At 42.0% G+C, this 144,179-nt stretch overlaps 1 protein-coding gene across 1 annotated transcript; it reads right to left on the bottom strand.

Moving 5' to 3' along the window:
- Positions 1-28,222: 28,222 nt before the first annotated feature.
- Htr2a (5-hydroxytryptamine receptor 2A) lies at positions 28,223-91,938 on the bottom strand. Its single transcript, XM_016006895.3, has 3 exons — positions 90,152-91,938; positions 87,118-87,318; positions 28,223-31,747 (listed from the first exon to the last, which is right to left on the bottom strand). The coding sequence occupies exons 1-3, from the start codon at positions 90,561-90,563 to the stop codon at positions 30,783-30,785; spliced, it is 1,578 nt and encodes a 525-aa protein (XP_015862381.1). The 5' UTR covers positions 90,564-91,938; the 3' UTR covers positions 28,223-30,782.
- Between the last annotated feature and the right edge of the window lie 52,241 nt (positions 91,939-144,179).

The raw sequence follows: 144,179 nt of genomic DNA, 5'->3' as shown, positions 1-144,179 counted from the left end.
CTTCACATGCTGCTTGTCCTGGCGGTGGCTGCAGTGTCTCTCCTCAGCCTTCCGCTTCCCAGAAATCTCCTCTCTCCTTGTCCCACCTACTTCCTGCCTGGCCACCTACTTCCTGCCTGGTCACTGGCCATCAGTGTTTTATTTATATAGAGCAATATCCACAGCACATCCCCTTTTCTTCTTTTTTTTTTTAAAAAGGAAGGTTTTAACTTTAACATGGTAAAATTACATATAACAAAACAATTATCAAGCAAGAATTGCAGTTACAATATTAAAGAAGATGTCCTATCTATCTTATATTTGTGAGTTTAAGGTTTTATATCTAACTTATCTTTTATCATAATTGAGGAAATTACAACTATCTAGTCTTCAACCATATCAAAGACCTGAGAAGGAACATAATGGTACCTGAGAAATGGTAGATGGATGCAAGCAACTTTCAGGAATCTTGCAAGAGTAGACCAAGACAGCTGGCAGCCTGGACAGTCACCTGATGTTTCTCAGCATTGTTGGTGCATTTAAATTGGCTACAGGCCTAGAGTATATGACAGACCATTTTTATAAGCAGGAATTCTGAAAGACCATCTTACCCTGTCTTGGCAGAATACAGTGGTCGCTTTCCTTGTGTCCCGCTTGTCCAGGAAGGACAGCATTGTATTCGTACTGTCAGCTGTCAAGGCAAGGGCAGTTCTTTGCCCAGTAGGCCATTTTGTGCCAAGAAGACAAACTTCCAAATAGAAATGTCTTAGAAGCCCAACATTCTCTCAGGATCAAATTGGTGCAGCCAGGAGCAATTGTGTCTCATGTCAACAGAATTCTAAGTTATTTAAATGCCATATTCTCTAGGTCTATGAAGTGTCTGAAGATTACCTATCTATCTGAAATATATCTATGTATACCTAGAAGACTTAACTAACATGGTTACAAATATGATTATCATAAATGACTAATTATTAATCTATTTTTAATTATCCATTACAATTTTAAATGAGTTACATAAACATAATACCTCAAACAAGAATAGAAATATATATATATATATATATATATATATATATATATATACAGTATAACAAAATTAACTTCAAGTTTGTATCAATAAACTAAAATTTATACCAATGTAAAACATTTTAAGCATAAACTAAAATCTATACCAATGTAAAACATTTTAAACAAGTTGTTCTTTAAAAGTAGGTTGATTAATCTATCCTTTATCTTATCATCTCTATATCCTTCTATATATCTATATCATATCCCCTTTTCTTTTTTAGAAAGAGATCACACTTATAATCAACCTGTTTTAAATAAAAATATTGGTTTTTCTCTGTCCCACACCAGAGGGCTCTTCTGATTTGGGACACAAGAATCTCTTAACCATTTTTTTTAAAGCAATATGTCTGGGTTTAGAGGGGGAGTGAGCCAATTCCACCTACAAAGCCAACTTGGTATATTTGGAAATTTGGGCGTAGCATCTCTTACTACTTCCTGCTGGAGGGGGGCGCTGTATCTTATGGGGACGCAAAGGAAATTTTAAGCCTATGGGGTAGTCCTTGAGGCTGTATTGTGTGAACCAGTTGCCTTGAAACCGGTCTGGATGTTGGATCATCTGGGCCATGGTGTCATCGGAGACCTTTCAGGGGGTCTTGGCTGGTGAAACCTGATGTATCTTAATCTGGAACAAGTCCACAGCCTCTGGCTTTCTGTGGAAACAAAAGCAGAATCTCTTTTCCAAAGCAGCATATCCTTAAATCCAAATTTTGAAGTGAAGGTACCTTTAAAATATACATTTTGGCATAACTCAACAGCTTTTGTAATCAAATGTTTTTCTTCAGTTACGAATATCAAAGAGAACATAATCCAGATTCTCTGTGTGGTAGCCATCTTTACGTGGCTTATGTTTTATATTACCTCGAGCCTATTGCTTTAAACTGCACCATTCTAAGACTGAAACAGCGCTGTGGCTGCTGGCTCCGCCCACTTCAGCTTCCCAACATGGCAGTGGTACGTTTTCCGCCAGCTCTGGGAGTCATCAAGTCTCAGAAATAGTGGGTTTAAGCTTTTATCAAAGCAGCGTGTAGCCCAGAAACCCTTTTTTTTTTTTAAATACTAGTAAAGACTAAATCTACCACACAGCGTAATGTGCCGCTGGCAGACGCCTCATTCCCGCCATACTGCCGGTCAAACGCACACGCCAGGAACCCGCCAGTGTTCAAACCTGCGTTTTGCGGCATCTAGCTGCCCATATGAGACAAGAAGCAGGAACCTGGTTTTGGCTCTGTTTAGAATTGGTTATTAAATATTCTCAGGTTTAAGGTGGAAACTCGAGTCGTTGGGCGCCATTTGTTGCTGGAGAGCTTCTCTCCAGGTTCCCCAAGCCCCGAAGTCCCACAATCCACTTATAAAATAATCACTCAGACGCTTATATCACTTATAAACTGTATGGCCATGGCAGGCTTCTTGCTAACTGTTCTTTTATCTTAAATTAACCCATTTTTATAAATCTATACCTTGCCACGTGGCTGGTGGCTTACCAGAGTCTCTACATGCTGCTTGTCCTGGCGGTGGCTGCAGTGTCCCTCCTCAGCCTTCCGCTTCCCAGAATTCTCCTCTCTCCTTGCCCCACCTACTTCCTGCCTGGCCACCTACTTCCTGCCTGGTCACTGGCCATCAGTGTTTTATTTATATAGAGCAATATCCACAGCAAGGTCCTATGCGTTGACTGAGAGAAACTAGTTTACAAGAACAGGCCTGGAGGAGGGTCCAGGGTTGGAAAGTCTGTTACCACACAAATGGTGCAAAGGTCACTGTGCTAGAAAGGATATTCACTCCAACTTTCAGGGTGGAAAGCAGGTTTTTCATCCTTCCCTTGAAGAAAACTTTGTTTGCTTACATATTCCAGGTTCACCTAGTGCATGTCTATGAACACAAAGCCTCTGTGCCCCCTACAATTTTTAAAGAGAGGGGAGGATAGTCAAGTAATAAACTAATCAATAAAAATGATCTCTTTAACTTGGGAGCTGGGTTGAATACATATTCAAGCAATCTGGCTCTAGATCAAATACTGATTTCTTAGAGAAGATTCAGGTTTTCAAAAGGAGCAGTAGAAATGGAAGCTAGTGAGTTTATGCCAGTGACCATCGCTTTCAACCCAGACTAGCTCAGGTGAACATGACATAGCCAATATCTTCCAATAATAGTCAAATACTGCCCTATATCAGTTGTCCACCTCCTAAAGCCAACTATAAAACACACAAGTCAGTAATACAATAACAACATTTGAAAATCCTGATGTTGTGAATTGGTGGCAGAGGAAAGGGGCCAGATGCAGACCAGCCTGGATGTGACTGCCCCGCACATGGAGAACAGTTCATTCTATGACTGGGGTGAAGGTTCTGCCTATTTCCTTTGCCTTCAGTGTGCATAAAGATTTGAGTGGGAGGAAAGCTAAAAAGACAATCAGGATGTGAAAGGTTTGGGGGGGGGCTCAAGGGGCATGATTGAAATTCTCAGGGGGAATGAAATGTCTATCTTTAGTGGGATCTTATTTTTGGGAGAATAAAACAGAGCTTGAATAATTGACAAAGAACAAAATGAAAGGGTGTTTAAAAATTCCAGATCATCAAATCCAAGTTTACATAATTGACCTAGAAGAAATGTAGTTACTTAAAAAAAAAAAAAAAGCACTTACCTATTTCACAAAATAATTATAAGAAATAGGTGGATGGGAGCGGGTAAATGAAACTAAGGGTGGGGCAGTGGTGGCGCACGCCTTTAATCCCAGTACTTGGGAGGCAGAGGCAGGCGGATCTTTGTGAGTTCGAGGCCAGCCTGGTCTACAGAGCAAGATCCAGGAAAGGTACAAAGCTACACAGAGAAACCCTGTCTCGAAAAACCAAAAAAAAAAAAAAAAAAAGAAAAGAAAAACTAGAAAATCCATATGGAAACCTATTATATGTAAAATAATTAAAACATTAAAAGAATATATAGAAAATATACAATACATATACACACACATGAGTTTGAGTTTGAAGGGAGATACCTTCATGGATGGATAAAGCTGCCCCAAGAAGCTATAGGCTATCAAAGAAAAATCTCAGTGTTGGGTGTGAGATACATCTTTAAGGAGTTCATAGGTTGGTCATGGAAGTTCCATGGGCCTCCAAATCACTACAAGCTATTGCCACTGCTCTTAGGCACTATGATGGTTATTCTTGGTTGTCAGCTTGACTACACCTGGAATGAATTACAATCCAGAAATTGGGGGCATAACTGTGAGAGGTTTTTTTTTTTTTTTTCGCTTGATATAAAGTGGGCGAATCCACTTTTAGTCTGGACCTTTGAGGTAGGAAGACACATGCCTCCAATTCTTTAAGTCAGATCTTGAGGTGGGAAAACACAACTTTAATCTGGACTTTCACTAGCAAGTCCATTCCTTCACTGCCATTAAAGCCTACTTCTTTGGGATTCTAGCACATACTGAAGACCAGCTGAGACATCCAGCCTCATGTATTGAACAAGTACTGGATTCTTGGGCCTTTCATTGGTAGACAGCCATTGTTGGACTAGCTGGACCAGACCCTATAAGCCATTCAAATAAATCTTTTTTATAGATATAATGAACATATATTCATTCTAATACACACACACACACACACACACACACACACACACACACACACACACACATTATTGGTTCTATTCTTTTAGAAATCTCTGTTTCATGTAATATTCTCATGACATTTGCACACCTCCTTAATTATAGGTGAGGCGGATATCTTTTTCTAGGGACACACTGAACTTCATTTAGGCGACTTGTATATAATCTCAGCATGTGCTTTCTCAGGGATTCGGGGTGACTGAGACAAATATTTAGCACATAGAATTGGCAAAGGCATTGCAATATGCCATGCAACCATCTGATAAATATAGTCTATAAAGAAAAATGCAATCAAGAATGGAACAGTTGAATTTATTATTAACTCAGGAGATGGGGAAGCAAACAAGGTTAATAGATGCACAGATCATGGCAATTCTCTTACCACTGGGGAAAATTTACTGACAGAAAACAGTGATCAAGTCATACAGAGTGCTGAAAAGGAGAGAGATGGCTTCCATTTGTTCTTCCAGAAGCACAAATAAATAACATTATGCTATTTAATGAACTCAATAGAGAGTCCCTGGGCATTGGCACGGAAGCACACATGGCTCTATAAATTCCTTTCCTGGTGATATCAAGCCTCTCCTTGTCTATAGGGACTTTACTGCTAGTGGATATACCTTTGGAAACTTCATATACAGAAAAGCAAATTGAATACTTTTTGGAATGAGGATTTGGCAGAATCTGAAAGCACAGGAGGAATATTGAGAGGCGTAACTACTGTAGTTTTAGGAGCAGGAGTAATGGGTTCTGAAGAACCCCGCCCAACTCACACATTACTATTTTCTGTCTTCATTTATCTGATTTTTAAGAAGTTTGAGGTGATGGGGGAAATGCACCTATAAACAAGATCAGCATGTGATAGCACCACAGATAAGCCAACATGGACAGGAGAAATTCCTTGTGGTTCCATCCCTAGATGGAGAGCTGAGGGTGGTCAATGGCTGCTGAGAAGGAGAGTTAGTTTTCTTCAGGGATAAGCTCCCACACATGTTGTCCAATCTCAAGTGGTCAGCCCTGGGCACAGGTACATATGAGCAAAGCTAAATTGACTCAGTAAGTTGTATATGCATTGATACACATGTGTATATATATATGTATAATATATATTATTATTATATATATTATATTATAAATTAATAAAAAGAAAAAAGAAGCTTGGGGTTTGCCTGACAAGTGGGTTTTCCAAGTATGGCTAATGTATCCATTTAAAAACTGTTTTTAAAAATTAATCGTTTGAATAAAAAATTTTATTATTAGCCAAACTCCCTTGCACATCCCTCAGTCTTTTGGCTCTATCTTCTTTTCCATTCTGGATGGTGATTGTCTCCATTAGCCTCAGTCCTTGCCAGAGATGAGATTCTGTCTCCTCCTTCATGCTCATGGTCCTCCCTTCCTTCTGTTGCTCTGGTGGTTAAAGTGAGTAGCAACTGTAATTTTTGACGTTCTTTGGCTCTGGAGTTGAGGATAAAGAATCTCGGAACTGTGGTGAGAGGTCTGTGAGCCTGGAGTCTAATCATTTTCTGAAGGGCTTATTCAATTGTTCTTTCATCTCCTACCCATCCTTTCTATTTCCAAACAGTGTCAGCATTTCCTGCCATAGATAGAGTCATCATGTTCACCTCCAGCATCTTTACCTTCAGCACTATGATCCCTTCCAGTGTTTGGGTAATCAAAGGTACAAATCTGATGACGTGTGTTTTTCTCCACCAATCAATGACTCTCACCACCCGCAAGAGATCTTCTAAACATGAAAATTTGGTATTGTCTTTGATCTGCCTCCTCTCCATAAAATTATACCTCTTCCTCTGCTATTCCACTTTCTCTTTTTATGGTCAACACTAGACTTACTGCTTTCTTAGTATTCTCTCATAACTGAGTGCTAAGGTGAATTAGTACTTACACATGAAATGCAGCTCATGGTAGTCATGTTTCTTCCCACTGAGACAGAATCCCTGATAATCACCTTAAGGGAAGACAGGCTTATTTTAGCTCATGGTTTCACAGGGGTTTCAGTCCACCATAGCTGGAATGTCATGGTGCAACTCAGTGCGAGCCTGGGTAGGTGATGGTTTTTGTTTGGTTTAATTTTTGAGACAGGGTTTCTCTGTGTAACCTTGGCTGCCCTGGAACTCGCTCTGTAGACCGGGCTGGCCTCAAACTCAGAGATCTTCCTACCTCTGCTTCCTGAGTGCTGGAGTTAAAGGAGGTATGCGCCACCACATGTGACTTACAATACTCGTGGCATGAGCCATGAAGCAGAGAGGGCAGCTGGACCAGCAGGGGACAAAATCCTCACAGGTCTGCTGCCTCCAACTAAGCCCCATCTCAAAAATGCACCACAGACTTCAAATTAGGTCTGCAAGATGGGGACCAAGGGCTGGAAACACGAGCCTCTGTGGGGAACTTCAGGTTCCAGTCATCACAAGTCAGTCTTCTCATCCACAAACCCTTTCCTGACTTGCTAACAGCCAGTTTTCCATTCATGCTTGTGCCTTTGTAGTCAGCCAGGCTGTGGACTCTCTGAAGGCAGGGACTGAGCCTTTGTCAATGTCCTTCCAGTAATCCCCAGCATCCCCCCTAAATAGCTGGGTGAACTTTACTTTTATTTATTTATTTATTATTTATTGATTTATTGATTATTTATACTTAATTTTGAGACAGGCCTCATTCTCTAGGGTCGGCTGGTCTTGAACCTGCAGTGTTCCTCCTTTCTGGGCCTCCTGCATGCTGGGGTTGCAGGTATGTGGTACCATGCCTGAGCATTTGGGTGCACTTTAAATAAACATCCACCAAAGGAATGAAAAATGGAGCTGCAGCCATACCTTTAAGTCGATGTTTCCTGAAAAGAGGTCTGAGGACTATGTAGAAACTCTAAGTATTATATACAACTTTAGATTCCTGGGCTAGACCCTACAGGCTTCCAAACAGAATCTCTGGAAAGGGACCCTGCAGTCTGTATTTTAAATATATTCTAAAGATTTAGAACTATTGTTTTGGAGCTTTTGAAAGATGCGGGTTTGTGGTGGTATTCTAATTGTACTGAAATGTGATTTTGATTGTATGTTAATAAATAAAGTCGCCCGGGGGTCAGAGCTATTAGAGCCATAGACAGAGTGTGGCGGTGGTGGCACACGCCTTTAATCCCATAGATCTCTGTGTGTTCAGTGATACAGCCAGCATTGGAGACATATGCCTTTAAGACCTAGGGAGCTGTACATTCAGACAGTGATGAGGCAGTCACATGTTTGGGTTTACAACCAATGAGAAGGCAGAATGACTGGAAAATCAACTTACACACAGGAAATAGCTCTCTTTTCGGGAAGCTGGGACAGCAGGAGGAAGGGTGAGATTTTAACTCTGAGCTCTGACCTCTCGGCTTTCTCTTTTACATTGTTTCTGTGTTTCTTATTTAATAAGACGGTTGGTTACATCTACACGGGTTGTTGTTGTTGTTGTTGTTGTTGTTGTTCAAAGGGAGACTGTTACACTCAGGCAATTTTCTTCTGCTGTTCCCTTGTAGTTTGTCTACATCTTGACAATGGCCGTCACTTACCGTGGCTGCTCTTGAACCCCCATTTCTGCCTTATTTTCCAGTCTTTCATTTTACTCATTAACAGCACCTCATCACATGATCATTACAACAACCCACAGATACTTGTGATTTCTTTTTTGTGTGTTTATTATTATTATTTTTTCATTTATTTTACATACCAACTACAGTTTCCCCTCCCTCCTCTCCTCCCATTCTCTCCCCTCACCTTCCATCTATCCCCCCATATCTCCTCCATTCAGAAGGGGCAGGCCTCCCATGGGAGTCAACAAAGCATGCCATATCACATTGAGACATCCCTGCATGGGGAATAGGTTCCAAAAAGCCAGCTCATGCACCAGGGATAGGTTCTGATCCTAGTGCTAGGAACCCCACAAATAGACCAAGCTACACAACTGTCATCCACACGCAGAGGGCCTATGTCGGTCCCACACAGGCTCCCTAGCTCTCGGTCCAGAGTCCTTGAGTTCCCATTAGTTCAGGTTAACTGTCTCTTTGGGTTTTCCCATCATGATCTTGACCCCACTTGACCTCCTCCCTCTTGTCAGCTGGACTCCTGGAGCTCAGCCCAGTGCTTGGCTGTGGATCTCTGCATCTGCTTTCATCAGTTACTGAATGGAGGTTCTCTGCTGACAGTTAGGGTAGTCACCAATCTGATTACAGGAGGAGGTCAGTTCAGGCACCCTCTCTGTTATTGCTAGGAGTCTTAGCTGGGGTCATCCTTGTGGATTCCTGGGAGTTTCCCAGGCATCAAGTTTCTCCCTAGCCCCCAAATGCCCCCCTCTATCAAGATATCTCTTTCATTACTCTCCTCCTCCATCCCACCCCCAAGTTGGCCAGCCTGATCGCTCATGTTCCCTTACCCCATCCTCTCCCCTCTATTTCCCCTACCCTACTCCAGTCCCCAGATTACCCAGGAGAGCTCATCTATTTCCCCTTCCCAGGGAAACCCATATGTCCCTCTTAGGGTCCTCTTTGTTACCTAACTTCTCTGGGGCTATGGATTGTAGCCTGGTTATCCTTTGTTTTACATCTAATATCCACTTACAAGTGAGTACATACCATGTTTGTCTTTCTGGGTCTGGGTATCTCACTCAGGATAATTTTTTTCTGGTTCCATCCATTTGCCTGAAAATTTCATGATGTCATTGTTTTTTAATGTTGAGTAATACTCTTTTGGGTATACGTACCACATTTTCTTTATCCATTCTTCAGTTGCTCATCTAGGTTGTTTCCAAGTTCTGGATATTACAAATAGTGCTGCTTTGAACATAGTTGGATAAGTGTCCTTGTTGTATGATTGAGCATCCTTTGGATATATGCCCAAGATTGGTATAACTGGGTCTTGAAGTAGATTGATTCCCAAATTTCTGAGAAACCACCATACTGATTTCCAAAGTGTCTGTATAAGTTTGCACTCACACCAGCAGTGGAGGAGTGTTCCCCTTACTCCACATCCTCTCCAAAATCAGATGTCATTAGCATTTTTTATCTTAGCCATTCTGACAGGTGTAAGACCGCATCTCAGAGTCCTCTTGATTTGCACTTCCCTGATGGCTAAAGATGTTGAACAATTCTTTAAGGGTTTCACTGGTATTTGAGATTCTTCTATTGAGAATTCTCTGTTTAAATGTGTACCCCACTTTTTAACTGGGTTGTTTGGTATTTTAATGTCTTGAACTGTTTCCTTCATCTGTTTGGTTGTTTTTTTCTTGGCTTTCTTTAAGGGATTTATTGATTTCTTGTAATTTTTTTGTTTGTCTTTTCCTTGATTTAAGAGAATTTTTCATTTCCTCTTTAAGCACCTCTATTATCTTCATGAAGTTATTTTAAGGTTGTTTTCTTGCATTTCAGCTGCATTGGAATGTTCAGGTCTTGTTGTTGTAGGATCACTGGGTTCTGGTGGTGCCATATTGCTCTTTCAGTTGTTGAATGTTTTTCCAACTGGTGCGGTTTCCACCTGCGTCTATGTAGTCTACTGGGGTTGTGGGAGGATGTTCAGATGCATGGAGTTTGGTTACAGAGTGGATTTTTGAGGGACAGAGTCCAGTGGGTGGCGAGGGTGGTGGTGCAGCCTGGAGGCAGGTCTCTTCTCATCTGCTTTCAGGCTGATGGGGACTGCTATTACCTGTGATTTCATTGTAAGCTGTGGATACCATAGCGTTGCTTATTACCTGCATAGGCTCCTCTTCAGGGCATGAGGAAGGTCTCTGTAGACAAGGGACAGACCTGTGTCTGTTGTTCTTGCTGAAGAGTCATGTGGGGATTCAGCAGCTCCCTTGGCTCTTTTCTCCTGAGTTCTGAAGGGCTGAGGCTGCTTGACAGCAGATGTCCAGCAGATGTCAGCCAGTAGTAAAAAATGGAATGCTCTCGGCTCCAAGGATGGTTGGTAGGAACGGAATGAGCCTCTTGCCTCTCCAGTCAACACAACTGACAGCTTTTTATACCATTTGAAGGAAATGTCACTTGAAACCATAGATTTTTGCTATTACTTTAAACAATAACATTTCAGAGAAAATAATGTTTTTCTAAATCAAAATTACTCTGTACCTGACTTCCTTTCTGCCTTAAAGGTTGGCAAGAAAGTATAAGGAGGTGCTTCCTTTCAAGGGTCCATATATCATAGTCCCAAAGCCTTGAGGGGCTCTTGTCTATAGTGCTTGTGTGGAGAGGTGGGGAGGTTTACCCCCTTCACACCATGCTTAGACTTGGAGAGCCTTTGCCAATACATCTGATTTTTGTTCTCTGCCCAGCCATTGGCAGTCTGAAAAAAGTCTTCTGGATTGTCCAGGATGGAGCAGGCCATTGGTCTTTCTCACGTGTAGAAGTGCCAAGCCTACTTTTTCCCCATCTCTGAGAAACACTGTTGGAAGCATTGCTCCCATCCTATCTGCATCTTATATGACACAACCCAGGGAGGCTGAGAGGCCTATTTTGTGGTCCCCAATGGGAAGGAGCCCTTGGACCTGTGGAAACAAGTCAAAGCAGGAAAGCAAATGCCTCCCCTTTAAGCTGTATCTTCAAAAACACCTTAAAGAATGTTCTATTATTTTGTTTTAAAGTCAAATAGTTTCTACATTGCAAAATTCCTCAATGGAATAGTTCTCTAAGCCTTCATGAAAGCATATTGTGAATGGACTAGAGTGAAGAATGATAAAATACATTTTTTTCTTCCAGAAATCTCACAAGCTTTAATGAGATATAACTGACAAATGAAAACTGTATACAATCAAGGCATACCACATTATGACTGAATCTACATGTATGTGTATAATGACTAGCAGTCAAAATAACACATCAACCACCACACATGGTTGTATTTGGAAAGAACACATCAGATCTACTTTTCTAGATGTTTTCAAGTAAGGGATACAGTTTCACTGACTGCTGCCATCATGTTGTATGTTCTCAATTTTATGACTGTAAGGTTTTATTTTTTGCTCAACGTTCCCTGACTCCCTTTGGTAACCACTGCTCTACTCTACTTCTTCTATGAGTTTGACTGTTGTATATTCCACGTGTAAGTGAGATCATGCAGCATCCTTCTTTTCTTGTTGCTTTTCCCTGTGGTAGCTCATCTTATACCCATGCCAGGGGGCAAACCAGACAGGGATAGATTTGTGTGAAACCCTTGCTAGATCTCATATATTGCTTTTCCTTGTTAGTATGGAGGCTCTCTTACATTCATCTTTCTCCCCCTTCCTTTGGGAAGTGACCAGGAGGTTATAATAGCCTGCGCTTCTATGAATCAGCTCCTGTTACAGAAGAGCTCTGTAAATGTTCCCTGATCCTTACAACACTACAAACTAATGTTATCCTTGTATTAGTTCCTTAGGCCACTGTGAGAGAACCCCTGACAGGAACAACTTAAAGAAGGAGAGATTTGTCCTGGCTCATGTTCCTCATGCTAGGAAAGGCACACTGGGAAAGCTGTTTGGTCCTAAGCAGCAGAAGCCTGTGGTTGATGCTTCCCCCATTGTGGCTGACAGCAAGCAGAGGCAGGACCAGAAACACAACTATGTTACAACCCTGAAGATTTAGTCCTAGTGGCCCGCATCTCCCAGCTGTGCCCTCTGCTCCAAACATCCCACAATCTCCCAATATTGCACCGAAGGGCGGGGAGAAAGTTCTGGAGAAATTTCACATTTGAATCATAACAATGCACATTTAACAGGTGAGGCTTGCAAAGTATAAATAATCATTCCCCATAGCTAAGAAATGGTAGAGAGAGAATGTGAAGTAATGTCTGTGTGACTCCTGAGCTTGTGATCCATTTATAATGTCTTTCTAAATCTTTCAGCACTAGATTTAAAATATAGACTCTACACACTGTCCTTCCTAATAATTTTGATTCACTGTGATATTCTCTAAAAATAAATTACCCAAGCTCTATTATATTGTTCCCTTCTTGCTGTAAATCTAAAGAATATGAATAATTTGCCAGGTGGGGTGGTGATACAGTATCACATACAGTATCATCCTGTTATGTATTAATCCCAGTACTCCAGAGGCAGAGGCAGATCACTGTGAGTTTGATCACTATGTAGCCTGGCTTACATAGTGACTTGGGCAGGCTAGCCAGGGCTACACAATGAGATACTGTCTCAAGAAACAAACAAACAAACAAACAAACAAACAAAAACAAAAAACAAACAACAACCCCCCCAAACCCAAAGAAAACCAAACCAAACAAAAAAGAATATGAATAATTTGAATAATTCTTGTACTACAGGAGAAATATTTTATTACCCTTTGTTGTTGTTGTTTTTTAGAGACAGGGTTTCTTTGTGTAGTCCTGACTGTCCTGAACCTCTCTCTGTAGACCAGGCTGGCCTCAAACTCAGAGATCCACCTGCCTCTGTTTCTCACATGTTGGTCTTACAGGTGTGCACCACCATGCCTGGCCTAGCTTGTTTTTTATTAGTGTTCTATTCTCTAATTTGTTGTGAAGTTCTGATCTGTAGAGACTGAAATCCATGTTTCCCTCCCTGGCAGGTATAATGCAGACGTTCTGGAACATGTGAGTTTTGTAACATCAGGGGGTCTAAGGCTCTCTCAATTGATGACAGAAATGTTTCTAATTTAGTTACCAAATTTCTCTTCCACTGAGTTTTGAAAGATTTTTTTCTTCTTAAATTGTCCAATTTCCTGTAGATTGTAATGTGACTATTTTAATCAGAGTACAGCAATCACTCCGTAAAGGTCATCAAACCACAAGGCAAGCAGTGAAAAGGCATCATGGAGTTCCATTCATCTTCCAGCCACTATTTTTCTATGGGTTTATATTCATGCTTCTGGAATTTTTTCTTTTAATGATGACTGTTTTCTCAGATTAAACCATTAAAAAAAAGTGGTTGATGTGCTTCTTATAATATCCTTTAAAGTGTCAACAATTTTGAAAGTTCTGTTTTTCAGAGTATGCTTGGATGGGAAATTGAAAATAGTTATATTAGAAGGGAAAATGGAAAGAAACAGGAATGCAAAGCCTTAAAGAGGTAGCTACACTGACCGGAACAGGAAGTCATTGAATTCACTTTGCAGAGAAGGTTTTGGTTAGCATGTAGACCTCAGGTAAATCTGGTGACTCTATTCCTGCCAAACAGTCCTTTCTGGGGGACATCCCACCCAGCTCATCACAGATGATTAGCTTGAGAAGGGCCTCTAGCTAGAGTCTGGTCTAGGAAGGATTCAGAAGAAAATATCTATCCTTTTATGAAGAACCTGAACCACGATCAGCCCTTCCTTAAACATCTGCATACAGAAGTACAGTGAAGATCAAGTGATTAGTGGTAGCTGAAGAAGATCAAAGACCAAGTAGATATAAGTTATGGTGGACCATGAGTCAGCACATGTTATAAGATGTGGACACTAGTTAACCATGGAGGTCTGGAGGTCTGTACAGCCAGACAGAAAGTGACAGAGCTGGGCAGGAAGAGAAAGTGATGTAGCTGGACAGAGAGAGCAAATCAGATGGCAGAACAGTAAGGCATATAGGCATGGGTAGACAGGAAGTATCTCGCATTTGGAAGCTGAGGTATCAATGAGGTAAGGTTAGCTTGTGGCTGTTCCTATTCCTCTAATCTCTCTCAGGCTTTAACCTCTAAAAAAAAAAAAGATGCTAGAACAGTGACTGGTAGAAAGATGACAAAAGAAAGAAACATGAGAGAAACAGGTTGAGAGAGGGTAGCTATAGACTATGAGGCTTTGGTGAGTATGGAGGACTTATGTGTGAACCTTTCAGGCAACTTTGGATGTGTTATGAAGTGGGTTGTGTCTCTCTATTTCTGTAAGGCCTGTTTGATGTTATTGATCCTTACTCATTCATTTCCACTTGTATCCTGACAGTAAACTCTACATTCTCTGACTAGCATGTCTACCACCTTTAAAATACTAATTTTCCAGTCAAAATTCTTTTCTTCATTGATGTGGGAAGTACAAAGAACATGTCAGGAAGTTATTTGGGGGCCTCCCCCCTAGTATGAAGGACAGAGTTTATGCATTTCCACTTTGTTTGAGAGGAACTTACGTTAAATATGTTCTCTGGATAAAAAGCTGAGTCAGAAGGAGAGACAATGAAGGATATGCTATCATTCTGTCTATCCAACCAAGAGCGATCCTTTGTGCAGAGAATTTCTCACATTGATAACCAAATGATGCTTCTTTAGCAAGGTCTATTTACCCTGCATAGGAAAGTGGAGTCACTAGGAAGAATTATATTCTTCCCAAGATTAGAGTTTGGTGGAGCTATGCTCCACCAAAAAATAAAATTAAACAAACAAACAAACAGATAGATAAAAAAATAAATAAAATAAAAATCAAAACCGATTTGTGCTACACAAATATTCTTAGATGTGTGGTCTTGTACTGGAGAGTGGTCAACTTACCAGGACTACACTCTTAGTAAAAACTGTTTCTCTCTCTCCCAGTGGCTGTCAATCACCAATGGCTCCATGTCTTTGGATAGGATTGGGTGCCCAGCTCCTCTGTTTGCTGGGATTTGGTCTTGCTTGGGCTTGCACAGGTTTTGTCCATGCTGTGGCAACGGTCTTGAGTTCATGTGCGCAGCTGCTGTGTTCAGAAGACAACGTTTCCTTGGCATCCCTCATCATTTCAGGCTTTGACCTTCTTTCTGTGCCCTCTTCTGTAATGATCCCTGAATCTTAGGGGAGTGTTCAGTACATATGCTCCCGTTAGTGTTGAGCATTCTGTAGTCTCTTATTCTCTGTACTCTGCTAATTGTGGGCCACTGTGTTAATCACGCTCTGCTGCAAATAGGGGAGGGCTGAGAGATGTGTTGATCTATGTGTGTATCAATAAGTCATCAGGAGTCAATTTAATACTATGCCCATTTAGCAGCATAATAGCAGTAGGCTCTCCCTTAGGTCATATGACCTGTCTGGACATAGGATCTTAGTCCAAAAATGGCCTCATCCTGTGGAATGGGACCTAGATGCAATGAAAAACCAACCTTGTAGTTGGTTACTCGCATGATTTTTGTGTCACTATTGCCCTAGTGGGCAAGTCTTTCCAGGCTGATCATTGGAGCTTGAGGGGTTCATAGCTGGGTGTCATTGGTGAACACTTTTCTCCCGTAGTAGCTTACATGGAACCTTCCAGCACCCTGAAAGCTATCCAGTAGGAAATAAAGCTTCCAGGTTAGTACCAGCTTGTTTTCTCCATGTCCTGTGATATAAGCATGTGGTATCTTCAGCAGTAGGGTCTTATTGTCAAGTTATGGAGGGTAACCAAAAGCAGTGACAATAGTCTGTATTGTTTGGGGGCTATGGGACCTCACTATGGTCAACAACTCCAACAGAAATGTCTTGTTACCTTTCTATTGCTGTGAAGAGACACCGTGATCAAGTCAGGAAAGCATTTAATTTGCAGACTGCTCGTGTTTTCATAGAATGAGTCCATGACCATTGTGACATGGAGCATGGTGGAAGGCAAGCATGGCGCTGGAGTAGTAACTGAGACTTACATCTGATCCTCAAACTGCAGGTGAAGAGAGAGAGACTGGGCCAAGCATGGGCTTTTGAAACCTCAAAGACCATCTCCAGTGATTCACCTCCTCCAACAATGCCACACCTTCTAATCCCCCCTAAACAGTTCCACCAACTGGAACCAAGCAAGCATTAGATATATGAGCCTATGGGGGGCCATTCTCATTCAAACCACCACAAGATGTGACTTTTATTTGGTACTGTTTTTTGTTTGGTTTTATTAGCATTTAGTATCTAGTAGGGGCACTATTACCCTATTATAGGGTAACTCCATTTTAACTCTGTGTGTATTTGCCCTTTATACCAGTGTATTCTATCTCCCTTCCCTTCCATGGGGACTGACATCTACTCTTTAGCTTGGTAAGGTTGGTGAAACAGCCTTCTGAAACAATTTATTCATTGACAGCCTTATTGTGGTTATGTATGTGAGAGCTCTGCACAAAGTTCTTGCTCAACAGATTTCGGCATCAGTATCTTCCTTCTATGTTTCTCCTACTCTCCATCTCACTGAAAGGAAAGTAGACTGGGTGGTGCTGAGCTCAATATCAAGATCAAAACACTGCTAATTTCTACTTTTGACAATCATTCTTTGCCTACCTGCAAGTGACTATAACTTACTCAAATTCTTAGAATCTAATCACACTATTACCCATTTTTAACAACATAATGATTACTTCCTTTAGATAGTAAATATTCTTACCTGAGTGACTATCTAGTTCTCAGTCCTAAATGGGACATCTCCACCAGCCTCCCTTTATCCCCACCACAGGGCTCAGGGAACATGTGGAAGAGGGGACAGAAAGGGTATAAGAGCTGAAGGATGGGAAAGAGTGCTGTAAAATGCTGTCTTCTGAACATGACATGCTGGTGCGCTCACGAACTCACTGCAAATGTGGTTACCCACACAAGATCAAGCCAACAAGATCAGACAGCCTTCAAACAGGCAGTGCTAATTGGTCTCAGTGGGTTGATATATTTTTTTTAAGGAGATGTCATGAATGGGGAAGGGGAATGTAAGGAGTGTCCATGATCACCATACGTTGTTTACATATATAAAATTGTCAAAGAATAAATGAAAACTATTCATATCCGAAAAAGAAATAGTTCACTTATCTTTTGACATCAGTAAGGCAAATTTCTCAAAGAATGTTGTATAAATGTTCCTGTAACATCAGTGTTTCATCTCTTCTGGTTACTATTAAGATAATTTGTTTATATCACTATAGTGGTTGTGATTCCTGATTTAGTCTTTTTTTTTTTTTTAACTGAGTATAAAATCCAGGGCCTTTTCAATGTCAGGCAGATGATCTTCTCCTAAGCCACACCCCCAGATTCGAGGTTTATTCTTTTTAAGTAGTTCCAGCGAGTCCCTGAACCTTGTCAGGCCTATCCTGTGTGTATGGGAGCAAGACCGAGTGTGGGCCACAGCTTCTCATTCTATAGAGAGAAGTACAGAGATGAGTTAATCATGGCCATGTTCTCTGTGCTCCATTAGAAGCCTGACTAAAGTATGACATTTCATGCAGATCATTCCAATTGCTCTTGGAAGCATTTTGCTGTTTTAATTTCGTCAGATTCACATCACTTATGAATAACGCACTGCACATTTTCTTTCTAATTCATAAGAATATCTTCTTTTTAGAGATTAAATACAAAACAGGCATATCCCATTTTTAGAGCACTAGAAAGACAAATGATTCAATATGTATGTGTTGAAAAAATTAATCTTGGCTTGATTACTGCTTATTTTTTTTGATCTCTTTATTTTATGAAGTTCTGGTCTATGATGTTTTATCTTCCCTATCCCCTTTTGCTTATGATTCTTGGTGGCATTCATTGTGAACCTGTTTAGAACAAAGAACATTAATAATGGAATCTGGAAATAGTGACATCTAATATTCTAATTTTGTTTTTTTATTGAAAATACACTTATGAATTCTACAGCAATCTGAAGACTTGTTGGTCCATATAACGCTGCTTTTCACCAGTGTCTAGGGTAGCTAAAACAGTCAAAGGTCATCTTGCCTTATGCACTCCTTCAGGCAGCATCATTGGATAGGTCTTTTAAGTTAGCCACATATTAATTAGGTTAATTTGTGACAAAGTTGGAGGACTGAATAAAAAAAACACGTATTTTATAAAGTGCACTGAATAATCTCCCATACCAGACCTCATTCATTTTATAAAAGGATACTTCTATCCTCAGACTTCCCATATGTAATCATGCTTTATGTAGAATGTACACACCAGGGTTTTTATTAACAAAGCTGCTGAGAGAATAAATGATGTGTTCAGCTCAGCTTAGATGGATGGCTACATGACCAACACCCACAAGTACAATACATTTGTGGACATTTTGTCCTTTCCTATCTAACCCTGTTTTCTACCTCTTATCATCTTGTACATTGGTAATCTGTACCTCACTCTTGGCTCTGTTCTCAGAGTCACCCTAACTCAGACATGATGAGTAATGGCATACATTACTTTTCAATATCAGAAAGAAATGTGGGACAGGAAGTACATGTTGTGCTGTTCTCTAGGAGGCAGAATAAACACCATTTGAAGATCTCATAATTTTAATTATAAATACAGACCTAAATGACCCTGGCTCTCTTTCAACAATAATCTAGCTTTTAAAAAAAGCAAATGAAAAGTTGCTTGTCATCGTGAGTTCTAAATCTTTTTGGGCTTTCAAATTTTAACCCTTCAAGGAAACTGATCTCAAATAATAGGTTCAATTATTCCTAGTGAACTACTAAAACGAGCAACTGTCTATCTTATAGCAGCTATGAAACTGTTGAAAGGGGGGTCTAACTGTGGGATAATGCCAAAGCAAGAATCATTCACGTTACTTTCTCACTTTTGGTTCTATAGCACAAATTCCTTAGATCGTTGATGATGACTTGCCACAGGACTACTGTTAGGAAAGTTAGCTACCATTATGTGAAATTTATCCATAGAATTTGAGAGTAGTCCCAGAATGTTCTCTGCTTTCGTTCGTTGATGTCTGAAGGACTAGGCTTTCCAAAATTCAGGTAAATTCAGACCTAGGACATGCTCCTCCACCGTTTTCTCTAAGTCTTTTATTCTACCTCCCAGGTAAAAGAAGCTTTTGCCCCCAGTCAGACAAGAGCAGCAGACCAGGCATGAATTTTCTATCTCTCTCCAGCTGCAATTGGGCCATACAAAAGAGGCTCTACATAAGCAGGAAAACTTCATGGCGTGCTGGTTCTTGTGAACAGACAGGTGTTAAACTGCAAGGCTCTCGCCATTCCTCTTGGTTGCCTCTCAGAACTAGTTAAGACACCATCTTGCTGAAGACACTACACACCTTCACTGGAACATATAGAGAACATCAAGCTGGAGCTGAGCTGGAAGCTTTAACCCTGCTAGCTAGCTTTCATAGCCCCAGAAAGGTGCTACACAGGATGCTGGGAGAGTATGATGGTATTCTAGGTTGTCAACTTGACTACATATGGAACTAAAACACAAGTACACCTATGAGGGCTTTTTAGTTTACTGGATCATTCCAGGTAGGAAGACTCACCTTAAATCCAGACCACTTGAGGTTGGAGGACCTGTCTGAAGTCTGGGCCATACCTTCTGGTGGTAGCCTATGTAAAGGACAAGGATAAAAGAAGCTTTTCCTCTTTGCCTGCTCACCCTCTGTTTTGATTCACTGGTATTAAAACCTACCTATTTGGGATTCCAACATACACCGAAGACTGACTGAGACATCAAGCTTCATGGACCGAACAATTACTGGCTTTTTAACCTAAGGCACCCTAATAAATCCCATATATGGGATGTATTGCTGTGGGATGTCCTATATGTTGCTATGATTGATTGATAAATAAAACACTGATTGGCCAGTAGCCAGGCAGGAAGTATAGGATAGGCAGGAAAAACAGAGAGGAGAGGCTGGGAGGTGGAAGCCGAGGGGAGATGCCAGCCTGCATCCAGGGAGCAGCATGTAAAGGCAACAGGTAGAGCCATGGAACATGGGGCAACATATAGATTAACAGAAATGGGCTGAGTATAAGTGTAAGAACTAGACAATGGTAGGCCTGAGTTAATGGCTGAGCAGTTTAATTAATATAAGTTTCTGAGTGATTACTTTTATAAGTGGTTGTGGGGTCTGTGGTGCTGGGCAGGACTGGAGAAAACTCCAGCTACAATGAATATTTATTCTGTCTGCTCTGTTCCTCTAGGAACCTTGATTAACACGGAGAAAAAAGGCATTAATAGTCTTAACCAGCTGTAAACTCTAGGAATTACAATGCCAACCTGCCAGACAGTGTGTGCTCACTGGTGCAATGGTGGCATGAATAGTGGAGGGGGTGAATGAAAGTCACTAGAAAGAAAGGAGCCTTCAATGGAACCATCTGCAAGGATGATTAACTGACTAGAACTTCAGTGATTGCGGAGAGGTCCAGAGCCAATAACATTTATCTTGGGTCATCGTTAGCCCCCTAAATAGTTCTGCGTCTGACCTCACATCCTAAGACTAACAGATAAAACCTTTTAGAACATATCAACTCAACCCTCAGTTTTCACTAATCAAAAGGCCAAGTGTCATCAGATAACATATGAGGTTCATAGCTGAGATTTCTCTGCTGTGCTGTAACTGCCTAGTTAACGTTTGCACCAACATATTTTTAAAAGTGCCTTGATTTATGATTTTCCTTGTCTCACTACTGTAATAATTTCATCCAGTGTTACCATTGGAAAATGGGACTTGGGGTAATCGAAATCAGTGTTCCCAGGCCATAGTCATTCATATTTGTTTAGCTTTAGAATAAACTATCTTTTATCCCCTTTGCAATAAGAATTGTGTTTTTGTGTTAACAAGGCTAAGCAACCAATCTCTGATTAGATTTGAGGCCCACTCAAGGAGGGGATTCATGCCCGGTACTGTAATCCCAGCAAAAAACTCATGACAGCAGGTCTCAGGCCCTAGCTGGGAACTTCATATTGTGTAGCTAAATTGACATGGGCTTAAATTGTCTTCTAAATATTTGTTTCTATAAATAAATTATACCCATAGACAAATGCTAATCTTAGCTTCAACCAGAGAAACTTTTCTTTGCAGTGAGTAAATGCAGTGAGTGAATGCAGTGAGTCTTTGCAGTGAGCGAATGCAGAGACCTATGGCTGCTCTAGGTGCTGAGAATAAGCCATGACTGAGTGCTTGGCCTTAAATAGGACATTTGTTGTATCATCCCCAGTAAGGCTCAGGGAACACTGAGGGAATGGAGAAGGAAAGGATGTAAGAGCCAGGAGATGAGGCCAAAGGCTTTGAAATGTTACCTTCGGGGCATGCCAGCCCTTGCGATCATGATCCCACAGCAGCTGAGGTTGCTTCTACTGGGCCTGGAAAGACTGGACCTGCCATTAGTCCATCATGGAGCACGAAGGAGCTCCAGAGCCCCACCCCTTCTGCTGAGCCATTGCTACTTGTAGAGAAGAGACACAGTCATTGGCTTCAGTGCTGCGTCCCTAGATGAGTCTACCAAGCTCCAACGGACAGTTCTAAACCCATGGTCAGAAAAAGGGTCCTGGTTAAAATCAGTGGGTCATAAAATGAAACAAAAAGACATGAATGTGAGAAAGGGACTTGTAGGCAAGAGGGGTTTGGCAGGGATGGGAGGAAAAGAAGACAGTGAGACTTGAGAGTAACTAGAATATATTATATTCATGTATGAAACTCAAAATCCAAATTTAATAAGAATTATACTATAAAAAGGAAAGTCAGAGCTTTTGTGTGTATATTTGATGTTATTCCAGAAGAAACCATTTGTTTTTGCAACCTATATGCAAACAATCAATAAACAACAAAAGGTGATATGATTATTGATTATGTATTTACTGGGACAAATACCAATAAGATGTAAAACATGAGGAAGAATTTAGTAATATTTCTAATTTTCTCAATTTACAATGAAATCTTAAGAGTTATGGATTTTTTCCAAGTCATTATTATGGATTAAAACTCAATGGTAGGTGATAATATTCTTGAGATTTCCTGGGGCTGGAGCAGCTTCCCTTTCATATGAGGAAGATGTGATCTCATAGCAGACTAAACAAGAATTGCATAATGACAACAGCGATTAACATTTGGACAGGGAAAATCTCAGAGGAGCCTCCTCTAGATGGAGAACTACAGGCAAATAGTTGCTGAAAGAAGGAGGGTCAGTCATCTCTAGGGGAGGAGCACACTGACAGGTTAGCCAATCACAAGAGGTCAGCCTTTTACATATTCATTTACAGTTGAGCAATACTACATGGGCTTAGAAAGTTGGTGTGTGCGTGTGTGTGTGTGTGTGTGTGTGTGTGTGTGTGTGTGTGCGTGTGCGTGTGCGTGTGCGTGTGTGTGTGTGTGTGTGTGTGTGTGCATTTCAATAATAATTCAAGAGATCATGACTTTGAGAGGGAAGTCAGGTGGGCACAGGAAGAGTCAGAGTTGATGGGGCAGAGGCAGAAAAGAATAAAATATGCATTTAGGAAATTCCATTTTAAAATTCTTTCTAGTGCTAAATTATAAACATTTATATGAATTATGGAGGCTCTGAAGGTACCTGTTTTTCTGTAGATCATTTGTGAGACACCAGGCAAACATTACTGGTCCCCAAATTTCTTTCTCACTTGTCTTCTTGGTGCCTAAAATGTTTGCCTTTGGTTTCTGCCTTTTGGATTATGTTAAGGGTGGACAGCTAAAGAGATGTCAACGTTTCTGAAGGCCAATAAGCTTTGGTTTCTTATTAAAATAGAGGCCTGCCTGGCAGGAACAAATACATCCAAAAGACATACATGTGTCCTCATCTTGGCCTATCAGACTATTGAATCAAATAGATCCCCCCAGTAAATAGAATTTCTCTAGTAATCTGTTGATGGGGAAGAAAAGGTCCACACCCTGGGGACAACCAGAGAAGGAGTTTTTGTCAGCCAGAAGAGAAACTTGTCTCTGGTGACAGACTTACAGCTTGTTAGATGATGATGATGTAGGAAGACACTAACTATGGGAGAGACTGAGGCTGAGATAGTGATGGGCAGGACCACACTTTGGTGGGACTGCTTTAGCTATCTTTTGCTTTCTGAATCTCTTCATCCCTCATTGAATAAATCTTTTTTTTTTTTTTTTTTTTTTTTTTTTTTGGTTTTTCGAGACAGGGTTTCTCTGTGTAGTTTTGCGCCTTTCCTGGAACTCACTTGGTAGACCAGGCTGGCCTCCAACTCACAGAGATCCGCCTGCCTCTGCCTCCCGAGTGCTGGGATTCAAGGCGTGCGCCACCACCGCCCGGTGAATAAATCATTCTTTATTGTTTTCATTATTCATTTGGCTCTTTCAATTGACTTATCGGGGATGAGTGGCTAAATCTGGTTTGCTAGGCACAGATTGCATGCGACCATAAATCTGGTGACAGTCTTATAAATGGGACATTAAATGGATAACTTTAGATCGAAACAATAAAAGGAGCCAGATGAAGGAAACTCTGCATCATGGTAGCAGAGGTAAAAAGTGTTTTGAAAGTCAAAAACATTTACAGAAAACAGTAGAGAATTCTGAAGAACAATATTGGATCACAGGTTCAGGCCCTTCCTAAGCTAGGCAGTAGGTTCAAGGCCAGCCTGGGCAACCTAAGGCCCTCTCTCAAAAGGAAAGCTCAAAAGAGGACTAGTGGTACAGTTCGGTGGCATAAAGCTTGCCTAGTAGTGTAAGAACCTAGATGAATCCTTTGTTTCATAATAATAAAAACAAATAAGCAAACAAAATCTTTTTTTTAAATTTAACTTAATTTTATTTTACAATATAATTTAGTTATACATATCAGCCACGGATTCCCTTGTTCTCTCCCCTCCTGCCCCCTCCCCTTCCCCCCAATCCATCCCCCCATTCCCACCACCTCCAGGGCAAAGCCTGGTAGACTCAGTCTAGGCAGGTCCAGTCCCCTCCTCCCAGGCTGAGCCAAGTGTCCCTGCATAAGCCCCAGGTTTCAAACAGCCAACTCATGCAACGAGCCCAGGACCCGGTCCCACTGCCTGGATCCCTCCCAAACAGATCAAGCCAATCAACTTTCTCACCCATTCAGAGGGCCTGATCCAGTTGGGGGCCCCTCAGCCATTGGTTCATAGTTCATGTGTTTCCATTCGTTTGGCTATTTGGCCCTGTGCTTTATCCAACCTTGATCTCAACAATTCTTGCTCATATAAATCCTCCTCTTTCTCACTAATTGGACTCCTGAAGCTCCACCCGGGGCCTAGCTGTGGAACTCTGCATCCAGTTCCCTCAGTCATTGGATGGGGTTTCTAGCACGACAATTAGGGTGTTTGGCCATCCTATCACCAGAGTAGGTCAGTTCGGGCTGTCTCTTGACCATTGCCAGCAGTCTATTGTGGGGGTATCTTTGTGAATTTCTGTGGACCTCTCTAGCACTTTGCTTCTTCCTATTCTCCTGTGGCCTTCATTTACCATGGTCTCTTATTCCTTGTTCTCCCTCTCTGTTCTTGATCCAGCTGGGATCTTCTGCTTCCCCAAACTCTCTTTCCCTCTACCCTCGCCCTTCATTACCCCCACTCATGTACAGGCTGTTCATGTAGATCTCATCCATTTCTCTGTCATTGGGCGATTCCCGTGTTTTTCTTGGGGTCCTGGCAAGCAAAATCTTAAAGCAAGCAAACTTATTGCTAACATTTCTAGTGTGTTGCAGGTTGTCAGGGACAGCTTCAGCTATGATCTGATGTAGCTATCTCTGTCAGTCAGCCAGGCAGGGCCCCGCAGGTCCATTCTAGAGACTCCACAGTGAAGTGCATGGTGATAAGGTAATGGAGACTATTGGGATCCAGCCCCTCGATAGTCCTCTCCCAGGGTCCAGGAAGAATCTACAACCAACTGATAATCTAATCTTTGATGATATTAAATGAATCTACGTACATGAAACTCTTAGTTCATTCACTTTATTCTTCTGAGTCAGTTCTCTCTCTACACAGCTGCTGTGGGATGTTCTGTATGTCAAATGTGTTGCTCTGATTGGTTAATAAATAAAACACTGATTGGCCAGTAGCCAGGCAGGAAGTATAGGCAGGACAAGCAGAGAAGAGAATTCTGGGAAGTGGAAGGCTGAGGCAGAGAGACACTGCCAGCCGCCGCCATGACAAGCAAGATGTAAGGTACCGGTAAGCCACAAGACACATGGCAAAGTATAGATTTATAGAAATGGATTAATTTAAGATAGAAGAACTAGATAACAAGAAGCCTGCTGCGGCCATACAGTTTGTAAACAATATAAGTCTCTATGTGTTTACTTGGTTGGATCTGAGCAGCTGCGAGACTAGCAGGTAAAACAGATTTGTCCTGACTGTGGGCCAGGCAGGACCAGAAAAACTCTAGCTACACACAGCTTCTATTCTGCTCTCATGCCTAGCTCCTTTCTTGCTAGATTTCTCACTAGATTTATCTGCTGTATCCTCTAAGTGCTATCTTATTTTCTGTCCCATCTTGGTCTTTCTACTCTGTCTAGTTCTTTCTCATCTGGCTCCTCTCCCATCTCCTTTCTCATCTTGTTCTTCCCCATCTGGCTCTTCCTCATCTTCCATCTCGTTACTCTAGTACACTCTTCTAGCCCTCCAATCTAGTTCTCCTCCAATCCAGTTCTCTTCCAATCTAGTTCTTCCCCATCTCACTTCGTTCCCCTGCAGTTCTTACCCATCTAGTTCTCCCATTCTCTTTTTTTTTTTCTCTGTCTCATCTCTGGGAATAAAATTGCCTTTTTTTTTTTTTTTGGTTTTTTCGAGACAGGGTTTCTCTGTGTAGCTTTGCGCCTTTCCTGGAGCTCACTTGGTAGCCCAGGCTGGCCTCGAACTCACAAAGATCCGCCTGCCTCTGCCTCCCGAGTGCTGGGATTCAAGGCGTGCGCCACCACGCCCGGCTAAAATTGCCTTTTATCCCTTTGGCCTTTATCTCTCCAAGCTATCTCTGCTCCCACTGTTTCTGGCAGAGCAGGGGAAGTGTGCTCAGTCGCTAGGCAACTTGGCTAGGCAACTTCTGTCACAGCTAGATATACCTGTAAGTAGGAACCCTCTAGTTCTGAGTTAATTGTTAAGGGTAGATCTAAAACTAGAGATAAGACTTTGGAAAGGAGAAAGTTAAACTTAATAAGCACATCCACCTGGCCTTCTCAAATAGATAGTCTGAATGCTTAAGTCTGTTCTTAGAGAATACAGAGGTATCTCTGATAAGATACTTTCATCCGTCTGGGGATGGTCCTAGCCGGATGCTGCTAATAATGATACTTACACAAAGGCCTGAACTTAGGGATCCTGGCTGTGTACAGACAGTTATCTAAATATTCCATTAGTAGAGGGGAAATTGTGCCCAATGAATGATGGAAAAGCTACAATAACACACAAGAAATTCATAGCAGGAAATGGCTAATAATCAAAAGCCAATATCACCAAGACTCCTTGAGCCTTGGTTTGACCTCTGGAAGGCCCTTGGCTTCTTCCAGGTATTAGCATGTAATAATCAGCTGATATCCTACTTCATATTATTGTGGCTTGCAGCAATAAGGATGACTCAAGCTCATAAATAAGTGTATAGGAGAAGCAAAGATGGAAACTGGAGTGTTTGAGTCCTGAAAGGTACTCTTTCCACCACTTGGATGACCTTGGGAGAAGCATTTATGGATTTGAATCAGATGCCCTTGGCTTGAACTGCTACTTTTCTTGTTAGCTATGTGACTTTTGACATGTCACTAACTGAATCTTAGTTTTCTCATCTTCAAAAAGACTATTCCTACCTTTAGGATCACTGTGAAGAGCTCATTTATGTAAAATGAGTAAGACACACAGCTTAATACCTGGCATACAGTAGGCAGATGCTTAACACATGAGGTATAACAATCTGAAAAAAAACCCACTCTCCCTGTTTGTAGTTATCCCTATACTTCCTTCATTTGAATTTTTTGGAAATAAGATATCATGTGTATCATGCAGCTCAGGCTGGCCTTGTAATCTGTAGGCATCCTCCACCCTTCAGCTTCTGCCTCCTGATTGCTAGGGTTATGGGCATGCATCTATGAAGTCCTGCTTTGTTTCTACACTTAAAGGTGAAATGATGAATCAGGTGACTTTCTGGCATATTTAATGATGCTGCATGTCCTTGATTAACTATGGTTCCTGTGAAGGAGTGTGTGTGTGCTTGTGCATGTATGATAGTGCACCTGTGCATGCATCTCTTGGTGGTATTGATAAGATACAAAGCATCTGTCTTCTGTATGTGACTGGAAACTGACTCATGACAACTGAAGAAGTGAATTTTAACTTTGTGATGTGGCTGAAGCCAGAAGTCCAGGCTTTTACTTTCCAGCTGTCCTTAGCTTGGAGATCGGGAAGGTTTGGGGGCAATTCCTTTTAGCAAACACAGCCAGCCATTGACTCACTGTTTTCAGTATACTTTATTTGCAATTAATCATTCATTCTTGAAATATTTTAGAATAGATTAAAATCAGTACATAAAATAAATCTCCACTGCATTTATTACATATGGCACAGAATAACACCACTTTATAAATATGTTTTATCAGTGCACAAAATGGGAGAACCCTTTTGCTAAAAGCAGCCCAGTCAGAATGATTGGACTATGGTAGCATTTCCCAAAACTGACCATGAGATGGCAATGTGGCCAAATAGATGATAAAAGCTTTAACTGAGTCTTCCTTAACAATGGCATTAAGTACCTTATATCTAGAAGAATCTATCATTCAACTTAAAGAAGAGTGAAGTTTGTCACTCTTTTAGTAGTATTAACTACACATGAATCCTTTCATCATGGATCCATAAATCATTAGATGGTCATTTTTTCCCCTATTGTGGAGAGGACTGTATCTAAAGAGCCATAGAGGTCAGGAAGTACCCAGACTAAAGAGAGGCCTTAAGTTACCATTCAATTTAAGATTAATACACTGAATACAGACTATTGTTTTCAACACCCTGATAGAATTGTGTTAAAAATTTTCCATATAATTAAAGCAACTTCCAGTTTATTTAAAGGGTATCTCTGTTACACAGTAACCTCCTTTGGCAGTCATGGACAGTCATAGGAATATTAGAACATGAATTCACATTTAGATCAACATGATTCAAACATGCACAAGTGTATGTTTTCACCGACTTGCTCTTCTTCCATATAAATATATAAATATTGAATAAAGTGCATGGGAACATGTCTGTACATATATACAGGTACACATTTTCTTATATACACTTTAATAGATAGTTACAGAGAGAAAAACCACATACACACTGGTAATATATGTGTAGTCAAAAGACGTCTGCCAGGCAGTATTTATGTTTATTCTGATGAATTAAATTCATGGGATAGAATCTGTAATCTTTTCCTTAATGCATATTGACATGTATAGAGTTTTAAACTAAGGCAAAAACACATTAGAGCAGACTTCTTAACACTTCTATTTTTATCAGTCATTATATCTAATCATTAAGGACTAACTCCTTTCAAATACAACCTCAGTGCTAGTGACACACTATAAAGTCTATGTCTGAAGCAATGACCATCATTCGAAGCACCTGTAAGGACACATTTGGGAAAACCTTAATGCATTTCCAACTTACGTAATAAAGCTTTCTACATTTTTTAAATTCCCAGACCTGTAACATTTCCCAAAGGCTTACAGCAAAACACCTTTATATTCAATTAAAATCTTTCAGATTTTACCCTGTATCTATTGTCTGTCCCAACAGTAATGTGCAATTCACCCTTGTGCATTACAGTGTCCAGGTGGACTGTGGCTGACCTTTGTTAGTCTGCAGCAGCCATTTCTACAAAACATTATGGTAACTGATATTTGCTTTTTAGTTGGGAGCTAGTGTCTTTCAGTGTAAAACGAATGTAGTTTTAGAGGGAAGGAACAGAAATATTGCTTTAACTAGTCATGAATTGGATCCAGTATGAGGTGTTTATATATTAGTTGAAATCCTTGATTCAATTGATGTTTTCCCATTTCCTTGCCTGCTTGGCAAATGAGAAAAACTGAAAAAAAAAAATATTGGATACAAACTCTTTTCTGAATCAGGTAAGAAAGAAATTGAACTGGTTGATTCTCAAAATAAATCTGTTCATACTTTTTGACAACAACCAATTAGATTGGCATTTTTTAAATGCAAAGATCTTATAAATTTATTTTTATATCCTTAATAACTAAGAAACTGTTCCACTCATAAGATACAGTCAGTAGATCACTGTGGAACCAAACTAACCCATTTTAATAAATAATATAAATACATTATTTGAAAGTATCAATTTTAAAAAAGCCTATATTTATTTATTTACTTTTTGGAGACAGAATTTCATGCAGTCCACGCTGACCTCAAACTTGATAAATAGCTGAAAATGACTTTGAATTCCTGATTCTCTCATCTGCACCTCCCAAGTGCTAGGATTACAGGCATGCACCACCATGACCTGTTAACTCAGTACCGGGGAACCAAGCTAGGGAGTGCTTCCTGCATGCTAGGTGAGCACTCAATGGAGCTATATCCCCAGCCCTTTGAAAACATCACTTTTACCTGATTAAGTGTCAATAGGAAAGTCACTTGATTTTTTTTTTTTTAACAGAAATAGCCTAAGAAACTACTGCTAACAGCGAGAAACCTGAGTTTATTGTTTAGCTGTGACAGTCAACTCTACACACAGGTCGCAGCTAAAAGGGCGCATGCGCAGTGCAGTGGTTCCATAGAGAGTGACCAAATACCTCCACGATGCTGTTTCTTTGAAGCGAGTTCTAGAACTGTATTTCGAAAAGCGAAATTATCCTTTGATAGTTCACAGAGAAGAAAAGATACGAAACAAGACCACACTGCAAATTCAGATAAAGCCCAAGAAGTAGAAGAGAAAGCAGCGCGTCATTGAGTAACATTTAAAACCCTTCCACATCCAAGAATTAAATGACACACGCAGCAAATGCCCGCGATCTTGTGAACATTTCAAAATGGTGTCTATGAAAAGGCAAGAATGAAAAATATTGTCAAGTATTTCAATTAATTATATTAGCAATACAAATTTCATAATACTATTTTTTATTTTCAAAATATGCGTCATGGTGAATTTTAAATGCTTTTTATTTTTTTTTTTAAAAAGAGGCTATTCATTATTTTCAGTATTTCTAGCTATTTTTATGTACAATAATAGGTCACCAACTCACTCCCATGCCACCCATCAACAGCATGGCAGCAAGGTTTCTATTTGATAATAGAAATTAGATTGGTTTTATGCCTCATTAAAATTGTACAATCAAGGACAATGGTTTTAAAGATCTCATTGACAATATTAGAAGGACAATGATAAAACCAACACTTCTACCTCAAATGCTGTCAGGACGTCATTGTCAAGTGCACATTTTGTGACACCCTGCTCTCCATACACAGAACCCAATGAGGCGTATGGACACTGTTGAGTTACTGGAGTAGTCTGATGTGTCCCAGCCTCCTTATCCCAGCCCCCACACACAAGGTAACAACTAGTTCCAGTGCAGTTATCACAGCAACCAGTCCATCACACACAGCTGACTGTTTCGTTCACGGTGTTGATATTGTCTGTACAACTCTCTTCTGAGTGCTGTTTTCCTAGTGTAACCATAGAGCAGTCATTACCGGTGGTAACCACAGAGCAGTCATTACCGGTGGTAACCACAGAGTAGTCATTACCGGTGGTAACCACAGAGCAGTCATTACCGGTGGTAACCACAGAGCAGTCATTACCGGTTGTAACCATAGAGCAATCATCACCTGTTGTAACCACAGAACAGTCATTACCTGTGGGCTCAGCATCTTCCTGTGAGTTCTTTTTTTGTCCTGCGGGGAGCTGACTAGACTTGTAGGCCAACGCCGGTATAGTGTTCACTAAGATTAACTGCAGCGGCTTTCTGTTTTCCTTGTACTGACACTGAATGTACCGCGAGAAGGCAGACCTATAAGTCTTGTTGAACAGCGTATAGACCAGCGGATTGACAGCGGAGGAGAGGTAACCAATCCAGACAAAGACATTGAGCAGGGCTCCAATGACGTCTTCATTGCAGGACTCTTTGCAGATGACGGCCATGATGTTGGTGATGAAGAAGGGGCACCACATGACCACAAACAGAAAGAACACGATGCCCAGCACCTTGCATGCTTTTTGCTCATTGCTGATGGACTGCATCGTCCTCCGGCCTGCGTAGGAGCCCGGCTCCCTGTGGATGGACCGCTGGAAGAGCTTTTCGGATGACAGAGAACTCTGAGGGAGGAAGCTGAAGGAGGCTAATTTGGCCCGAGTGCTGAGGTCACTCACACACAAGGTGGCTTCTTTCTGAAGCGACTTGATAGTGAGGAAGTAGGTGATCACCATGATGGTTAAGGGGATGAAAAATGCGACAAAAGAACCTATGAGGACGAAGTTGTCATCCGCGAGCAGGCAGCTCCCCTCCTTAAAGACCTTTGAATCATCCTGCAATCCGAAGACTGGGATTGGCATGGATATACCTGGAAGAGATGGAAAGCGAGACACGTCATCAAGGAACTGAGGCTATGAAGGTGAGAACATCACCACATAATGCTGGCTGGCCAAAGAGTTTATACCAACTTACTTTAAGGTTTCATATGTTACTGCAGTTTATACCGACTTACTTTAAGGGTTTAATATGTTACCACAACGAGAGTTGGGCTAATTCTTACTCTATATTTATTTATTAGCTGGAGAAAACACACACAGAGGCAAAATGAAGTAAATAAAAATGACCACCTAACACCTCCATTCAGAGATCAACAAACAAACTGCCATAGATAATTTAATGCTGTTTGTTTTAAGGGCATTGTGCACACATACCCTCACGCAGGCACGCACTGGGAAACAGAACAAGTTACTGCTTTAGCTACAATTTTGTAACTTTCCATTGCACATTATATTATCAGCATATCTTACTTACTTTGTAAAGTTACAAGCCTAATATATTTTCTTTCTAGCAAATTAGAAAAATATAAAAAATAACAGTGACTAAAGGAAACAGTATTTATTCTCACCACCAAGTGGCATAGGTTACATTTCTTTTGTTTACACAGTACTGTATATGTAGTTTTAGATCTTCCCTTCACACCTAATATTCATTATAAAACTGAATTGCTTTTGCTTGTTGAGACAGGATCTTGCACTAGCCCAGGCTGGCCTCAAACTCACATTGATTCTCTTGCTTCAGGCTCTTGAGTGTACGAACCAACATGAACCGTTTTAAAGTTAAACAGATTTTTAAACTATTTTTGAAAAATACTTTCTGTTACTAATTTCAAGTAATCCAAATGAATTTGGGTTAGTTTTAAAAAGCTTTTATCTTGGAGAAAACCCAAAAAGAACAAAGGCAAATGCTGTCCTAAGGAAATCTTATAGCTTTTACAATTGTGAACTCAATGTTGTGTCATCCAGGTCCTTACCTGGGATGTCTCTCAACCTCAGACATCACATGATTAAACATGTACACATCTTATTCTGTAGATCTAAAAGTGACACACTTTCAGAGAAATCTATGATCACATCCTGGTTTACTCCTAAAGAGAAATTTAGTATTTCCTTCACATCATAAAATATAGAATTCATGTTCGAACTTCCCGTTGTTCCATAAAAGTTAGTTATTTTCATTGCAGAATGTCCATTGGGATGAATCACCCCAAACAAGGCAGCCGCAGACTTCTATTGTTAAATGTATGACTTAGGTACAGAATGCTATTGTACGTGGGAATAGGAGCTTACAGCCAGTCAGTTGCTCTGTACTTGGGTTTGGGGTATCTATCACGGTCCTCCAAGTAGATGCTCTGGCAGAGGACTCTAGCAGTGAGGAAGGATCACAGTTGGCTCTGATCATGCTAATTTCTCACCATGGTGATTGGACCCTACTTAGTGGAGGTTAGCTTGACCACCATGGGAGGTTTTGTTTCCTTTTTGGAGCTCAGGAGAGCTGAAGGAGGTGGTTAAGCCAAAGCAATCATGGTACACTTCTTATTCTGTTTTTTTTCTCTGCCACAATGGCAGGGTCAGGAGGAGGGATAAGGAGAAGAAACAATTGCACAACTCAGTTCACACGCGGAGAGATGCTGCTTCCTTCCTACACTTTCCTGTATTTTCAGTTTCCTGAGTTGCATGACGGAGGGCCCTGGTATTGCTTCCAGCCACTCTGTAGCCCAAGATGCTGCTCTCAGGCCAGCTCATCCCAGAGTCAGGGACCACTGTTTAAGCCCTGCCTTGTCATCTGACGGGAAAAAAGTTTCCCGTTGAGGAGGTGTAATACAAACGCTGAAGCAGCAGTAACAACAACCGAACAAGAGGAAAACAACCAAACTCTGCATGGTCAGAAAGGGTTTGGCTCTCCCCAAACACAGGTGTGACTATCCTCACACCCTGCTGTTGGAAGGGACAGTAGCTGGAACTTAGAGTGATACTTGACAAGAACATCTGTCTGTCTCCCTCCCCTCCCCTCCCCTTTCCCCATTTCGTGTGTGTGTGTGTTTGTGTATGTGTGTGTGTGTGAGAGAGAGGGGGGGGGAAGGGAGAGGAAGGGAGAGAGAGAGAGAGAGAGAGAGAGAGAAAGGGGGAGAGAGAACTTGCCCACCATTTGGGCCCATGTGGGAGCCAAAGGCTGACATCTCCCCCAATCACTTCTTCACCTTATGTTTTGCGACAGTCTTGCACTGAACTGAGAGCTTGCCATTTCAGGCAGACTGGGTGGCCAGTGAGCCCCTGGATCTATCTGTCTCCATTCCGTCCCTCCCTCTCACTGCCATGCCCAGACTTTTGAATGGGTTGCTTAGGTCCAAAATCAGGTCCTCATGCTTCCGTGGCATGCACGCTGCCCCCAAACTGTTTTCCTAGCCTGGTAAGGCTCTTTCTGAGTGCCATTTGCCCACAACTCTACAGGTTCAATGATGATATTTGTCACTTGTCTGTGCAAAGCCATCCCAATTTTCTTTCTTTTTTTGTTATTGTAGTTTTGTTTTGTTTTTGGAAAGTGAACATCAATGACATCAGGGATACTTTTGTGGTAAATGCCTCTTCATTTACCACCTGTTTGTCCCTGCCACACTGTTGAGAGCATCCTTTGAGCCACAAGTTGTGGCTGCAAGGGTACCATCCTCTGAGACCTTCTGATACCTCACCAAATTTCAGTCACTTCAGAAAACTAACCATAAAAGACAACCTGTGATTTCTAAGATCACTTTCTTTTTCTGCCAATATTTGAACTCACATCTGTGAGAGATTTTTTTTTTTTTAGTGCTCATCCAGTCTTATTATACAGATTCCTTGCATGCTGATTAGAATGGATACACTGGACATCCATTTCAGATGGACTTAGATTTTAGTCTTGGCTAGGGCTCTGGTCTCCTGGTATGAGGCTGGTGCCAGCATGCCTTCATGGATAGAATGAGGATAAAATGGATCAAATATGCAGAGCACCAGGGTGGTGCCTGGTCTAAAGGAGATGGAAACAAATGGCAAAGCTGGCCGCAGTACTTTTCTTTGTGGAATTACTCAGAAAAAAAAAGATATCAACATTATTTTGTTCTAATCTATTGCTTAGTTTTTCTATGTTAGCCCTTTATATAACAGAGTTTGTAAACCAAGAGAAACAAAATAGTGTTTTGGCTGTTTACTATTGGCTATGTAACAATGATGTAATTATTAACTTCTGCCAGGGTCATATGAGGTCTCAATCAATTTTAATTTGGTATGGCTAGCACTGTTGATTACTTTTCTAATGTGATGGATTACAGCCATTACTGTTAGTCATGATGCATATAAACAAAATATCAACTGTCCAAAAAGGTATATGATTTTATTATTAAACTCTTGGGTGTTCATTTTCTTGATTAATACAAAGGAAGTTCCCACCTTGAAAGCCTTTTGCCTTACTACTTATGACCTGGTAATTTATAATGAGTGGTCATTTTTAGTGAACCAGAATGTAGGCCAGCCTAAAGCACCCAATTCCTCAATCATTTGGAATTTGTTATGGTGTCTTGGGTTGGTGAGACACATAAACTATACACCCCCTGTGGGATGTTTTGATTTCTGCAGCCCTGGAAGGAAAGGGTGGTGGAACCCTTCACATGGATACAGAGATTCTCCCTCTAAAAGTGTGAGATAAAGAGCTGCCTCGGGAGGACATGGTAGGAGGTCAGGGGCAGGATGCTTTTGTGCTTGGGGAGGACACCTTAATTTAGATGAGGAGCAATCCAGCTCATGGGTCTTCAAATGGCCCATTTTTTCTCATGAGTAACAAAACTATCTTGGTCACAGCAGTATACTATTTATTTGTAGTGTTTCTTCCAAAAACACGGTGGTCAGCAAATATTTGTTAAATGCTGGTCGGAAAGTTAAAGCAGTATTCTAGTAAGAGGGGAAGAAACTTTTGTTAAAGAACTAAGGCATGGAGATAGGCTTTGTGTGTACAATAAGGAATGCTGAAGCATGCTCCTACCAAGAGAAATGAAGAATGCTGGCTGATGGCCGAGAATCTGGTCACAGTCATCTCAAGTGCATTAATTTTCTGGCAGCTTTGTTTGATAATAGTGGCTTTTGGAGACCTGACATCTTCTCTCACTTGAAATTTCTGCATATTAAGCATTTTGCTTTATGAACAAACAGTCGGGAACTTGAACTACGTGACTCTGCATTTTGTTTAATAAGTTTTTTTTTTTTTCTCGAGGAGTAGAGAACAGCAATCAAAATTCACTAAAGGTATTGGATCTTTTGTGCACATTTTTTTTAATCCTCTACATTAACATTCAGACAGTGAAGTGAACGGGGAAACACGGATACTAAGAACACAAAGGCTTTGGAGGATGTTCTCTTTGAGCTCCATTGCTTGCTTTGCAAATAAAGTTCACATCTCTACCGAGCATCTTAACACGGGCTAAAGAATCTTAACTTTGAACTATTGGCTGTGACAGATGGGCTTTCTCTTTTAATCCTACACTTTTATCATTTAGGATCTTGTGACTAATGGTTTTTTTTTTTTTTTTGTGGCAACTACTTTTCTTTAGATACAAGAAGTTTGAAGTACTAGGTAGCAAGAGTCTCATGGGACATGAGGGTTGGAGGGAGGCTTTCAGTCTATAGAGAGCAGAGATGATGGAAACAGATATTTCAGGAACTTGAGGAAAGTTTTGAGTCATGGGTTTCTTTGCATTTGAACACTTGACTTTTTTTTTTTAATTATAAGAGGATATACTGGCCCTTTGACAGAAAGCACCATAAGTCAATGCTACAGGATAATCTTCAGGCTGCAGGGAAGAGGAAACTGAAGATAGATGGAAAACTGGAACAGCACTCACCAACCTACCAGCTCCAACACATGGTAATAGTTCAAGATATTTTACACACATGCATTCACGATACATTGACTTTTTAACAGACTGGAAAACATTACCCAGACAACCCTGAAGGTTGATGAGAATTTTGCCATGTGGAGATGAAAGTCGACCCTGACCAGCTTACACAACTCACTTAGAATTGCAGAAATTTAGGGACAAAAATTAAGACTTCTACCAGTCTTTTAATTTTTATGGCTGATATTTAAAAAATTTGATTTTGTAGTAGTTATAATATCTATGACTATATTAGAGCTCATTAACGTTGGTTTCAGAAAGTCCCCAATAATCCTAAAAACCTTTAGCTGGCACAGACACACATTTATATATAGTCTATGAGAAAGACAGAACTTCCATCAGATTATTTGAAAACTTTTAGCAACAACATCATTAATTACTTCTAAATTTCACAGATGTTACATGTACAGCACACACATATATACACACATGCAGGCACATACACACTAACATACCTACTTACATACCTACACACATGTACATACATACACACATACTCTACATACACTTACAATACACACACACACACACACACACACACACCCTTCTTCAACGATTCTATGAACTCTGAATCTTCACTCTTAATCCCCAAATAAGTTTCTTCTGGTGAGACATTATGCTTTTGAGGCTAGAAATTATGACAATTGAAAATCCTCCCTTGGTCTCTGCCACATGTAACAGTTGCCTTTAACTTGGGTTGCACATTAGAATCACCCAGGAAGCTTTTAAAAATGACAGTGCCTGGGCCTCATTCCAGACTGATTTACAGAGTTGGAGAACTATGAATGCCCAGACTCTGCTGTGGCACCGAAGCAATTCCATGCCAGTGCCCTCTGAGAGCTAAGTGACGTGCACGCCAGAGGCTGGCTGCCACTTGTCCCAGCAGAGCTTCTTGGTTTCGGTGATATCTGGTTCTGCTGCCCTCTCTGTTTTGTAGTGAAGGGACTGTGCTTGGAAACTCAGGGTGACCTCCCACGGAAAGACAGGTAGAATTCTGACTTGGAGATGCATAGTGCCGGCTGCAACTTCAACCCCTGGAAACCCAGCCACGTGTTTCTTGTTCCAGCGAAGCTTTACTTACATTTACCAGTTTTGCCTCTTGAAAATATAAGTATCTCAATCATATCAAATAATTGAAATCATTAAAATTTATTATTAAATAATTCACTTATTAACATTGTGGGGAGGGCACGTAGGCTGCATTGCGTGTGTGGTGATCGGAATACAATTTTGTGGAGTTGGTTCCCCCCTCCCACTGTCAGTTCTGAGGGCCGAACTTAGATCTCAGGCTTATATAACTTTGCTTTGCTCTTGAAACCACAAATAAGAAAGGAACTTTGGTTGATGGCTATGTAAATTAACCTGGTTTAATTATCCTGTATCATATACATGAATCAAAACTCACATTATACCTCATATATGTAAACAGTTACATTAATAATAAACTCAAGTATACTGTTTCTTTTTAAATAAGCATGTAGTGGTACATGTTATCCGACAGTACCAAGTGTCCTGTTCTCAATTGAGTATTTAGCAATATGCTCATAAGCAACGATTTATTTCGACAAAGATCATGCCTGGTCCATATTATTGAATCCCATCTTTTATTATAGTTTCCCTGAATTTCTACTGGGGACAGGTTTTTTGAATAAATTTTGCATGAGATATATCTCTTTTTGGCTACTTCAGTCTGCAAGGTTATGTGTAGAAACAGTCCTGGTGTCTGGAAAGCTAAGGTGTGGCAGCTGTGTGTCCACACAACCCAGGACTGATGGAAGTCAACTGTACCTGTGGGTTAACAAACTGGATCAACCAACCATACTGCACTCTAGAGAACCCACAATGTTCCTAATGCTCAAGCAGTTACCAATTACCCAGCTCACCCTAGAAGGCCTTTGCAATTTGGTCTTTGTGTAATTCACAATTCTTAAATTTTCACTTAATCGTGTAGTCTTCTCTCTCTGGCTCTTCTTCATTATGTCTGGAGCTATTCAGAGCAGCATTGCACCTGGTTTACCTTTTCAGTTAGTTGCATAGTGATTTGAGTTGTTCCTAAGACCCCCCTCCTTTCACATGCATCTCCCCCCAGTGAATTAGTTGATAGAACACAGTGTCCTGTTGTAAGAGGTGTTTCTTTGCGTGGTGGCACACAACTTTAATCCCAGTACTCGGGAGGCAGAGCCAGGTGGATCTCTGTGAGTTCAAGGCCAGCCTGGTCTACAGCGTGAGAGTCAGGAAGGGCACCAAAACTACATAGAGAAACCCTGTCTTGAAAAACAAAAACAAAAACAAACAAAAAAAGAGGTGTTTCTTCTTGTGTACCTAGAATATGTTGGAGGGTTGGCTTTAACCCAAATTCAATTGGCATCAGATAAGGGTGGGTCCATGTGGACCTCAGCTGTCATGAAAGAGAAGTCATAAGGGATAGCGTAGTGGTGTTAGTCTGAGACTAACATGATAAATATATCCTGGTATGTTCTTAAAAGTCTAGCATCAAGGGGCACTGTAAGTAGTAACTGGAGTAAACAGAGACTCCCATCTCACTACTCCTCTGGACCAATTCTGATGCTATCTACTTCTCCAAATGCTTTACAAATGACCTTTTGTGCTTCCAGGATTTCTATTAAGCAAGGGCTTGGGTAAGGCAGTAGGTTGGGCATCTGGGGGTAGGAAACCTGTTCTTCATGGCTACATTTGCACAGAAAGCAGACTTTTTATTTTGTATAATTATCACATATGGTACCGGGCTGCAGATGGGGACAGTATTCCCAAACTGCCTCTATTTCTTTCCAGACATTTCTCAAGGCATATCCCTTGTGGCAACTTTCCAAAAATCATTTTCCTCTCTCCAATAAGATCTCTTTCCTAACTCTGTATTCATCGTTGACTCCCTAAATCATTTACATGGTGCTTCCAACATCTTAGCATTTTTTTTTTCTTTAGAGGTTTCATTCCACTCATGGGATGGTGGTCTCATGAGTAGCAGAGATGGATTTTCTTAAAAAATTATTATAAGTTCAGACCTCAGGAAAATGTTGATGTGGGTGGGGAGCAAGCATAAGAAGGGAGAGGGGACGGGTTGGGAATCACAACACATTTTATAGACATATCTTGGAATTGCTGAATAATTTCATAGTGTTTCCCCTCAGTTTTGCTGGGGAAACACAGTAATGAGGTTTTAACTAGCCACAAAAGGCAGAAGAAAGGAAAATGGACATCTCTGTGAGACAGAAGGATGAGGCAGCACAGAGCAGACTACTTAGACAGGTAGAACCACTGGGGGTGGCGGAGATGGGTGTCAGCAGTGCCGTGTGAAAATCAAGGATTCACTTTAATTCTTTTCCACTCTGATTCCTGGGCCAGGACCTGGCCCATTATTTTCCTTAAAGCTCTTTCTCAGGAAAATTGATTATTGGGAAACTAGAGAATCGTATAGTGGAGAAAGACAGAATTTAAAAGCCTGAAGTTTGTTTCTTGACTGTTCCTCACTAGCTGAGTGACCTTAGGCTGAGGAATTTTAATGATTCCACTTGTAAGCTAAGGGATGCTAAAGAGGGGCAGGGGAGAGAGAGAGAGAGAGAGAGAGAGAGAGAGAGAGAGAGAGAGAGAGAGAGAGAGAGAGAGAGATCCGCCCTAATCATCATGCGGGGCTGTAATGAGGAAATAGTGATACATTGGCTCAGAATTATTTTGTAAACTTCTAAGATTTATTTAAATAAAGCAATTACAATTCACTTCATGCAGGGTGGGATTTTGTAGGTAATACAAAGGGCGTATGAGAAGCTCCAGGAAGCCTGGGATCTCATAGGGAAAATGAACTGTGCATACATGATTTATTAAGGAGGCAGTACAGGAGGAAATGAGATCAAGAGGCAAAACAGAATGACGGTAGAGTGTGATGCTCATAGTGAGTTCCCGTTTCTACATGGAGAGTCATGTAGGAGACAGCTGCTGAGCTGGCCCTGTGGCTAAATAACATCCGGATGGCCTTCTGGACCAAAGGTAGCATCCAGGAGGTGGTTGGTCTGTGTGCACCCTGGTTGAGGAACACCTGGCCTTGTGTATGCCAGGAGGCAAGCACCTGGCCATGTGTTATTCTGGCATAGGTGTGCCTGGCCTCACTGTGGGCTAACGCCAGCTCCAGATTATTGTGCAACTGCAGTCTCAGATGCAAGCACACTTATTTCCTTTGTCTTGTTCTGTTTCCTTTTTTGTGCTGGAGTCAAATGCAAAGCTCTACCTATGCTCGTCTAGGACGTCCCCACTGAGCTACAAACTAAGTTCCACACTCACGTCTTGTTTCTTATTATAGACACTGAGTAGGTCCTCCATCTGGATCAGCAATCCGTTTTGGTCATTTACCCATTAATCAAATATTTAATTAAATCTCCACTGAATGAGGTACTTAGGAATGCAAGAGAAAGAAGGGGCTTTACTACAGATTCCTTTATAATCCGAGACCTTTCGTGGTCATCAATCCCAAAGAAGACTGGGGGGGCGGGGCAGGGAAGCAAGCTGAACCAGGGTAACCACCAGCATCCCACCCATAAGAAAATGATGCATTCAGGGAAATCTGCATTTACCTTCACCTTCGTTGTTGCTGTTGAAGGATACTCCAATGTATACTAGCAGGTCTGGAGCATTTGGTTTCAAGACTTGTTTACACATTTAAAATTCATTAAGGAATCCAGAAAGCTTTTGTTTCGGGGACCCTTAAGTATCAATTGTTCCAGAAATTCAAAAGAGCACTTTAAAAGCAATCATTGATTGATTCATTTAATAATACATTATCATATATTAACATGAGTAGCGTATCTTAAACAAAAAAGCCCCCATACTTCCCCCAAACAAGTGTGAAGTGGTGCTGTTTGGTAAGTGACAGTCCCTTCACCGTCTCATTTCATAGAAGATGGTGGATTCGGCTTCAGTCTTTGTGTGATCACAAATCCTGGTGACTGGAAACTGCACCCTGCCCTCATAAGAGGATGAGAGGGAAGGAGGCAAATGCCATCTTGAAAATAACATTGACCCCTTTGGACTTCCTGTGAGAATCCCCGGGATTCCCAAAGACCTACACAGCACACTTAAAGCCACCTGTGTAAGAGAGAAAGGCAATTAGCTTGTGTCAGGAAAGCCTGGTTTGGCTCCCCTGTTATTTGAAGCAAGTCTGTTCACTTCTCCGAGTTTCCTCTGAAAAATGAGGATTTTCCAGAAATGTCCCTTGAAAGGTTTGTCATCGGGAATAGAAATGAGACTCGCTGTACCATTAGTGGCCATCTCTAACAGCTGGCAAAGAGAAGAATGCTCCACAGCCTCTCTTAATGCTCGGAGTTCTTCATTCTGTCTGAAATCTCTGCTGGAGCCCAAGCCTCCAGCCACCCTTGTATGGTTCTAACAGAATGCTGCCAACCTTACAGCTTTGGAGGTGTGTGCATGGCTTAATTTCTTTGCATAAACATTTCTATTAGCATCAAATCATTAACTCCCAAGGTAGGGACCCTTCAGAGCAAGACTGTGTTCTAGGATGGCCTGTAACAGAAGTGCTGGACATGACCTCTGGGGTGGGAACCATGGAGTCACCCACTAACACTGAATAATGGCTGTAAATGCCAAAAAAGGACATGACTTAAGAAAACACATGAGGATTCAGATTCACAGAGCGAGGATAAAAGAGATGTCCACTGTGGCTTTCCTCTCTGGCCTTCTGATAGGTGGTATTTCTTAGTTGGCATTAGGGTTCATGGGAATTATATCAGTGACCCTCTTCCTACAGAACTCCCAATGAAAAGTCTGCATTGCCTTTTTTGTTCGTCAAGGTCCTGGCAGCTGATACTGGCTGGTGTGGCAGAAACTGAGCTTCACAAAGTGATACTGAGCAGATCAAGGGATGTAGGAGAGGGCTGGGCTTCAGGATGAAACCTCAGGAGTAAAACTGTACAGCAGATGCAAGGGGTAGATGAAGAACATTCACAGCTCTTTGCCCACTTAGTGCTGATGGTACTACAGAAGTGTCCCATCTGTACTTGGGCAATAGGGGCTCAGTCCCTGGCCACAGGCGCCTTAAATATGTGACCCAACCCCTGGCAACTGCTTCATCTTGTTTGTTCATTTCACTCCCTCGAAAGTCGAAGTGTGACCAGAGCATTCCTACTGACTCCAAGCCTAGGTCCTAGGAGAAGTTGGGAATTAGAGTTGTGAGAAGTTTTGGAGTCCTCAAGAACCTCTTCTAAATATTGAAATCATGGTGAGAACAGACACAGCTCTGGAGTGCAGTGGCCAGCACCCACTCGACTCAACACCGAGTACGATATGCTGCTATGGAATATTACTTTAACTGTGTAAAGGTGTGCTGCATTTGTTTGTGCTGCCTTTCTTTAATGATGGAAGGATGTGTTGCTGTTTCACCTTGCCTGCCTAAGGCACCTGATTGGTCTAATTAAAAAAAAAAAAACTGAATGGCCAGTAGCTAGGCAGGAGAGGGATAGGTGAGGCTGGTGGGCAGAGAGAAGAAATGGGAGGAGAAATCTAGGCTCGAGAGATAAGAAGAAGAGAATGAGGGAGAAAGAGAGGGACATGCCCAGGGTCAGAAGCCAGGCAGCCGCCAGGCAGCCAGACACAAGAAGCAGTGAAAGTCAGACACACAGAAGGAAAGAAAGGTTAAAAAGCCCAGAGTCTAGAGCCGGGTGGTGGTGGCGCACGCCTTTAATCCCAGCACTCGGGAGGCAGAGCCAGGTGGATCTCTGCGAGTTCGAGGCCAGCCTGGGCTACCAAGTCAGTCCCAGGAAAGGCGCAAAGCTACACAGAGAAACCCTGTCTCGAAAAACCAAAAAAAAAAAAAAAAAAAAAAAAAAAAAAAAGCCCAGAGTCTAAATGTAGATGAGGAGAAACAGAAAGTTAAAGAAAAAAAAGGTAGCCAGAAACTAGCCTAAGCCAGGCCTAGCATTCATAACTAATAAGTGTCAGTATCATGATTTGGGAGCTGGTTGGTGGCCTTAAAAAAGAAAAAGAAAAAAAAAAAAGCCCAGTACAATATGCAGCTGTTGTAGCAGCCTATTTCAGAGGTGCTGATGCTGTTTTTCCTACCCTATTTCCCACTTCTGTTGGATTTTATTCTCCTTTTCTGTGACCTTTGCAGTTAGCGTAGGGTCAAGCATTTAATAGTTTAAAAAAATAGATGAGCCAGGCTGTGGTGGCACATTTAATCCCAGCACTCAGGAGGCAGAGGCAGGTGGATCTCTGTGAGTTCAAGGACAGCCTGGGCTACAGAGTGAGTTCCAAGAAAGGCTCCAAAGCTACACAGAGAAACCCTGTCTCACAAAAAAAGAAAAAGAAAGAAAGAAATAAGTCTAGCAAGATGGCACAGTTGGTAAAGTGCCTACCATACAAACACAAGGGCCCAAGTTAAGACCCTCAGAGTCTGTGTAAAAACCAGGCACCGCGGCACACATCTGTAATCCCAGAACTCCAAGGTGAGGCAGAGATGGGAAGACCTTTGGTACTTGTTGGCCAGCCAGCCCAGCTGAATTAATGAAGTCCAGGTTTCAGCGAGACACTCTGGTGGAGCTAGGGAGATGGCTGAATGGGTAAGAGCATTTTCTGGATGAAGACTTCAGTTCAAATCCCCGGTCCTCACCTGAGAAGCTTGGCCATGCACGGCTGAAACGCTGGCATAATATTGAGGATGGGGACAAGAGGATCACTGGAGCTTTCTGGACACCAGCCAAGCTTCAGGCTCAGTGAGAGACCTTGTCTCCAAAGAGTAAGGTGAACAGTGATAAAGCAAGATGTCCAAGATCCTCCTCTGACTTCCCCACATTCCTATGGCATGCATACTTGGGCGTGCGCGCGCGCGCGCGCGCGCGCGCACACACACACACACACACACACACACACACACACACACGGTCAAAGAGGACACTTGACATTGACCTTTGGCCTCCACAGGCATGTACACACACACTTACAGCACTTGTATATTCAAGCATGTACTCATACAAGAACAGATACACACACACACACACACACACACACACACACACATACATACATACACTCACATTAGTCAATCTGGAAACACAAATCACTCACTGATTTGTGAACTCAAGTGCTTATGGAGCCAGTGTTTATAACTCAGTAACATATCTGAGTTATGAGGTAGGGTGGAAGATGGTTCGGAGACTGATGTAAACGATAATAGCTGTGTCCAATAATATCTGTGTTCAATGAAAAGGAAAACTGAGACACATTGTACAAGCAAAACAAAATGTATCTGTGGGCTAGAGACACTTTTCCATTTTGTTATTAGCTTGGCAAGCTTAGAGCTTTAGAGAATTTCTCTTGAGTTCCTTTTAGTTCACATCCCTCATGGGCTTTTCACCTTGGCCTTACTCTTGGGGTCATTGTCCCTATACAGATAAAATGACACCATTTCTACCACAAGGCTCAAAGTAACCTTTTATTTGGTTCTTAAATCCTGAGATCTGCTGGGCTTGTTCTCGGCTTCATTTCAGATTCATACCCTTTGGCTCAGAAAACACCACTTTTACACAGATAGGTGAGGTCTCAATTTAACAGCTCCTCTAGGCACTATTCGGGGGTGCGAAAACTCTCTAACTAGCAACTTCATTTTCTAACCACAGCTACACTTCAGTTTCCTACCATCTTAGCTGTGCTTGAGCTCCTAGAATTCTGGAAGCGTCTCTATGGTTTCGTCTTTCAACACCTGTCTAGTTGGTTCAGACCCTCACGTCCAGCTCAGGGAGGCTCAGGATGAAGAACTCAGCCCTGCTTTCTCTCAAGTTGTATTTGCTGTGAGTTAAGCAACATGAGAGCTGCTGGGCAGTGAGGAGTTTACCACTTTTGTCTTCTGCAAAGTTACATGGACCCTGATGTGTTTGCTCAGGGATTTGTAGGGAGGATTATTTATTTCTGTATCTGAGAAACATTTCTGGGCCCTGATCCCTTCTTTGCATTTGCTCTATCTTCTCCATTCTAAGGATGCCTTTAGGTTTGCAGAAAGAGGCCCTCACCTCACGTTGAAAAGAAACCTTGATGGAATGTATGTGGTTGTTACCAAGAAGATTGCATATAGCCTTCTTGTGAAGAGCTCTAGTAGAGCTTAATAAGGGCCACCTCGTGAGGCAGCTTTCCTGTATATTCACTGCTTCGTGCAAATATACACTCAAAGGCAGCAAGGAGAAATGACCCACCAGGTGCCAGGCTCTGTGTCGGTCAGCACAGGTATTCTACCCCACCAGGAAGTGATGAGGCAGCAGGCGTTCTTCTCACTTTATGAAGAAAACACAGATGCCAAGATAGTCTATGATTTGCTGCCAGCCTTGGAGCTAACAAATGAATGAGTTAGGACAGGAGGCTAGACCTGAATTGTTTTCTTCCATAACTCAAATGTTTAAGGACCTTGGCCTGGTGGATGACTGTTAGTCTTGTCTGGTTTAACCAGTCTCTTGTGTTTATAGGCCAACTGGAAGGAGTTTTCATAGATCCCTTGACAGTGTGAGGCTGATTAGCATTTTCATGACTCTCATTTGGAAGCTGGTGCTTCTGGGCTCTGAGGATTAAGTGCATTCACTTGTGGGAGCATTGAGATGCATATGGAAATTATTCTGTATTTCAGATTACTTAAACATGGGCAAAGAAACGGAAAGAAGAGTTAGAAAATAGAAACAAAAACAACAAAAACCCCTCCACCCCGAGGGCAGGGCATTGTCACAATCAGTAAAACACAAGTAAGAGCTGCCTGCTTGACCTCTCAACTTGGCGTCTCGCTAATGGGCATCCCGACCTTTGCCCAGCCAAAGCGGGGCTATGGGCTGCATTCCATCCCCTCTGCCCCTCAGCCCAGGAAATGGCACTGCTGTGTGTGAATACTCGGGCTCAAGATCTTCGGAGAAACGTTTTCATTATGCTTCCTCTGAGCATCCCAATGATGCTAGGAACCTGTAGTGCACTTAATGACCAAATCTCTCTCTATTCCCACTGCTGTACCTAGACTGCAAGCCTTTTGGATTTATGTTTGATCTCCCCCACTGTTCTTACTGCTTCCAGTCCTGCCCATGTTTCCTTGAGCCTCCATGGCATGCTCTGGCCTTCCCCCCTTCCTCAGTTACCACCGCTTACTGCCTTCTGTAGGCTTCTCTGTTCTTCAGCCCCATACACTGCTTACCTCTTTATGGTGGTGGGACTTGCTGATCCACTGCCAGGACACTTTCTCCACTAACACTCTCATAGTCATGTCATTATGATTCTGTATCCTCATACATACCCTCTCATCACAGGTCCCCTTCTTAGTCTGAACTCGCCCGAATCACCTTGAACTTGGTTTCTGGTTGGCTTTCCCTCTAGCATTCGTCACATGCTGACGTCACTTTATTGGTTTATTGGCTTGGTGGGTGTCCGCTCCATGAGTGTGAGCTCCATAGAAGCAGAGACCTCTCGTAAATTCAAGCCTAGCACACAGTGCTTAAATAAAGTTTCTGGAATAAGGGACCAGGAAAATGCAGCAAAGCAGTTATGGCTAAATGGTAGACCCTCTCATTATCTTAGGAGTATAGCTAAGAGATTGCCCAAGTGTAGGTCACTTAAGGGTTAACAATTTTGGCAGCTTGGGCTTTGTAGAAGAGTCAGGTAAAGATGGAGAACCCTCTGTTGGTGTTGTTCTTAATGTACCAGTTGATAAAATTTCCTTTATGCTTCTGACCTAATACTACATGGGGAGAACTGTGTGGCAAGGGTGGCTATAACAACCATAGACACACATAAAAACACAATGGGGATTACTTAGGAACTAGCAGGAGAGGATGAAAGACAGGGCAGTGGGGGTGAATACAAGCAAAGTACAAAGACACACACACACACATATATGTACAAAAATGTCATAACAAAACATTATTTTATATAACTAAAAATCAGTAAAAAAAAATTAGACTACCAGTAAGTATTTATACAAAGCTTACTATGTTCCAGACTCACCCTAAATGCTTTATGCAAGTTGGCTCGCCCCTTTTATCTCTTTTGCTGATGAGAAAATGGAGAGACAGGTTGATCAGCTTGCCCAAGGTCATACCATGAGAGGTGGAACTAGAACTTTGATCCACACTCAATCTGGCTCTGTCCTCTTGTTTTTCCTACTATGTGGCCTCAGCACAACACTTTAGACATTAGGAGTACAGGTTCAGGGGTCAAATCCCCTCATTTTGAAGAGTTGAGGCGGTCAGGCCTGGCTCTGGGGTCCTGAATCCCCAGGTTGTGGGGGCCCAGAAGTCACACTGAGCCCTGTGCCATGTTTTTATGAGCTCACATCTTCTTTTATAGGCTTATGCCATGGGGGTGATCATTTCAAATTTAGAGCCATTAAGACGAGGTTGAGGTGAAAGCAGGTCACAGCTTCCCAGAGGAGACACAGAAAAATGAAGGCGATGTGGGGTAGCTTCTGGAACTTAGTTTGAAGGAATAATTGTCTTTTACTATAAGCCTTTAATGCTCATCTTCCAGGTCAACATTTTTTAAATTACCATTTCCTCCACTTTTACAGTGTTTAATTTCTATCATTGAATTCCTGAGAACTGAGTCCAAGACCTGTGCTGATGCTGACTCTTTCTCTTCCAACTTAACCTATGGAGGGTGTCAGAGGGCGTAGAGAGCAGACACCCTTAACGATGAGTGCAAACACTTTCATTTATGTGTCCAAATTTAGAAGTGGATTCTGCAAACACTTTAACATATAAGACATTTCGAATAACTGCACCTTGATGAACAGTGGCCTTTTTGACAATGTTGCATATGTGTGTGTGTTGTGTACACACATGCTTGTGTCTGTTGGTAAATCAGGCTCTGGGCTTCCCAGTTCTGCTTTTTCTGGACAGTACTTGCATGAGATATAGGAAAACTCTTTATAATTAGAAAACATGGTAAGAAACAAAAGCCACAGTCAAAAGGAAACGAGACAAACATTTATGAGAAAGGGCAGTGGGATGATGAAAAGCTTCTGGGGGAATATGGCACACTGACATCCAGAAGTTAATTTGCTGGGTTGTGCTCACACGTTAACATAGATTAGTCTGCCAGGCAAGAAGGGCTCTGCAACATGGAAAACTTATAGGATGGAAAAAGAAACTTCTAGAAAGTTGCTATAGCTTTTCACTTGAGAGGGGCAGGTTTAGAATAATGAGACTGAATACCCAATATCGTGGGTATTCAGCATGTGTGTGTGTGTGTGTGTGTGTGTGTGTGTGTGTGTGTGTGTTTGTGTATTCAATTGATCAAGCTCTCTGTGATGTGCAAGCTAACTTCGATTTTGTGAGAGTACTAGGAAGTTGTTTAGGTTTCTTACAGCCTGTTGAATATTTGCACCTGATATATTTTGCGGTAGGCAGAATAATAGTGTTCCAAAAATGCCCTCATCTGATTCCTGGGATCTATGACTATGTTATGTTCCATAGTAAAACAGGAATTGAAGTGACAGGCGGGAATAAAGCATCCAGATCAGTTGATCTGAACACTAGATTGCACGTCCTGGACCACCCAGGTGGGCTCCATGTAACCACAGGAGTCTTGGGAAGTGGAAGAGGGAGGCAGGAGTGTTTGGTCAGAGCAGCTCAGGGAGAGGAAGACCCACCTGGTCCTGCTTGGCTTTGCAGATGGAGAAAGTGCACAGGCCCAGCATGTGTCTCTCCTGGATGTTGGAAGGAGGAAGACCAGCCTCCAGGGAGAGCATTATTGCCGGCTGCAAGGTACTATTTTCCCTTATCCTGCCTGGATATCTCCGACACCTGCATGGGCGATGGCCCTTTCTCAAAATCTTCCCGTGCTTAGAAGCAGGAGTGAAAGCTCAGAGGCCGGTGAGTGGCGCCATCTTGTCCCTCACTGTATTATCATTGGTTATTGGATACACATGGGGACCACTGGCCAACTTAAAAAACCCCACACATCTGGTTGAATCCATGTGGTCTGACTTTACATCCCAGGTAAGACTGAGGACATGGGCTTTGGGACTTTCCACAGAGCCCCCGAGTGATTCCGATGTAGCATGAATTGAGCTCTTCGTTCTTCATAGGCCAGAGAAGATTTTGGGCCACCACTGTTCTCTTTGCCTTGGGCAAAAGGTGGGCAGGCCCTGGCTAAGCAGTGTGGACACTATGCTAGGGCACTGTCTACATTGCGGCTTTCTTAGCCATCCATACTATGGTTCCTACAGGTGGATTAATGATCTCTGGATTATAGACATTCTTTAGTTTTTCTGATGGCTCTGAGTCGCTCATCTTCCTCTGATTTGGACGGACAGTCTGGAGTCTCAGCTAGTGTACCTTCAGAGCATGACAGGGAGGCATTCTTTACTTCTTTTTTTTTATTTTATGTGTATAAGTGTTTGCTAGCATGTATATCTGCATACCACCCGTGTGCCTGATACCTGTAGAGACCAGAGGAGGGCGTTGTATCCCCTGGAACTGAAGTTGCAGATGGTTCTGAGTCACCATGTGGGTTTTGGGAATTGAACCCAGGTCCTCTGGAAGAGCAGCAGTGCTCGGAGCTGCTGAGCCATCTCTCCAGGCTTCCCTCTTTTACTGTGATCCCGAGAGAAGGGGGGAACTAGCCTGATGCAGCCAGGTGGCTGTAGACATTAGCACCCCTAAATCCCACTGGGGTCCTAGAAATGCCTCTGTTCCCTGGGCCATGTCTCCCGCTCCTCCCCACTCGGCCGCTTTAGCAGATTTGGTCAGAACTGGCTTCATCAGACATTTCTTCCATGACGTGACACAAGAGGCACGTCGCTGAGTGCATCCGGGCAGCTCTTCTGGGGGCTGGACCAGTTTGGGACTGATGGTTGTTGGAAGGCCTTAAGAGGGGCTTGGGGCTGATACTGAGGAAAATATGACATCACTCCAGGACTGGGTGCCCCCTGACTTCAGTTCTTACTAGAGGAAACGTTATGTGCCCCAGGCTTTTATGATCTACAGGACTGATGGCGGGAGTCAGGAAAGACTCCTGTGCATGGGGATGTGGAGCTCCTGGCTGTCAGCTCAACCTAGCTGGGAAGAGGGAGCCTCAGCTGAGTAGTTGCCTCTATCAGGTTGGCCTGCAGGGGGCATTTTCTTGGTTAATGATTGATTTGGAAGGGCCCAGCCCCCCGTGGGCAGCGCCATCCATGGGCAGGTGTTCGTGGATTGTATAAAAACAAAAAAGCAGGCTGAGCACGCCTGTAGTAGCATTCCTCTGTGGGCTGTTTCAGTTCCTACATTCCCTTCCTTCAACGATGGACTGTAACCTGTAAAACCAATAAGCCCTTTCCTATACCTGGCTTTTGGCCATCGCGATTTACAGTGGTTATAGGATCAGAAGCAAACTAGGACAGTACTAATGTAATTAACATTTTTAAAATCACACTCAAGGCAGCAACAGAATAGTGCTTGTGGCCAGAGCATCAATCTCCAAAGCCTGTTGTGGGCTGGGGCTGGCGGGCTTTTTACAATGTGCTCCAAGTCCTAAAAGTCCTAATCTCCAGCAGTGAGTGTGATCTTCCTTGGCAACAGACTGTCTGCAGATGACCAAAATAAAGTCAGATTCTGGGGGTGGCCCCAATCTAGTATTTCTGATGATCTTATACAAAAGGGGGTGACTAGGACCCAGGGGAAGATCTGCACATGGATCTAATGCTTTGTGTGACAGTGAAGACTGAGATTAAGTGACAATAGGAAATCTAAGGGGCGCCAAGGATTCCCAGCATACCAGCAGAATCTAAGACCAGGGCATGGAGAGGACCCCCGAGGGAAGAAGACTGACTGCTACCCTGGTCCTAGTCTTCTGCTCTGCAGAGAGAGATAAGGACTGTGCGGCAGCAACCCTAGAAGTCAATATTAGCATTTTCTACCTTTCAGAAGGGATGGTGTAGACTAGTCAAATTCAGGGACACATGCTTGATTCACAGGCTAAAATACAGAAAGACTGACAATCATTCTTACCCAGAGAAACAGAAATTTCACAAGACTTAACCTACTGTGTCTTTTAGCAAGGAGAGATTTGTAGAATTCCCTTTGGAGCTAGGTATGGACATGTCTCAGTTTGTAGCTCCTTAGAGAGTAGTCAAATGGAGAAGGTATCTCCAGATGGATGCATGTTTTCCTTGCTTTTTGGATGATCTTCATGTCATGTATCCAGCAATCATGTACACAGAAGCAGACTTCCCAAATTCCCCTCCCTAACGAAGGTGGCTGGCAGGCAGGTAGGTGGGAATCTATGAGAACTTTAAGACCTGGAAAAAAAGTACTGTCCCAAATACAAAAATTTGCAATCTCAGAATTAATGCATTTGAATCTCTGTTAAAATGTTGCTACCCTTTGGGCAGATCGGTTCTAATAGTTGAATAGCTAAGTTATTCAGCATGACACATTAAGACATGAGGTAGGGTATGGTTGGGCTCTCCAAAAATAAGAGGGGACAAAGATCTGAAATGGCCATGGGCACTGGGACAAATGCTTTCCTCTGCTCCTATCTACTCACACCTAGACCTTCTTACAAGAGGACCTGCTTCCTAGCATCCCATAGAGGAGAATGACGTTGAGTTGAGGACAAAGGGGTAGATGAGAGCAGTCTGCTCCGGGGCTTTGTTTCTGCTTAGGCACTTTGTCCTAGAGAATTCAGCAGTGGGCTGAGAACAGGACGCAGACATTCTTGGGCCCCTGCCAATACTGTCTCATCCCTTGGGAGAGTACCCAATTGAAATTTTTCTCCATAGAAACTCATTAAAATAAAAGCAAAGCACCAGTCCCCCATAGATTTATAATCGAACTAATATACTATTTAGAAAAGACAAAGTCAAAGCTTAGGCACAGAGGTCTATCTTTCCAATGAAACCTCAATAAATCTAATTACTTTCATGCTTTCCTAACAGAGGCAGGTGGGAAGGGAAAACATTTAAGAAATGTTGCTGAAAACACTATAAGCTTCAGAAATTCAAGGGGAGGAAACACAGCAAGGTTTCAAATTGCAGGAGAGCTTTTAAAATGGATGTGAGGCTCAGTTGTTCCCAAGGAGTATGGGTCTTTTAAATGAACACGGACACTGAGGTAGTTTGAATGAAAATGGCCCCCATAGACTCAAAGACAGTGGCACTATTAGGGTGTGTGGCCTTGTTGGAGGAAGTGTGTCACTGGGGGTGGGATTTGAGGTTTCAAGTGCTCAAGCCAGGCCCAGTCTCTCTTTCTTCTTCCTGCCTGCCAATCCAGATGTAGAACTCAGCTACCTCTCTAGCACCACATCTGCCTGAGTACCACCATGCTTCTCACCATGGACTAAAGCTCTGAACTGTAAGCCTGTTCTAATTAAATGTTTTTCTTTATAAGAGTTGCTGTGGTCATGGTGTCTTGTCACAGCAGTAAAACCCTAACTAAGACAGACCCTGAAAACATCTTTAAGTTTGTGGCAGTGACTTCAGCAAGACTCTTCAGGCCTCTTGAACAAAATCCTAGGTTGAATACATCATTCATGCAATTGAGGGTGGTAGTTATGTATAATTTCATACTTAGATTGCATTTTCTCAAAACTTAGATTAAGAGACATACTATACTATTATTCAGTTCCATAACTGATTCATAGATATATTTTATTCATAGGTATATTTTACTGAAAGTATGTCAGGCATGAGTTAAATCTTGAGAAATATGACCTTTGTCCAAAACAGTAAATAGTCCCTATTGCTAAGCAGCTTACAGGTCAGGAAGAGGTATCATTTACATCAGTATGGCAAATACTAGTGTGAAGATCAAGCAAGGTATCAGACACACTGGTATCTTAGACCCAACAGGCTGTTATAACAAAATGCCACCAACAAAGTCATTTATAAATTATAGAAATGTAGAAATGTAGTTCTTACAGTTTTGAAGGCTAGAAAATCAAAGATGGAGGCAACAACAATTGGCTGTCTGATATGGGCTCATTTCCATACACACACACACACACACACACACACAAAACCACACATGAAACTATATTCATGGCATTTTCACGTGGTAGAAAGGCCAAGGCAGCTCTCTGAGGCCCCTTGTACAAAGGTGCTAATCCATTCGTGAGATTTGTGCCCTCAGGATTTAATCAGCTCTCACCAGCACATTGGTGATTAGGTTTCAGTACACAGACTGGGAGACACACTCAAACATTCAGACCATATCATGCAGGGAGGGGCACTTGACTTGGATTTGAGAACTGATTAGGAAAGATTTTTGGGGAAAGTGACAGCCAAGCCTTCAAAAACACCAAGACTTTATCCAGACAAATTGGATAAATGCTCCAGAGGCAAGAAAGCTCAGCACATAATCAGAACCGAAAGTAATTCAATATGAGGTAAGGGTGCTCAAGAGAGAGATGAGCTCAGACCAAGATGCAAGAGGCGAATCTTGGAGGGGTTTGCAAGCCATTTGGAGAAAATAAAACTATCCTGAGGGCAATGGGCAGCTCTCAGATGACTTCAGGCGGAGAACAGAAATGATGCATGGAGTAGGTTGGCCACATGGAGGATGGATTTGGACTAGACCAGCAAAGAGGATGCCACAGTAAACAAGGTGGGCAGAGACAGGAGCCCTGGGGAAAGGAAGCAGAGGGTTCCTCGGACACTGGGAGACAGAACTGGCAGGACATAGTGATTAATTAGGAATAGGTACTAAGGAAAACTAGGGATTTGTGAAGGGAGAAACAAGTTTTGAAGGGAAGGTAATGGCTCCATATTGTACATCCTGTGTTTGAGGTAAATCGTATCTCAATCATTATATGTCTTAGGGTTTCTATTGCTGTGGTGAAATACCATGACCAAAGCAACTTGGGGAGGAAAGGGTTTGTTTGGCTTCCACTCCCATATTGTTGCTCATCACTTGAAGGAAATCAGGACCGAAACTCAAGCAGGGCAGGAACCTGGAGGCAGGAGCTGATGTAGAGGCCATGGAGGGGGGCTGCTTACTGGCTTGCTCCCCATGGCTTGCTCAGCCTTCATTCTTATACACCCCAGGAGACAATCACCAGCCCAGGGGTGGCACCACAGACAATGGGCTGGGCCTTGCCCCACCAGTCACTGATTAAGAAAATGCCTCACAGCTGGCTCTTACGGAGGAGGCATTTTTTTTCAGTTGAGGTTCCCTCCTTTCAGATAACGCTAGCTTGTGTCAAGTTGACATAAGACTAGCCAGGACATGTGCTTACTGAGTTCTGAGAAAGGAGGTACCTGGAATTCATCTAGAACAGGCCTCTCCCTCAGACAGCTCTCGGGCCTTCAAGAAAGGAGAGCTAAGCTGAGTCTTGAAGGATGAATGCTAGTGGTTAGGAGACAAAGGAAGGAAAACTAGGAAGAAGTGTGTAGCTGAAGAAGAGTAGGTGGGCTGAGGAGCTGCAGTGGTACAGGGTAGAGACATTAGGTAGGACACTCTGCATGGGCCGCCTTCATCATTTTTAATGTCCGGGGGAGTAAAAAAGAGCCAAAGACTTCAAACAAGAGAGGGATGACATTTGTTTTAGAAATTAGGCTAGCACGGATGTGATTGTCAACGGGAGTAAAGCAGACCAATTTAGAGAATGTCATATGAGTGCAATCAAAAGATCAGCTCCCAAGCTGGGGCGAAGGCCAGGGGGTAGAGAGGAAGGAAGGAACTTGAGAGAGATGCAGAGGGCAGAAATGAGAAAGGCAGCATTCAACAAGGTATGGAGGGAGTTGGCAAGGATGGTGTTCTGGGCTCTGCTTTGGTTACCCGGAAGATGGGCAATACCACCTGGGGGCTAGGGAACCTTGGGTGCAAACCGTTATGACAGATGGGTCACAAACCTTGGTTTTTCATTTTAGTCTAAAGTCAATAGTCTCTAAAAGAGTTGAATTTGTGTCCCTACGAGAAACAATCGTAATCACTTTCATCTGCACCAAGGAATGTGATGTTACTCAACCCCTTTCCTTTAAGCAATATTTAGAAATTAGTTCTACATTTGTGAAATGGTTTTGTTTTTAGAAAGCAGTAGCACTATTCATCATCTCCATGACTGATGAAATCCCTCTGGGATCTGGCACTTACAATACATTGTTGTCAAATAACTCAAAAGAACCAGGTGCTTCTTGGCAGCAGTGACTTAAGTTTGCTCAAGCCCCTGAGATGCCATGTGTGGTGGTGGCTCCTCCTCCAAGTGTCTGCAGAGACGCAAATGGGCAGCAAGGCCTTTCCTGAAAAATTTCTAAGGATGCTCCATCACTGAAGTTGTGGCATCGCATCCTGGTCATTCACAGCGCATCCTTTGCCCTTGTTCAAGGTTGTTTACTAACCCGCTCATTGTCTTTCCTACTACATGAGGTCCTGGGTGGGGGTGGGCAGGGAGTTGTATAGCTTCTCCACTTGGGCATAACCAGTAGCAGCATTATTAAGTCTGCTGTGAAATCACCCTGTGTAAATACTAACTCTTGGAGATCCCTGTTTGCAGGCCCTCTTTAAGCCAACACCACTTTTATGACCCCATTGATGGTTAACAGCCCATTTCCTTTTGATTTTCTTACCAGCCACTGCTCAGAGCCTTGGGATGGTCCCTATGATCAATCTGCATCTCTCCCTTCTCTAGGGAGTCTTTGATCTTTCCCCCCCCAGTAACCTACCACTTAAAGCTCAACAACCAGGTCAAGCAGACTCTTACCCTGGTGCTAAAACTGATGCTTGTTCAAGTTGGTCCCTGTGCTGTCCATGCTCATATTTTGACTACCGTTCCCTCACTGCCTTTAATTTGTTTTGCTATGTAATGTATGGGAACTTCCACAATTAGATTAATGTAAGAGAGGATTCCTAATGTTCACAACGAACAAGCTCATTTATATTAAAGGAAAACCATAGCTCAGGTTACTGTAGATAGATGGGTAGGTCTTTGAACATAATTGTGAAAGTCAAGAAATACAAGCTCTGGAGAAAGGGGTGGGGGACTGGAGCCTAATCATGTTTACTCTATTTTGAATGGAATACAATGTTTTATTGCTTTCAAAGAAAGTTAAGGCTCACTGAAAGAAGTCTAACTTGAGCTGTGTTGATTCTGCAATATAGTCTTAAGTGGAAGATCTTGAATGAACCTTCCTCTTTAGCTGGCTTAATTGGATTCCAACTGGGCAGAAGGGATTCTTAATCAGAATATATTTTATTTGCTTAAAATGAATATTACTGCAGTTACCCCCTATTTATCAACAGAGTGGTCATTAAGAGCCATCAGCGGCTGACCTTGACAGATTCCATTACTGAAATAATGAAACCCGATGGGTCACTATTATTTGCTAATGGTTCTCCACCGCAGAGAAAGCATGAAACTGGGGTGAAAGAGAGCTACTTATTCAGGCAGGCTGACCCCAGGGAGAAGGTGAGAAAGGGATTAATGAAAAGCATGGGAGCTGAATATAAAACAAATGCCTCCCAGGCAGAATTTTTACAAATGAAATGCAGATTCAGGTATATATATCTTTTAATCACCGGACTGAAAAGGTTGATTACTTAAAATGAGACTCTCCAGATGTGTTTATGGGAAGCAGGAATGGGAGGCTGGCGAAGAGGGAAGATATAAGAATGCATCCTTTGAAAAAACTCTACTTAATTCACAATAGCGGCTGAGAAAATGAACTGGTGCATTGAACACACCCAGGCTGAGGAGGGGAAGGAAGGGGAAAATCCCAGAGCAAGATGGGAAGAAAAAGCAAACTGAAATCTTACCAATCTCATCAGCTCTTAGCATTTCTGAAGTCTGGAAGCCTGAGTTGGTGGGAAAAGGAAGTGATTTTCTTAGTCCCTGCCCCCCCGAAAGGTATTCACAGGTTAGCAGTGTTTTTCTCACTGACCTATGTTGAGCTTGTCAAAAATTCCCTTCGGAAGCATTAGATTTTCATCACTTTTAAACATTTGGCCCACAGAAAACAACCCAGCTATTTTCCTTTCTCTGGACAGAACGGGTAGTGTCACAGGAATATCTCTTCTGTGACACAGCTCGTGAGACATAGGAAAGGCCTTTTCTAGCTCAGATGTCCCCCCACCTTTCTGAAATTTCCCATCACACATGCATTTCTTCACATCTGTCAAGCATTTTGAGGTGTCTGCCTTCTCTTCACATAAAAGCATCTGGAGGAGATAGCAACTCACACCCCTTTGCTCTTAGCATGTGGCGTTTCAGCCTAAATGGAAGTCCTGTTGGGACTGAATCCTGTAGAATGGCTTATTTTTGAGTAATTGTCCCCTGGATGAGGGAAAATAACACTCAGAGGGATTGGCAGAAGCCATTTCTGCCTGTCTTATGGTTTGAAGAGGGAGGGACCAGCTCTAGCTAAGCCAGTCTCTACTATTCGGACTTCGTGGCTCACTGACTCTCTAGCTGAAGCCCCCTTAGGTATTTTCATATCTGTCTATTGCCCTGGAGCCCAAGGTCATGAGTGCTAAGCACACACAGGGACAAGTGCTTTATTTCTCTAGAAGCCAGAAATGGAGTCTTCATTGCTATGCTTGTCTCCCTGAGTCAGTGTTCTAGGTTGCTGCTGATTTCCTGCACGAAAAATTAGCTGTGGACCTCAAAGTGACCTCTGTTTAAGAATGCAAAATACCAGTTATGACTAAACTCTTGGCCAGTGCTGACCAACGATAATCACACAAGTGCAGTGCCATTCGGAAGCATACTTGACCTTGATGATTGGAGCACAGCATATAGGAAATGCAGATGCAATTTCAGACACAAACTTTCAAGCGAGTGCCTCCTTTAAAAATGTATTTTTTTGTATACCACTTTAAATACAGAATATATCCTCTGTAGTTCTCCCACCCTAAGATTACAGAGATGATCACCCTGCAGACTGTGGGCCTGCAACATGGAAATAGGTGTGTTATTAGGGAATGGGTGCTACATTGTATTACCAAGTTGATTGTTTTAATATTAAAAGTTTATTTTATGTGTATGGGTGTTTGGGCTACATGTATGTCTGTGAACTATTCATAAGCCTGGTACTAGCAGAGGCCAGAGAGGGTGTCAGAGTCCCTGGAATAGAAGCTTGCTGTGAGCCACTATGAGGGTGCTGGGAATTGAACCCAGGTCCTCTGGAAGAACACTGAGCAATCTCTCCAGTTCCCATACGATCAAATTTAATAAAACAAAGAAAAAAAGTCAATTTATTTGACAGAAAAAAATTGTAGTAGAATTCTTTTTGAGAGAGACGAAAATGACTTTGGGAGTATAGTTCCCCAGTGAGGAGCCTCAGAAACAGGAAAAACAGAAATTGGTGACTCTTACTTAGGGGATAATTAACAGCAACTTCCATTTGTTGATGGAAAAACTCAGCTTTCAACTCAAAAGGAGCAAGACAGTTTATTCAAGAGCCAAATGTAGATAATCACGGCTTGGGGACACAGATTCAGGTCACCCCAGGTACCGGGTTCCAATGTGACAAAAATTGCATCAAGTTTTACAGTGTATCACGCCAAAGGGAGGTCATGACGTCAGACACTTTCCAAACTCAAGGGGGACAGCAGATAAGGGAGGGCCACAGCAAAGGAGGAAATCTCTGCTCTAGGCTTCAAGTCCGATCTGAAGACACTGAAGCGTTTGTGTTGGTAAAGGTTGCATTAGTTAGTTCCACTCTTGTTCGTTTGAAAAGGATCTACCTGATTGTTTTAGGATGTGACATCAAAAGGTGGGCAATGAGTAGCTATGAAGGGGGCTGATGATAAGCAGGATCTTGGGCCTGCACCATTACCAACTTTCCTCAATTGTGAAGTTGTAATCAATCAGCCTTTTGGAATCCTTTTTCCCTGCAAACTACAGTTTATGTATTAAATGGACTGTGAGACAAAGTATAACTTGCATTGTATAAGTTAACTTGAAAAATATCTTCTAGTTTATAATAAACAGATGCAGTGTTAAAATATGCCAGTATATCCAGCTAGGAGCCCAGACCTGAAGAAGGTTAGGAAGGAAATGAAGTAGAGAGTGGATATGAACAGGATATAAAGTTGAGCCCTGAAACAGGAATAACTAGTCACTGGAGAAAGTCTCTGCCTGCCTTTGAGGGGAGAAATTTGGAGGCTGGGTGTGGTGAAGGGGGAAGAAGCCAGGAAGACCTTTTCAAAGCATCCTAAGGACAGTGAAAGACTACATTTCACACAATAGAAAGCTTTAAAAGAGACACACTCCCAGCTCCTATCTCTGAAGTCTACTGAGTTGTTTAAAATAATGACAGTTGCTATCCTTGTTCAAACATTTAAGTAATCAACTCCATATTAACTGAGTTAAGTGTACGCGTGTAGTGTATCTATGCATGGTGTGTGTACATCTATCTATCTATCTATCTATCTATCTATCTATCTATCTATCTATCTATCTATCTATCTATCTATCTGATATTATGGTATGTGTGTATGTAGCTTTCTTTAGTCTTCCTCCCCTTCCTCTTCGTCTCTTATATATTACATCCTGACTACAGTTTCCCCTCTCTCCCCTCCCCCAGTCTCCCCCCATCTCCCTTCTCCCCAGATCCATGCCTGCTCTGTATCCCCTCAGAAAAGAGCAGACCTCCCAGGAACATCAAACCAGACATGGCATAATATGCTACAATTAGACCAGGTACAAACCATCACATCAAGGCTGGATGAGGCTACCCGGTAGGAGGAAAAAAGGTCCCATAAGTAGGCCAAAGAGTCTTTTTTAAATACAGTTTCACTATATTAGTCTTGCCTGAACCTCACTATGTAGACCAACTAGACCTTGCAGTTTGGCAACCCTCCTGCCCTTGCTTCCTGAGTGCTGGTATTGCAGGCATGCACCACCATACCCAGCTGACTAATTGTCTATTTTGTATGATTATTAAAAATCTTGGCAATGCTCTGGCCACTGAAGAATGAAATAAAGGAATAATACACGGACTGCAGCCAACTGGTCCTTGACATGAACGATGGGGTTATTTTTTCAAATCAGAATCTTAATAAGGGTTGAAATCCAATTTCCAAACCATGTGGTAGGGAGTTTCCCTAAGCTGTGACAGAAGTCAGCAAGAGCGTAACATTGTTACGTGCCATATTTTCCAATAACTCAGCGAAGGAGGCAAAAACCTAAAGCAAAGCAATGAATCTAAGACAAATTAGTTCTCTAATTCACACAGTACAAATTTACTTAAATATTAATTAGCACTTCAAAACGTATGAAGATGTATTTGTGCCACCTATAAAATGACATTTTAGAGACAAATAGCATAAAATGAGCTTTGGGGGAAAATAACCAGGGGATTCGATTGTTTTCCGGCACTTGCCTGTTGCTTCTAATGATGTCAGCCACTAATTAAATGTTTCAGTTCAGTCATCATAGAAGAGAGCCCCAGTACCTCTACCCACTGGTGCTCCTTACTGCAAACGAACTCCTATGTGCATCTGAAGGTAAAAATCTCTAAAGTCATCTGCTGTTCAGAATAATCCAATGTTAGCTTTCTCCAACATTAGTCAAAAAGGTGACATTATACATGGTTGCACAAACCTCTGAAGGGACGTAATTCGTGAAGATTGTATGTATGAATATGAACATGAAGTAAAGCAAGCCATGTGCCTACCCTTTGGCAACAGCATTGTCTGTGTACACTTGTGATTATCGATTGCTTCTCTCCTCTTGGAGACATAATCTTTCGAAACCCCTCTTGCTGGTCTTAGAACTTCTGAGTATCTTTTCCCAAGGACCAGTGAGCTACCGTTTGATATGTAATCTCCAAAGGGACAGTGTTCCTGTCTGCTATGTTGGGGGGCGGGTAAGGAGGAGCCCAGTCTCCTGGAGGCACCTCTCTCCAGGATAAACTGCCTTTTGCCTTGTGATTCTGATCCTTTCCTTTATGCGATCCTGATCCTGTGCATGAAGCCAATTAGTCTGTACAGATGGTCACTCCGGTTTCCAGGAAAATGTCAACTGGACTGTGTGGCAGATGAAGCTGTCAGTCATCCTTCTTGAGGACGGTCTAGTTTTTGTCTTGAAACTGTGTGTGTCACAGGTTTGCATCTTCAAGGCTCTATAAAAAGATGAGATTCTTCTTATCTTTGCTACCTCTTATCTATGCCCGCGTCTGTCAGTCAGCCCTGATTAAATGTGTGCCCAAGAACAGCACTGTTTTCTGGTCTATCCCTGAGGAGAAATTTTCTAGGTTTGAAGATGGTTTTGTTTGAAGTCTCGCCTATATGACCTTGCATCGATCGTATGGATGGGTGTCCATGCTCTTTAAGAATCTACCACAGCAGATGTTAATATTTTCAGTGTCTGTGGATTAACGACCAGTGTCAGGCCACTTCTCCTAAAGCTCACTGAGTTCATCTGGAACACACATTCTGCTGTTCTCCCCATTCTGTTGTAACCTTATCTTTAATAATGTACTGAAACTGTAATTTAAATACAGAGGGTTAATTTTATCACACTCCCAAGGAGTGAGCTAAAGAACAGGGTGAGTTATTTCAGCTTTGGAGCCTGGGAGCTGTCAGGCAGCTGAGAAAAAGCGGACGGATGCAGTTGGTGGGGAGAGAAGAGACGCTCAGCTGTCGGCAGTTCAAGGTCAGTGAGTGTAGGACAGAAAATTTAACATTTCGTCATCGCAAAAGATGGGCTAAGGTGAAACAATGGCTTCCAGTCACGGGGAGAAAGGAGACAAGGGGGGATGCTGTACTTCATTCCTAGCAACAGACTGTGATGTTGGAATTGCGGCTGGACCATGTCGTGATCTGACCCAAACCAGCCCTTCATGCTCATGCCATACCTAGAGTGACATGGACCCATGACACTTGGTTTTTCCATTCCTTTAGGCAGGGTGTTGCTATGTCCTACAGACCATCTGGTCTCAAACACTAAATCTTCTGCCTCAGTCTCCCAAGTGCCGGGATGACAAGAATGCTCCCCCACTCCTTGATTTTCCTTGGATCTTCAGAAGCAAGGGAAGTATTATAGGCCTGCATTGTTCCTTGCAGTAGCCACCAGCCATGAGTGTCAATTCACCGCTGAATGTAGCTAGCAGGACTGGAGAATGTTAAAATTTTAATTAAAAAATTAAGTTTGTAATCAACTTCAATTTATGTTGCAATATTATACTTGGTGTCTACTCCCTTGGATGGAATTAGATGATTCAAGGGGAAAACGCGGGTTAAGTCATTCCCTGAGGAACAATTTTACAGCAGCTGTGCTGTTGGATGTGAGTGACTTGTGCGTGCCCCTTGCCATCCACCCTGATGGGGGCGCTGCCCAGGCCTGGAGCTCCTGAAGGTTGCTCCCAAAGGGATGAGGTAAGCTCTTCCGGGCTCTTCGCAGCCACTGCCTGAGACCTTTTCACTGTTTTGCTTTCCCATGTTCTGTTATTTTCAAGTTCTGCTATCTTTATCTTGCCCACATCCTGGGACTCCTAAGAGGATTCATTTGTAAGAGTTTTAGAAATAGCTTTGTAGATTAAAATTCTGTGGAAAGTGTCTATTACCACTGGCAGTCCTGACTTAGAGAGATTAGGTTCCTGACGGTTTGTTGTTAGGGGGTTCACAGCGACTTAACCCAGGAGGCAGGCCCTTTCAGACACACCCTCGGAGAGAGGATGCTTACCCGCAAAGCTAGCCATTCTGCGGCTGCAGCCTGCCTTCACAGTCCCTCGTTTCTCGGCCCATCTGGGAGTCTCGGGCTCCCGACAGAGCTGACGGACACAGCCTGGAGGCTGTGCCAACAGATCTGTCTGGGGTCCATGTCATCATCTCTGTCTGAGGGCAGGGAGAGGTTGGTCACAGTGGGAAATGCTGTCACCTTGAAGTCAGAAGACAAGTCTTTGAGCTCTAATGTTCCCACGTTGGTTCTGAAAACCTAACGAGGTACATCATCTCTCTGAGCCTCAGCTCTCTCATTTGACACATTTGGATGACCAGTGACAGGCCAGGTATTGGTTCACTGGGGACTAGAGTCATCAGTGAACAGCTACTTCATGGATTCATGGAACTTATGTTTCCTCTAGGGGAACTGAAAATAAAACATAACAAATACTTTATAACCATACTAGAAAGTAACAAGCTAGGGAGACAAATAAGCTACAAGAAGTGGGTGGGAGAGAATATACTCTGTGCAGTGGAATCAGGGTAGACCTCACGGAGACACAGACCTCAGAGCAAGGGCTGGACAAGAATGAAGTGTAGCCCTAGAGGTCAAGCTCTTCAAGGAACACGGGTTGGTTTAGAACAGGACAGGAAAACCTGAAAGTACAATGTGATTGGTCACTCTCACTGCGTGACAATAACAGTTACCCTGGATGTGCCTAACCCGTGATATATGCCAATAATTTAAAACTTCTCTCTCTCTCTCTCTCTCTCTCTCTCTCTCTCTCTCTCTCTCTTACACACACACACACACACACACACACACACACACACACACACACACAACACGGAATTAAATCCAGGGCTTTGAACATCTATGTACACACTCTACCGTGTACCTAGCTCCAAATACTTCGCATCTAAAAGCTGGTACCAACTGGTCCTCACCTTGGAAGATGGAGGCCAACAGTAAAACTTCAAACTGTCAGTCTCAGGAAACAGGTATTTTCAGCTTGACTCTGACTTCATTTACCACTGGGGACTGATCTCAATATTAAGAACTGGCTAGATAGGCAGAGCTGGTGAGTGAAACACAAAACAACCAAGAGCTGGTTCTCCCAGGGCCCACGAGTGGCTGCTTTTCACCAAGTCTTTTCTGTGGATGTTTGAAGAACTAATAGCTTGAAACACAGGTGGTGTCTGTACCTGGAGCAAAGAACACATTTGTTTATTGCTCGTTATGAAAGAGCTGGTTTCCTTAAGCTTAGCCTCCTTGCTTTTAATGCAGCAGTTCTCAACCTGTGGGTCACGACCCCTTAGGTGGTCAAACGACCCTTTCACAGGGGTTGCCTAAGGCCATCAGAAAACAGGTATTTACATGGCCATTCATAACCGTAGCAAAATTACAGTTATGAAGTGGCAAAGGGTGGTTTTATGGTTGGGGTCACCGCAGCGTGAGGAACTGGATTAAAGGGTCGCAGCATTAGGGAGCCGGAGAACCACCGCTCTAGGGTCATCAAGTGTTTGTAATGGTGGGAAGTGAAACTCAGGGAGGCAGTGGGAGCAAGTGAGTACAACACTATTACCGGGTGAACCTCTGACCCGAGTCCTATCTGTCACTCTCCAGAAAGGAGTGGCAAGCTAATTCACTAGTTGGCTAGTAGAATATAATTTAAAGATCCAATCTGGGGACCTTTGCTCTGGATATCTATGTGAATTAGACTTTCAAGGGGGAAAAAAACCTTATAAACATAGTGTATTGAACTCTTTGAGTAATGGTCCAGATTATAAAGTCCCCTAGGAAATGATGGCTCCTGTGTTGTCCCAGCAGGGCTCTAGAAAGATGGTTCTTGAGTAGCAAGTTTCTTTAGGCAATTGGAAGTATAGATGATTTTGTGGATTATTAGGCCGTTATTAGATGTTCTGTTTCCAGTTTCAAGCATTCATCCCACTTCCATCATCCGACTAGGTGAATGATGTTTTCCTTAAAAAGACCAGACCTGAGGGAGCCCTGGACATTTGAATGGGGGAGCTTAGCATCCTGGCTTTTGTGAGCTGCCGGAGCAGGATCAGAGGCAGGCTGAGCAGAGCAGGTGATCTGGAGGTGAAATGGACAGCAAAGCCCTGGGGCAGGCTGAGAGCTGAGCTGTAACATTTATACAAGGTCCTGGAGGGTAAAGGCATGGGCAGGAACAAATACAACTGTCAAGATAATGGTTTCAGAGACTCCTCCATACGCTCAAAAGTAAATGCCAGGAAGAGGACTCACACACCACCCAGAATCCAGAAAATATCACTGCTGATTCTATTTTCTTTAAAATTATGGGGTTAGTATCCTACAAATGTGTGATGACTACTCCTAGCTCTTGGCAAGACCCTATTCATGGGGAGTTGATTTGAAATTCTGTATGTTTAACTGAGTCCCTGTTTTGTCTTGTATGTGGTATGTGCATAGTTTATTTGCAAGTGCTTTCAAAGGAGGTCTAGGGCACATATTCATTTTTGAATAAACATGTGTGTTGTAAGTTACAGCTCACTTTCCTAATGTGTGAGACTCTGGGTTCACTCTCCAGCAGCATACTATAGAGTGCAGTGTAAACTATATCCATATTCACCAGCTACTATTTCTAAATGTGAGTGTGGTGGTCTGAATAAGAATGGCCCCCATAGACTCATAGATTTGGATGCTTGGTCACCAGGGAGTGGCACTATTTAAAAGGATTAGGAGGTGTGGCCTTGTTGGAGTGGGTGTGGCTTGGTAGAGGAGGTGTCTCACTGGGGGTGGGAATTGAGGTTTCAGAAACCCAAGTCAGGCTTGGGCTCTCTCTCTCTACTGCCTGCGGATCTGAATGTAGAGCTGTCAGCCACTTCTCCAGCACCATGTCTTCTACCATGGTCCCTGCCATGGTGACAATGAACTAAACCTCTGAAACTAGAAGCCAGCCCCAATTAAATGCTTTCCTTTATAAGGGTTGCTGTGGTCATGGAGTCTCTTCACAGCAATAGAACACTGACTAGGACAATGAGCAAATTTTTACTGTTATTGTTGTCACATAGGAAACAGAAAGAGGAGATATATATGAAACACACACACACACACACACACACACACACATACACACGCACATATTCTTAGAGACAAGGGGCAACTGAAATGGGAGAATTAAATGGAGAGAGTGAGGGAAGAAGGGAAGAAGGGAGGGAACATGGAGGAGGACAGATAACAGATAGCACTAAGGGCCATTTATGGGGTCATATGGGAACCTACTACAGTAGAAGCTTCTTAAAATGCATGCATATATGAAAGAAATCTAAACGGACTCACCCAATAATGGGGGAAACAAAGCCCCAACAAGACATCTCTTGTCATCAAGTGAAACTCCAGTGTCAGCAATGGGTTACATCTAATTGAGATATGGGCCAAAGGCAACTTCATGGAAATCCTCCAACAGCTCAGGCTGTTGCCAAGGCTATTGGTTGATCTCTGTAAATTGATGGCAAAGCCTTTTTGCTGAAGACAAATCTTACATGTCTCATTAAACACAGGTAATTCGAGTTGATGCCTACCTAGAGCCTTCACCCCCTACTGACTAGTGTTCACAGTACTGGAAGGTGGCACACTATCAGAGGAGAAAGGCAAACATGAACCCTGCTGCAAACACTTGCATCCCCAATGTCTGCTTGATATGCTGGTGAAATAGGGGCACCAATGTGGTGGGATGCACTAAACAGTCTCTGATTAGATTTAAGGTCCACTCTGTGAGATGGACCCCATGCCTGGCACAGCTTGAGTGGCTAAGAATCTGCAACCAGATAGGCCACGGACCTAGGGTAAAACCAATTACCAGTGTTCTGCTAAAGGGACTTAGTAATAAAATGACTCCTAATGGCATTCTGGCTATACCCCCAGATAAGTGTCTTGGTCAGCCGTCATCAGCTGAACTGCAGCTTCCTCCTGCAGTAGGTGGGAACGAATACAGAGACCCACACTGGACAATATGCAGAGGATGAGAGACCTTGGAACACTAAGTCCTAAATAGGATGCCTCCATCAAACCCCTCCTCTCAGGGTTCAGGGAATTATGTGCAAGAGGAGGCAGAAAGATTCTAGGAGCCAGAGGAGATGGAGGACACCATGGAAACAGTGTCCTGCAGACACTCCAGGACTGATGCCCATATGAACCCACAGAGACGGTAGCAGCATGCATAGGGCCTGCACAGGTCAACACCAGTTAGGGTCCCAGCAAGGAGAGGGGAAGTAGAGGAGAACTCCAATCCCTAAACAAGCAGCTCTCTTCAATCCACGACTGCTTGCAAAGGAAAAATGGTTTCTTTAAGGGAGTCTCACTGTGTTTACAAACTATACTTACCAGAGGCTCCCATGTCCGGTAGTGGATGGGTGGATGGCCAGCACGAAACGAACTCAGAACATTTTTAGAGTGGTGGTTTTTTTTTTGTTTTGTTTTTTTGTTTGTTTGTTTTTTTTTTTTTTTTTTGTTTTGTTTTGGTCTCATATTGCTTTGTTTGGGCATTTTTTTTTAACCTTACTGGTCTTTTGATTATATATACTATGGTTTTATGATTTTGTGTTTCTATAGGTTTTCTTTATATGTGTGTCTCTGTGTTTGACGTTCTCTTTGTTTCCTTATTGCTTGTTTGTTTCTCTATTTTGTTTCATTCTTATTTGTTTGTCTTTTTTTTTTTAAACTTGCTTGTTTATTTTCTTAACAGAGAGAGAAAGAAGGCATGGAGCTGGAAAGTAGAGGAGGTGGGAGAATCTGGGAGATAAGGGAGGGGAAATTGTCATCAGAATATATTGTATATAAAAAAAAAGCCTTTATTTTCAGGCCAGGTAGTTGTGGCACACCTCTTTAATCCCAGCACTTGGGAGGCAGAGGCAGGCAGATCTCTATGAGTTCGAGGCCAGCCTGGTCTACAGAGCAAGTTCCAGGACAGGCACCAAAACTACACAGAAAAATCCTGTCTCAAAACAAAACAAAACAAAACAAAACAAAAAAAAACAAAACAACAACAAAAACCCACCTTTTATTTTTCAATTAAAAAGTTTAAACATAAAAAAGAAATAGATGTATTGACCTCATCAAAAGCAGAACCCTTTGTACGTACACCAAAGGATATTGCCATAAACATGAAAATATCTTATAGAATGATTGTGTAGAATGAGGAGTAATATTTTCTCAAACCGTATTAAATAAGATTATACTTCCAGGCTAGATAAAGACTACCCCAAACTCAACCAGATAACATCACCACCTAAAGATGGGCAAAGGACTCAAGCATTTCTGTGGAGAAGACATACAAGCAGCTAATAAATATATGAAATGATGCCTAGTTCATTAACTAGTAGGGAAATACCAATTAGCACCACAAGGTCATAACAGTTCACATGTAATTCAGTGCTCAGAATAAAAACAAAGGAAAGTATGAGTGTAGATGAGGGCTGGAGAAATGAGAACCTTCTTACATCGATGGTGGGAACCCCAAAAGATACAGTTGCTTTAGAAAAGACTTTGGTGCCAGGCAGTGGTGGTGCATGCCTTTAATCCCAGCATGCAGGGGGCAGAGGCAGGTGAATCTCTGTGTTCAAGGCCAGCCTTGTCTACAGAGCGAGTTTTAGGATGGCTAGGAATAAATAGAGAAACCCTGTCTTGAAAAATAAAAAAAGGATGAAAAGACTGCTAATTCCTTAAAAACAAAACAAAACAACAACAACAAAACCAAAACAACAACAACAGCAACAACAACAAAAAAAAACAAAACCTAAAACCTGAATCTACTAAAGGATCTAGTAATTCTATTCATGGGTAGAAACCTGAAAAATTAAAAAAACTCTAGATAGTGATTTGTACACAAACATTCACTGTAATGCCACTCACAACAAAGGGCAGAAACAGCTTAAGCATCCATTTGTCAGTAAGCAAGATGTTGTACCTACATGGAATATTATTCAGCAGTAAACAGTAATCTAAGGGAAATAGCTGGAAGGGGGAACATTGTGCAATTCCCACTTACATAAAATGCCTAGAATACACAAACCAGTAGAAAGTAGGTTAAGGATAACCTAGGAGCTTGGGTGGAGAGAAGAGAAGATTACTGGTTAATAGAGACAGAGTTTTTGTTTAGAAGGAGAATTTGGAAATGGTGGTGACGATGGATGATACTCTGAGTGCCATTAATGCCATTCGATGATACACTTAACCAGGGTTAAAATAGTGTTAGCTATTTCACCACGAGATTTGTTTTTAAATTACACATCTATCTTTGTGATTTTGAAAAATATAAATCCTAAATTCATCAAATACAGGTGATAAAATGATTGCCTCCCAAACAAATATACCTGAGCTAATGATAAAGAGGTAAAAGTAAAAGGACAAACATAGACTCCCGTGGGGTGGAGATGGGTTGAAACCAAAGGTGCTGCATGAATACACTACTTTATTTCACTTCTGCTGGGTGACCAGAAGTGGACGGGGAAGGACAGTTAATAGACTGTGCTAGACCAGCATGAGGGAAGAATTCACGGTATTAGAGTCCTATGAACCCTAGGTAGGGAGTCAAAGACGTTAGTAATGCAGGGTTATACAAAAGGATTGTAGCGAGCCGGGCAGATGATGTTCGTGCCACTTTAAGCTACGCTACATGTGGCAGACCAAACATAAAATGGAAATAGATGTGCTAGAATTAAAATATTGCGAGTGCTGTTGTATTATTCAGGTTTTAAAAAAAGAGAAAATGAAAAGAAAAAGGTTGACTTAGTACACTGCTGCTCAACGATGACTCCATGCCCAACTAAATAACGTGGGGGATTCAGGACAGATTTCCTCTGTCCTAGAGTTGTATGGATAATGTAAAATCTTAGTCTGCAGGTCACAGCTAGTTGAGGTGGTGACATTGGAGTGAAGCCAATGGTTTAGTTACAGATTTCAGAAATTCCACATTGCGTTTTACTTGAGAGCTCCCTAAATAGTCTAACTAGTAAGACTTTAAGATTCAGTTTATGTAGCTAAGATAATGGGGTTGAGGATGAGCTTAGAGCTTTGGTAGCCTGCAGAAAGCCCAGGCCACTTGTGTCTTAGTCCCCTACTCATTATGGCAGTGTGATCTCTGATCTGTTCTCAAATTCTGTACCAACATTACAGACACACGATAATGAACTGGTGCTTGTAGACAATGTTGAACGACATCAGCTTGTTGTTATAAACCTGCACTAAATTATTAAAATTAATCTGTGGAGTTATCTCAGTCAGTAAGGCTGTACAAGTGTGAGGACCTGTGTTTGATCCTCCTGCAAAAAACACCAGGCACAATGGCACATGCTTATAATAATGCTAGAGACAGGTGGATCCCTGGGATTTGCTGGCCAGCCAGCTTAGCCAAATCAGGGAGACCCAGGCCAGTGAATGTCTCTGAAGAAGAGACAAGGTGGCCAGCTTCTGAAGTGTAGCACCCATAGTTGTCCTCTGGCCTCCACGTGGACCTGTGTATATACATGCATTCCCCACAAATGGACTCGAACACACACACACACACACACACACACACACACACACAGAGAGAGAGAGAGAGAGAGAGAGAGAGAGAGAGAGAGAGAGAGAGACAGAGACAGAGACAGAGACAGAGACAGAGAGAGATACAGAGAGGGGGGAGGGGAAAGGAGAGGGAGGGAGAAGGAGAGGGAGGTTAAACTAACTAAATTGGTTAACACATTGTGCCTTCTCATATCATAAGAGTGATTTCTGCTTAGCTATTCTTTGACTCTCATAGGAGAGGGAAGCCAAATGCAGTCAGTTCTACAAATACAGCCCAATTTTCCTTATATCTTCCCCAGAAAAAGACGTGTTCCTAGCACATATATTATTCGGGTTGATTCCACCTCCAAACATACCAGACAAGGCAGAAGGAATCAATGTGGAGACCCGCCGACCCCAAGGCTGCTCTCCAGGCTCATTTGGAGCAGGAGATTGGGGCAGAATCGAACCCCTCTGACCCTTCAGCCTTTTCCTGGTCTGATTTCATGGCTGTCCTGTTAAGTCAGTTTGAGGAGTGGTGAGGCTGTGAAAGAATCAATTTTCTACTCTGCATTCAACTATCTTAGAAAGGAAAAGGAAGTCATCTTGAAAATGGACTCAGCATCATTCATTCAATAGGGTCTACCTACAATGTAGTGTGTTCAACCAAGAACTAAGCCCATCTGAAATACCCACGTGTTCATAAACTCTACAGTTAGACAGCCGAAGCTGCAGCGGCTGTTGGCCAGGGTGCTGAGAGGCTTTATTGACACAGAGACTCTCAGTCAATACTACAGATGTATTGTGTATTGTGTGACACTTAACTACCTTTGAGTATTGCTCTGAAAATTGCATGGAGACCTGAGATCCTATGCCGTTGGTGCAAAATTCCCTTCATGAAGCTTTCTGACCGTCGTAGGTACTGAAACTTGATGGCCAAGCTGTAACCAGAATACCAAGAAGGATTATCCAAATGTAGTTTCATCTGAGGCAAATGCCCTCAGATTTGGGGTGTTCTGAATCATCTCTGAACAAACCAGGGAAAAGTGTTTTAGTTTTCCTTTTGTTTTTCTGCTACATCCTGGAAATAATTATTAATGGACAGTGATGTCTTTAAAATATTGTGGGGCCATTAAGATGGGAGGAGACCCCTTTTTTACCTTCTCATTGTCTTGTAATAAAAACTACTCCTGGGTACAGACTTCAGATCCAAGGTAACATGAGAAGAAATTCTAAAAAATCAAGGCTGGCACATCTGCTTGAGTAAATCATGATGGGCTTCTCACAAGACATCTGCAGTATTGACCGAGAGTCTCTGTGTCAATGAGAGAAGCCCAGTGAGACATAACCTTGTCACAGAGCAGTGAAGGCCTGTGAAGGGAAAATGATTTCCTTCTGGCCAAGAGAATGGACATCTCTGGCCTGGGTAGAGACCTAATATTCCAGAGGTCAGTCACCTGGCTAAAGGTACCCCTTAGGAAGCAGGATCCACCTTAAGACCATGCTAAGGAGAAAGGAGGCATAATTACCTCCTTAAGGAGGCAATGCACTTCTCCTCTCCAGAATTCCCACGCCCTAGTGCAGTTGCTGTAGGGCTACTCTGGGGCTCTGTTAGGTCTGCTACAGTCTTGGGGACCAAGAGTAACTTCCCTTTCCTTGTCCTCCTTCCCTCCCTCCCTCCCTCCCTCCCTCCCTCCCTCCCTCCCTCCCTCCCTCCCTCCCTCCCTCCCTTCCTGATGCTCACCAAAGCCTAAGAATGCCATGTCTGGTTCCTTGGCTTCTTTCTCTTCCCCGACCTCCATGCCTGGTTCAAAGCACGTGGCCTTTTTTCTTCCTCTTCCCCATCTCTGTCCTCTGGGCAGCTGCCGGGACTGACAGCTTTAATGCTTTGGGTTTTCCTTTTAAACTGTAATAAAACTGTTCTAAAGCTTTTTTTCTGAGCCCTGTTCTTAAACTATTTTATTAACTAGACTAAAAACCCCAACAGAGGACCCTGGTTTCTTGTAATATGTGGCAACTCTGGCCAGAGCACTCCCCTACCCACAATTTTCAATAATTTTCTCTTGCCCCTGAGAGCCTGATGAAACTCTATTATGCTCTTTGTCATGGTTAACTTGGCCACTCTGCATGTTGCTGCTGGAGGTGCGTGTATAACAAATGCATGGAATGGACTGAAACCCCGCAGGTTTAAAAAGAAGTGTATATACTGTGGGGCTCATGCACTCTGCCTAAATCTTTAACCAAATGTTTGAGGAGTCCATCTGAGTCTACTCAGTCCCAGGTCGCTCCTCAGCTCTTATAGAATTATATTCTCTGGGAATGGCCTTTAGGAAAATGCATTCTCCAGAAACTGCTACTCACTTTGCAGAAAAATTATGCTTTGCAGAGATAAAGGTTTTTACCCGAAGGTCCAGAAGTTCTCAGGGGCCATCATTTTTGCATCTGTGGCCCATTCAGATTTGTCCGGATCTTTAGCAAGAACTCACTTTTATAGTTCAGACATAGAGTCTCTTCCTTAAAATGGTATTGCTTAAAATATCCAAACTTGCCAGGTGGCGCACACCTTTAATCCCAGCACTCGGGAGGCAGAGCCAGGCGGATCTCTGTGAGTTCAAGACCAGCCTGGTCTACAAACAGAGATCCAGAACAGGTACCAAAACTACACAGAGAAACCCTGTCTCAAAAAAAAACAAAACAAAACACACACACACACAAAAATCCAAATTTAATAAAAAAAAATGCTTTAAGCCAGGCAGGTGAGTGAGTATGGCTACAAATTCACTGTGGAAAGGGCTTGAGGCCAGGAAATGTGAAGGCTGTAACTGGAATCTAAGTTCTCTAGGCCCCTCCCCCAGGACACATTCCCTGCGAATACCGTCCCTGCCATTGCTTCCACTCAGAGGAGAAGCTGGAAGGGTCAGAAATGTAACCTCATTAACACAACGAAAACATTTCTCGGTAGAATTAATATGCCGCTCCCCAGAGCGCAAAGCTCCAGGTTACTGAAAAGACAGTGCGAGGGAAGCGACAGCACGTGCCTCACAGTCTTGGTGCAACATCCTTGTGCTGTATGATTTCCATTCTTGGCTTCTGTCTGTAGCCAGCTTTGCCAAAACCATCTCCAAGGAAACCAACATGAAATCCGTGAAAATACTGGAAAAGCCACCGTGGAGATATTCATCCAAACTCATTTGTTGTACTTTTCCAAGTAAGGTCCCATATGCACCCAGGCGGGCACCGGCAGACATTAGACTGTAGAAACCACTTCCTTATCGGGCAAACACACAGGGGCCCCTGGGGAAACATTCTCTCTCTCCTTTCAGCTCTCGGTGGGCCCTTTTTATTTTCTCTCCCCCTTTTCTCGTTTGTCATTCATTCAACAACACAGATGTACTCCATTCGTGGCGAAGCAAGTTCGTGCATATACTTCCGTTTCTTCCTGCAGCTCTGGCCTGTGATAGGTGGCTCTAAGGGAAGCCAATCAACAAAGCTACCATGTTTGAGTGTATCTCGGGAAACTGTGTATTACACAGATAACGATGGAAAGGAAAGTTTGCTGCTGATGTCACTGATGTCTTAACCCCTAACAGTGCTGTGTATATATTTTCAGTGTGAAGGCGGAATAGCATGACAGGACGACTAGGGTAGAGATGTGGTAGGGAACGGGGAGTAGTGGAGAAACAGAGGCTCCTTGGTAGAGCTATAGTGGATAGTTGGCTAGCCCTCTGCCCTCTCGAGGAGGACTCAATAAACTATTAAAACAACAACAACAATAATGAAATAACAACAAAAGGATCTCTGATTAACTGAAGACACCCCCAGCATCTAATGCATCATGGTAGGGATGGGGATGTGGCCAGCTATTCAGAATGCTATGCCTAAGATAAAAGCAGGAGATAAAAAGACACCATACTTCCAGCACCCCTGGTAATCGGGGATCATCTCTCTTTATTTAAGACCAGCTTTAATAACTCTCTTCAGATGAAACACAATTTTAGTAAGAGTAGTTTCCAATAACAGATGGATGAATTGATCTATTAGCGAGTAGACAGGAGGCAGACCTTTGGCTCCTGTAACAAGCTGAGTATGATCAACCTGGTGGTGAACTGAGCCTGGGAATGTACTCTGTTAAACTCGATCATTCACATGAATTTTTCGAGTGGCTGATTTGGGACTTTGAAAAGGGGTATGAAAAGGTATCATAGTGAATCTGCTCTATAGAAGAGAGTGAATAACAGAAGACAATCAATTCCCATTTTAGAGAGATGTTAGTAAGCCAAGAATGGGGCCTGGGAGATGTTTGTGCTTACCACACAAGCATGAGGACCTGAGTGTGGATCCCAGGATCCACCAAATCTGGACTTTGTAATCCCATCTGTAATCCCGGTGCTCTTAAACTGAGAATGGAGGTGGAGATAGAAAGTTCCCTGGAAGCTCACGGGCCAGCTAGCCTGATGCACATATTGGTGAACAATAAGAGACCCTGTTTCAAACAAGGTGGGAAGCAAGAACCAATACTCAAGGTCCTCACACATATGAGCTCATTCACACACACACACTTACACATCATATACCTGCCCCCTACAATCACATGATTTGATAATACCAGAAGTGGCCAGCATGAGTGATTTTTGACCCTAAAGGTTCTTCAGGACACATTTTAATATGTCAGGCACCAATGTTCTCCTCATCTTTATTCTTCACCACAGTCAAATGCCCTAACTCCTGGAGTCAGATGTCAATAATAAATGAGAAAGGTAAATTTGACAATTCACTTCCATGATACCACTTTTTAATGGTATTGTAATCCACACTTCCTATAGTAACACAAAAGACAGAGGTCCCAAACTGGGGACCTAGAATGTGTCAGAAAATTGCTTCCTTATGAAAAGAAACCAATGTTTATCATAAGCCAGTGAAACTGTTCGTCTGCTGACGTTTTCCTAGAACAGACTGTCCAGAAGAATTCTGCAAGTTTTATGATAAAAAATATTTCCCTTTCTAGATGTCACCAAACAGGAATTTACCACATGACTGGTATGAGCCAGGGTTAATCCTGGAACTTTGGTATAAAAATAGCAGATGGTTGATGCCTGAGTTGGATAAGTCTGGCAAGTTGGGCGTCATTCCTGTGCTTGCCAGGGGAACAATGTTCTGGTTCTAGACAACTGGGTTCACAGAACCAACCACCGATACCCCATGCAGAGAGATAGGGAATGCTGGAGTTATAAAAGGCTCTAAGAAAGTTGGATTTTTTTCATACAATACACATTGTGATTACAATTCTTCCTCCTTCAACTCTTCCCAGATCCTCCCAGCACCCAAATTCCCACCCTTCCTTTCTCGATTTTATTAGAAAACAAGCGAGTATCTAATAAAAAAAAAACAGATAAAATAAAAAGAAACAGAACAGAATAGGACAAAACAAACAAAAAAATGAGCCAAAGAATAAGCACAAGACACACTTAAAGATTCAGAGAGATACACATTTGCACACCCAGAAATCCATAAAAACACAAAGCCAGAAACCATACTATAAGTCAAACCAGTAAGGTAAAACAAAATACCCAGATAATGCATTATGAAACTAAAAACCTCCCCAAATACCACTGAGTCCATTTTGTGTTGGTCGTCTATTACTGGGCTTGGGGCCTGTCTTCACTGTGCTTTGTGGACCCAGAGAGACTCCTTTGGAGAGAACTCATTTTCCTTTATCAAGAATCTTAACCCTTTGTTTATGATGACTCTCTCTTACAGCAGTCTCTTCTTGGATGTTCCCCCTCTGATTTCTTTTGCCAACAATCTGTTCATGATTCAAGATTCAATTTTAACCATTTCCCTGTTCATCCAGCTTCTATGATCCCCAACCTTGCCAGACTTCTTTATATGTCAAACATATTCTACTTCTAAATTCTACTTTCTGCTGTATGTAGCTGTTTTTTCCATTAGCTATTTTTAGTGTGTTTATATATTTAATTTTTTAATTAGAAATTGTTTTTTGGGGGGCAACTTTATACACATATGCAATATTTTTCAAACATTTCCACCCCATGATCCTTCCATTTCCCTCCTATTCCCACAGTTGATTTTTATTTTAAAGCGGTCTGTGAGCATTTCCAGGTCACACCTGCTGAGTGCTTCTTTGTGCCTTCACGTGCTGGGACAGTCCCTGGCCCACTGTGGACTCTCACTTGTCTTGTGACGCTATTTACTACAGCTTTGGAGAGGATTCTCCCTCTAGGATTGAGAGCCTCACGGAGATGAAAGGAACCAGGAAAACGTGTCTCTGTGACTCCACATTCAAAATAAGGAAATTTAATTGTAATGTGATGTGTGAATTTCCTCAGAATGTGACAATCTCTGAATAAAGGAAACGAACATCAGAAGAGTAAACTAGGCTTGGGCCTTTGAGGCCAGGGCTGTGGGCTGTGGACAATCCCCTAAGCTGCAGCCAGTTGTTGAGGTCCTGCCTAGGCAGATATGGAAGCCTGCCTGCTTGCCTTTCTTCTCTTCTCTGCTTCTCACCTTACCTCTTTGCCCAACTGAAAAATTAACATCCCTTAGAGGGGACTTTGATTCCAATGTGGGAAATCCCACGTTAGAAAGGCATGATTCCCAAATGCTTGCTGAAGAAATGTCAAGATCTCAAACTAAAGCTCAGCGGGGAATGGGGAGCATACCAGAGCAAAGCTCACTCCGACTCCTTTCTTACAGCCTCCACTAATTAGCTTTGCTAATAACTCTACCTGGCTGATGCTAAGTAGAATGATGATGAAACAATTCCTTTCTCACATAACCATTAGTCTTTATTACTTGAAGTATAGGGAAACAGTCTAAAAATAGCTTTGAAACAGGGCACAGAAATACAATTTCTTTTAAAGGTGTCTCGGTGTCAGACTCAAGAAATTAGTTTTCAGATGAGTGCTTGGTTAGGCATTTTCTATTATCATATGGATTGGGAGCAAGAGGAAGTACATTTTATTTCTGTTTGTTTTGCTTTCTATTTCTTGTTCTCTAAAAACTTGTGACCTAGCAGAGAAATAGATTATTATCACATAAATGGAATAGGTGAGGAGACAGATATGTGGGAGAATCAAAGCAGGACAATACTTAATTTCTGGAGAGAAGAGAAGTTTGAAGAAGGCTTCTTAGAGGTGGTAGATTAAAGTCAAAATCATGTAAGCCAGGGGAAGGGAAGGCTTTGCAGCCAGACATTTACTAGATGCTGTGAGAATAATGGCTACTCGTGGCTGGTGAGTGAAGAGTGAGCCAGGATGTACTAGGAGAAACAGCTACAAATCAAGGCTTGTGGAAGTTTGCTTGAAAATGTGAACACATAATAAAAAGAAAAAATAATGAAAATATGAACCCTTGTCATCCAATTGGTGGCTAAGCCAAAACAAACTCTTTGTTCCTTAAATTGCTTTTGGTCGTTGTCTTAGGAATTGTCAATGATGTTCAATTATCGGAAAGACCATTTTGAAGGTATTTTCAGATTCACCTTCCCTATGAGAGTTCCGTGAACATAAAGGGCAAGACTTGCTGGTTTTCTTTTTAAATTGAAATTATTAGCTAATAGTTAAAGATATACAGAAGTTCATATTTGTGGGGTGCCATGATACTTGAGTGCATGTATACATTGTGTGGTTAAGTATGAAAAGATAATAAAAATCTCATGTGAAAATAATTACAAATTAAAACTAGTCAGATGTATTATTCTCACCATCCCTGTTCTGTGCATCCTGGGAAGGAAGGCTTTCCACCTGCATGAAGGAGGAGGCTTGATCCAGGGACTGCAGCTCCTGGTTTAGGATTCTGTGCATGAGTCACAGCTTCTAAGGATAAAGGTCTTGAATAAATGTGACCTAGCCTACCTCTTCATCTATTACAGAAGCAATAACATGGAGAATAGGTGGCTGTGCTTAGCTTTGGGGAGGCAAATCTTTCTATTTAGATGCATTTCAAAATTACCCTATGAGTTGCAAATGCATTGCTGGAATGAAATACTATTTATGGAAAAAAGATTTGAAGGGGTATATTTGCTTGTCATCATATGACAATGTGCAAACACAATTTTAACCTTCCTATCCCACGCCTATCTTGGCTCATGACAGTCAGGAAATAAAGGAACATATATTTCTTTTCCCATGGCATCAGCAAGGCAATCAGTGATAGAGTTTGCTCATTTTGTGCATTGGAGTGAAGTCACAGTTAGCTCTGGTAATGGGAATTAGGTTTGAGAAAGAAAATATAATCTACAGACAATCCCAGGATCATTCTTAATCGAATGCCTCATTCATTCATTGTCGCTTCTTCACTGTGAGAAGCTCACAAACGGGACACAGGATTGATCTGTAATCATGCTTACTTTCCTTAGAAGTTGATGGGAGCCTAGACAAGCAAGAACACAGCCATGCTGGTAGCGATAAATGGGAGAAAACAGTAGATGTTAGGATTAACCCAGTGCAAGGAAACCCACATTCTGTGCAAGCAGACTGTTGAGGCTGCCATTTGTAATATACACCCTCAAGGTGAGCCACTGCCCCTAGGAAAGTCTTTTCTGATTCGTCATGGAATTGTGACATTCCATTCTTGGTTAGCGAGAGCATCTGGGGAGTAATGTCTGCAGTGATTACAGCTGTGGAGAAGCAGATGAGGGAAGCAATGACAGTTCTGCCACTCCTTGGAATTTCAGTCTTTGTAAACATGAGGTCCTTCAGCAGCCCACCAGTTCCACCACCTCTGTCTCCCCATGGTTATGATCAACACCGTCAGCCTTTTTAAAATCAGAATAGCCACCCGCACAACCTGGTGCCTGCATTTAACCCCACAGACATGTTTCTTCTGTTTAAATATCCAGCGTCCTAACCCATCACTTTTCAGAGCTTCAAGTTGTTCTGAAACAGAAAATCCATCGACCCAAATCTTAGCCAACCTTCCATTTTCACATTTAAAAATTGAGGTGCTTGAACACTCCTACATGGACTTTCATTTTCCTATAGAAAAAAATTCTGTCCAGCAGGATGGATGCCCACTTTTAACAGCCTTGGTTAGATGGTCAGAGAGCTAACCCCGCACTGTAACCCTTGGAATATGGGCATATGTGTGGTGCCATACTCACAGTGGCCAGTTGGGGTGGAGTCGGGGCGTCTTTAGTCACTCCATCTGAATGGCCAGCAAGTGAAAAGCCATGCTGCTTTAAGCCATGTCTCTATGACCCCCGAGTTAAGATTCCATGTGGCTAAGTGTCTATTTCAAGTTGTTATTTCTGAAAATTGCCTATTTATTTCTGTCCTTACTGGATTATTTGTCCTTAAAAAAATTAAGGTGCAGGTGCCTCTTCAAAAGTATATTTCTTGGTCTGTTATTCTCATAAGAAATTTTGAGCTTGCTCATGACTATTTTAGTCATAGAAAACATTTCCCACAGAATTTGCTAAGCCTGTATTTATCTTTACAGTTCCTACACTTTGTGACCTGCGTTAAAAGACCTGGCGCACCACTAGGTGAGCTAAAAATACTAGAGAAAAAACAGTGAACTGGAGATGCAAGGTGGCTGAGAGAAGTTAAGACTCTTACTTACTTCATGTTCATTAGTGGAAAGATTGGTGTAATAATTGTTTGGGATGAAATTGTAATGAGGAGAGGAATGAAAAGGAAAAATCCTGCAGAAATTTGAGTAAGTAGGAAAGTGGTAGAGGAAATGAAGGAAGAGTTTGCAGTTCACTAAAAATGGGGAACTGGGGGTAGCTTGAGAGAACTATAGGAAAATCAAATGGCAGCTATAATATAATCAGATAACAGGAAACTAATTACGCCAACTGTCACAGTGAATGTAGATGGGCTGAAGTTCAGGATTAAAGAGAGACTGTCAGATCTTGAGAAAAAACAAAATGCACCTATATGTTGTGAAACGCATAGAAGGCAAAGACACAAATTATGTTAAAATGAAGAGACAAAAGATACACAGGAGAGAATCGAACTGGATGAGGCATGGCCATATTAATATAGAGTAAAGTAGAATTCATGTCTCTCTAATTGCTGCCAAGGGCAGAAACGTTAGATGATAGGGGCCACCTCGTTTCTCAAGCACCCACTGATTTGTCTGAGAGGCTGAATGAGTTGGCAGCCATGTTGTGGGTTGAGGATATAAGAGCTGAGGTCAGAGTTCCTACAGTCAAGAACCATCCAGCTTTTACCTGGAACCATAGAAGAATACAGAGGGGTTATAAAGCCACAACTGGAAATCAGTTCTTAGGAGATCACTGTTTCAAAGGAATAGAGTGATTGGGTTAAGGGGTGCCTGCCCATGCATGCACATATGTACACATGTACACACATATACCAGATATGTTCATGCACACACATATACCAGATATGTTAAAGCTCGTGGATTCCCCTGTGGTGAAAACTAATATCAACACACTGCCTGTTAGATTTTTACACAAGATACAATGCAATAAAAAAAAAAAAAACCACAAAAACAGGTATAACAACCCAAAGAAATGAGTAAGGCCAAGGAGAAAATTACCAGGGGACAGAATTACCAGGTAACTGAGAGATACTCAGAAAACAGTGATCGACATTTGATAGATGAATAATAGAGAACTAGTCCAGACAACTGAAATCTGTTAAACAGGTAAAAACCAAAGAATCTAGTAGCTGAAATACAATCTGTGAGAATACGCTAGATGGTCTTGGCAGTAGATTGGAAGTACCTGATGGGAGAGGCACCTGTGCCACAGACTGAAGGGAGAGGAGACGGGGAGGAGGAGAATGTAGAAACTGAGCCCTAAGATGTGCAGGTCAATATTCCATCATGCATGAGCTGGAGCCTCAGAGTGAGGGCAGGGGGATGGTGCAGGTGTAATAATGGAAAGGATAGTGGCTAAGGGACTTTTCAAAGTGACAACAAGATGACCTTGAATGTCAGATTTAAGAACCCGTACCAATCAAGTTCAGGATGAAGACAAAACTAATCCACGTTCGGGCAGCACCTAAGTACACTGCTAAAGATGATCTCCAAAGCCAGGCGACATGGTGGCTTCTGTGGACACTGACAGCTGAGCTCTTACAAACAGCAAACTAAAATAATCTAGAGACCCAGAAGGCCATGGAGAAAGTTCTGGAAAAGAGACTGCTTCATTTCTCTTTTGTGCTGGGGACTGAACCCAGAGCCTCACAGAGGCTTGGCAGGTGCTCTTCCATTGAGCTGCAGACTAAGCCTCTTTGGATTTTTTTTTTTTCCATGACAAGGTCTCACTAAGTTGCTCATGGTGGCTTTGAATTTGGACTTTTCTGGCCACAGAGTCTCACGTGGCCGATATCATGGGTCTGCATCAGCAGGTCCGTTTGGGTTCTACACTATGCAAAAGTGTGCTATAAATGAAGGGAAAACAGTGATCTGGAGTGATGAAAACGGAGAGCCAACAGCAAGCATGACATTGCAATTCTTCAGGAGTAAGGACTATACACCCGGGAAGTAAAGAAGTAAAGAAAGTAGAATATAGCAACAGCAGAGTTCGTATGTAGGAAACACACACAAGTTCATAGGGCAGCTGGAATGATGCCTTGGGTTTCGTTGACCTATGTGTACAAAGCAGGAAAGGAAACACAATGGAGTAGAGGGTAAATGGAGTTGAAACGTTCTCAATTTTTTTTTGCATTTCCAAGAGGTGTAAAAGAGTTTGTTTTAGGCTCTTTACAACAAAAAAAGGCATGTAGATATTGCTAAAAGAATAGACAATCAATAAGCTTAAAGAGAAATTTGAATTAAAATTCTAATCAGTCTAAAAGTAAAGCAGAAAGGAATTGATATCAACTGTGAAAGAACTAAATAATCCGATTAAAAGATGAAGATGGGGGCTGGAGTGAGGGATCAGCCAGCAAGGGCGATGGCTGCTCTTCCGGAGGACTCGGTTCCCGCATCTGTGTCAGGCAGCTAACAGCTGTCTGTAACTCCAGCTCCCGAGGGTTCCCCACTTCTGGCCTCCACAGGCATCTCACATGTACTTATCTACAAGCAGACACATGTACCTACACATGAATAAAAATAAATCTTTTTTTTTTTTAATGGATGAATTGGATTAAAAAAACAGCTGGGTATGCTTTCATCCAGGTAACACACTAAAAACACAAAGTCACAGTCGGTAATAGGACAGAGTAAAATATAGCCAGAAAAAAATGATAAAATCCAAAGAAATCTGGCATAAATGCAGTGTCTATGGAGTCGACTTTTAAGGCAAGAAGGCTCACTAAGAAATGAAGAGAGCATTTGATAACGATTAAACACCAGCATGAAAGATAAAATCTGTAGGTAGTTAATAACCCATGAAGGGGTAGAAAGTGTAAATGGGGGTTAAAGACAGATTTAAAAAATTTTAAATGGCACCAGAGAGTTAGTAAGGAGTGTGTATTTTTTTAAGGGTTGTATAAAACTTAGTCCTGACATAAAGACCTCAGAGGGGAAATGGCAACCTCTGAGCTTCATTTACGGATGCTCAGAAAAGAAACTGCAGAAATCCAAGGTTGGCTCTTTATTCATCAACTCATGAAGAAAACCGAATATATCAGTAAACTAACGAAAAATTCTACAATAGATGCTGTAAAGGCTTTGACTGTTAAGTGAGAGCAAGGCAGGCCATATACAAATAGAATTCCGTATTATGCACCTATAGAAAAGAAATCTGCCTGTTCCCAACTGTGGATCAGTCTCAAAAGTACAGCAAGGATATATGATCTTACTCACATGTAGAGTCTAAGAAAGACTGAATTTATAGAAACAGTAGAATGACATTTACTGTAGCAGGGATTTTAGGATAAAATCTGGGCCCTGGCAGCTCCCAACAAGAGATATACCAATTAAAGAGAACTACTCAGAGATGCAGAGGAAAGGAATTTAGTCAGTATGGACACCTTGTGAAGGACAAAGATGTCCAGTGACCCCCCAAGCCCATTGTTGGGGTCCTGATCTGAGGTTTACGTTTCAATAGAGGATGGAGTGTATAATTAAACAGTGCTGGTCAAGGCATGGTGTACTCGGCACTGAACATCACTGTCCTGAGAGGCTGTCTGATAAGATACCAGGCCCATGTGAGCTCTCTTCCAGAGAGTTCTTTCTCTGCCTGGCACCAGGGCTTTGGTCTTTCTTTTCCCTCAGCAGGGACTCTGGGAAAATATGATTCATTGGGGTTTATTGTTTGGATAATCTGTTAACTGGAAGTGGCGGTACAACCATCTCTCTAGAATGTTTCCTCTCTGGCAAGAGTGATTCTATTAGCAGAGACCGATGGGGGAAGGGAGACGGGTTAGTTCAGGGGATCCAGTGTATGGCATGGTGTCTGCATGCACTAACTCTGAGTTTTACTCCTGTTATTTTCTCCATATTCTGACTGCAAAATAAAAGGTACGGTGGTAAGAGGAGGCAGGAATTAACTAATTTGTGGTATTTATTTTACAAAACGTGTACATTCAGTCACCACAGTGTACATCTTGAAGTCTGTTTCATTGGTTGACTATACATGATTAAAAAACAAACAAACAAACAAACAAAACCCAGGAAAAACATTCCAGCTGGAATACGCATCTAAACCTAAAGTCACACACAGAGCAAACTAAAACCGCCCAAAGCCCAAACAAAACAACATAAACAGAAACAAGAGAGGAAAAGTCGGGAAGAAGTTGGCACTGAGCTCTTTCAGGACCCAGGGTAGAACTGACTCCTTGTTTTTAGCATTTCTTACCCAATTGCTCCTCAGAACTCCACCTCACAGGTAGTCACACGGTTGTGTAACCTCGACTTTTCTGGTGTTTAATTGTCTTTTACCACACTGGGGGAGACATTCGAACACACACTATTCATCTGGTTTGCTTTAGAAAATCCACAGAACAGATAGACGATAACTTCTGAATGACTCCTTTTTAACGATGCCCATTGGTCAGCATCCCCACAGCCATCCCAACCTGTCTCCCTCCTGGGATGACAGCCAGAAAGAATGAGGGAAGACAGACAGCCTTATTAGGTAGTAGATAAAGTCCAGACTGGAGCTGGATTGACCTGGGTCAAACTCCTGCTTCTGAGTGCTGCCATCCAGTGTGACAGACTCATCTACAAGGTGACTTGGACACGACTGGGTCTGTGGCAATACTCAGAATCTCTGACTTTTGCTAACCGTATCATCATGAAGTTGGCCAGAGACAGGGAGTTGTCTTGGCTAAGGGTAAAAGGTAACGGATGCTGGGACTGGAGAGATGGCTCGGTGGGTACAAGTCCTTGCTGTAATGTGAGGACCGGAGATAGATTCTCAGAACTCATGGAGATGTTGGGGGGGCTACCTGTAACCCCAGCCCTCAGGAGGCAGAGGCAGCATCCCTGGAATAAGCTAGCTGGCTAGACTAGTCAAATTGGTAAGCTCTGGATCTAAGATAGAGACCCTGCCTCATAAAGTAAAGATAAACCGAGAAAGACACTTGACATCAACTTTTAGGCTACTACATTAAATGTGCATACACGTGAACTCCCATACATGCAAACACACATATACACCACATACACGCAAAGAAAAGGGTGCTGCGTCATTTCAGTCTCTGCTTAGCGACTGGGACAGTCTATGAAGTGAAGGTCGAGTTCTTGCCTACATGGATTGTATTTGACCCTTTTTCATCACGCTTCCTTTTCTGATAATCTGGCTCATGGTCCTCAACCATGGATCTCTCTCAGGAACACTCAGCAATCTGAACTGAAAGGTTCTCCAGAGTGGTTATGAGCAGCTTGGATGGTCACCTGTGGGGCCCCTTTACCCTCCTGTTCCAGGTGGAACAAGTCCTGAGTTGCACGGATTAACGTTATGAATTATTAATGCCATTAGCATTTTCTTGGAGCAGAAGCTGCTGGCTAAGGAAGGTGTGGTACACTCAGCAGAAAGAGACAGGGCGTGATGCCAGAAGCCTAGAGTGCCAGTGAGTCAGACCTGTGACCCAGGAAACCACATGTCCTGTGTCCCGAGGTTCCCCGACTTATCAAACCAACACAGGGAGGTTGTCTGTGCTGCTGACCTCAAATGGTAATGTAAGGCCCGAAATGGAAAACAGATGAGGATTTTTGCAAAGTGTGCGCATGCTGTGTAACATGTAACTCATCCCTGTGAGCCTCAGAACCGGAGGATGCTCACTGTGCCCATGCTTGCGGCATACATACGTCTCATTTCCGGTTCTGAAGGCTAGTTTTCTCATCTACAAAATGGAGATAGTGTCACATTAATTCCTGTTATTAGCAGGAAAGGAAGCAATGAACACCAACTGTGCTTGCTATTTCTCATAGATACTTTAAAAATTGCTTTTATTTTATGTGTATGGGTGTTCTGCTTGCCTGTACGTCTGTACAACATATGTCTTCCTGGTGCCCTCAGAGGCCAGAAGAGCATGTCAAATCTCTTGGAACTGGGTTGTGAGTTACCATGTAGGTCCTGGAAATCAAACTGGGTCCTCTGCAAGAGTAGCAAATGCTCTTAATGCTAAGCCATCCTTCCAGCCCCATCGATAGGTATTTTTATTACATAGCTGTGAGTAGTATCAAATGAGTTCTGGAATTTTAACCTACCATCAAATCCCACAGTCTCCCCTAGAAGTAGATACCACACCCCGTGGGCCTTAGCAAATACAGTATTTCCACCTGAAAAGCTTTGAGACTTTACAACAGGTCTCGGGGAGCCTTTGATTACAAACCAAGCCTGCCGAGGTGACAGGTACAATTGACTTTGCTGCCTGAGAGCTGCCCCTTTAGATCCTATTACGGTGACGGAAGATCAATACTAGCAAGTGGCGAGTGTGTGTGATCAGCCTAACTGAGGTTGGTTGGAATCCTTTGGTGTGGATGTCACAGCAGGAAGAAGAAAATAGACAGAAGAAAGGCCACAGAAATACCAGGCAGCTGAAGTGCCGGTCCTTAAGCCCTTGTTACCACTTCCCTCTGTCCTCAGCTTCTGCCACTTTCTAGATCCCCCCTCAAGGCCTGTGTTATCAAGGACAAGTGTCTGTATTCTTCAGCAACCACAAGTCCGGTAATGACAAAACTCAGGTTTCTGGGAGACCCAAGACTTGGAGTACTGAGCTTGGATGTGAGAAAGAACACAGTGATGCCTGACTCAGGCTCTGCTAGTGTGCTTATTCTTATGTGTGCAAAACAATGCATACAGTTGCTGTCAGCCACGACATCCACAGATTTTCCTTTCCTAAAATCACTGCAAGAATCACGAAGTTTCAGACACACCTTGCAACACATGAAACAACAGACTCAGAGCGTCAAGTTTCAATGCAACAAAATGGAACACGTCTCCAGGGAAAGGCAAACTCCAGGTTCAAAAGCACCTCTGACATGCTCCCGCTTACCTACGGATATGGTCCAGACAGCGATGATCTTCAGGAAGGCCTTGGTTCTGGAGTTGAAGCGGCTATGGTGAATGGGGTTCTGGATGGCGACGTAGCGGTCCAGTGAGATGGCACAGAGGTGCATGATGGAGGCCGTAGAGAAGAGTACATCGAGGTAAATCCAGACTGCACAGAGCTTGCTAGGTAAAGGCCACCGGTACCCTGTAGTGCACAAGTTTTAGTATCAGCAAGCAGCTTCATGCTTCCTTTGGCATGTGATCTATACCCTGGCACAACTGTTTACAACTTGAGGGCAGGCCTTGATGACAAGACTTCCAACATTGGACAAGCAGCAAGTGTGCTTCATTACACTATGAAGGCACTGATAGGTGAGTGTAGGTTTGAATGTTCCTGGTCTCTAGAATTACATTAGCAAAAGAGGAATTTGCTTCTTCCTCTTCAATGAGTCTCTTTCCCCCCTCCACCTGGCTGTAACGCCCTTGAGCCACACCTGAGAGCCCAGGCCCCTTCCCCAGGGCCTCCATCTGCCTTGCTACACCTACAGCTCTGAAGGGAAAGTCTGGCATTTAGAGGTCCTGGGGGAGGGGCCTGGCCATTTGTGTGGCTCAAGGGGCTTACAGTGGCAAGGCCATTTTGATTTAACAGCTTATCCAAAGTTATGTTCTGAGCCCCTTAATTGAAGTACCTCTCACATCCATCCATCATTTATCCACACAATCTTCTCTAGAGTTAAGGTCCTTGTGGTTAATCTAATCTTAGTCATTCTTAGATGTGTCCAGTCTTACACAGGCAGGCAATTAGAGATGGCATGACCCAATGGCTTCAAATCTACGTCTTGAATGTCTTTACTTACGATATACAGCCCCCTAATGTTTTATTAAACTCAAATTCAGGACATGTGAGAAACAGAGGATGGTGAAGAAAATCAAGGGTGTCTAGCTTTGTCTCAGGGCAGTGCTCAAGCTATAGGTGACAGCTAGTTTTCTCAGTTGGCTCCTTACAATGAGGACCCACCTCTGGCCATTCTGATCCAGTAAGGCTGGAGCAGGCTGGAAAATGCGCATTTTTCAAAAACGTAGAAATCACATTGCTGACGCTGATACCGGAGCCTCTCCCAGTAGCAGTTACTTGGGGCAAAGGTGCCCTTTCCAGCATTACAATCAGCAGTAGGACTGTGAGTCCAGTTAACCAGTCTTTCTGAAAAGTGGCTAGAGGTGGGCCCTCAATATCAAAGGGTTTTTAAAACTTCCCAGAATCCAGTTCAGGAAGCTTGGCAGATACTCGGCTGTCTGAGGAAGACAGAGGGTGCCTCCATGCCCTAAAGTGTCTTGTTCCGCTCTGTGTGGTTTGGAGAGCATCAAACACTTGAGTAAGCCGTTCATTAGTTTTGCTAACAGAATGAGCAATGATAATTACATCTGCCTGTGAATGGGAAGGGATATTAGAGAGGTCAATACTTTCTTAGAACAGTAGAGCTCAAACTGAGGTAGTTCTCATTTATGCACAAGTCTTACCTCTACCATGCTGCCCCCAGGAGTATTCATAAAAGGAAATGATGCGGGACCTAAACCTAATCCCAAACCTTCTGGTTCTAGTCTCAGCAAACCGCTTAGACAGAGAGGATCTTACACTCCAGCAGCAGAAACCAGCTCTGCTGTTGGGAACCGGTGTTGGCTCTTGTGGGGCAGGGGTCTTCCCTGAAAGAAAGCAGGCCCTTCTCCTCTCAAAGTTTCCTCCAAGGTGTAAGAAGAGAATATCTGTGCAAGACAGATTTGTGACTTCCTCACTGGGGAAGGCGCAGGACCATGGTCTAGTAGACTCAGGGCCTGTGGAGGCTGCACATCCAGAAATTGTCACCAGGGGGCAACCTTGAGCTGAGACCAAAGGACCTGCTTGCACTTCCTACGTGGCCAGGGCTGCCCCTGCTGCCCAGCAGCTCACCCCGCCTTCCTGCTGTGGTTTGGGTTCTTGCAGAGTCACACCTCCCACCCGCAGTAGAGTTTGCCCCTGAGGGCTGGTCAGGGTTTTAGGAAGTGAGAGCCCCTCCCCAGGGGCTGAGAAATGATAAGCAAATGTAATGGGATTATTCAGATGTGTGATTTGAATGGTCAAGCCAGGGCTAGCCTTCACAAATGGATGCTGACTATTCCAGGCTTGTCTCCTTCCTTCAGGGCTAGGGGGATATGTTCCTACTGTAGCCCCTAGGACTTGGCCAGAAAGCCCTTTAAAGGTTATCTCTAAAACTGCCTGTAGCTCTGGTGACTCCTGAGGGTGTGTGCCAACAGTCTGAATATTGTTTCCTTTGCTCTTTGTTAGGATGACTCTGGCTATATTACTCATAAATTTGAAAGCATTTATGCTCCCCCATGAAAGCCGACTTCCTGAGAAGTTTAACACTGTCAAACTGGGTTGAGGAGAAAGCAAGATTAATAGCTTTCAGTTTGTTTTCTCTCCTCCAAAACCAGACAGGAGGAGTTTATGTGTATACATTTTTAAAGAGCTGAGGGTATAACTCAAAGGCTTTCTTCCGTATTGGCTTCTCTGGGCAAGGGGGGCAATTAAGACCAGAGTAATTCGTTTGTTCTAATGGAGACTCTGAATATTTTAGCATTAAACCCACTCAGGCACTAATGCTCTCTCTGCAAACATTCCAAGGCAATTGGGCAGGTTTTACCACTCCATTAGAAGTGCTGAGAACGGTGTGGCAAAGATAAAACAGTTCTGTCCCGAGGCGGCTGGCAAATACAAGGACACATCACACGGACATGAATGAAAGTTAAATTATGCTCATGGAGTTTTGGAGTACAGATAATAATTTCTCTACAAAATTTAATTTAAAGCCCCAAACTCACCAACGATCAGGCACTAGGTTGTCTGATTTTTTTTTTTTCCTTCTCTCAAGTAAAATAGAATTTTAAGACTAAAACAAAAGCTTCTTGTCTACTTCTCCCCTGAGCCCCAGTCCCTCTGGCAACCGCATGCACATGGGCTTTGGGACTACACTGGGGGCGGCTGACATGCTAACACCACTCACCATACAAGATGGTTAACATGGACACAGGCATGACAAGGAAGCCCAGCAGCATATCAGCTATGGCAAGTGACATCAGGAAATAGTTGGTGGCATTCTGTAGCTTTTTCTCTAGGGACACTGCCATGATGACCAGTATGTTTCCAGCAATGGTCAGAATAATCACTACAGCTGTCAGCAGAGCGGACCAGTTTTTTTCCTGGAGATGAAGGATGGAGAGGCAGGTCGGTGGGAGGTACCCTTCGCAGGAAACGTTGGTTCGATTTTCAGCATCAATGGTCCAGTTCGATGCATCAGAACTGTTAGCGTCTCTGGAGCTGAAGTCATTGTGGTAGAGCCTCGAGTCGCCATCTAATTGCATTAAAGAGTTTGGAATTAAGCTCAGAGAAGTATTGTCTTCACAGAGAATTTCCATGTCTAAGCCGGAAGTTGTAGCTGATGAAGTGTGGAGAGACTAGCGAGTCACAGCCTAGGCTCACCATTCATCTTTATGCCCTGGCTCTAAGACGCGGTGAAGTGGAGACCATGTGTGGCTCCTCCGGCTGCCTTTTCCTCTCCCATAGTAAGAGTTCCAGAAGTGTGATGGCTCTTGACGCTGCCTCCCTTCCCAAAGTGCTAGCAAGAGTCCACTGTCGAGCTGTAAGTTCTCAATGAAGCAGAGGCAAAAAAGCAGTTTTGAGCATTTGGGGACACAAACGTGCTTCTGGTTAAGGAAGAAAAGTTTTGTAGCCGGTGGGAATCTGTTTCAGCTAATTCTCGGGTTAAACGAGCTGATTTCACGAGTCCGGCCATCACAAAGTTAAAACATCATGCAATCCGAAATCGGTAGGGAGGGCTGTGTGCCCTCTGTATTAAGGAAATCCATTAAAAACCCATGCAGTGTTAATCCCATAGTAACTGGATACACTTGGGTTACCCTTCTTAGTCTCAGGCAGAAACGCCGCAGCGGCGATCAGGAATTTCAGCTCGCGTCTGTGGCTTGCTTAACGGAAGGAAAACGCATCCCGAAGAGCAGCAGAGAACTTTCCACACCAGAAATTCTCACGGCAATGACGGCATCGTGGCCAAGCGTGACTTCAACCAGAGAGAAAAATCCCACAGCAGTGAATGACAGCAGCTTAAGAACTTACATTCGTTGTCGCCAGGGTCCGCTGTCCTGTGACTCGCCTGTCGCATGGTGGTGACTGAGCCGGTGTGGAATCCCCTTCTCCTTGAGCTCCCAGCAGCATGAGATGATAGTAATTTGATTTCTGTTTCTGCTGACTTCAGAAACTGCACACCAGTTCCAGCAGTTGAGGTCTGTGCTGGCTGCCTCTGGCCACTGCTCGGCTCACTCGGGTCCTCCCTCCCAGAGCCTCAGCAGGCACGCTGGCGGGGAGGAATCAGTCACCAGGGAGCCCCTCTCAAAGTCGCACAAAAGAGCCGCAGGCGAAGTAGGAAGGGCTGTCTGCACCAAGTCGCTCCGGGTTTCCAGGAGAATAAGCAGCTCCAGTCTGTCTCCTTCCCCAGACCTCCCTCTGTCACTGTGTCAGAACCTGCAAGGTGGCGACAGCCAGGAAGGGCGGACCGAACAGCCCCCCTCCCCCGCCCCATTCTTCTTTCTGCTACAGGTTAACGTTGAGAACTTTTGCTTTAAAAAGAGAGAGAACGGAGACACAGCCTAGTGGACACATTCCTAATAAGGTGGGCTATATGGCAGCAATATTTTAAGCCGAGAGGTGAAGAGCGAGGAGGAAGATAAAAAAGCTTAGAAAACAGGCATGGCCTGGGAGTACCCAGCACTTGTATCCAAGCCAGTGGAGCTGTGTCCCGGAAGTCTGGTGATAACTGATAAACCATCAGTACAGTGTTCAGTTAGTTGAAGGTATTTAAGTACACACACTCTTGTTATATGTATGCACCATTTAACTAGCTCGTTTTTCTTCATCTGAAAAACGTCACCAGGAAGTAATTGAAAACTTCATGTCAGAAAAGAAAGCGTTTTTATTTTCTTCTTTTTTTTTTTTTCTTCCAGAAGTGACACTATGGTAAGGTGCCTGTGTGCAAAAGAGGCCCTCTCTCAGTGGTTCTTAAGAGAGGCAGATGTAAACTGTTACTTCTGCAGACAAGAAAGTGGATTGCTTCCCCAACAGGAGGGGCTTTCTTGGGGTTCTGTCTACCACATTCTTCTCTTGTCCTCTACACCCCCCATTCGGCCACTCCCAGCCCTCCAGTGTGCTGCCAATCACTTAATTCTCATGGCAACGTCACAGCTACATGTCCAGCTGCCTTCTAGACTCTTTCCTCCGTCACCCTGGTGACCTTGTCGCCATCCTTTCGGAGCTTCTCTCTCTTAGGGCTTCTTGCCACACATCCTCGTGGTTCATGGAGTCACCCCCGTTCTGGCCCACCCAGTCCTTCCTTCCATCTCCCTGCCCATCCCTCTAGACGCCCAGCCTTCCCTCCCACCTCATGTACATTTCTCAGCTCTTCTCTGTTCAGCCCACAGTGAGGAGCCCTTCTGTTTTTCCACATTACGCCCCAGATCGTCTACCTGCCCCTAGGCTGCTGGTCTTCTGCATCCAATGCATGTCTGTGGGGGCCAGACTGGAGAGAGCAGGTACAGGGGTCACAGTCCCTTGGTTCAGAATCCCAGCTTTGTAACTCATACAACCTAACTCTCTTGAGAGCCCAGTATTCTCCATTGCCAACTAGGGTGACAATAGCTTCATCACTGGGTTGCAGTGAGGTATCAGATGACATGCATGCATATTTAGCCCACGTCTGGCTAATAGGATGCTCTACATTGCACACTAGGCATTTTATTCCTATTAAAAATATTGTTGATTGCAGAAAAAAATCATTACCACCCTCTTGCCCGCATTTCTTACTGCTTCTTTGAGGGGTACACAACTCCTTTCTTAGCTCATTCTCTGGGGTCCCCTACTTTCAGGCTAGACTCTCACAGCTTCTCCATGGGCAGCTTGGCTGCAGCCTGAACCTTTGTGCTTCTGACATTTTCGTGTTTGTGTTTGTAGTTCCTTGAGACTGGAATGCTGTCACTGCCCCTCTTTCTGTATCCACCTTGTGAATTTCCAAGGTGCAACTCCCAAGACAAGAATCCCAGGTTTCTCACTTGCTACCTCTGTGACCTTGATTAGGGTCTTTCATCTTCACACTTGGTTTCCTCATCTGGAAAAAAGGAATAGGATCAGCCGTATATCGACTTCAGACGGCTAATCTGAGAGATACATAAGTTTATAGATTTGCCTGGCATATTATAAGCCCACATGTTTTGAGTCTTATTGCTGCTATTGAATTTCCTTTTTGGGAGCTTGCTTTGAGCTGCCCTTTCCCTCTGGAGGCAAGGACTTGCTCATCCTCTGCAGTCTTCCATTGGAATACTAATCACACTAAATTCAAGCCACATAAAGGCAAGAGGTGTGTGCATCTCGTTCGTGGTTGGGTGCATGATTTTTCGTTTACACACACATGAAATAAAAGTGTTAATCACTGTCTAATGTTCTTTGAAGACTCGGTGGCACAGGCTAATCTCAGCTATTTAGGGGGCTTGGGGAGTAGGGCGGCAAGTTCAAAGCCAGCCTGGGGAATAAATATTATTTGCCGTTTTTGCAGTTTTATGGACAAAGCAATATAGACACAATCTCTCTAGGTTGTTGACTACTGATAATAGGATGTGAGTCAGATTGGGTAGGAAGATATTTGTATTCCTATATATTGTACATAACAATGGGACTTTATTACAACATGTACATATATGTATAAATACGATGTGTTTTGATTATGTTCAACCCTAGCAATTCTAAGTCAGTCTTTTTGAGTTTGCAGTGTGGTGGACACTGGAACGTGCAGTCTAGCACCCCCTGCAGGTGAGAGAAGTATCAGCCGATGGCTCTCAGCTAGCAAGTTACCCTTAGCCAAAGACGCCACCCCTTCACATGTGGCCATACTATTTCCCTGAGGGCAGTTCCCATGTGGTGACAGCAGTGCCACTAATTTCACCTTTGCCTGAAGGCTGGGTAGCTGTCAGCGGCCTCCTGAGAAGAGCTTTTCACATGTTCTGAGGCCTTTATTGTATGAGTCACTAACACCTTCCCGGCAAGTCCTGATCTCTGTGTCTTGTCATGCTCCACCTCCCCACCCCCGCTCCCCTATGGGTGCTGATCTGGGAGTCCTCTTCAGTAAACCCTCCTACATAAGCCTGCCTGTTTTGGCTTCCTGGAAACTCAGCCTAAGACTTACCTTTCCCAACTGTGATTTAATGTTTTTTTTTTTTTTTTTTTTTTTTTTTTTTTTTTTTTTTTACACTGTGGATGAACCTGTCCTACAGAGAGCAGAAAGAGAAGTGTTGCTTAAGTAAGCGTACATTTCTTTGGCATAAACTTCCGGTTACCCATGGACAGTGGCTGCCTTGTTATTGTCAGAGGAGTTTGAGGTCAACAACTCAAATCAATTTATTATCTGAGGCAGAATTCTAAAATGATTGGGCCTTACATATGGGGTGCCTTTTATAAGTAGTTTATTTTAAACAGGCCAACAGAAAATTATTGCTTAAAATTGCTTTACGAAGTAGCATTGGAAGCCCTTGCTGGACTTTTTCCCCCCATGCTAAAGGCACTTGGTTCCTGAAATATTAATGCTTTATAGCTGTTAAAATATGTGAAGAAAAAAGTTCTGCGAGTAAATAAATCTGGAACATACTGCATCTTTATAGCCTCCTCTTAAGCATTTTATAGGCTGTGGGAGATCCTGTAATAACAGAATTGGCTTCTGTTTCTCTCTTTTCTTCCCTCGTCCAAAACATTCACTGTAGGTCAATTTTATTTTCTTTCAAAGAATTGAGTTATATTTTGCATTCATCAAAATATAAAGATCTTAAATACGCAATTCAGTGAGTTTTGAAAAAATATACACACTCACACAACTGTCACCCAAATCAACAAACCTACTATTTCTATGCTTCCATTATTTTTGAAAATTCCTTCATACTCAATCTTGACCTTTGCTTAAGCCAGAAACATTTGATTTCTTTTTACTCTGTAGTATGTCTATGAATTCTATCCAGTTTGCTACCGTAAAACTGGTGTGTGTGTGTGTGTGTGTGTGTGTGTGTGTGTGTGTGTGTGTGTGTGTGCATGCTGACTAGGTCAAAGGCAGACAGCTGTTGTCCTGTTCTGTCACTCTCTCCATATTCTCTTAAGATAGAGTCTAATACTACACCTGGCACTCACTGTTTCTTGACTCGGGCTGGTTGACCAGGAGGCTCCCATGGTACTACTGATCCACCTCATACTAGCAACAGGGTTAAAGGTCAGTGTGGCTATACCCAGCTTTTATGTGTGTGTTGAGACTCTAAACTGAGGTTCTCATGTTTTCTCAGCAAGGGATCTTAACTGCTGAGCCATCTCCCCAGAACCCTGCCCCCGGCTGCCATTTAAAAATAGATGGTAATCCAGTAAAATCTTCAAGAATTGAGGCATGAATATAGACTGGATCTGTAGTCTGTCCTTTTAAAATTTTACCTTTTCAAGATGCCGCAAACATTAACCTCTATTCAGTCAACCGAATCCAATTTTGTCCCAAATTGGCAGCATGGAATTCTTTTACTCCATGTCCTTCTTTAAGAATGTGTCCTGAATTTTTGGTGACACAGATTTTACCAATGGTCTGAGGATGAAAAAACATTATTCACAGGAAATTTCTTAATGGTATTTAATCTGTCACTTCCCTTGGATGCTGCAATTCTCAGGTTTGAAATAAGCTAGCCCTCTTTTAATTTTTTTCTTTTATTTAAGAAATACTTTTCCATATAATACATCGTGATTATGGTTTCTCTTCTCCATATTCCTCCCAATTCCTCCCTATCTGCCCTCTTATCTGGGTTCATAAGCTTTCTGTTTCATGTTGGAAAACAAACAGGTATCTAAGGAATAATAAAATAAATAAAAAATGAACAAGCCAGAATATGACAAAGCAACCAAATAAGAATAAGTGTGAAAGAAAAAAAAACACACACACAAGAAACTCACATAGACACAGAAACACACATGTTTGCACACAGAGGAGTCCCATAAAAACCCCAAACTGAAACCATAATACATACGCAAAGTATCTGTAAGGTTAAAAAAAAAATGCCTTGACATAACATGAGATAAAGAACCTTCAAAGGTACCTTTGAGTTTGTTTTGTGTTGGCCATTTACTGCTGGGCATGGGCCTACCCTTAAGAGTGCTCCCCGCCCCCACCCCCCTCCTCCCAACCCCCACCCCCACCCCAGTGATACTCCCCTGGAGAAAACTAATTTTTCATTTGCAAGTAGTTATCAGTTGGAGCTAGCTTCTGTGTTAGGGATGAGGCATATGTCCACTTCTCCTTTCAGCTCTATGACTCCATTTTGTACAGACCAGTGCAGGCCCTGTGCATGCTGCCTTACTGTCTGTGAATTCCTATGTTAAAGCTAGCATTTGTGAGTGACCACTGTATACCCAGAATGTACAACTGCCACTGCCTTTATCAAAAGAAACAAGTGTTTGAAATAAGTCAAGCTTTGAATTTTTCCTAGTGAATGTTTAGTTTGCTATGTTTATTGACTAGATGACTGTAGAGTATTGTGCTACACACTGCTATAGATGCTAACTAAGTACACCCTTGGAAATAACCAGCTCCTTGCTCAAATACTTGATTACAGCATGGATGAGTATTAGGTTTGGGGAAAAGAAATAAATTTGGCAATCCGTGGCATATTGATGGCATTTTAAGTATGACACTGGGTGAGATCATAGAAGAAGCTAGAGACAGGGAAGGGAGAAGGGCTAAGGACTGAGCTCTGGATTTTTCCAGTATTTTAGGTCAGGGAGGGGCAAGAAAGTTAGTTAAGTAGACTGCCTTTGAATATCACTGAGTCTTTGCATTCTCCTAAAGTCAAGGGAAGGATACAATGAGATAACTCCTGATGAGTTCAGTATAATGAAGACGGAATACCAAACAGCTTGTGAGTATGCCAGCCTTCAGTGACCTTGTGATAGTGGAATGTTTAGAGTAGAAATTCAACTGAGTGGGTTCCAGAGAAAGTTGGAGGAATTGGAAGGATTGGCATTGAATGTAGACAGCCTTGTGGAAGATACCTGAAAAGCACAGCAGAGATTACAGAGGTAGGTGGAGAGATGCTAAAAGCCAGAAAACTTGGTATGACAGAGCATACCCATTATCCTGGCACCCAGGAAGTGCAGGTAAGAGCATCAGGCTTTTGAGGCAAGCTTAGAGTATATAGGCAATGGAAGAATTGATACTGAAATGGTGGCAGGAGATACTTATTATGACAAAGTTCTTGGATGGTGAAAAGGGATTGAACACATGCAAAAATGTACAGCAAGGGAGACGGGACATGTGGGTGCTGTTGATAGAGATGGTAAAAGACATTCTCAGTGCATCATTAGCTTGGTGTTCTAGTTTGGGAAAATAGCAAATGAATGGTTTTACATACTGCATATATTCTGTGAAGGTAGTTAACAGGGTGATGTAATCAAGTGTTAAGGGTGAGAAACAGCTTTTGGTAGGATGGTCTGGGATCATCTTCCATGAAGGTTGCATCTGAGATGAAGTCAGAAGGAGGAAGATACTGGATGTAGAGTTTTCCAAGCAAAAGGAGTCAGATGTGGGCTTCCCCAAGGCTAGGATCGTCTGGAGCAAAGGCAAGATTAATTCTGAGAGCTGGGTAGAAATAGAGATGGGGGAACTGGAGAAGGTATGAGGCTTGCAAGGTTGTTGATAATCAATCATGTCAGCCTTGCTAGGCCACAATAAATGGCTGGATTCTACCGAAAGTGCCATGGGAAGCCACTTAGGGTTTTTGGGATGATAAAAGCATAATTCTTAGGTTACAATAAGGTTGTATCCATGATATGGAGAAAAGGTGAGGGTAGGAAGAATAAAAGCAGAGAAAATTACTAAAAGATACTACATGCTCACAGAAGAGATGCTGGGGATGGAGAGGACAGATGTATTTGGAGCAAGAATCACCATAATCCTGACTACCTATGATTAGGAGGTAGACTGGTTAAGACAGTTAGAGCAGGGAGGTTGGGTGGGTGAGATAATAAGGGTAGGGATCAAGAACCATTTTCTAGTATTTGGATTAATCAACTAGGTAGATAATGCTATCATTTATGGACTGAGGAAGTCTAAAGAGTTGACTTTTAGAGAAAAACACAGTTCTGTTCTGGGTATTCTAATTCTGTCACCCTAGTTAAGCTGAAGTTTAGCTGGAGGTAGTACAAGCCTCAAGATAGCAGCATAATAAACAACAGGGAAGTTTACCACCTTCAACCAGAATCTTCAGGACTGTCATCACCCACAGAACCGAGGCTCTTCCGTCCCACTGATCTACCATCCTACAGTGATACTTTGTGAGGTGGTATGGATGCTTGCGCCCCAGCCATCTTGTCTGTATTCCAGTTAGCAGAAGGGAGAAAAATGAGAGTTTCCTTCCTCCTCCAGTGCCAGGCTGGGTACATGGCTTTTGTAGGATAGATACATGGCCTGGTTTAGCTATTGATCAGGAATTGCATGATGGTAGAAAAAGAGAATGGAAGTTCAAAGACAGTCAGCAGGGTAGGTCACCAAGATCGCACAGTCACCCAAAGGCAGCTGGATATGTGACTCAGCAGACACAGGAGCAGTCAGGCCAGGAGGTATACACATTGAAGTCATCAGCCTATATGGTATTGAAGATTATATGCCTTAATATTTTAGTTCTCTTACAAGCTGCCACAAACTGTATTGCTTATAACCAAGTTTATTGTAGTTCTGGAGGTTGGAAGTCCCCAAGGATCTCCCTGGCACAGATCAAACTGTCTTTAAGGTGGCATTCTTTTCCACAGACTCCTAGGGCCTTCAATCCAATTCCTTCTCCAGTTTCTAATGATCATCCATGTTGCATGGAATGTTGTCCCTTCCTTCATCTCTAAAGTCACCCACTGCAAAGGAGGCCTCAGGTTTCCTCCTCACTGTTGTCCTCACCGAGAAGTGTTCTCTGCTTTTAAAGACTTGCACAGTTTTGTTGAGTCACCTTGGAAAATCCAGGATACTCTTCCCTTCAAGAGCCTTAATTCTAATCACACATGCAAAGTGGTGCTTGCTTTTAATACTAACATAGTAACAGGTTTGAAGGATTTGGGTATAGTAGTTTAAAAAGCAAAGTGGGAGAGATTGCTTAGTAATTAAGAGCACCTGCTGCTCTTGCAGAGGACCTGAATTTGGTTTCTAGTGCCTACATGGCTCACAATGTTCTGTAACTCCAGTTCCAGGGGACCTGATGCCCTCTGGCCTTCAGGGGTTTCTGCACTACTTGGTGCACATAAACTCATGTAAGCACACATGCATACACAAAAATAAAGTGCTTACACATTTAAATAAAGAAGCAAAGTATGTCACTGAGACAAATGAAGGGCTGGAGCATCACGCCATTTAGATTCTCTTCTAAAACTCTGGTAGAGGAAGAGGATATGCCAAACATAACATCTTGTAAAAGAGGACTCAGCTTATTAGTGACTTACCATTTACTAGGAAGGTTTGGCTGGACCTCTGTGGGTCACATGCCCATCTCTGAATCCATCCTGGCATCCTGGAGAATTGTCTGAATCGCTTGCCAACACTCATGGGGAAGCCTGGGAAATGTGATTAGCTCCATTGGAAGAATGTAGAATTGACCTCTCTCCCAAATAAAGATGCCTGCCCATGCTGATGAAATGAAGACTATTCACTCTATTGGTGGAAGGCACCATTTGACTTATTTTTTTGGTAAGTGATTTTATTCAGCCACAATGTCTCTCGGGTCTGAGTCATCCTTAGGTCTTAGGAGAAGCATCACATTTCTTTCAGGTCACAGTAAAAGCATTTGCTACATTCTTCTGCTGGAGGTAAATAGCCCCTCCAGTCAGGGTTGACCTAAAACTAGTATAAGTGTATTTCCCCAAATATCTAACTTATTATCAGCCATGACCTTGGCTTGGGAGAAATTAATATATTATCACATAGACTCTCGTTATTTTCTTAAATGAAAAACAGAACTATTGGAGGAAAAGATTTGTTCTAGTCCAAGGCATTAATCTTTGAAGATATCAATTTTTCTTCAAAATTTGAGACTGTCTTACAGGAAGAAATTTGGCCAGGATGCAAAATTTTGTTTGAGTACCGACTGTTGGGTGCCTCTCATGCATGACCAAAGGGTATGTGAAAAGATTTGCTTCTCACCCCAACCAGGGTCTGGGGCGAGTCATAGTTGTCCACAGGAGATGTGAGTTCTGTTTTCTGTTTGGTCTCACCAAGATGCTCATTGGACTTGTCCTCTGAGCCCCACCTTGAATCCTCCTTATTGATTAAGAGGCTGTAAAGACAAGTGGCTGAAGTCCTCTCCCAGCAAGAAGAGTGCTCTGGACCAGCTTTATCAAACCAGTATCACGAGACCAGCAGGTTATGGGTAGAAAGAAATATACCCAAAGAGAAAGAAATACCTCAGTGTTGAGAGGAAAGGTGTCTAACGTGTTCACTTCTTCCATTGAAAGTTGTTTCTTTCAGAAGTATGACCTTGACCTAATTTATCACTCTCCTTCCTTTGTAGTGGATGGCACTGTGGTTTAAAGGAAGTCTCAGACTTTTACAGGATTAAATGGGTAGGCTGTACCCTCACTTTCCATGTTTTCCAATGGGTTTACTCATGTGAGTTACTGTGAATATGGGAGACACCAGGATATCAAAAAAAGTCAAATTTGCACCTCATGAAGCTACTTTTCAAATCCAAATGACTGTTCTTTCTGTCTACCTAATATTGATGATTCATGCAGTTAAGCCCTCAGGGCATTTTATAAATATCTCAGATGGGGTACTGGAAACCACTGAAATGGATCAGAACATTACTTCAATTTCGTTTCTCCTAAGGCCACAGAAAATGACTCTTGTTTAGTTGTTCATCTCAAATTAGCTCAGTTCCGCTCTCCAGGATGAGGCAGTAGGCTCTATTTCAGCATTTCAGCTGCCATCTAAGTCCTAGGGTTAATCTGCTGTGACAAAAACACCGGCGACAAGTGACTTAGAAGCAGGGAATGTTTATTTTAGCTCAGAGTTTCAGATGATTATTGGGGAGTCACTTGGCTCTGCTGCTTTGGGCCTGTGGTGGCACAGAGCACCATGGTAAGGGTGTGTCATGGAGGGAACTTAAAACCCCATGTAGCGTCAAGAACATGTCACCCGTGACCCAACTTTCTTCTTAGAGTTTGGAGTCCTACTTCTCAAAGGTCCCACCACTTCTAATAGTGCAATGGCTAGGGGCCAAGCCCTTAAGACATTGTCCTCTGAGGGACACAGATCCAAATCACAGCAGATTTTGGAGTTAAAAAAAGAGTCACATACTTCATTTGTAAAAATTAATCATTTGATTAATGTTCTTAAGAAGCCAAATATCCCTACTTCGAAGCCCAATATTGTCCCTCTCCTGATGCTGATGAAGTAAGTACTCTACAGCATTAGACCAGCGAGGTCCATCCTGCTTCAGTCCTCATGGGTGTGTCAGGAGCGGGTGGAGAGAATCATAGTTGATCAGTCTACTGCTTGATGCCTCACAATGTGTCCATGGAAGCCATTTCTACTCCTTGAGAGAGGCAAACCTTCAATTATAGAACCGCCCTTGCTCTGTGGCGGTCTACAGTAGTCAGGTGGCTACAACCATTTTTAGTTTGTTTTCATGAGATGACCATTGTCCCTGGAATCAAGATTTCAGTTTGGTGACTTATTTTAGAGATCTTCTTGGCGGAAGATGCATACATAACCACATGCATACACTTTGTCCCCAAGAAGTTGTGAATCTTCAGGGTAGAGGGGTTAAAGAAGATGATGTTGTATGCTTAAGATGTTTTCAGGGAGACACATTCCTAGAATACCAGTTGGCTTTGTTCTTATAGGTCCCTGTCAACTCTGATATTATTTGCTTCTGTGAATCTAAATAAAATGCAAAAACTATTGTTGATAATATATATTAATTTTGTGGGCTTTTTTTTTGTAAATTGCTAGCTACAAAAAATAAAATGCTCATGAAAAGTCATGCCATTTAGGAGACTCTCTTATCTAAACATAACCTTATATTTTACATTCTACTAGATATTTTCTTTGTCCATGTGTTTGCTTATGTGTAATTACATATAAATATATATGATTTGTATATGAGATGTACATTATACATAAAATTAGAAATATAGATTGGCAATGGAATTTTACTGATGGGTACTCCATAACTCATTTAATTGATCTCTTTTTTGACAACTAGGCAAAATGTTAGCCTTGCGAGTACCAAAAATAGCCCCCTAACATTGTATGCTAATTTACATCCCCACTGGCAGCTCATTATTATTTCCCTTGCACCTAACAAAGGGTTCTTTACACAGGCAACTCTACCACCCTTAGATTTTGCTAACTACTGATTGGCTACTAAAATTTGTTTCACTGTAATATTAAAATTTCATTCTTTTTCAATTGAGACATTCATGAAGAAGTTCTTATGTTTGAACCTTCAAGGCATAAAATGCAATAGGATTTTAGAAGTTACAGTGTTTCTGCTCTCTTAACCCTTGCTCATTCTGACCACATATAACCTGTTCCCAGACACTTCCTTGACAAGGACCAAGAGCCTCTTCTCATATTGCTTACTATAAGAACACTCAGTCTTAATGTTGGGAGAAGACACAAATTGTCAATAGAATTCTACTGATGGATATGCCATAATTTTCTTAATCAGTTTCCTTTTAGTAGTTAAATTAATTAAATAAGCAACCAGTTAATACGATTAAATACATTGTAATATTGTAGAGTGCTAAATTTAAAAAGAAATCACTGACTAGCTCTCAAAAATGGTTTGCTATTTTATAGTCCCAGCCATAGCCCAGATTGTGAATCACTCCCAACTGTTAAAGATAGGGGTGTGCAGAGCTGGGGCTGTCTGTGAAGTGGTTGTAGCCTTTCTGTATCTTAGGTGTGTGCATATGCTTAGCACTTGCTTTGACAGCTTTAGATGATATCTTTAAAGAGGAGAGACACTCTCATTCTTAGTCTTTGCAAATTTGTAAGGTATCATGTCTAATTTCTGCTCTGTCATCAGAATCCCCATGTTGCCTCTGGTCTTTGTCCTTGATTTTGATGCTTAATACTGTCTATTTTGCTATGGGTGGCCTATGACTGATCAAAGAATGTTCTTCAGTGGTCTTTTAAAAAATAATCATGTAACCATACTCCTTGAGTGCTCAAAAGCTAAGAGAAATTCTGCTGCCTATCTACACACGAAAAATTTGGTCAGTTTGAAACTCTTGGGTCACATTTTTTTTTTTTTCCTGTAAGGATGTTGTAGCTATTGAATTGGCCATCCACTAGGCTTGCATATTGCTGTGGAGAACTATGAGTCTGATGAGGCCATTCAGGTTCATGTGTTTAAAACTTTCATCTAGATCAGCAGCTCTCAAACTGTGGGTTGCAACTCCTTAGGGGGGTCGAATGACCCTTTCACAGGGATCGCATACCAGATATCCTGTGTATCAGATTTTGTATTACCATTCATAACAGTAGCAAAATTCCAGTTATGAGGTAGCAATGAAAATGATTTTATGGTTGGAGTCCCCACAACATGAGGAACTGTATTAAATCGTTGCAGCATGAGGAAGGTTGAGAACCATTGATTTAAATTCTCCATGGATCTGTTTTTATTTTAGCTTTGTATGTTTAGCTTGCCAGAGTAAAAAGGCAAATATAATACACATATACCTTCATTGTCTGTCAGGATTTCCAGAAATATTATAAGACCTTTCTAGTAGCACATTAATTTCTTCCTGAAGGTTCCTAAATTTAAGTAAATTTATTAATATTAGGGTTAGAATAAAAATAATGGGTTTCATTGTGATATCATATGTATGTCATTGTGCTGTGCTCATATTTGCACACCCCTACTTTTGTTGATCCCTCCTCACTCTGCTGTTCCTATTGCCCCCCTAATACTGCCTGAGGGACCAGCTTCCAAGCAGCACAAAGGGAAATCAACAGCATCGGTACATACTAGACTTTTTTATCTGAGGGGGTTAGGGAAAAGATACTCACTCTCGCTTCATGGTTTCCTCCTTTATTCTTCTTTTGCATTTTCTAGTCTTCATTTTCCTGGTGGTTTCCTTCTCTCATTCTTGATGTTTTCCTTCTAACTCTTGATGCTTTCCTTCTATCCCATTTTAACTCTCTCTGACTCTATCTCTATTCTTTCCCTTACAGCTTTTATACCCCAGCAAAATCTTGCAGGCAATATGCAAGTGACTATGTGGTTACATTCTGATTTTCTTTTCTTTTTTTTGTTTTTGTTTTTTGAGACAGGGTTTCTCTGTGTAGCTTTGTGCCTTTCCTGGAACTCACTTGGTAGTCCAGGCTGGCCTCGAACTCACAGAGATCCTCCTGGCTCTGCCTCCCGAGTGCTGGGATTAGAGGCGTGCGCCACCACCGCCCGGCATGATTTTCAAGTGAATGATTACAACAAATACAAAACAAACAGTAAAAAACAGCATGTTTTCCATATTCCTTACATGATTAAACATTTTACATATTGCACGTGAAAAACAAATTATCCTAAGAACCCACATACATTCATACCCAAGCAACTTGTTATATATTAACCTTGTGGGCAAGCAAGGTATTTTTCTCAGTCAGGTATTTACTGACAGGCTGCATTTTGCAGTTACAAAGAAAGAGGCAATTACTTTGTTACTTACCTTGAAAGGTAATCTTAAAGGAATTACAAACTTAAATGTATGAAAAAGAATCGGTCAGCTCTACTTTATATCTTACTCATCATACCCACTCATCAGTAGTTTCTCATATCAGGAGATTGAGAACAAAAAATGGGCACAAGGAATTAATCATCACCTTTGATCATCAATCAAACCTAGCAAGGAAAGTACGTCAGCTAATGATAATAGGGCTGCTTTGTTCTTGTTCTCTGACCTTAAAGAGTTCCACATTCACCTATGTGCCTTTCTAAAACTTTAGATTATCTTCTTGGGTATTTCACCTCAAAGTTATTTGACAAAAATATCTTAGTCTAACTTTTAAGTTATTTTCAAAGCTTTGTTTCAGCTATGATACACTCCAAAGCCTGTGAAGACATCTTTTAATATTAGGGCTAAAAGAATTTAAGCTAGCCTGGCGGTGGTGGCACACACCTTTAATCCCAGCACTCAGGAGGCAGAGCCAGGTGGATCTCTGTGAGTTCAATGCCAGCCTGGGCTACCCAGTGAGTTCCAGGACTCTGTCTCGAAACCCCCTTTTTGCAATCCTACTAGCAATGGATGAGTGTTCGCCTTGCACCATGTCCTCTCCATCCTAAGCTGTTGCTTGTGTTTTTTATTTTAACCATTCTGACAGGTGTAAGATGGAACCTGAGAGTCATTTTAATTTCCATTTCCCTGATAGCTAAGGATGTTAAACATCTCCTTAAGTATTTCTTGGCCATCTGAAATTCTTCTGTTGAGAATTCTCTGTTTAGATCTATACCCCATTTTTAAATTAGATTGTTTGGTTTGTTGATGTCTAGTTTTTTAAGTTCTTTATATATTTTGGAGATCAGCCCTCTGTCAGATGTGGGGTTGGTGAAAATATTTTCCCATTCTGTAGGCTGCTGTTTTGTTCCATTGACTGTGTCCTTTGCTTTTCAGAAACTTTTCAGTTTCATGAGGTCTCATTTATTAAGTGTTGGTCTTAGTGTCTATGCTACTGGTGTCCTGTTCAGAAAGTTGTCCCCTGTGCCAATGTGCTCAAGGCTATTTTCCACTCTCTCTTCTATCAGGTTCTGTATCTGTATTTATGTTGAGGTATTTGATCCACTTGGACTTGAGTTTTGTACAAGGTGTGATAGATATGGATCTAATTGCATTCTACATGCCAATATCCAGTTAGACCAGCAGCATTTGTTGAAGATGCTCTCTTTTTTCCATTGTATAATTTTGGCTTCCTCGATAAAAATCAGGTGTCCATAGGTGTGTATATTTAGGTCTGGGTCTTTGATTAGATTCCATTGGTCCACCTGTGTATTTCTGTGCCAATACCATGCAGTTTTTATTACTATAGTTGTACAATAGAGCTTGAAATCAAGAATGGTGATACCTCTGGAAGTTATTCTATTGTACAAGGTTGTTTTAGCTATCCTGGATTTTTTGTTTTCCCATATGAAGTTGAGTATTGTTCTTTCAAGGTCTCTAAAGAATAATGTTGAGATTTTAATGGGGATTGTATTGAATCTGTAGATTGTTTTTGGTAAGACTGCCATTTTTACTATGTTAATACTACCTATCCAAGAGCATGGGAAATCTTTCCATCTTCTGATATGTTTTCCAATTTCTTTCTTCAAAGACTTGAAGTTCTTGTCATACAGGTCTTTCACTTGCTTAGTTAGAGTTACCCCAAGATATTTTATTATTATCTGAGGCTATTGTAAAGAGTGTTCATTCCCTAATTTCTTTCTTAGCCCATTTATCATTTGCATATAGGAGGGCTACTGATTTTTTTTTTTGAGTTAATCTTATATCCAGCCACTTGATATAGGTGTTTATCAGCTGTAGAAGTTTCCTGGTAGAATTTTTTGGGGTCACTTATGTATACCATATATCATATCACCTGTGAATAAAGATGCTTTGACTTCTTCCTTTCTGATTTGTAACCTCTTAATTTCCTTAGTTGTCTTATTACTCTGGCTGGAACTTCAAGTATTATATTGGATAGGTGGAGAGAGTAGACAACCTTGTCTTGTTCCTGATTTTAGTGGAATCGCTTTTAATTTCTTTCCATTTAATTTGATGTTGGCTATTGGCTTGCTATAAATTGCCTTTATTATGTTTATATATGTTCCTTGTATCCTTGATCTCTCCAAGACTTTTATCATGCTATTGTCAAAGGCTTTTTCAGCATCTAAGGAGATGATCATGTATTTTTTTTCTTTCAGTTTGTTTATATGGTGGATTACATTGACAGATTTTCATATGTTGACCTTCCCTCTTTTTGCTGGGATTTTTTTCTGGCTTGAGTTTGTGTGAGTCTTGTGTGTGCTGCCTCAATTACTTACTCAACTCTATGATTGAGATTTTCTTCCTTCACTATGTGTAGATTGACTTTAGGAGTCTTCTGTAGTCCTAATTTATTTAGTGTGAGTTCATTTAGTTTGTGCCTGTCTTGAAATGTCTCTGACAATTAAAACAAACAAACAAACAAACAAAAAAAAAACCCCACAAAGTAACCAACAATTTCATTAGATATAGCAATCTTGGTTGGCGATTGTTTTGTTTCAAAGCTTAAAATATAAGATTTCATGTTTTTCTGGATGTTAAGGTATCTTTTGGGAGGTCTGGCATTATTTTGGCATGTTTACTTTAGTAAGTTGATTTATATATATTTGAGGTACGGTCTCATGCAGCTCAGCTTGGCCTTGAACTCATAGCTAAGAATGATGGTGAATTCCTGAGCTTTCTCCTCTACCTACCAAGTGCTGGGATTACAGGTGTGTGTAGCACTGTGGCTGGATGTTAGTGTCTTAATATTATTGCTTTTACTATTTTCGATCTGTTTTGATTTTGATATGTTGATTATAATATGCCATGGAGAGATTCTTCTCCAGCCATATCTACTTGAGGTTCCAAATGCCTCTTGTGCTTGATAAACCTTTCTGTCCATAACTTTGGGGGGAAGTTTTGTTACAGTTTCATTGAATTGATTTCTCTGTCATTCCTTTTTCTTTATAACTCCTTCTCTTCCTTGGATTCTCAGGTGGTCATACTTAGCTGCCTATTGTTCCTTATCAATATGTAAATGTAACAGTTCTTCAATGTTGTCTTCTGTCCTTGATGCTCTCCTTCCTGCTTGCTCTGGTCTGTTAGGGACACTTTCTGCTCTGACTTTGTACTTTATTAGTTTTTCACTTTCAACATTTGCTTCCTGTCAGCGTTGTTGCCTTTCACCTCGTTTTCGAGTTTCATCTTTACCAACTGCACTGGACTCCTCACTTGATTTTTCTGCTTATTTCCTTAGTCCTTTGAAATGATTTTCAGTGTACGCTTTGAATTATTTCAACCAGAATCTTTAGATTTGGAGTTGATTCTCATATCTTGTTGTTGTTGTTGTTTTGAGACAGGGTTTCTCTGTGTAACCCTGGCTGTCCTGGAACTTGCTCTGTAGACCAGGCTGGCCTCAAAGTAAAGATTTGCCTGTCTCTGCCTCCCAAGTCCTGAGTTCTGGTATCTTCAAATCATCATGTTTTAATTAATTAATTAATTTTTTTTGCATTTTATGTGGTGATTGATGCATCTGCTAGTTTGGGTATTGCATTTGGTTTTATTGGTGAATCATCTTAGTGAACAACCTTTTTTTTTCTTTTTCTTATTAAAATTTTAAATCAGCATACAAAGTAATGGGTTCTATAGTAGCACATGTCATGCTGTGCCCTCATTTGATCCCCTTCCCATATCTCCTTCCGCCTTTCTTCCGGCTCCCTTCCCCTGGCCATTTGCCCTGCTGCTGTCTTGCAGACATATTCCACTGCCTTTTCTATTTACCATTTCTTCCATTCTCACAATCCCCTTTATGTGTTCATGATTCTATACCTACATAAACACATATACACACATGCATCATTTTGTATCTAGTAAGAGAAAACATACAGGATTTATCTCTGAATCTGGCTAATTTCATTTCACATATTGATTTCCAATTCTATCCATTTTCCTGTGAATATTATTAGTTCAGTTTTTTTGTGGCTGCATAAAATTTCATTGCATATGCATAAATGCTTTATATCTTCTTCAGGCATTCATTTGTTGATAGTCATCTAGGCTGGTTTCATTTCCTGACTATTTGGGAATAGTGAGGTAATGAACACAGATGTGCAAGTATCGTTGGGGGATGTTAGTGGAGTCAGTCCTTCACCTACATACCAGGGAGTGGTTTAGTGAGCAGCCTATTTGAAAGGACTCAATCTCCAGTCTCCTCAGCGAGGAGAAAGAAAATGCTCTAACAACTCAACCAGAAAGATACAGAAATATATTAAAATTGATTGAAGTCAAGTAAGGCCCTACTGATGACCATGGAACATCAAGTGAAAAAAAAAAAAAGATGTTGAGTGCTAGGAAGCTAAAAGGTTTGTGTGTGTGGAAAGAGATGTGGATAGGATAGAGGATGGCTCAGTGGTTAGGAATACTGTCTGCTTTTCCAGAGGACCCAGGAGCTCTAAACTGTCTGCAACTCCAGTTCCCGGGGATTTAACACATCACACAGATGTGCAGGCAAACCATCAGGGCACATGAAATAAAAATGAACCAATTGCTTGAAAAAGCTAGAGGAAGGCGGCAGGTAAAGTGGAGGAAGCAGGAAGCAGTAAGGGTAAACAAGGGAAGAAAAAAAAAAAAGACTGGAGAAAAAAACGAGCCCGGAGAAGGATAAGAGGAAGGAGAAGAACACAAGCTCAAATGTGATTGTCCCACAAAGAAGAAAAAAATGTGTCAACAAAAATGTAAGGACGACGGGAATAAAGAAATACAATATCACGACTCTACAGACAAAACCACGGAACACAGAGTTTAAAAGGAAAGAGGTGAACAGGGGAGGGAAGAAGACAGGAAGTGCCGGGTCACCTTCTGTCCATGTCCCCCCAAAACTGCAGTCTTCAAAGTGGCTGGCAGGAGCACTCAGGCCATCCTGGAGACTTGTGTCCTATGGCCTAGCACTGTCTGTCACAGCTGTTTTCACGTTAGTGGCTTCCCTTTGCACACCAGGGGCCCCTGCTGGTCACACTCAGCTTTGTAGGCGGTAGGCTTGTCAGAGTCCCCACACCTTTGGGGACTCATCAGTTTGTATCCACAACAATGAGGCTAATGTCTAGTGAGGGCTGTCTCACAAGTCGTGAGGACGGAGGAAGAGTCAACACAGCACTGGAATTGATAAGGGCAGGTTGATCTCAGGACTTTAAAGCCCACTCATCATTGAAAAATTGTCTGCCGGAACCCAGGGTTCTCAGGTCTGCTGGCAGGGAGCCTCAGATGGGTGGCTCCAGAGGCTCTCCTCTTTTTGCTGACTTCAAGGCCAGGGGTCCCTGACTCCACAATTATTATCTTGTGATGAGCTGAACGCCAACCCTTTACCACCCGAGAAAAGCCTCCTGCCTTCTCAGCTTTTTGACACATGAGTGACGTCATGGGTCCTGTCTCTCGTCACACTTGCTGCCATGCTGTCTTTTATCCTGGAGAGGTGATGGTTGACTCTTAGGTTCCCTAGCTTAAGATTTCTTTTTTTCTTGTTATCGACTCCTCAGGGTAGCTCAGTCTTAAACAACGGCTTCCCCGTGGCTATTAACACTAACCAGAGACATGAGACATGCTTCTGAGATGTGACGGGTGACGCAGTGGTCCTGGCTCCACTGCTGTCCCATGATGCTGAAGTAGCCACAGTCTGACCAAAGCTCCCAGTCAGACTGCGACTGGCCTGTCATCTCCTTTGACCAGGGTCACCTGAATGGCCTTTTGGATGAGGCTTCTGTTTCCCTTCTCCTACTGGTGAACAGTGTATTGGGGGCCGAGTGACATTTTCTCCTCTTTGCTGTATAACCCTGTTGCTTTTCCACACCCAACCTCCATCCTTCATGATTTCAGATGTTATGCCAGTCTCTCTCTCTTTGGAACTGAGCTTGTTTTTAAATTCTCTTGACTTTTACCACTGTCCATGGAGGCAGCTCTCTTCTTAGTTTCTCACTCTTTCAACATTATTTTGACTGTCTTTCTTAGAGACTCCAACTAGGAGGAGTTCCTTCTCCTTCCTTCTGTTTTCTCAGCCTCTCTCGCTGTCTCTCCCTGTGTTTGGGGCTGTCTACTCTCAGAGCCTCATTATAGTGTGCACTTCTGTGACTCCGCTCTCCCAGAGTGGGATCCTCTAAGATCTTCTGAGGTCCCTCTTTAACCTTAATTGAGATGTAGACCCAAATCTACAGTGTAGCATAAATTTTTAAGAGTCTTGTTAATAAAATCAAACCTGGAGCCAGGTATTGGGGTGAACGCTGGAAAATCAGAGAGACAGAACAAGCCACAGCTAACCTCACCTCGCCAGTTCCTCAGCTGGTCTTGTTTCCTCAGACTGGAAGCTTCTGTGTGCTCATATCCGAATGGCTCTCAGCTGAACTGTGCTGCTCAAAACCTAAAAGCTTAACCAGCCAAATGCTTCTAGTTTCTGGTCCTTACGCCTTATATACCTTTCTGCTTTCTACCACCACTCCCTGGTTTTTCTGGGATTAAAGGCGTGAGTCACCATGCTTGGCTGTATCCTTGAACACATGGATTTCTGCCTCTGGAATGCTAGGATTAAAGGCGTGTGCTACTACTGCCTATCCTCATGTTTAATATTGTGGCTGTCCTGTTCTCTGGCCCCAGATAAGTTTATTAGCGTGCACAATATTTTGGGGAACACAATACCACCACACTACAGCTCTTGTTTACATGGGACATAGCTTCATAAAGGCCTTTGTGGTCACATCATAATGTTTGATCAAAATTCTAATCTCCATGGAATTGTTTTTGGGAGGATGAAATATTCTTGGTATTTGACTTTTCTTTTGTTGTTTTTGTTTTATTGTATTTTTTTCCCTGTTACTTCCAGAAGTTCTCCATAGGACCAGAGCAGGGTCCTATCCAGTGGATGTAAATCTGGTTTAGACAAATTCCTTATCCATCCATATTCATTCTTTCTTCCTCTCTCCCCCTCCCCCTCTCCTTCCCTATACCTGTCCCTCCCTTCTCCCTTGTCTCTCCCTCATCTCTCCCCCATTTCTGCCCCCATCTCTCTCCCCACTCCCCTTCCTCCCCTTTCCTTTCTTCTCCCTCCCATCTTTCCCTCCATTCTACCTCTCCTTCTTTCCCTCCACTTCCTCTCTTACCCCTTCCTTTCTCTCCCTCTCTCTCCTTTCTTTTCTCCCTTCCCCTTCCTCTCTCCTTCCTCTCCCCTTCCTTCTCCCTTCTCCCTCTCCTTACCTCCTTCCTTCTTTCCTCTCCTCTTCTTCTTTTTCTTCTTCCCCCTTTTCTTCCTTCTTCCCTTCCACTCACTCTTGCTCTCTCTCTTACCTGTGTCCATGGTTTCCATCTCCCCAGGCAGCAGACACTGATGCTAGAAGACAGTGATCAATGCAAATACTGTCCTGTAGCCACTCAGCACCACTTATCCATAGATGCCTTTCAGAGCCTTTCTTGTTTCAAATGGGATAAGAAAGCTCCTGCCCTCCTCAGACCTACTCCATCCTGCTTAAAAAAAAGGGGGGGGGGCGGTTGTCAACCTTTTTTTTTCTTCAGTTTGCAGCCTTGGGGAGAGATGGATGCTGACAGCTTTTTATGAGATCTGCGGTGACCAGCATGTTCTCAGCCTCATCTCTCATCACTATCTGACCTCCTCTGGATTTTGGAGCTCTTTATTGTATATGGCAGGTCCTGAATAGCCATGTTGAAAATAAAGATTGAATTTCTTTCTAACTCACAGCTTCTTTTTTTATGGTACCACTGAAAGAAGAAAGAAGCATAATGTTCTTGTTTACATGTTTTACATTAGTTGTATTATTGCATTGGAATGAATCACGCTTCAAATAGTTGCATAGACTAGTCATTCTTCCCCAAAGAGCGATACTTTGTATCCAGACTTCCTTTCATTATTTTAAGGTTTTGATATAGTTTTAAAGCATATGAAAATAAGTGAGACCTGTTTTCAAAAATCGAGAAGCAGGGTCTTTAAAAAAGTTTTAAAGAAGACAAATAAGCCACGAGTATCTTAGGAGACTGAGGTGTACAGCTTTTAATATTGTCTTGAGGGCAGAGATCTTCCTGAGACTATGATCAATGTGTATTCTCTACAGTAGGGATAAGCACATGATGGCCCATGGACTACTACTTGCTGTCTATTTTCTGTGATGTTTTTACTAGAACCCAGCCAGATGCGCTCATTTACACATTACCCACAATTTCTTTTATGCCACAATGGCATGCTTGAGTCATCATGTGTTGTGTGACAATTTCCTTCAAGATAAAACCTTCCAACTTGGAGGAAAGCTCATTAAGACACAGGATGTTGTAAGGGAGGTGAATCATCCCATCCTAAAGGGAACCTTTAAACTTCAGGAAGTCCCTGAAACTGACCAGATATAAGCATTTTCTCTCCCCAAGCATATATAAACAAGAGGGACTTCTGAAAGACCCTGTCAGACCAGCACAGCTATCTGGAGAAAACAGAGACCAGCTGAACAGCCTGGAAAGGACACTCTTCGAACTGCTGAGCTGCCTGCAGGCTATGTAGTATGCTCCAGGCTTCAGCTTTCATGAGCTGTCGCCCTTGCTGGGGTGGGCTTTGGTGATAAAACTTAGAGTCATTTCTGCTCTTGTAAGTAACCCTTCACCCATATCCCTGCACATGACCACAATGAAACTCACTGTCACCAAGTAGGACTTTGATGACATTCTCCTGGGATATACCATTTGTTTCCTGTCTGGGGTAGGGACATCTGTTTGTTCATGTCTTCACAGGAAAAGTGTCACACTGTGATGGGACAGCAATCATGTGGTATTAAGCTTTTTACAGAAACATAATTACTGAACTAAGATATAGATCAGACACCATTTTTTTTGTAAGTTATTACTTTTTGGAGAATGCCAAGAAATTTAAATTTTTAGAGACTTAGTAGAAATTTGTAAGATACTTTTCTGTGCCCTCTCATTTTTGGGATGTTTAGAACACTCGCCTGTAATATAGCCATCTTTCATGGTTGTATAGCTGTCTCCAAATTTCATTGTCATGGATTTTGAGGGTGATCAAATCCATGGCTTCTAGAATCATTTGCTATTGACCCTAGCAGCCAAAGACTGTAAAGGAAGATTGCGGCGTATAAAACAATTTTATCTATTCACACACTCTTTTCTCTTCCATTCTGCTTGTTGCTTTTATTGCCAGATATGCTTTCCTCTATAATAAGAAATTATAGCCATTGTATACCAACTGTATGTACTATTCTAAAACTGAAAAAAAAAAGCCAATGAAGGAGGAATAATTTTTGCCCAGAGAAGCAATAATACAGCTCACAGGCTATGCTGTGAAGCATGCTAGAAGGATAATTGTGCTTTATTTTTTTCAGCTATGTATTTGTGATATTTTTCCTTTCAGTCCTTGATCTTTTGACTCAAACACAATGACTGTTGTTGAATTTCCTGCTTTTTGGGTTTTTTTGTGTGAGTGTGAGTGTGTGTGTGTGTGTGTGTGTGTGTGTGTGTGTGTGTGTGTGTGTGAAAACTGTTGGCTCATTTTAAGTTTTGCTTATGTGTCTCAGATTTCAACCTTTGTTTCCTTGAAGTTGTCTCTGAATCCTGTGTATTTTGGATCCCAGAGGAGTAACAAGGAGTGATAGCAGAAACTTCAACTCAGTAAATTCTTCCTTGTAGTCTTATGGATGCCAATGTACCAGTTCCTCCCACAGCATCTGATAATAAGATGCTTGTACATGGAAACATGCTCTTTCTGATTCCCATCCAGCTTGAAACCCTTCAATACCTTGACAGTTTCTTTTCTCCTGTAGCACTTGAATCTGGCTGCTGGAGTGCGATCTTCATTTACTCCTGTAACACATGTGTCAGTGGCGCCCCACCGAGGCATGAGTGCAGCTCTGGCTTGGTAACCACTGTGGCACTGCCAGGCTTCTTGGAGATGTCACATTGTGCATTATTATTATGGTTTCTGGAGATGTTTGGTTATCCAGTAGCTCATTTACCACCCACCATTGTCCGCCCCAGAAAAGCATGCAAAATTGGGAATGTCTAAAAGCTCTCTGAACTTTCCTAACTCTGAAGCACTATGACATTTCATTGTCAGGTTCTCCTATTGGATGACACATTCTTATGTGCGTTCACTGCATTAAGAATGGAGCAGTTGGATTTGTATGAAACACATTCTTATTTTAGGGTCAAAGAAAGGAGATGCATGGATGCTAATGGCTCATGTGCTTCACATTCCCATTAAATGCTGGCGACAGCTCTGCATGGCAGGGAAGGTGGAATCTGTGATGCAGATGCCTCTTGGGAAGAGATGTGCCCAAGTTTGTGGCGTGGTCCAGTGCCTGTACTGGATTTCAGTGCTTACCTCTGCCCATCTTTTCCTATTATGTCATCTTTATTTAGCTATGCACCTTTGTATTTTATTTTGTCTTGGTCTAAAATTTTTTTAATGGACTAATAACTGCAGCGTGTTTTGTTACAGATGTTTTAGGCTTGCTTTAGGTTTTAAGTATGTCACACACACAAACACACACATAGACATATAAACACAGACACACACACATAGACAGACACATACACACACACACACACACACACACACACACACACACCTCACAGATACACAGACACACAGACATACACACACACACCTCGCATATACACAGACACACAGACACACACACACACGTAGCAGACTTTCTTTTAGCCACCAACGAGCTCCCAAATCATGACATGGAAACTTCTTATTAGTTACGCATGCTTGGCCTAGCTTAACCTCATTTTGGGCTAGCTCTCTTTAACTTAAATAAACCTGTTTCTCCTTATTTACCTTTTGCCTTTTTTTTTAAAAAACCTTTCTTTCCTTCTGTATGTCTTACTCTCCTGCTTCTCCAGTGCCTGCTGGCTGGCAGCTGTCTGGCTTCTGGCCCTGGGCATGTCCCTCTTTTTCTCTCTTGTTCTCTTCTCCTTCTTCTCTTTAGAGCCTAGATTTCTCCTCCTACTTATTCTCTCTGCCTATCTCTCTCCCGCCTAGCTATTTGCCATTCAGTTTTTTATTAGACCAATCAGGTGCCTTAGGCAGGCAAGGTGAAACAAATGCAACACATCTTTACATTGTTAAACAAATGCAGCACAAACAAATGTAACACAACTTTACACGGTTAAAGTAATGTTGCACAGCATAAACAAACGTTACACTCTTTACATAGTTAATATTTCACAACACACACACACACACACACACACACACACACACACACACACACACACATCTCCTGTAAGATTAGAGCACAATTAATGTTCTCAAACTGAATTTACCTGTGCTCATCAGTACTGAGCTGAGAAACTGAAATTAAATTAAAGAAATTAAATTAAATTAAAGAAAGCTCTTTAATCTCCCATTCAGTCCTTTCCTCTTAACTCTAAGTGTAGTCACTGCCTTGACTTCCAAGAGCAAAGATGGTTGTCCAGTTTCATATTGGGAGACTCACATAGTAATACCCTTTGTATCTGGCTACTTCTGTTCATCATTTTGTTGCTGAGATTGCAAATGGAGTGGTTGATGGTTGACAGTACCTCATTATGGGAACCTCCCATAACATTCTCTGCTATAGAGAGGCTTTTGGCTGATTTTTAGTTTTAGATTAGATAATATTTCTCATCTCTAACAAGCCTTTTTAAGGCTTAGGCCATTCATCCAGAATAGGGCCCAGTTTTCTTTATTAAATAAAAAACAAAACTCCATGGATATTCATGTATATGGCATAAGTCAACACCACTCATGACTGTTATTTTTATGACCCAACAATGTAATATTGTTTAAATATCTTTTCTAAATTTTATATAAGGATGAGCTCATAAACATGTACATACATTACTCAATGGCATTTTATAATTAATTATGCAAACGCATTGTTTCTTGATTTTTTTAAACAAAATAAAATATAATAAGACAGAAATAATCACATCAAAGTTGGATAAGCCAAACCAAGAGGAGGAAAAAGAGCCCCAAAGAGAAAGCAATAGAATCAGAGATCCACTTGTTCACCCACTCAAGAGTCCCATGAAAATACTGGGCTGAAAATCTATAATATATATGAAGAGGACCTGGTGCAGACCCGTGAACACTCTTAGCTTATGCTTCAGTCTCTGTGAGCTCATAAGAGCTTTGCATTCTCCTGGTGCCCTCCATCCCCTTTCTGCATCCTCTTCCCTGGGGTTCCCTGAACTCTGAGGGGAGGGATTTGTTGGAGACATCCCATTTAGAGCCATGACAAACACAATATTTTTAGTTACTTCCTATATTTTCTATTATATCTAGCATGTCTAAAAATAGCATATTTTAAGCCAGTTCAGTACTGTCTACTGTCTGCTCCATCCCTTCTGCATGTTCACCACTCAAGGAACTCCCTGTCTTCATTCAGCAGCTGTCTTTTCAGACCAAGGAATTTAATTTTCATGGTAAATGTAATCCGTTTTCTTGGTCAATGGGAATCACAGAGTCCAGAGACTTCAGAATTTGGATACAAAATATCCCCAAAGGCTCCTGTGTAGAAGGCTTACACAGAGGTGACTGGGTCATGAGGCCTCTAACTTCAGTTTATACTTTATAGGAGGGAGGGCTTAGTAGGAAGCAGGTCATAGAGGGTATACCTTTGAAGGGTGTATCTTGTCCCTGGTTTCTTTCTGTCCATTTCCCAGCTACAACTAAGTGAGCATTTCTATGATGTTTCTGCCACAACTCGGGGGGCTTAAGCTAAGGAAACCAGTAGGTGGGGCTGAAACCTCGGAGCCCAGAAAGAACCTCCCATGAAATTCTTGTTTTGATTCTTTACGTATCTTATCACACATAAGAAAAGCTGATGTACACAAGACACATAAAAACAAAAAAGATCAGGAGCTGAGGTAGTATGTCCTGTGGTGCTGGCTTCTTAGAGCCAACTGCTATCTTCCCCATTTCCTAAGCACAAATCAAATGTTTGTTTTGACATTTTTTTTTAATGAGAAGTTTTAGAGTCTAGTTTGAACCTTGGCCTGGCCAAACTATATTAAGCCTCAATTTTTTCTTCTATAAAATGGGATGCCAATACCTTGTAGGATCCTTGTAAAGATTAAATATGGCACTCACAAAGTGCCAGGTTTCATATCTGGCAGGTGATGGCCCATCAATAAATGGAGCAGTGAGGGTTATGACTATGATGGCGGCTAACAATGTACTTCCAGGACAGAGCAGCTTTGAAGGAAGTATAACACTCCAGGCAGCATTCAGGCTTATCAGAGTGTTCATTGCACTGCAATCCTCATTCCACACGAGGAGAAGCAAGTTTGAAACCCGTGCCATTCACAGAAAATGTCAGAGATAAGGTTTTTTTTTTTTTTTTTTAGTTCCTGTGTTTTAAATATGCCAAGCTGTCTGAAAACAAACTTTCTGGCATCCACTCGTCTTTCTCCGTCAAGGAATGCTCGAGCTCTCTGCTCTGTTTATAGTTTGTGCAACATAATGCTTTTGAGTATGCATGCCCCCATTCAAAAGCCACTTCTATTCTGATGGTACAGAAAACAAGGTCTCTAAATTTTAAACTATTGTGTAGATTTTCAGTGTGATTCCTTCATTCCCTATAGAGTCCATTCCTGTCACTTGCTTGAAGTGAAATGTAGTCTCAGAATATCTTCAGTATCACGTTGAGAGCGGGGAGTGAGTTCTCTTAGACTCCTTGTTCCACTTCACACGGATGAGGCCAGACTTGTGCACACAGCCCACTCTACCTCTTAACATCCAGTTGCCACAGTAAGCCACAATTGACTCAGAACTCAGCTCTTGTCTGTAATGAGGGCAGTTGCTCTCATGCTTACCCTCTCCACTCCATGGTACCCTGGCATTCCTGCTCATACCCCAAAGGCTCTGTCTACAAAACACCTACAGACCTGCAGATCCACAGCACAGAGAGGAGCCTATAGCTGTAGTTAGCCCATAGACTACATATTTTTTTCCATTTTTCTTTATTAAGAAATTTTCTACTCACTCCACATACCACCCACAGATCTCACCTTCCCCCCTCCTCTCCCTCCCCAGCCCTCTCTCCCAAGCCACCCTGCATCCCCATATCCCCCAAATCAAGGTCTCCCATGGGGAGTCAGCAGAGTCCAGCACACTGAGCCTAGGCAGGTCCAAGCCCCTTCCCACTGCACCAATGCTGCACAAAGCGTCACACCACAGGCCCCAGATTCCCAAGAGCCTGCCCATGCACCAGGGACAGATCCTGATCCCCCTGCCTGGGTGCCCCCCAAACAGTTGGAGCCAAACAACCATCTTCTGTATCCAGAGGGCCTAGTCCAGTCCCATGGGGGCTCCACAGCCACCAGTCCACAGTTCATGGGCTTCCACCAGTGTGGCCAGTCATCTCTGCATGTCTTTTCATCATGATGTCGATGTCCCCCACCTGCAGAATCCCTCCTCTCTCTCATTGATTGGAAACCCAGAGCTCAGCCTGGTGCCTGGCTGTGGATCTCTGTATCTGCCTCCATCAGTCACTGGACAAAGGCTCTATGATGACAGCTAGGTTATTCACTAGGTCAGTCACCAGAGTAGACTGGTCCAGGCACCCTCTGGACCACTGCCAGCAGACCAAGGTGGGGTCATCCTTGTGGATTCCTGAGAGCCTCCCCAGCACCCTGCCTCTTCCTATTCCCATGATGTCCTCATCTATCATGGTATCTCCCTCCCACTCTGTCCCTGTTCCAGCTTGACCCTCCTATTTCCCTATGTTCTCATCTCCCACTCCTCACCCTCCGCCACCCCCCCACACCCAGTCTGCTCAGACTACGTAGTATTTTATAACTGTTAGTGAGCAGGAGTCCATGAGAAATCAGCAGAAATTATTCTATTTAAGGTAAAACTATTGAAGTTACCCTTTTAGATTTTCTATGAGAGTATTGCTTTTAAATAAAATAATTTTTGTTTTATAAGACGAGATTAGAGCCATCTTTTGCATTCGAGAGTAGGATGTACTGGATGGAGCCAAGAAAACAGGTTTCAGGCTGGTCCACATAGCCTAAGCATACAAATTATTACAGCTCATGGCATTCATTGAAAAACCATGTCCTCTCAATGTGCATGTGCCCTGTGTTTTCCTAACTATTGAGCAAAGACTAAGGAAAAGTGATTTAGGCTTAAAATGACTTGGTTCAACTACCAAAAAATAATTCCACAGATCCCTTTTCAACTGAAGATGGGTTATCCCGATGCAGGAGGAGAAATACATTAATATGGGCAGATTTATTCTTCATAATTATGGCCAATAGTTATTAACATGAATATTTCGGCACATTTTTACTCTTGCTATATGAACCTTAGTGTTTTGAGGGAACCAAAACCAAAATGAAATTGACCATGTCCCATATATTTTTTATATGTCCTATATATTTTTAAAATGGTTGTGTATTTTAGAGCAGTTTTAGTGTTTTGAAGCGTGAACATAATTAGCCTTATCAATTAAAACCAAGAGTCAGATATCGGGGTAATAACCTGAATGATCAGAGAGGCAAAGGAGCAGCCTCCAGTGACTTCTCACCTCTCCAGATCCTCTGACAGAATGGGGGGCTGAGATCCTGTCTCTTCTTCACCTTATCACTTCCTGTCTCTGCCTCTTGAGTGCTGGGATTAAAGGCATGAGTTTCCCAAGTGTTGGGATTAAAGATGTGAGCTACCACCTCCTGGCCTCTATGGTTAACTAGTGGCTAGCTCTGCCCTCTGATCTCCAGGCGAGCTTTATTTGTCAGAACACACACAAAATACCACACAACAGGTGTTATAGTGTCTTTGTGGCAATTAGTACATAAACACAATGCACTGTCATTGTACCAATGCTGTCCTTTCTTACCCCAACACCGTCTCTTACCCATGCCTTTCTGGTCTTCTTCCTTGGGACCCTTTCATCTTCCCAAGTAGACCCACTCTTTACACAATTTCTCTTTGACCCACTGAGTTCAGTTATGCTAGTTTGCGTAAGCATGAGTGTGTGTGTGTGTGGGGGGGGTGTCGTTGGAGCAGGGATGGTAGCCACACCCCTGCAGGAATTGACTTTGTCCCTCAACATGATTCTCTGGAGCTTTGTCATGTTTCACTTTTCTTGTATATATATCAACAGTTGTTTTTTAATCACTAGATTCTATTCAGTGGCATCGCTGTTCCACAGGGTTTATTTTATTTTTTTACTTAGTGAAGGAATATAGATTGTTTCCACGATTTTGATGACACAAATAAGAGATCCATAAATATCAGTACAACGACATTTGCATGAATGTACATTTTTATGTCTCTGGGATTAATGCCCAGGAACAAAATGGCTGAGTGAAGCCTCCAGCTCTGTGAATAGTCGCTGTACAATTTTTTTTCAGTCATGCCAGCACAACCTAAGAGGTGTGGTTTCTCTACATTCCCAGCATTTGGTCTCCATCTCTGCTCTTCATTAGGACAGGTATATAGTAGCATCTCTTTGTGTTTTTAATTTCCTGTTTCCTAATACTTAGTGATGCTGGACTCCTTTTCCTTGTTTATTCACCAGTCTATGTTACATTAACTGAACTGTCTTTATGTTTTTTTGCCCATTTTAAAATTGTTTTTTGTTAAAATTACTGGGTTTTGAGTATTGCTTATTATATTCTGGGTGGTGGCTCCTTTGCAGTTATGTAGATTACAAATATTTCTCCCACACTATAGTATTTCTTTTCATATTCTACACAGGATTCATTTAGAGAACAAAAATTTGTAATTTTGATGAAACCCACAGTTCAAAAATGTATGGATCATGATTTTGGCATCGTTTAAAAACATTTTTCATAGTCCTCCCTAGACCTCAAAGCTTTTTTCCTATTGTTAGGAGGTTTCACAGTTTGCCATTTTCCTGTGGTAGATTTTGAGCAGTGTTTGCATAAGGTGAGGTACTAGGCTCCTTGTCTGCAGATCCTGAGTGTTCCACACTGTTCATTAGAAACCCGACAGCTCATCTACTGACTTGTTCTTACCGTCTTTGGAACATTTTTATATGGCTCACTTCTGAGGTCTCCCACTTTGATTTCATTGCTCATGGATAGAACACAGTTGGTTTGGACCTTTACCTTTATCATGGAAGCCTCCTGGCCTCTCTTCCATCTTCCTCAGTGTTTTATGGAAATTCGTCGGGAGTTTCCATCACATTCTCTATGAACAGAGATGCTCTGGTCTCTTCATTTTTTGTTTTCTTGGTTTACTGAAGTGGCTACAACTTCCAGCGCTGCATTGAGTTAGAATGGCAGAGGAGAAACGCTTGCCTTGTATCTGCCACAATCGAGTGTAATGCCAGCTGTAGATGTTTGGTAGGTGATCTTTATCAACTCATAGAAGTTGCCTCCTACTCCGATTTTTTGAGACATTTTAAATAATTATGAATGGATGTTGAAGTTTGTCAAATGTCTTTTTTTGAAGCAGTTTGATATTATTTTGTAATTTTTTTCCCCCTTGAGCCATTTAATAAGATAGATTACATAGAACTGAAATGCAAGAGGGGACTAGAGAGATGGCCCAGCAGTTGAAAAACTTTTGCTGCTCTTGCAGAGGACCTGACTTGGTTCCTGGCATCCACAATGAGTGCCTCACTATGGTCTATATCTCAAGGTCCAGGTGACCTAGTGCCCTCTTCTGTCCTCTATGGGTTCCTGCACATACGTGGTGCACACACATACGTGAAGGCACAGACATACACATAAAAGAAAAACCTTAAAGAGAAGTCTGCAAGAATTTTGGGTATGAAGCTAACCTCCAAGCTCTGAAGTAATTCAAATTTGGTTATGGAGTATAAATTTTTTTGAATCAATGATTTATTTGTAACATAAAGATTTTTTTTTGTGTTGGTATTCATGATGGGTGTTCTGTAAGTAGTTTTCAATCATTGCTGGTTCCTTTCTCTCTCTCTCTCTCTCTCTCTCTCTCTCTCTCTCTCTCTCTCTCTCTCTCTCTCTCTCTCTCTCTCCTCTCTCCTGTCTAGTGCTGGCTTTGAGAGAACATTTATAATGAGTGTAGAAGTATGTTCCTGTTTCATTGGGAAAGATTACACAATGTTGGTGCTAAGTCTCCTTTACACAGCAGATTCCTAGGGTTCACCTATGAAACCATTTAGGATTGAAGATTACCATTTTGGAGAGTTTTGAAATTAATTCATTTTGCATTAGGGACACTGGAGTGGTTTGTATTTTTCAAAGAACTGGTATATCTTATACAAATTTTAAACTCATGAACATGTTCATAATAGGCAGTCACCCACAGTTCCTGATGTTGATAATTTGTGTCATTTTCTTCTTATTTTTAATTTTTAATTTTTTTGGCATGCTTGCTAGAGGACTGTCATTCAAAAACCCTTTTAAAGAACCAGCACTTTGTATTGTGGATATTTTTCTGCAATTTTTTTCTGTTTAGTTCCTTTGATTCCTGTTCATTTTTTTCTTTCCTCCAGTTTGCTTTGTGTTTAATTTGTTCCTCTGTCTATTTTTTTTTAATGTGAGAGCTTCTGTTAAAGGCCCCTCCCCTTCTAATGCACACGCTTAGTGCTATGACCCATCCCTCTTAGCATTGCTTTGGTTATATCTCATGTACTCTGTTATGTTGCATTTTCATTCCAAGCTATTTATAGGTTCTGAGATATGATTTCAGATGACTTCTGTGGCCAGGGGGCTGTTTAGAAGAATACATATTTTTTTTTCTGCTATCTTTCTGCCTTTGATTTCGAGTTTAGTCTCATTGTGGTTGTGATGACATGCCCTGTGCTCTCTGTTCCTTGTACCTGAGGTGAATTACACAGGTACATGGTCTATCCTGCTTACATGTTCCAGCGTGCTTGAAAGTATACAAACTCGGTGATGCATTCTATGTGCCTGCTATAATGTTGGTTGATGGCATTGTTGAAGTCTTCTGTATCCTTGCTGATTGTGATAGTTTGAATGAGAAATGAATGTGCCCCATAGGTTTGTGTATCTGAATAGTTGGTCTCTAGTTGGTGGCACTGTTTGGGGAAGTTATGGAATCTTTAGGAGATGTAGTTTTGCTGGAGGATGTGTGTCATTGGGAGTGAGCTTTGAGGGTTTATAGCCTCACTCTACTTCCTGTTCATTCTCTCTGCTTCCTCCATGAAGATGTAAATGCAATCGCCTAGCCTCCTGCTCCCATGCCATGCCTTCCCTGATATGATGGACTATCCCTCTAGAACTGTAAGTTAAAATAATACTTTATACCTCAATTTGCTTTCCATCATGGTCTTTTAACACAGAGATAGAAAAGTAACTGCTAACATTTGTGTTCCTTCTATGTTTTACAAATTGATGAGAATGAAAAAGTCTCTGTCTCCAATTAAGGCTTCATTGAGTTTTACCTTCAATTCTATACATTTTGTTACACATAATTTGTATCTCTTAATTGGTGCACACATGCTGTACTTCTTGGTGTATCAACTATTTTATCATTATGTAATGTTACTTTGAGTATCTAGAAATTTTCTTTGCTCTCAAGTTTGTTATACAATAGAATGCAGCCTCTTCCTCTTACCTCTGATTTATATGCAAGGAACAGTCATTTCTTATTCTTTTTCATTCACCTTGCCCTGCTCAGTACATTTGAAACAAATTTCTTATAGGCAGCTTATTGTTTGGGTCATAATTTTCAATTCACTTTACCAATACTAGTATTTTAATTAGAATGTCACACAATTTATATTCTCTATATTACACTAATTGATTTGTAGTACTTACATCTTCCATGTTTTGGTTTTATCTTTTCTATTTTAGCTTTCTTTTTTTTTCTATTTCACTGAGGATTACTTGAATGACCTTAACATGCTCATTTTTATTTACACTGGTTATGAAAATGCATCTCTTTGATTCTCCCAGTAGTTGCTGAGGCTATTATATTATAGTTACAATATAATTATATATTCTTTGTTATAGTCTGATACCACAATTTCATCAAGTCCACCAAAATAGAGAATCTTTGCTTCCCTTTATATTCTAAATGTTTATATGCTAAATGTCTCTTCTGTGTATATTTATAACCTTAGAAGACACTGTTATGTTTTTTCCATCTATCGAACACAACAGACAACTCAAGAGAAGGAACGTCTGTTGTATCTGCCTATATTATTTTTGCTTCTAGATTTTTATCTTCTTGGTAAAATCTATTCCAGCTTCATCTTCTGTCATTTTCACTCATGTAGAAGTTTTCCATTATCCATCCATTTACCGTAGCTCTGCTGGAAACATACTCTTGTGTTTTCCCTTCATTTTAACATGTCTTGTTTCCTTTGGTAGATCGGAAGGATATACTCGCTGGTGTTAAGAGTCAAAGTCCTTTCTTTTGAAAGATGCCGAGTCTTCTAATATTACTGGGTCCTGATGAGAAACGTACTGTCATTTTAACTGCTTTTTCTTCCAGGCAAGGTCATGCATTTTTCTGTTGCTTTTCTTAGAACTGCTATGGTGGATCATGGTGTAGATAATTTTGGGTTTATTTGATTTGGAGTTCACATCTTGAATTACAAAAGTAACCATTCTACCAAACTTGGGAAATTTGTAACCATTGTATCTTAGATTTTTTTATTTCAGATTCCACTCTTTCTAAGACTCTAAATATCAGGATATTGGTTTTTTTTTTTTTTTTTTTTTTTTTTTTTTTTTTTGTTATGGCTTCACAGGTCCCAGAATCTCTGTGCATGTTTTATCAGTATGCACCCTCTTTTCAGGCTGAATGTTTTCTGTTCTATCTGCTTGATCAGCAGTTCTTTTTCCATCCTCTCCAACATGCTATTGAGGCCATTCCCTGTATTAAATATTTGACTATGGTTAATTTTCAGTCCCAATACACCCATTTTATTCTTTAAGTCTTCTACTCCTTTGCCTCGACTTTCTATTTCCTTTTTTAAAATTCATGTATGTATATTTTGTCCCAAAAATATCCATATGCTGGCTGCTTTAAAAATATTGCTCATAATTCTGAGTATCTGATCTGGTGTTGGTTCCTGCTTTCTATGCCTTTTCAATTATTGTGGGGTATCCAACAGAGAATACTGCTTGGGCATGAGTTTAAGACAATAGAAAGCTTTTATTAGCCAGCTGATAACTCCATTGAGTGTTTGGGATCCCAGAGTAACCCCCAGCCTTTCTCAGGGTCAGGGTGATATTTTAAGCACAAAAACCATGTCCTGGGTTGACATACTTCAGATAACAAGAACTGTTAGCTAGAAGCAGAACTACAGAAGACAAAAAGCAAGGTTAGTACATTTAAAGATGTTCCCATAACTTTAGACTTTGATGGATTAGGTCTTGGTTTTCATTTTTGGTAGGTGGTGCTGTCTACATGCTAAGTTTTACAGCCTGAATGGCACTTCCATCATGGAGTCAGGGGTGCTAATATCTGGGGTCCTGTTACATAATCACTCTGAGCTCTTCCTGTAGGAAGATTTTTTTTCATTGAAAACTGTTATTTGTATATCCTGTTGTTGGCTTCTATGTTGTCCTATAGTGGAAGGTATGTGTGAGCTGTCTTGTTGTCATGTGGGAAGTAAATAACCAGGCTCTCCACTGGACCACCACTGACCATTAGGGGTAAGGCTCCTCCTAAAGATGATAAGAGTGAGATTCCCGACTGCCTTGCCCACCTCCATTGGTTTTTCCTTGTGTTGTGGCCTGTCCACCCACACATCAACCCATCAATCCACCCATCCATCCATCCATCCATCCATCCATCCATCCATCCATCCATCCATCCACCCATCCATCCACCCATCCATCCATCCATCCATCCATCCATGCTGTTTCTCACACGACTCCAATGGGCCATGGGATGGCCTCCCTGCAGGCGGCAGTAAACTTCTGACTATCCCTGGACCTCCTTTAACATCATGCATTTGAGAGTGCTGGGTAGAAGCCTAGGCTCCCCTTGCATTTTCACTGAATCTGATGTGGGTCACTTATCATCCATCAATGATAAGCGTCCTGGAAACTTTTCAGGCCTTCTTGGGTCCCATCCTGATAGAGTTTAGGGCATCTCAGTTTTCCCAGCAAGGGTAGTATTATAGGCTCCCTATTTAGTGTTTGCCTGGTGGTGGGAGTCACAGTTTATTCACTGGTATTTGACTGGAAAAGAGTTGCTATTAAGATCTTTGCTTTCTTCGTTACTTCTCTCATTGCTGTGCCAACATACCCGACAAAAGCCACTTAAATGAGAGAAGGCTTACTTCGGATCTATAGTTCAAGGCTGTACTTTATCCTGGCAGAGAAGCTTGAAGCAGCTGGCCATATCACAGTCCCAGTCAGACAGAAGAGCAGTGAAGGCTAGCTTTCTCCTTTTCATACAGACTAGGACCCAGGCCCAGGGAGCGGTACCTCCTCATAGTGTGAGTCTCCCAACCTGAGTAAACCTAACAACACAATCCTCACGCGTGCTCTTGGAAGCTCGCCTTCTAGGTAGTTTCAGACAGACTCAGGTAAATGGAAAACACTCTTACACCTAGCCTGCAGTTTTTCTCGGGAGAAGCTTTTAAGGGGGATGTTTTTTCTTTACTCTTCTTGGGGTTTCTCGGTTGCTGTCTTCTGAGGTACCCATTTAGGGATATATGAGGCCAGAATAAACCCTAGAGAAATCATCACTATGTTGTTCCTTGACGGAAGACAACTCAACCTGGTTTTGGCTTTCTCATCACCTTCTAGAGTTATCACACTCTATGCATGCACACACAGACAGACAGACAGACAGACACACAGTAGTGGGTATAAGATAAAGTATGTCTCTCCTCTGTATTTCTGAAAGTCCAAGCAATTTTGCTGGAGGTTTGTGAAGACCACTTCAGAATCAAGGACAGAGACCGAGGAACCCATGTAGGGTGGGTGGTCCCCTTGCCTGTCGACCAGGAGGGCATCAGGGCTGTGGCTGTTAATCAAGTCAGCTGGGGTGGTTGAAGCAGAGCCTTGGAGAGGGAGTTTGCCGGGCGGGGCTTCTGGGTGATGGTTTGGTGCACACACTCTCACAGTTTCTAAGAACGATTTCCTAGTTCTGATTCATCTGTGAAGCAAAGACGCTAAGAATTTATTTCTATAATATCTGGGTAGTTTGAACACCATATGAATGAACAAATTAAATATGAACAGAGGTAGGAAAATAGAATAAATGCTTCTCAGAGGTTTATGACAAACTTTTAAATTATAAATAATGGAGAGCAATAACGTTTCATAATAAGTGAGGAGAGGAGAGAAATATCATTTCACATGAATTTATAAAGAGGATAACTGGAAACATTTAAATTCCATATGCATTACTTGCATGGTAATTTGAGGTGCGATTTATTAATTGCAGCCAACTCAGTCATAAGATGTTCATTACATATTCCTGACAAACTTTCAGCTGTCATTTTCTTGTCAAGAAGCCTGACATTCCCCACAGTGTTTGCTCTACCTTTTCATGGTATTTAAAAAAATCACATTCCTACAAACATAATTGGGTTAGAGGTGTTCTGCCTCTGATGAAAACCTCTCAAATTGGGCAGAGGCTGTTTTGTATAACCTCTTTGCCTTTCTAGTTACCCTGACAGTTTGTTTTTTATACCCCGGCCCCCACTAGTTTCTCTTAAACTGCCTCTGGCATTTCCTCACTCAGTAACAATTTATTCAGGGTCTCCCATTATCCAGACTTTGGGTACTGGGTAGACAGATGTGAGCAGCATGGAGTTAAGTATCTTCTATGCAGTTTCCATCTGGGAAGACAGATCATAAACAAATATGTTAAGTAATAGCCAAGATTTCGCCAACTGACCAAATGATGCCGAGTTCTTAGTGAGGCAATGGCAGAGGGGACGAGGCTAGAGAGTGATGAGTGCTGAGAGATAGGGAGAACGTAGGATGGTGAGAAAGGCCTTTCTGAGCAGTTAATATTACAAGTATCTCCAGTGGCAAGGAGTCCCTGAGAGCCGGAGCAAGGCTTTTCCAGGCAGAGTAAAAATGAAATACAAAGGTGATTATGGTAAAGTCTGGATATTTAAGGGACAGCAGACAGCCTAGGTAGCTTAGAGTAGGTGAAGGTGCGTGGTGGATGAGGTTGGGGAGCCCACAGATTACAGAGGGTGGTGCAGCTTTGGTAAGTAGCTTGGGGATTCAGCAGAGTACTTTGACCCCTGCCTGGAAAACTGACTGGAGAAGCCAAAGTACTAGGAAGAATGCCAGTGTACTGGAATTATCTGAGGTAGGAAGACTCACCCTGAATATGTGAACAATGTCATTCTGTGGGCTGAGGTCCTGGACTGAATAAAACCGAGAAAGTGAGGGGAGCACCAGCCTTTATTTGCTCTGCGCACTGAGCGCAGGCACAGTGTGGTTGTCTGCCTCACTCGCCCTCCACCATGCCTTCCCTGCCATGGTGGATGGCATCCTCAAACTGTGGATGGAAATAAATTCCTTTCTGAAGTTGATTTTGTTGCCACTTTGCTGTAGCAGCTAGACCAGTGATCAATGCAGAGTTGAACAGACCTGGGGCCAATTCTTACTTCTTCTGCTTTTCTCCAGATAGGAAAAAAAAAAAATCACTTGCCCTTGTGAGTCATTCAGCTTTAGTCTAGGGATAATTAAGAAATTAGGATTGCTTTCCTTATAGAGTTATTATGAGAATCAAAGTCACATAAAGACATTCTTCATAGTTCCAAAATTGTGGGGAAGGGCATGATGTACTTTGGGGATATCTTCAAAACACAGTGCTTAAAATGGGAAAAAGTGAGATACAACTCACTGTATGTCTTAATTTTTTTTTTTCCCTGTAGTGTAAGAAAGTGCCTTAGGGTTGGAGGCTTAACCCACTGACGGTGGAGGTATATTCTGAGTATAGACCCCAGTAAGGCTCAGGAGTGGAGTGGGAATACCTCAGTTCAGCTTTCTGTCACTGTAACAAAATACCTGAGACACATAGCTAATTGAGAAGGAAAGTTTATGTTGGCTTGGTTTCTGTCATTCTGGCCTGTGGTTGCTTGTGCCTGTGGCAGTATGGTGGCTCACCGTGGGGGTAATGGGTGTAGAAGACCTGCTCTCCAAAGCTGACCAGAAGGAGAAGAGAAACAGGCAGGGGCTCCATATCCCCTCCAAAGAACCCCCCAATTACACAGCTTTATTCCACTAGGCACCTTGGAAGGTTCCGTCACCATGCGGAAGTGTCACAGGGTGACTATTTAACAGCAGTGCGGGGGACGCTCCAGATTCTACCTACAGCAGTGAGGAAGTGGTGTTGATGATGCATCCGGAGGTCGTCCCCCCCCACATAATATTTTTATTAGTTATTTGGGAACTTCATACACACTCATTTCTCATTCCTCCAAGGTCTACCCTCCCACCCCTGTGCCCTTCCCCAGAAAAGAAAAAAAAAATACACCACCTCCAACTTGTCTTGCCCATACACTCACTGGAGCATGGTCAAACTCCCAGTGAGCATTTTATTGGAACAATTAGAATTTCTATTTATTGCTATTTATTGAGTTGTGAAAGATTAATTTTTTTTTTAAGAAATCAAGTACTAAATTCATTTTGGTCATGTTAAAGTGGACAAGTTTCTAAGACATTCAAATGGAGATATTAAGTGGTTGGATGTGTAGGCTTGCAACTGGGGCTGGAGAACAAATTCTGAAGGTCCTCAGCATCCAAAGCAGAGAGATTAGAAGAAGTTGTCCAAGGAATAGGAAGGGGTGGTGAGAAGATGACGGAGCCCTGGGATGTGCTGGTGTGTAAAGTGGTAAAGATGAAGGCCGCAGGTGATGCGAACAGTGAGGTGGGAAGAAACCTGGGAAAAGAAGTACTGAGAAATCCAAGAGGCCAGAGTCCTCCAAGAGGGCTGGAATGTGCCAAAGGTTGCTTGCAAGAACAGAGAAATGAGCGAACTGGTCCTAAAATGTGTAAAACAGAGTTTATTCCATGACCTTGCTGATGGGAGGTTTTGGGAGAATCTGGGTTGAAAGTCTAGTGGCATGGATTTAGAGAAGAATGCTGAAAAGAAACAGAGTCATCAAGGAAACAGAATTTTGCCTTGAAGAACAATGTGGAAGTCAGGCAGTAGCTGGAGGGGGATTGTGTTGGGGGACAGTGTTGCTGGTGTCTGTTAAGTGATGGGATTAATGCAGTGAGAGAGGCATGGAGAGACTGAGGCAGAAGAGAGAACTAGCTATACGATGTGTAATAGAGCAAGTTACCAATGAGAATAGAAAAAAAAAAAGACAAAAAAAGGACAGATGAAAGATTAGCATGACATAGAAACAATTTCCATTTTAAACTGTCAGAGTTTTCAAAAATATTTTTCCCTACCATGTCTTTCAATGCATGGTTTCCACCTTATTCCAACACAGGATGTACTGGGTGAGGTGTGTGTGCATTGCGCTACCTGGTCAGCTCGAAAACTGACAGTGAAGGATCTGCTCTCTTGAGTCTAGGGATTCTAACAGACCTGCTTTTATTGCACACCTGTAAGGCGAGCACAGAACCCACACAGGCCAAGGCGGGGGAGCCCCCCTCTCTCTCACTATTGTGTCTGGCCCAGCTGTGCACATAGAATACAAGAAGACAGATTTAGATGTCCTGCAAAATTTTAAATGTAGATGCTGAATGATAGAAGAACTCTTCTTTTTCGAATAACCTAGAAGCATCAAGTAGGAAAGAATGGGACAAAGACAAAAAGAGGAGCAAGGACAGGAGAAGACTGCAGTGTGGGGACCGAGAACATCATTCAAGTTCTGCGGCTGTTTGTTCTCCACATACTTTAAACTTGCTAATGTCTGAGCAGGTCACTTTCTCTTGCTTTGCTTCGAGTCTCTATTTATTAATTGTGCCTGGGGGGGTCCTGGCATGATTTTAATTCACACAGTTAAACAAAATGACAAGAGTTAAAGGTGTTACTGCATAACACGATGCTAGTATGGAAAAACGTTGGGTTTTCTGATGGATTTCCATTTGTATGTAGAGTAGGGGCAGATACCCTACAAAAGGAGGTAAGTAAGGAAATACATTGGTTGCATTTTCACTCCGGATTTTTCTTTCCTCAGAATGCTGTATCTGCCCACATCTAATAAAGGACTATACAGTCATGCTGGCTGTCTGCTGGCACATATATTTTGGTCTTATTGCTTGAATGTATGTAAAATAATTGAGTCACAAGACTATACATTCAGGCTGTATCTGCTTGCTGAGTGTGCTGGCATTCATCCTAGCAACCCACCCTGACATTTTCTCATGAAACTTAAGGGAAATCCTCTGCTTATGAGAACAAGAAATTCCTTATCCCCAACACTGGTCAGTAGTGTTGGAATGCACACACACACCAGCAGCAACACAAACATGCGAATGTACACCCAAGGACAAACTTCCTTCTCTGTTCTCCACAAGGGAAGAACACCATGATGATGTCATTCTAAGCCCTGGCACCTTTTCCCTGGAGGAAGAGATAAATCCACAGACTGAGTGTAGATGTTTTATTTTTCACTTACAGAATTATGAAGGCCCCAGAATTTTCTCCTAGAGGCCTTGGGGGTGGGGAGGCCTTCTATGTGTGAGCGGCTGTGGTGGCCATGTGAGGTGACCATTCCCATCCTCTCTATGGCTGTGGGAAAGCCTTTCTTTGCTGCTGCAATGCAGAATGGAATCACAGAGCCCTGATTGCTCCAAAATTCTACATGAAACTGTGACAAGACAACCCACTCCAGCTTGTTAAGCTGTGTCTTAAAATCCAGCTAGCTGCCTTTTTTCTGCAGACACGCTGGCTGACTTTCTCTGTCTGTTTTCCACTGCAGTCCCCTCTTCCTGAAAACCAGTTTCTGTGGCCAGGATCTGGGACAGTTTCAATAGCGTGTAACTATTTGTCTTTCTTCTCAAAATAGAAGTAGTTGTTTTTGGGATTAGATTTGTTCCATGGCTGATTAAAACAGCCTCAATGAGTCCAGAGTGATCAGATGTAGTCTGTGAAATGATGCTATGCCAGTTCTGGGTCTGGCCACTAGGGGGCTGCAACTCCTGCTTATTGTCTCCCTGAACCAGTGGTTCTCAACCTTCCTAAGGCTGCAACCCGTTAATACAATTCCTTATGTTGTGGTGGCCCCAACTATAATATTATTTTCGCCGCTAATTCATAACTGTAATTTTACTACTGTTATGAATCATCGTGGAAATATCTGTGTTTTTCTATGGTCTTCTGGAGGTTGCCATCCACAGGTTGAGAACAGCTACTGGTCTTTCATTATCTTGAAGTCTGGGGCCACCTTGTAGAGCCTAACCATCCTCCTGAGGGGACCCTGGAAAGAGAGGCTCTGAGACTATGTGGAGGGTCTCAACGGCACCCAGCTTTCCGTCCACCCTCACCAAAGCCACAGAGAGCTGCATGTAGACATTTTATGACTTTCACACTGAATCAGACCAGCAGCTAATCGAGACTGAGGGACCAAGGCAGCTAGCAGAGCATGGGGCACACAAGAAAGGCCCATGAAGCTGAGAGTGGCGATACACATCTGTAATCCTAGCACTCTGGAGGTGGCACAGGGAATTACCATCAATTTCAGCCCAGACAAGGCATATATAGTGAGATCGAGAATCAATTTCTCTTTAAAGCCTGCCACCCTCATCCCCCCATTTTCTTATTGTTTTAAAAGATAAACCAACAGAAGAGAGTGAAAAACAATGTAAGAAGCCATTTTAAGCCTCCGTGTGTTGGGCATAATTGCTCCCCAGCCGTTCATAGATAAGTAAGTAATTCTGATGTCTTTGAAGAAACTACTTTCCTCTTGTGACTCTGGTTTTCTGTCCAAGTAGATTTTTAGAAGGCCCCTGTGTCAGTGCCCCCGCCATCCTCTGCCGGTGCCTGACAGTAGTGCCACACTGAAAAGGCTTTGAAGGAAGTTCAAGAGGACACTGAGATGGATTGTTGGGGGTAACGAGTTTGAAGGGTTAAAGCCCTGGATGGGCGGACAGATAGACAACAGCACAGCACTGTTGTCTATCTGAAGAGAGGAATCAGGGCCCACAGGGCAGAATCTGGATCCTCTCATAGACTGTCTGAAGAAAGATGGGTTGGGGGGGGGGATGGGAGATAGCTGGTGGGGGAGGGGAGGCATGTTCTGCAGCCCAAGTCTGGGTTAGGAGGCAGGGAGGAGGGTGGGGAGCAGGACGTGTGACCCTCACTTTTGCTGTAGATTTGCTTCCTGAAGTCTGACGTGGTGCCCCATACACTCTACTTTCTCCTACTGTCTTTCAGGAAGACTTGGCGCTTCCTCACACCAACAACCCTCCGCCTCCAGAATAATCCTTCATCCCATTTTTTTTTTTGTGTGTGTGGGTATATTTTTCAGGGGAGGAAAAGCTGAATGAGAGAACATCATAATGCCCAGCATGGTCCCAGCTGCGCACCCTTTCCTGTAGAACCCTATCATCTGTCTCTGTCACCCACCCACCCTGTCCCCAAGACCTTTCTACAATTCTTGCTTTACTCAGAGGAGCTCAGCTGTTTCCCTGAGCACAGAACCCCTGGGCTCCCAGACAAATGACTTATTCTTATCATGTACTTTGCAGGAGAGTAGGAAAGAAGGGGATTGCTTAAAAAAGGACTGTGCAATCTCGACTATGGTTTTTTTTTTTTTTTCAGGACTTCTCTTTTGACTTAGAATCAAGAGTTCGGCTTCTCTTACTCCCTTCCAACCATGTTCCCAGCTCCTTCAGGGCCAAGTGTGGCTAAGCTAAGGCAATCTCTCAGGTGATTCTTTTCTCAGCCTACATGTTCACATGCCCTTGACCCTGAGACCTCCTAGAACAGCTTGGGCAGACCAGTATCCTTGGGTAAGCCAATACACTGGGATGCTTGAGAGATGAGAAATTCATAAATAAGTGTTGTTAGATCAGATTCCTTTGAACTAGCCAGTGAACAGTACCCTGTCTAGGCTGCCTTTTGTATTTACATCAGAGTTCAATCCAGCCTAGAGTGTTTGACTCTCTGCTATAGTCTGAATATGTCTGCTCATCTCCCAAGTTCCTATGCTGTATGTTACCCCGCCCTCCAAGGTGATATTGAGAGATGGAGTTTGCTGAGTGGATACCTGGATCAGTGGTTAAGAGCACCTATTGCTCTTGCAGACCTGTGTTGGATACCAGCTCCCACGTGGCAGTTCAAAGCCATTTGTAATTCCAGTTCTAGAAGATCTAATTCCTTCTTCTGGCCTCCACAGTCATCAGGAAGGCATATGGTGGATCTGCATCTAGGCAGGCAAAACACTCATACCCTATTTATTACTCTGGCAAGCAAAACGCATGTTGAGAAGGTAGGCCCTGTGTTAGTGTTCCATCCCTGGAGGAATGGAACCAATAGAATGTATATATATATATATATATATATATATATATATATATATATATATACATTTATATATATATTATAAAGAGGGATTCCCTAGTTCCCTAGACTGGCTTATATGATAGGGGTTGGAGAGTTCAACAGTGGCTATCGGCACCATAGAGAGGCTGAGAAACCAGTCGCAGCTCACTCCACAAAGATAGATGATACCCACACAGTACCAGTCTGGTGCTGAAAGCATTGATGATTCCTGGAGAGTTACTGGTTTCCAGTCCACATTGGAGACTGAAGCAGTGTCAACAAAGGATGGCAGCAGCAGCTGGGATAGGCACACTCACTAGCAACGCATAAAGGACAAGAGGCAAGCGAGATGAGATGCTGTCTCCTTAGACCCCTTTATATCTGGGCAACTCACTGGAAGTTGCCATCTCATCTACTCTGAGAGAGCCTTCTTCCTTTCTTATTACTTCCTGGATATGCATCGAAGACCTGCTTAGAGGCATGTCTCTTTTTTGACTCTAGATTCCATTGAGTTGAGAGTCATGACTAATGATGACAGTCTCCACCGAACAACTTCAATGCCCCACCCAGAGCCTTCTGCCAGGGAAGATGACTCATCAGTTCACTGACTAGATTCTATATGGTGACTGTCATATTATAGTCCTCAGTACAATGGAAGGAGATGTTTCCACATTCCAGTGTGCTGGACAGTTCCAGCACTGATCTAGACTTGGTCCCACATTAATGAAATCAGAAGGTGGGCACCAATTTGGCTGCAGTTTTGCTGTTTGCTCTCAGCCATGTCACAGTGAAGTATATTATGGAGCCTCGAATCCTCTCTGACTCTAAGTAGGTCTTGAGGGCTTTTATTGCTAGAGAGTTGGCAGTCGAGGGCTGAGTCATTTCTGCAGCGTCTCTGGTTCATCTCATTTGTCTTGCCTGGTTGACTGAGAACAGCCAGTACTTCCCTCCGCTTTTCTGAGTGCTTCTACTGTGCCTTTGTAAGTGTGCTCCAGTGTCTTTCCATAGTCGACAGACTCTGATCTTGTCGCAAGAGTACCTTTCTCTTCCATGACGCCTACAAGGAACTCTTGACATTGTCAAAGAACTCTTTCACATCTGTACTATTTGTCTTCTTACCAGAGACAGCTTTTTTATTTTATTTTATTTTATTTTTTATTTTTTTCAGAGACAGCTTTTAATTTCTAATGTCTAAATCGTAACATTCTTAATAATGAGGGAAAGGTGCACATGAAGCTCAGCTTCCTTTTTTATTTCTGGCCATGTTTATGCTGGGATAGTTTAATTAATTAGTACTTTTAGAGGTGCTGTGTCTTTCTCAGTAGCTCAGACTTTCAATCCTTCTGCCTCTGTCATCCCAGGGCTAGTGTTACAGGCACATACAACCACAAGCAGCTTTGATGTGGTTTCTGAATGCTCACATCCTTGCCAATGGTCCCTATGGTTGTTTGCTACAAGCACCATGCATTAGATACTGTTGCTGTGATAAAATACCATGAGTAAGGCAACTTATACAAGAAGGAGTTGGCTGGTGGCTCCAGAAGGATAGGAGTCCATCTTGGCAGGGAGGTACAGCAGCAGATGGCAGGAGCAGGATGCTGAGAGAACAAACAGGGAATCAGGACAAGACTATAATACTCGAAGCCTGCCCCCAGGGACAAACTTCCACCAGCAAGGCTTCACTTCTCAAAGGTTCTCGAACCTCCTCAAGCAGCGCCACCTATTGGAGACCAAATGTATCTCTCCCCTCCCAAGCCTTTGCAGGATGTTTCTCAAACTATCACATTCTACAATGGTTTTTCTCTTTGAGAAGTTTCATCTTAGCTGGGCTAAAGTGCTGGGAATCATGATTTAACCAAGATATTTGTCAGATATTTCTTCATTTCTAAAAGAAACAGTCCATTTCCTGTGGCTGGTGAAGTGGCTTGCATAGAGATTTATAAGGAGTCTCTAAGATGTTGCCAATATGGCAACTTACACTGTGCAGCTGACTTTTTGTATCTGGAATACTTACTCTTTATAGCATATTAGTCACAGTTTTAATGTTGATGATTAGTCTCATAAGTTTCATCTGACTTGGAAGTGACATTCCAGGAGTTATCATGACTCTTGGGGTCATGTTGATTTCTGGGTGTTCTAGACTTGTCTGTTCGGCAGTAAAAGTGGAGAGTTATTTTTGGCTTAGTGAGATCTGCCTAGATCATAGCCTACTGACCCATGGCCAGATCAGTCAATCACAAGCTCCTGCACAGTTCACAAATGTGTATGGTATATGCACACCATTAACTAATTCTCTGCTATTGGACACACAGTTACTTGCATTATCCTGCTGTCTATAGAGAAAATGAAGTATTTTTTGTCAGTTTTCTAAGTTGGTGAATTATGTTCGGATATCAAAGTATCTAGGTTGTGGTTGAATCTTCTTGTTCTCAAAGCTTTAAATGTAACTTTGGGCAATATTTTTTTTTAAACTTGCCTCAGTTTTGCTTGGGAATGTAGGGGAAGGATCCTGTGCTCTGACCAAGTCTAGAGTGTTAGAGAAATATGGAGTGTGACACAAGGCAGCTGTAAACAATAGAAAGGCCAATTTCTGGATAAGAGATGATTATGAAATTGAGGACCTTCCTGCCTGCTTTTCTGCATTAGTAGTGAGGGGCTGAAGTTTGACTTGATGACTGTCCCTTATAATAAACACTGGCATTTAAGACTATAAATAAAAATGACTTTAAGGAGACTCATGTGTGCGGGTGTTCTGTCTGCTATATGCTTGTGGACCATGTGCATGCCTGGTGACTCACAGAGGGCACTGGATCCTTGGAACTGGAGTTAGCGATGGTTGTAGGACACCACGTGGGTGGAAAGAGAGAACCTGAGTCATTTGCAAGAGCATCCTGTGCTCTTCACTGCTGAGCAGTCTTTCCAGCCCTCAAACTGACACATTTTAAAGAATTTAGATCTTATACCTAAAAAATGATCCCTCTCAAAACATTCATTCATATTAAAAAGACAATTACTTGTTTGAGAGAAATTATAAATAAGCCCAAATCTTTTTTCTCATTCCTTTTACATAATTGCCTTTGGAATTTAGTTGACAGATGATAGAATGTTTTCATGACATTTATAATGAAATGCTTACTAAAATAGTGTATTTGTGACACAGTGATATAATGTATAAATTTTAAATATATAGACTAAAATATTAGGCTAGACTACATGCTAGACTATATTATGAGTGATACAAGAGTAGAGGCAATCTAAAACTAGTTTTACATATTCAACATCAGGATTTATGTGTTGCCAGGATCTTCCCATATTTATAAGTTGGAAGTGTTAAAAAGCAAATCTGGAACATCATTCATTTTATACTTTTATAGTTCATTGTAGATCTCTAAAAGGGATGTTGCTTTTTCTGTAACTACAAAGACATAATACTTAATAAAATGACAGATAATTATTTAATAACATCTAATTCTATTATCTCAAAGATGTGTCTTCTTTAGTTCTTTACTTTTCAAGTCAGGAACCAAGCAATACCTTCCCCTTTGTTCTGTGATTGTGTTTCCTAAGATCCTTTTCATCTTTACTGATTCCATCCCCATTTTAGCATATTGAAGCATTTGTATGGACATATGTATTGTGACGTGTGTGTGTGTGTGTGTGTGTGTGTGTGTGTGTGTGTTCTTTGTGTCCTGGAACTGAATATTAATGTGAGATAATTGATTTTATTCTGGTGCTATTGTTTTAGTCTTTAGGTTATTGAAAATTCAATCTCTCTTCTCTAAATCTCCCCATCACTGCCTTATCAAATGGGTTGTAGATATTTGGTGCTAGAATCAATGATCTCACTTAGGAGTTTCTAGTCATCCATTTCCAAATCTACTCTTCTTTCTACATGGTTTAGCTGATATACTTTTATTTTAAAGATTTCTGTCTTCAGCTAGGCCTTGAGCTGCTTGGAAGGGGAGGCAGGGTGGCCATTTAAGTTTGTGCTCCTAGTCTTTAGTCAGCAACTCCCAGAGTAAGACATTTGTATTCTGTCAACTTCCAAAACTCTGTAAGGATGTCATTTCCCTGTTTTATTTATTACAATTAACAATATTCGTGGATGTTGAGGTATTGCTTTAGTCAGTAATACTAACTCTATTCTGAGCTCTTCTACCCTCTTGACACAACCCATTGTCTTTGGTTAACTTCTGATTGGCGAGTATTGCCCCAGGGCATGTGGGAGATACTTGCGAGACATGTTTCAGAAAGCTTTGTTTGTCTGTGGTGGGAGGCTGGGTTTGGTGATACTCATTTTGTTTAAAGAAAGCAAGCACGCAAGCCCAGAAAATAGCTACACTGGGCAAAGAATGAAGTTTTTTTGACTAATAAATTTGTCTTTGAGGTAATTTTAAAGGACAATTTGTAGAGTTCTAGAAAATGTTTGTTTAATCTGAGGCTCATAAATTATAAATTATACTATTTTAGTAACAGTATGTAAAAATTCTATCTTGGAATCTCTTAATGCATTCCAACCATGAAGACTTTGTCTTAAATTTCTTTTCATCTTCATACACTTGCTATGGACTGAATGTTTGTGTCACCCAAGAGTTCATGTACTGAAGAGAGAGCCCCAATGTGGTAACATTTGGAGGCAGAACTTTGGTGTGTCATTAGGTCCTGAGTCCTTAAAAGTAAGAGGATAAAAGAGGGAAGTGGATCTCAACTCCACCTTGTGAAGATACAATGGGAAGACAGATTCCCACAAATGTCTCAGATTTAAACCAAACTTACTATTCAAAGAGCTTCAAAGATCTAGGCATCTATCTATGAGTACAGGAGAATGTCATTAGGAGTCATTCTTTTGCTATATATGTTTACTGAAACAGTAGTATTTCATTTTACCCTAGGTCCCTGTGCTATCTAGTCTCAAGCTCTTGGTTACCCAAGCAGCATTGAATATGGGTTCCATCTCATCCGAGTGGGCCTTAAGTGAAATCAGATATTGCTTGGTTATTTCCAGAAGTGTTCTGCCACGATTGCATTTGGCATATCTTGCAGGCAGGACACCAGTATAGATGGAAGGGAATTTTGGTGCGCTGGCGTTTATGTTTCTCTTTTGGTATCATGCAGAGTACCTTCCAGTACCCAGAACAGTAACCAGTAGAGGTGAAGGTTCTAGGTAGGCACCATCTCAGCTTCTTCACAGTCCGTGAGTTGTGTAGGTGTCGTCTTGAGCAACAGGGCCTTGCTTTCAGTTTGTAGCAAGCAACAGCCTGGGTTGTTTGGGGATTTCCCATGGGACCTGCTGACTAATGACTCAATTAGATATAACCCATTCCCACTACTGGAAGTCACATTTGGTGACAAAAGATGTCCAGCTGGGGCTATGTCTCTCCCATTATTTGGTGATTTCATTTAGATTGCCTTCATATATGTGCATGTTTTAGGAAGCTTCTACTGTATTAACTTTCTATACTACCCCCCAATGGCTCTTAGTTTTAGCTGTCTCTTTGTGTTCCTTTCCTTATTCTCATCTTCCATTCTCCTGACTTGATTCTTCTGTTCTACCCCACTTGCATCGATCCACAGCTACCTAATGTATTTCCCCTTCCTAGGGAGATCTGTATGTCCCCCCTAGTCCCTTACTCTATGTCTAACCTCTGTGTTTCTAAGGATTATAACTTGCTTATCATTAACTTAACAGCTAATATCCACAAATAAGTAAATGTGTCAAATACCATCTGTGTCATTATGAGTTTAGGTTACCTCACTCAGGATGAGTATTTTCTAGTTCCAACCATTTACTTGCAAAGTTCACAATTTCATTTTTTTTAAACAACTGAGTGATATTCTATTGTGTAAACATATCACAGCTTCTTTATCCATTCATCTGTTCAGGAACATCTAGTTTATTTCCAATTTCTGTCTCTGTGGTAGGATGAAAAGACCTTTGGGTATATGCCCAAGAATGGTATATCTGAATCTTGAGATAGATCTATTCCCATCTTCCTGAGGTACTGCCACATTGATTTCCATATTGTCTGTACAAGTTTGCAGTCTCACTAGTAAAGAATGAGTGTTCCCCTTACTCTACCTCCTCAACAGGATGAGCTGTCATTTTGTTTCATTGATATTGGCCATGCTGACTGGTGTCAAGTGAAATCTCAAAGTAGTTTTGATTTGCATTTCCCTGATGAATAAGGATGTTGAATATTTCTTTAAATGCTTCTCAGCCATTTGCATTTCCTCTGTTGTGAATTATTGGTTTAGATCTTAAAAATTCCCATTTTAAAATTGAGTTATTTGTTTTCTTGACATCCAGGGGTTTTTTTTTTTTGAGTTCTTTATGTATTTTGGATATTAGCCCTCATCCACTGTGTAGTTGGTAAAAATCCTTTCCAATTATATAGGCTGCTGTTTTGACTGAATGATGTTGTCATTTGCCTTAGAGAACATCAATCTAAATTCTTCAAATTTCAAAACCTAATAGAAGTCTTTATTGCTGGACAGAGGCTACATGGGGAACATTTCTAAATCATGCAGCCCGAGCCTTACAATTCTTTCTCTTTTTATGCACAAAAAACATATTCTGGTCGGCAAATTTCAGTTAATAAGAAGCAGAAATACAGAAGTCAAAAATCAAGGTTAGTACATTTGAGGACTTTTTACTCACAGACTTTCCCAGACACACTCTGGAACCATTGACTTAGCCGTTGTTCCCATTTTGACAGGTGGGCTAGGTAGAACTTTGTTTCTATTTATGCAGGTGCTGATGCCTCCATGATGGGTCTCAAAGTCTGAATGATTCTTTGTCTAGTGGTGAGATCTTATGGAAATTTGCTGATCTTGCCATTGTTCTGGTCTTGTTTATGTAGCCACTTCTAGGAGGGACTGTTTCACAGCAGACTTCCTGGCTCTTTCCTGATGTTCCCTGAGACATAGATGCAAGAGCTGTGATGGAGATATATCCATTGGGGCTGGGTTCCACATAGTCTATCAATTTCTGAATTTATGTACAATTTGTGTTGGTCTCTATTTACTGCATTTATTAAGATTTGTTGATTTGTTTCTTGATCCATAATGTGGTCCATTTTATTGAAGCTTCCATGTGCTGCTGAGTCACATGTATATTCTTTGGTGCTTGGGTGAACTGCTTCACACACATTTGTTAAGTCCACTTTTTTTTTTTAATTCAGACCATCTATCTATTTTATCTAATGGAGAAAGCTGGGTGTTGGAATCACCTAAAATTATTGGGTTTGTGTTAATCTAAGTCTTTAATTTTGTTAGAGAGTGCTCATGAAATTGGGTAAACCAGAGGTTAGTGCATGTTTTTCCTATTAATTGATCCCTTGATTAGAATGAAGTACCCTTTTTTGTCTCTTCAGATAAGTTTTAATTTTAAGTCTATTTTGTCAGATACTAGGATGGCAATGCCTGCTTGCTTTATCATCCCATTTTCTTGGAATACCTTTTCCCATCCCTTCAGAGTGGCGCCTATCCTTGAAGCTAACATTTGTTTCTTGTAGACAGCCAGATAGATAGTTTTGTTTCTTAATCCATTCAGCTAGCCTATGTCTTCTGATTGAAGAGTTGAGGCCATTAATAGTAATGAAAGATGAATGTAGAATGCTATTGCTGTCTGGGGGACCAGTCCCCGGCAGTGCAGGGCTCAAGAGAACCCACAGAGTCAGCATATACTATGGCTTTTTTGTCTGAGGGGGTTAGGGGAAAGACACACACTGTCTTGATGGTTTCCCTCAGACCTTTTCTTTATTCTTATTCTGTATTTTCTATTCATTATTTTCCTGGTGATTTCCTTCTCTCATTCCTGATGTTTTCCTTCAAACTCTATCTTTATTCTTGATGTTTTTCTTCTAATTACTTCTAACTCTCTCATTTTTGGTGATTTCTTTCTAACTCATTTTAGCCCTATCTTTATCATCACCAAGGCCAATATCATGGGACTTCCATTGTATGTTTCCTTGAAAAAATTGGAGACTTCTGTATCTTAAGTCTTGAATGGATTTAAATCATGAATAATTTTGAATTGATTTTCATGCATAAGAAAGAGTAGTTTAGACCTAAAAAATCTTTTAAGTACTGATAAGTACTGATTAAAACCTTGTCAATGTTCTTGGCTCACAGGTAAATCCAAAAATTAATAACATTGTGGGGATTGCTTTTACAAGTCTATCCCTCCAAACTCTGCAGTGCCTTACAGCTTCCTTTAGGCCCCTCTATTTCTCATTTTATCCTTTGACCAGAACCATGAGGCTTTGGCATACTGCTTTGCTTGGCCTTCTGCAGCAGTAACCATATGTAGGGTTAAATGATCGGAGTTCTAATAGAGGAAAGAAAACAATAAAAGAGGCCCTCGCACTTCTAGGCATACTGTACATATAATCCAGGGGGATCAGGTTAGACTGGATTACAAAGGAAGAAAGAATGAGAGAGAGAGAGAGAGAGAGAGAGAGAGAGAGAGAGAGAGAGAGAGAGAGAACTGTATTCTTTATCCTTATTCATCTGCCATTATTTGTTTTTCAGATTCCTTCAATAGTTTCCACATACATTCTGTCCATGTTTTCTAAGTAAATTTAGTGTTTGAGACAGTAGGAAATATGTTTACTACATCTTGCCTACAATTAGAAACTTAGGCTTAAAATATAAATCACAGGCTGGCAGTTTTTTTCTCCATGAAGAGTTAGATGGTAAATATTTTAGAATTGTGCATTATATGGTTTTTGATGAAATTACTCAACTCTGCTGTATTAGTTTGAAAGCAGGTGTTAGCAGTATATAAACAAATGAGTAT

This window comes from Peromyscus maniculatus, chromosome 9 (genome assembly GCF_049852395.1).
Source record: "Peromyscus maniculatus bairdii isolate BWxNUB_F1_BW_parent chromosome 9, HU_Pman_BW_mat_3.1, whole genome shotgun sequence".
In the NCBI taxonomy this organism is placed as follows: domain Eukaryota; kingdom Metazoa; phylum Chordata; class Mammalia; order Rodentia; family Cricetidae; genus Peromyscus; species Peromyscus maniculatus.
This window is presented reverse-complemented; position numbering and strand designations above follow the sequence as displayed.

Excerpts from the sequence above, each read along its gene's own strand:
- Htr2a (XM_016006895.3), bottom strand. The coding sequence starts at position 90,563 with ATGGAAATTCTCTGTGAAGACAATACTTCTCTGAGCTTAATTCCAAAC. Across the intron at positions 87,319-90,151 it reads CATGTTAACCATCTTGTATG|GGTACCGGTGGCCTTTACCT; the intron begins GTGAGTGGTGTT and ends TGTGCACTACAG. Across the intron at positions 31,748-87,117 it reads TGTCTGGACCATATCCGTAG|GTATATCCATGCCAATCCCA; the intron begins GTAAGCGGGAGC and ends CATCTCTTCCAG.